The sequence below is a fragment of the Pan troglodytes genome, chromosome 8 (assembly GCF_028858775.2).
Source record: "Pan troglodytes isolate AG18354 chromosome 8, NHGRI_mPanTro3-v2.0_pri, whole genome shotgun sequence".
Lineage (NCBI taxonomy): Eukaryota > Metazoa > Chordata > Mammalia > Primates > Hominidae > Pan > Pan troglodytes.
Window position 1 is genome coordinate 83,425,903 of NC_072406.2, and position 108,292 is coordinate 83,534,194.

Consider the following 108,292-nt stretch of genomic DNA (forward strand, 5'->3'; position numbering starts at 1 on the left):
GTTAAGGACTTCAGCTTTAGGCGCTTCCCTTCTCCAGGGTCCAGGTTTTTGGGGTCCGTTCTGGACCGAACGACTCAGGGGAGGCATCGTGAACTCATTCCCAAGCCTTCCCACTCAAGATCCTGCAAACGGAGTCGTCTGAGTGCCACTTCCCCTGACAACCCGGGACAAGGACCCTGTCAGGGCGGCCCCAGGCGGGGTGGGGCCAGGACAATTCTCCCATCGCCGGAGGAGGGAGACTGGCGGCCACGGGGAGGCGTAAGCGGCAGCGCGCCGCCTGGTGGCACCTTCGCGCACACGGTCCCGACGGAGCGGGAGGCGTCAACCCCAAGCCGGCAGCCACTCCTGCCGGGAGCCCCTACAGCTGCTTTTAAATCGTAATTGTTATCAAATAGGCAGTTTTTATACAGCCAGATTATTGGCCTTATTATTCTTCTTAATACTGTGAAGTAATTATTATTCCTGTTTTACAATTGAGGAAACTGACGCTGGGAAAGTTTCAGTAACTGGCTTAAGATCCCCCAGCAGGTTAAGAGCAGCCCCCAGGTTTAGGGCCACAGCCCTCCAGATCCAGAACTCTTTCCTACACACTCCTGTGGTTTGAGACAAGTGATGGTAGCCGCTGGAAGCATCTGCAGTCCCCACCAAGGGTGAGAACTGGCTCTGGGACTGATTTCAAAGCAGATCTATGCCACAAAGCCTGCCCTACTTTCAGCCTCAGAACCCCCAGACCCCAGGAAATAGAGGGGAGGGGAGGGTGGGGCTCACATAGCAACTCTTAGGCCCTTTGACCATCAACCCCTTTCCCCCCAGCCTTATTAATGTACCCACTCAACCAAGGTTGCTTGCATCCCTGCTATGCCAGAAACTGTCTTCAGTGCTAGATATATCATGGGGAACAGGGAACACAGGGCACCTGACTTCAAGCAACTCACTGCCTCGTCCTCATGCTTAACTCCCAGCAGGATGCCTTTGCTGTGAGGCCCATGGCACTCGGTTTGGGAACACCCTGGCAAATCTTAATCCTGCTATCCTAATGTGTCATCCCCCAGGCAGGGACCCTGCCCATTCTTCACCCATCCCGGGGAAAGGTATGGCTCAGGGGGAGTCTGACTCCCTCTGAAGCCCCTTGCCTGGCCTCAACTGACAGCCTGCACTCTTGAGATGCCAGGGCTGGAGAGGAACCACATCTGCAACTGCTCAGCTGCAGGTGGCTAGAGAAGGCTCAGAGACTTGGTACAGGAGCAGGGGCACAGAGCAGTTACAGAGAGATTCCCAACATGCAAAATCCCATACCCTGATGCTGGAGTCCTGGAGGGAGAGCAGGGCCCGGGACCTCCCAAGAGTATATTTCAAGAGTTGAGAGAGTGGTTAGGCTGAGAAGGGAAGTGGGGCAGGGACTGGCAGGAGAGGGGGTAATGTCTTCCTTTTGCTTGCCCCCATCTCCAGTCCCCCTTCTCTCCACCCAGGAATTAAAGCCGTGAAACCTGATACTTGGACTAGAAGGGCCTGCTGGGTATACTTTACCACCTAAACAGCAAAGTTCCAAGGGCTGGAACTTTTTAGAAAAATCTCCAATACCCCACTGGCCTGAAGGAGGGAGAGAAAGAGGTTGGGGGGAGAGAGAGAACATGCTGTGGTCTCTGCATGCTGCCCGTCTCTGCTGAGGTCCCTGCTGAGCTCTCCAGCACAGGCACAACCTTGACCATGTGCCTGCATCCAGGGGATGACCGTCAGATGTGGGTCTTGGCACAGGCGTGCCTGTATGTGTTTCCTGGCAGTAGTTAAGTATCCAAATATCTATTTGTCTTGGGAGTCATCTGCCTATTTGTGTTTTTAGTTGTGTGCGCCTGTGTGTTTGCTTTTTTTAGGCATACATCTTTGGTATGTGGGTATCTCTGGAGTCGGGTGCCTATTTGTAGGTGTGATGTTTATGGGAGGTGAAACATTGCACCTGTTGTCTTTGTTGTATGTTTTCGTGTGTGTACCTTTGCAGGTGTGTATGGGTGGGTAGTTGTGTGTGTGCATGTGTATTTGCAAGGTGGAGTTGGTTTGGGTGTGCTGAGCTGTTGACTGTCTCATCCACTGCCCTTGCTAGGGCTGTCAGAGGCCAAGCTAAGCAACCTACCTTTGCCCGCAGCAGCCTTTCTCAATTGATGGAAGTTCTTCCCCCAGGGAGTCCCAGTCCACCTGTTGCCACCCTCCTGATGCTGGGTGCCCAGTCAGAGAGGGTTAGGGAGATGTGCTGATGGCATGCACGGCCTCCCCTAGATACTCCAGACCCCGGCTTGTGAGGGGAGTGTGTGTGGAGAGGGTACTAGTCCTGCCTTCACCTCACCTCTGGGGAAACAGCTAGGACAGTCCCCTTCGCACAGCCCAATCCAGCCCCAGGGAAGGTGTTCAAGTGAGGCTCCCCCGTTTAGAGGGTTTCTTTCCAATCCCATCTCCCCCATCCCCTTTGCTCAGTCACTCAGTCACTCCGAGCAGTGTGATCTCCGGCAGGTGGCTTTACACCTCTGTGCCTCAGGTCCTTCATCTGTAAAATGGGATGTAAATGGTGCTTACTTCAGAGGGTTGTGAGAATTAACTGACATGATGCATACAGAGTGCTTAGCCCTGTGCCTGGCACAGGGAAGGTCTTTGCCTATGTTAGCTGATCCGCTCGTTCTGATCTCTGTGGGTTTCAATCCCAAGACACTGCCCATCCTTCAAACCTCACCTGTCCCCACGTGCTCCTTGGACCACCTTTGGGTGGTCAGGACTTTCCCCCTGGAATCAGACTGGCTGGGAGGGGAGAATCTTGGAAAGAGATTATTGACACTTGCACTGCAATTTCCACACAAGTTTTAAAATTTAATTCTATACCCCCTTATGAAATAGTTATCCTTTTCCTCCATTTTACAGATGATGATGAAGGGAGCAACAGAATTGTTAAGTAACTTGTTCAAGGTCACACAGTAAATAAGGGGCAGAGTCCAAGTTTACACTGAGCCAAAAATGGCTGTCCCACTGTCAGGTAGGAGGCTAGTTTACAACAACGCAGGATCAGAGTGCTGGAGGGGTTTCCAGGGGTTAACAGTTCTGCCGGAGATCATACAGACAAGCAGAGCCAGCCAGGATGATCCTAATCTATACCCAGCTTCATATCGCTGTAAGCCCCCGCGTAACCAGGACTTGGTGTTCTCATTTTGGGAGCCTTTTTTTGGAAAGACCCCCACATGTGGAAGGCAGAGCGCATACTACAGACAGGGGAGCCAAAAGTGAGAGTCCTATGTTTAATCAGAGGAGAAAGCTGACATGGCCAAGCCAAATGAAGGCGCAAAGCCAGATTTCCTTAATTTGGGGGAGCGAAAATTGGGCCGCCTCCACGTCCAGCCATTCTCCAGCGGCCGGGTTTTTCAAAACGCTGCGCCCAGCGTCTCGCGAGGACCCTCCCCCCGGGTCCCCCAGCTCTGCCGCGGCCGCGCCCAGATGGCCGTCGGATCCCCCCTCAAGGTCCCCCTGCCGGCTCCGCCCTCGGCCGCCCAGGCCCCGCCCCGGCCGCGCGCGGTCCCCTCGGTTGGCGAACTCACTCCGGCGAGCGAGCGGCGGCGCTCGGCATTCTGGCAGGCGGCTGGGGCCGGCTAGGGCGCCGGAGCCGCACGCAGCCGCGGGGCTCCGAGAGGCGCGCACTGGGGCTGGGACTGCGCGGCGCCGCCGCTGCGAGCGCCACTGAGCGGTCGCGCAACTTCGGAGGCACAGCGCCGGAGCCAGGCGAGCGCTCAGAGACCCGGAGCCAGAGGGGCGCGCCGGAGCCTGGTTCGAGAGCCGGCGCCAGGCACCCACCGCGCTCCGAGTGCCAGGCGGCCCTCCGCGCAGCGTGGCTTCCGCTGCCCCCACGGAAGGCACGGGCTGGCGCTGCCGGGCGCCGGGGAGGACGGCGAGGAGGAGGCGGCGGCGGCGGAGACGGCGGCGGCGAGACTGGGGCCAGGGAGACAGCCCTGGGGGAGAGGCGCCCGAACCGGGCCGCGGGAGCATGTGGGCCCGGAGCGGAGCTCGGGGCGCGCTGCTGCTGGCACTGCTGCTCTGCTGGGACCCGAGGCTGAGCCAAGCAGGTAGGAAGCGATCGGGCCTGGGGGCGCGGGGCTAGGGGACCCTTGCGCCTCACTCTGTCCTGAAGTTGAGGTGGTCTTTCGTCGCATCGATGCGCGCAGGAAAAGCGGCAAGGGCGCCCAAGTTCTTAGAAGGTAGATTTTACTGCCTCCCAAAGTGGGCAATGGCGCATCCACATCGCGGGAGGGGGGAGCAGGGAAGGGGGTTCACAGTAAGCTGAAAGCTCCCTGCTCGCTCCTGAAAGGGATCCCTTCTTCTCCCTGGAAGGGGTGTAGGAGTCAGGGTCTGAGTCTCCGGGAGGATCCGCCTCCTGGGGACGCCCGGCTCTCCGCGCGCCTGGCATCCGCCCCGTAAAAGAACATTGGCTACATAAGCAAGGTGTGCGCTCGCTGCCGTACGCCGGTAACTTACTAGTCTGGTCCCGGCTCGCCTAGGCTCTTAGGCGCTATAGGGACAGGAATCTGCAGACTAGAGGGAGAGAGCGAAAAGACCTGCTGAACACAGGAAGCGCTCCGGCAGCCTCGGCAGGCCGGCTTGCAGGGCTCCTGAAGCGGGGAGGGCTAAGTCTTGCACACATGGCTTTCCCCGAGATCGCTGGGCCCGCAGGTCTGGAAGAATTATTATTATTATTATTATTATTATTATTATTATTATTATTTTCTGAGTGTTGGAGTGTGTGTGTGTGTGTGTGTGTGTGTGTGTGTTGGATGCGGGTAGGGGTTCTTAGCGATCCTGCGGAGTTTCCTTTTAAATGGGTCACTGACATTCTCGCTGTCCGGGGAACAGACTAGGTGCGCTCTCCTTGGTACAGCGCCCGCTCTGGACCCACCAAGATGACTTCAGCGAACTGGTGGGCTCCGAAATAAAGTCCCTAACCTGCCTCTCTCGCCGTGGATGAATACGTTTCTCGCTCGTCCTGTAGCTGGACCCGGCGTCGCTGGCTGGGCTGCGTCTTCTCGGGGAGGCTGTGGACTGAATGGAGCCAGCCTCTCTCTGGTACCCGAACCCAAGCAAGTGGGCTGGCCACGGCTGCCGGGCGCCTCGGCTCCGGAGCCAGGTGGGGACGGGGCCTCCTGCACGGAGTCCTCTCTGAGTTGAGGCTGAGAATGGAGCAGGAAAACTGGAGCAGAAAGTGGACGAGATGACGCAGCCCTCCCCACCTCCTACCTCCTGCTGCGAAGTTGACATCCGCCCTTCCCCCCTCCATAGCCAAAGATTCCTCATTCTGGAATTAGTGATTCCCACGGCCAGGAGTGAGGGCTTGGCTTTAGCACATTCCCCACTTTTTTTTTTTTTTTTTTTTTTTTTTCTGGTGCAAGTCCTGTGCAGTAGAGTTACAACACTCAACCATTTGATCCAAGTTAATTATGATTTGGGCAGACTCTGGTATTTAAAGCAGTGTTTTGAAGTTGGAAGGTAATGATGGGGATGGGGAAGGCAGGCTGCTGAATGTCCAACCTTGTTTTAAAGGGTGCAGTTAGACGTGGGAGGTGCTTGGTTGGGGTGTTGGTTTCTGGTTGGAGGGGGTTTGAGGAGATGATTGAAGGGTAGGGTGAAGTCTCTGTAAATGGCACATGGGCAGGGTTGTGTCTTGGGAAGCTGCTTTTGTACCAGCAGGACAGTGGGATCAGGAATAAATACTTAGGTTACCAGGAATGAGGGGCTGCTGTAGGAGAAAGACAAGACTGGTTGGCCTATAGTTCTCTGGGTGGGTGGGCTTGGCCAGGAAGGCTGGGGGTGGCCTGCATTTCCTGCTTAACAAAGCATCCAGCCCCCACCTTCCCCAGAAGAAACCCCAGGCCCAGGGCTTTGATGGATTTGGGCACGAATGGTGCCCAGTCAGAAATGGCCTCTAATACCCGGCTTTGATTTCTCACCAGCGAGCAGAAGCGGTGTTGGAATTGTGCTCATTACTTAGCGCGGCAGGAGCTGCCTGCCCACCAGCCTGGAGAGGGGCCAACTGGTGGGGTCGGCCTGCAGCCTTCTCATTGCCCAGAATGTGTGGCCCTTAGAAACCTGCCTTCAGGAGGGAGACCATGTCCCTTCCTCCCACACAATCTTGTTTTTCTCTAATGCCACAGGCACAGAGCATCATTCTTTCAGAATGTTCTTTGGGTTTTTCCAGTGGATCCTTCACAAGCTCCATTTCACTGATGGGGAAAATCAAGGCCAGAGTGTTGGCTTTCTCCAAATCTTGCCTTCACTTGGCCACAGATTGAAGACGTGTGAAGGGCTCCTGTCCAATAGCCAGACTGATTCAAGCCCAGCAGACCCTCCCTCCTATTCTTATCCACCCACCCCTCTGCCATCAGACTCATAACAGACTGAGGCAGGCGAGGCTCTCTCTGCAAAGAGGGATCTTTACTGGGGGTGTCCAAGCTCCCCTCAAGTGGCAGGCACCTCTTTCTCCTCCCCACCCCACCCCATCCCTGGTGAATATGGGAATGAGCTCCCTTTACAGCACTGAGAATATTTTTAAGCTGTAAAGTCTGATGCTGGAGAAATCAAAACTGGAACCATAAAACCCCAGACCCTTAGAAGGTAATGTCAGCAAGTGACTAGCCAGAAAAGGCCACTTCAAAAGCTCTGGTTGGCCCTGGAAATCTCCTCCCACCCCACCTTTCAGCCCTTCCTGGAGCTTTTAATGAGCCTTTCCATGGCCTCTGGCTGGGATGGTTGAGAAGGAGTCGAGGTGTCAAGATAATACTTCTTTTTAAGGTGCAATTAAAATCACAGTTTTTGTAGTGTCTCTGCTTGGTGTGTGTGTGTGTGTGTGTGTGCTCGCGTGCGTGCGCCTGTGCACACACAATGATAGCCTGTCCTTGTCTCCCTCTGCACTCACTGTAGCAAACACCCATCTCACTTAAACAAATGGAAAATCAAGTGTCTTAATGGGTTTTCTCATTAAAGTGAAAGTACCACTGCAGGGGAGGAATTTCTCCTGTAATCTCTCTCCTCCACCTCTCTCCCCTCCCCCACAAACAGGGAATTCTGTAGGATAAAACAGTTCCCCTCTTTTCCAATCCATTTATTTAACTGTTGACACTTTGGGACAGGCCAACTTGCCCAAGGTCACACTGGGACTCACCGGTAGCGCCAGGACTTGAACTGAGGCCTCACAACCTCAATCTAGTGCTTCTAGCTCCTTCATTCCATCTGGACTGGAGACCCACCATCATGGGTGTGGGCTTGAGACTCTGAAATTGAGGCACCACTTAAGGCAGGCAGCTAAAGATAAGATCGCTTTGATGGCTGCTTTAGACTGGAACTCATGGCAGGATGGAGGAAAGAGGTTGAGAGTTGGGAGGGTGAAGAGGTGTTCCAGGAGAGGGGGAACAGGGCAGAGCCAAAGGTCAGGAGTGAAGCTCTGAGACCAGGCAAGTGCCCAAAGGTGGCTCCCCCAACCCCCAGCATTGGCCTCCTGAGCAACTGCCCTGACCTGGGGAAGGGAGACAGGTCACAAGCCAAGCTCCCTTGGGCTGCATGGCCAAATAAACATTAGCATTTTAGAGCTCTGCACCCATTTGTAGAGTTGGGGACAGAATATGTTTTTACTTTTTACTTATATTCAAAGCTTTAGGAGCCAGTGCCCTCCCCCACCTCTCTTTGTTGTTGAGTTTCTCCTGGACCGCAGGTCTAGTGACCCTTTTCCTGGGTGTCAGGCTTAAGATGAGGTCTGCCTCCTACGCCCCATTCCCTGAGCCACAGAGGTTTTCTAAGGAGGTTTGTGGGCTGCCTAAGACTTTGGGGATGGGCTGGGGGGAGATGGATCATTTCCATTCCAAGTGCTCTCGGACCAGGTTAGTGATTCTGAATAGACAGTGCTGGTACCTCCCTCCCCCAGGGCCTGCAGGCAGCCCGTCTTTTGACCCTCAGAGTTGGGGTTGGGTGGAAAGGAGACAGTTTGGAGGCCACTGCCGCCTTCAGGAAAGGGCAGAGGGGGCTGGGTCATAGGCTGGGACTTGGGGGTGGGAGCCTGGGCCCAGGGAAACTGCTGCCTGGGCAGATGGCCCCCAGAGGGTAGGGAGGAGAAAGCCGGCGCTCAGGCCAGAGCTGGCGCTTCTCTTGGCGTCCTCCTCCTTCTCCTCCTCACCAGTTTCCTAAACAGCTTCCACAAATAGAGTCATTAAAGCTGTGAAGGCAAAATGAAACCAAACAAGTGCGTTCTGTGCTTTTCTGTTTCTTATTTTTTTAAGGAAATTAAAAATACCGTAATTAGAATAATACAAGGAGAGAACACTTTCCGGAAGGCCTAGGGTACGGGCACTTCCCACCCACTGGGTTGGCTCAAGAGGTTGGGACTGGGGCGCCACCTCCCGCCCCCTTAGGGTCTGCGATCCGCCGGGGGCGCCGCGGGCTTTTCCGCCGGCTCCATGCATTTCCCTGAGGCAGGATCTTTTTGGGAGAAGCTGGAATCCCGGCGCTGGCCTCGGCCCCCGACTGGGAGTTGGGTGGCGCTTGACTGGAACTCCGGCCCGGAGCCGCCTCAGCCGCTGCGCCCCCGCGGGCAGACAAGCCCGGGCGGAGCGCGCTAAGCCACAGGTCCCCGCGGCGTTCCTCCCGGTCTTCGGGGATGCTAATGGCAGCGAAAATATTTGCTGAAGTGCAGGCATAAATCAGCCGCCTCCCCGCTCCCCCACCCCCACCCCTTTTGTTTCCTCTTCCTTCTCTCCAAAAGCGCTGGGCTGCTGGGAGCGCCCGAATTTACCTTTTCCAACTTAGTGGCCTGATTAGCATCGCCGCCGCTTGTGGGGCTGGATTCTACCCTCTCCTGCGTCCCCCACCCCCAGTCCCCATCTCCACCTCCCTCCCCAGCCGAGCTAAATCGGTCTGCTGGAGCCCCGGGAGCTCTAACGCCACCGCCTAGCGAGTGAGTGCACGGAGCCGCCCTCCTTCTCACCTCCCAGAACAGGCTGCCCCCAGTGCTTGCAACTTACCCCTTCTCGGCGCTGCACGGCTCGGCTCACTTCTCCAAGAAGGCAGGCTTGTGGGTGTGAGAGTATGTATTAGGGAGTGTGTGGGGGGTGAGAATGTGTATTAAGCAGGTGGGCGGAGGTGGGAGTTTGCAGGGAGGGGAGGGTGGGTGTGGTGTTGCACTGGGGTGTCAGGTGTGCGTGGGGGCGAGGCATGGACTGGGTGTGTGCCGGAGGATGGATGTGTGTTTGAGGAGGGTTGTGCCTTTTGTAACTCAGGAGGTGTGATGTATAGGCTGTGTGTGTGTTTGGGTGTGTGGGGGGTGGGCAATGTCACATGGGCACACTTGTGGTGTGTTTGTGTATAAATAGGTATGTGTAATGTGGAGACAGTGAGTCACCACGGGGCATGGGAAGCTCCATCCATTGTATTCCGTTGGGGATTCCACTTCAGGATGGGACCCAGGCCATTTGCCCATCAGCACTTAAGAGACCTCATTTTGCCCCACACCTGCACTGTGAGCAGGGTTTGGCCTGAGTGCCAGGTTCTGCTGTTGGAAGGGCAGAGGACAGCTTCCCCTGCTGAGTGCGGATGGGATAGGCCTGCCTGCAGGTGGGTCCTGGTGCTCCAGCGGGAGGAAGGTTGGCAGAGATGGACCCTAAGCCAGCCCAGCAGCTTGGGCTGCTGCCCCCAGGAAGATCGGAGTCCCAGACCTGGAGTCTTCTGCAGTCAACTCCCAGCTTCCCCAGAGCATGGGAGCGGCTGTGGTTTGGAGATCTGCTCTCTGACCTGGGTCAGCTTATGCTTCAGCCTGTCTCCCCCAAAGGGAGTGAGTTCTCCTCTAGAGTTTGCTGGAGAAGGGGCCAGCAGAGCTTGAGTGGGTGGGATCCCCAATGGAGAACCCCATCTCAGGCTGACGTGGCTGGGGCCTGGGACTCTCAGCGGTAGCAATTGAAAGAGGACAGACACACCCACACACATGCTGGACTCCACTGTCGTTACCACTTTCTTGGTCACAGAAGCGCTAACCTGCTTTCCCAGGGCTGTCCACAGGAAGGACTTCCATCACTTCAACTCTAGGATAAGATGGACTGTTCTGGAGCAGGGAGGCCTACAGGAAAATCACAGTCCCTCGCCCCACCCTGGTGTGCATGTTGCTTTACAGTTTACAAAACCCTTTTATATGTGCAGTCTCACTTTGTCCTTCTAAGAACCCACCTAGAAGGTGGAAGCTCTCACTTAGAAGGCTGAAGAGACAGGACTGGGACCCAGGTTTATATTAGTCAGGGTTCTCTAGAGGGAAAGAACTAATATATATATAAAGGAGAGTTTAGTAAGTATTAACTCACACGATCACAAGGTCCTACAATAGGCCTTCTGCTGGCTGAGGAGCAAGGAGAGCCAGTCGGAGTTCCAAAACCGAAGAACTTCTAGTCTGATATTCGAGGGCAGAAAGCATCCAGCACGGAAGAAAGATGTAGGCTGGGAGGCTAGGCCAGTCTCTCTTTTCACATGTTTCTGTCTGCTTATATTCTAGCTGTGCTGGCAGCTGGTTACATTGTGCCCACCCAGATTAAGGGTGGGCCTGCCTTTCCCAGCCCACTGACTCAAATGTTAATCTCCTTTGGCAACACCCTCACAGACACACCCAGGATCAATACTTTGCCTCCTTCCATCCAATCAAGTTGACACTCAGTATTAACCATCACAAGGTCAGAACTCCTAAGCAGCCCTGGCCACAGCCCTCGAGGAGGTGCTGTCTGTAAGTGTTGCTGATGTCCACTCTAGAAATGTTAAGTGGCATTCAGAGCATTGCAGATGCCATGTGAGGGTGACAGATGATATGCAGGGAAGAGCATAGCAGAGCCAAGGTTGTAAGGCATGGGGCTTCCTGGGGCGGGTGATGAGTGCCAGACCTTGACTGTCCTTTTCCAGTCCTTCTGAGAGCATGTCCTGAAGAGAGGATGGGATGGGGGCTAGCTAGCTGGGTATGTGGGCGGGGGTGCCAGCCGACCTCTCCTTACTCTTGGGAAATTTGCCCCTGTTAGCATCTGCTGTGTTCACTATCTTGAGGTGGACACCAATCCTTGGAGAACAAACCCTCTGGCCCCATTCCACCTCCCAGCATCCCAGGTTCTACTGAATGTGTGCGCTTGGGTCACGAACCCTCTCAGCTGCTTCTGACTCTGTGGGCTAGGACCATGGCAGGCCCTGGAGGCAAAAGGCCTTCTTCTTGGATCTCTCTGTATGGCTCCCAAAGGTGGAACAAGCCCAGAAAATACTTTCTAAGCACTGGTAGGGATCATATTGGGGGTGGAGACATGGGGAGGTATCTCCCTACTTTCTGCCCTGCCCCCACCAGAGAACACAAAGTGGGTAAGAAGGGGAAGGATGGAATCCACCTAGCACTTCTGTGAGCCATTTGGCAGGGGTAGGGGTGGGGAGATCCTTTGTCATCACCACCTCTGGGAACCCCCAGCTGCTCTCTTTCCACACACACCTCTCCCCGGGGCCTTAGCTGCGGGTGCAGAAGAGTGCATGGCATTGCCAATTGGAATTCTAAGGAGGTTAACACGGCCTCCCAGCATTGTCACTGACTAACTTGGTGACGTTGGGCAGCTCACCTAACTGGACTGTACCTCCATTTTCTCATCTGTAAAATGGGGGTAATAATAACATCATCCTCAGAATTGCCTTGAGAGTCTCATGAGCTGATGTATGGTAAAGCCCTTAGCACAGTGCCCGGCACACAGCGATCACTCAGGGCCTGTTGGCATGCAGCCTGCCCCGGAGAGAGCCCAGCAATGCATCATCATCTTCCTCCACGGGAGTGAAAGCTGGGAGGTCAGGACCAGGAGTCTCAGCTGCTCCTGGCCGAGGAGTTAGTAGACTCTGGCTCTTGATTTTCATTTGCTGTGAGACCCTGGGCAAGTGCCTTTCCCTCTCTGGGTTCTGATTGTTTGGTTTCTCTTCCCATCTGTAAGTCCGGAGTGGGGCAGAGGTGGAAGGATGATCCATACAGGATGTGGGGTTTTTGTCTGGTTCTATCTGAAGAGGCTCCAGCAGTCAGAAAGAAACAGAGGTAGCCGAGGTCCAGAACCACTTGTGTTTACAGAGGCCCCTCCGGAAAGTCAATATATTGACTGGAATGCCCTTGCACGCATTATGCAGCCCTGGGTGTCTCTCTCACCGAAGCCATAAATCACCCTCTGGGAACTCGGTCCCTTTTTCCTGCTCCATAAGCATCTCCTGCTTCAGAAACTGAGAACCCCAGATGCCAAGCAGGGCCCAGGAGGTAGAGAAGGGCTCCACTGGCAGAGGCAGCCTGGGCATGTGCGAGAAGGGGCCCATGGTCCCCCCCCTTGTCACCCACTCCGAAGCTCAAGTGCGCCCTGTTGAGGGTGTTAGGGACAGACTTCGCAGGCCTGGCCCCCGTGTCATGCATAGCTTCATTTCTCAGAGGCAGGGGGAGGCCAATCTTGAGGGTTGGGGAATGAGGACTCCTGTCTCCATGTAGGGTATCGGAACACCAGCCCACCCTAAAACCTGATGCACATGCCCATTCATTCAGCCTGAGCAAGTGCTGAGCTCCACGGTCAGAAGCTTAAAAACCATGGGCCTGACTCTTGAAGAACTGATGGGCTTTGTGCTGCTTCTTGAAGCATGGGCCAAGTGCCTGGCCTGTGATGCTGGGGTGCAAGGGGGATTAGGGTGATGCAACAGATATGAATCATTCAAGCATGAGCCAAGATGTGTGTGTCTTGGGAGGGGTCTTGCGCGATGTTTAGAGGGCAGGCTGTGCAGTCACATTACTTGGGTTCAAATCCTGGCAGTGCCACCATCTGGCTGTGTGTCTTAGAGCAAGTTGCTTACCCTCTCTGAGCTTAGTTCTGAGCTTAGTTCCTTCATTTGTAAAATGGGAGTAGTAACAGCACCAATCTCATTAGATTTGGGGATAAATGAGATCATGCTTAAAAGTGTGTTGCATATTCTGAAGTGCTCAGTGACATTCACTACTGTCATCATCATCATCATCATCATCATCATCATCATATGGGCACCATGTGTTGCGTGGAACGAAGGGAAATGTCTGGATGTTGAGAGGAAGAAGCTCTTGTGGTCTGGGCAGTCAGAAAAGGCTTCCTGGAAGAGGGAAGGTTTGCACTTGACTGGCCCTTGAAAGATGAGAGACTTTGGGTAAATGGAGAGTGTGGCCCTGGTAGGGTATGTGTACGTGAAGGTATGGGTATGAATGTCTGGCACATCTACCCAGGAGACAAATTCTACATTCAGCTTCTGACTCGTGTCTGATCATCTAGCAACTCAAGACTTCTAGGGCCAGAGGTCTCTTAGTACAGTGGAAAGAGCCCCAGCCTTTAGGATTTGAATCTTCCAGAGGTGGCTCACCCTCTGTGCCTCAGCTTCCCAATTCATGAGATAGGCATGATTCCACCACCTTCACCAGGTGCTGATGTGATGTGAACACACACATATACAGTCTTGGCAGACTGGGTGCTCTGTGGATTTCCATTGCCTTCCCTTCTCTTCCTGCCCCTCCTCCACCCCCCCCCCCCCCCCCCCGATCTGGCTGACCTCTGGATAGGGCTAGGGCTGGGCCTGGGCCCTGATTCTCTCCCTGTGCATCTCTGGGCAGAACAGTGGGACAGAGAGTCCCAAAGTGGCAGTTTCCAGGTTGGCCAGAGAGCCAAGGAGAGGGGCAGGAAGAGAGAAGCTGCTTTTTCTGGTCGCTGGTGTTCACCTGGGCCTGCCCTGACCCAGGAGGCATCCCCAGGGAGTCTTCTGCTGAGATCACCCAGGAGCCTGCAACCCCCAGAGGCCCCAAGCGGCATCTGGAGGCATTACTGCCTTCAGGAGACAAAGCCCAAAGGAAAGCAGCTCTGTAATGCGATCAGAGGCGTCCGCCTGCCTGGCTGGGGACCTGGACACCCATGCAGGATGCAGAGCTTACAAGAAATTGAGTCAGGAATTCCAGGAAAGTTGTCCCTGACCCCCTCCCCCATCCCTGTCCTACCTTTGGTCATTCTGTGACACAGCAGAGCAGAGTGACATTCGGAGTGAGCAGTGACCTGTGGTGGGGTGGGAGTCTGTCGGATGGGGCAGCCTGCGTTCTTTCCTTTTCCTTGTCACCAAGCCAGGGCTCCAGGGTTGGGGAGACAGGTTCAGCAGGGGCAGGCAGCATGGATTGAAACGACTAGGTGATGGCAGAGCAGCCATGGCACTAGGTGACTAGGGAGGCTGGGCCTGATTTGGCTCACTCGTGTGGATTCCTGGCACCCAGAAGGTACTGAATAAATCTCTGTAGAATGGATGAATGAGAACTCATGGTCAGGCCTTACTCACCCGAGAAGTAGCTGTGATTTTGTCCCAGCTGTGCGTGGACCTGCTGCTGTGGATGAGTAACCAAAGAATTAGAAGATTTTTTCTTTCCTTTGCTTCCAGCCTTCCACTCCTGCCTGCCTGCTTCCCTCCCTTCATTATCTGCTGCTTGCTTTCTTTGAGCACTTACTGTGTACCCAACATGGTGGAAGCCAGAGCCAAGTCTTCAGTGATCAGAGCCCCTAGGTAGGAAGGAATTTATTCACTAAATCCAGCGGAGCCACAGAGAATTAACCAAGTTTTGCAGTCAAGTGCCCTGGGCCCCTTTACATAGAGAAAGTAGACTGGCAGACACTTGCTGGGCTGGTAAATTTTGTACTTATCTGCAAGGTGGCCCTTGTAAGGCACAGCTGGTCCAGGCCACTTTAAAATGTTTGTTTCCTACTTGTAGCCACAAGCCCATTATCACTTCTCCCCACCTTGCCTTCTTGTGGCTCAAGAGAATGCTCACCGCATGGACAACTGGCCGTGAGGCCTGAGAGCAAGTGTGGGCTGAGCAGGTGTATCTAAAGGCCATGGCCAGATCTGACTCCAGGCCTCAGCCCTCTATAGCAACTGCTACCAGCTTCTTAGCAGGAGCTGGGCTTGGTGCAGGAGAGCAGTTCTGGCCATGGGGTCTGGCTGATACAGACTCTGGGTGGCACCATGTCCAGTACTGACATCTTTGGGAGATTAAACATCCCCCAGGCAGCAACAAGCCTGGCCCAGTGACCATCCTCAGCTGGTGGCTCACTGGTCCTTGTCAGGAGTCCCTGCCAGAGGCTGATCTGGAATTCCTCCCTGGCAGCCCAGGAAAGCCGGGGCTGCTGGGCACAGTGACCCCTGCTGCAAATTTGATCCAGCCCCACATTTTCCTCCTGGTCCATCCCACTTCTGTATGTAGACACAGACACAGACACACACACACCGACACACACACACACACACACACACACCAGGAAAGCCGGGGCTGCTGGGCACAGTGACCCCTGCCACAAATTTGATCCAGCCCCACATTTTCCTCCTGGTCCATCCCACTTCTATATGTAGACACACACACACACACACACACACACACACACACACACACACACACACACACACGAAATGACAGCAGAAAAAGCCACACACACACACACACACACACACACACACACACACACGAAATGACAGCAGAAAAAGCCCCAAGTTGAGGATTGGGAAAACTGGATTCTTTTTTTTCTTTTTTTGGAAATAAAAAACTGGATTCTAATCCTAGCCATGTAGCTAATCTGCTTTGTGACATTGGGCCAGTCCTTTTCCCTCTCTGAGCTTCCTCTGTCCAAATGAAGAGGTTCTGCCCCTGGAATCAGAAAACCTGGGTTCAAGTCCTGGCCCCATCACTAACTGCAATTTCATGAGCCTGCATCTCCTCACTATAAACTGGGCCCCCGATTGGTTGTGGGGACATTAAAGGAAATGGGCATGGTCAGTGAAGGTCAGTTTTCTTTCCTTTCCACCCAGAAGGAAATCCACAAATTGCTGGATCCTGCCTTCTAGTGGGATTTTGGATTGCTGGATCCCAAATCCACAGAGCCCGCCTTCTTTCTTTCTGATATTCCCTTCTTGACATGGGCATATTAGACATAAGGTACAGTAGGGTTATCCTACAGACTTCTGAGATGCCTTCCAGCCTTCAAAGCCCATCGCTGTAAAGCACTGTGGATACAGTTCAGGAAGGCCTGTGGGGTGACTTGGTAATCGTCTGAGGGTTATCAGCGAGGGGAGAGCCTGCCTTGTTATACACATTTGGGAGAGCCTGCCTTGTTATACACATTTGGAAAGAGCACTGGACTAGGAGTCTGGAATCTCCAGCTCTAAGGCCAAATCTGTCTCTGTGTGATACGCAAATCTCACCCACCTTCTTTGAGCCTCAGTTTACCCATCAGCAAAAGGAACAAAAGAAGCTGAATGCCAGGTGGGGCCAAGTGAGAAAACACCCAGAGAGGTGCTTCAGAAACTGTTCTCCAAACCCACAGGGGTCGCTGATCTGAGGCAGCAGGAGGCCTGCAGAACAGTCCCTGGACTATGCGGTGCATCCTGGGAACTGCTGCCTGTGTGGCAGGGATGAGAGGGCCCACGTGCCCATTTCCCTGGCTTCTCCCATGCCTGGCTGGCCACAGCTGTTGAGCTAAGTGACAAGAGTTTTAGCCACTTCTCATCCATCTTTGTGCCCTCATACCCTGACCCCATTGCACACCCCACATCCCAGAGCGGAGGAGGCCCGGGTGCCACGTCAGAGAAGGTTAGTGTCAGTGCTGGGTTTGATACTGTCTGAGCCAGCACACCATCTGCCATGCCCACCAGAAGTTACATAATCCCTCGGCCGGCTGCCCATTCTTAGAAAACGGGGCAGGCAGGACCAGCAGGGAGTAGAGAGTTAGAGTTTTCTTCTCTGCATTTTGTTCCCTCCCAGCCCACCACATCCCTGGACCAGTCTTCACTCTCTGAGTTGCTCCCACACTGTTCAGAGCCTGAGACGTAAATGCCAAGGCAGAGAGAAGCTCAAGTTGGAAGGGGACATGGGTCTTGAGGACTGCTTGCCACCGTGCCACACAGACTTGAGGACACCCTGCAGACACTACCTGCTGGCAGCACACCTGGCTGGCCACACCTTGCCAGCCCCTCACACGGCTCCTCTGCTGAGCCTGTGGTGGGTTGAGGAGGACCACTCAAGCTTCTAGGACAAATAGAGTCTCCTCCTCCCCACCCCCTAGTTCCTACAGAGATATTATCTTTCCAAAATCTTATCAGATCATAAGCATTTTTATTTATTTTTATTTATTTTATTTTTTATTTTTGAGACTGAGTCTTGCTCTATCACCCAGGCTGGAGTGCAGTGGCCCCATCTTGGCTCACTGCAATCTCTGCCTCCCAGGTTCAAGTGATTCTCATGCCTCAGCCTCTCAAGTAGCTGGGATTACAGGCGCCCGCCACCACACTCGGCTAATTTTTGTATTTTTAGTAGAGATGGGGTTTCACCAAGTTGGCCAGGCTGGTCTCAAACTCCTGACCTCAAGTGATCCGCTTGCCTCGGCCTCCCAAAGTGCTGGGATTACGGGCATGAGCCACCTCGCCCAGCCCATAAGCATTTTTAATAACTGAATAACAGCCAGATAACACCACCCATGTATCATTAGGGTCTTTGGAATCACTGAGACCCAAGATCCCATCCTGTCTCCTTCATTTGCTGGCTGCATGATGTTTGCCAGGCAACTTCACTCTTGTTAGTCCCGGTTTCCTCATCAGTGAAGTGGGAATCATGAAGCCTGCTTCCCAGAGCTGCCTTAAGGATGGAATCAGATAATACTTGGAGAGGATGGAGAAAATATTTAGTGATGGTAGCTCTGATCAGCAGCATCCAATTCCATTCTCTCTTTTTAACATCATGACCAGATCTGATTTATTGCAGGAATGCAAGAGTGGTTCCAAATGAATTCGCTAATATTAATAACATGCCAAATTAATATCATGTTCCATATTAATGAATCTGAGGAAACAAAATCATATTATTATCTTCATAGATGCTGAACAAAGCTTGGATAAAATACTACACTAAAAGAAATAGGAATTAAGGGATACTTTTCAGATGAGATAGATAGATATATATACCATGGAATACTACTCAGTCATAAAAAGGAATGAAATAATGGCATTCACAGCAACCTGGATGGAGTTGGAGAACATTCTTCTTCTTTTTTTTTTTTTTTTCCTTGAAACAGAGTCTTGCTCTGTTGCCCAGGCTGGAGTGCAATGGCACAAAATTGGCTCACTACAACCTCCGCCTCCTGGGTTCAAGCAGTTCTCCTGCCTCAGCCTCCCGAGTAGCTGGAATTACAGGTGTGTGCCACCATGCCCGGCTAATTTTTGTATTTTTAGTAGAGACGGGGTTTCACCATGTTGGCCAGGCTGGTCTCGAACTCCTGACCTCAGGTGATCTGCCCGCCTCAGCCTCTCAAAGTGCTGGGATTACAGGTGTGAGCCATCGCACCCAGCCAGAGACCATTATTCTAAGTGAAGTAACTCAGGAATGGAAAACTAAAAATCATATGTTGTCACTTGTAAGTGGGAGCTAAGCTATGAGGATGCAAACGCATAAGAATGATATAATGGACTTTAGGGAGATGGGGGAAATGTGGGAGGGGGTGAGGGATAAAAGACTACACATTGGGTACAGTGTGCATTGCTTACGTGATGGGTGCATCAAAATCTCAGAAATCACCACTAAATAACTTATTATCCATGTAACCAAATACCACCTGTTCCCAAAAACTATTGAAAAAAAATAAAAATAAATTTTGTATACATATATATACATATATATACATATATATATACACATATATACACATATATATATACACACACACACACACACACACACACACACACATACCCTAGTCCTAAAGCTGGTATCTTATTTAATGGGGAAACACTAAAGGTACTTTCAGTAAGATCAGTAATAGATACCCTGCTGGTATTCACCTCTGCTAGTATTCACCGCTAGAGGTATTAGCAAATGTGATTACATGAGAGAAGTCAATTAGAAGCATTAGAAAGGGGTAAAGAAGAAGTAAAACTATTCCTGCCAGATAGTAAAACATACTGGAAAGCCTCTGTAATTAAAACAGTGTGCTTACTGGTGTGTGAATTGGCAAATAGACCAAAGATAATAGTAAGTTCAGAATTAGACCCAAATGTCTATGGAAATACAGTACATAATAAAGGTGGTATCACAGGTCACTGGGGTTAAGACAGACTTTTTAATAAATGGTGCTCGGACTACTGGGTAGCTATGTGGGAAAAGGTGAAATTTGATTCAAGTCTCACACCATACAGAGAGATGAACTCCAAGTGGATTTGGGATCTAGATGTAAACAATGATACAACTACTAAATGAAAACATGGGTAAATTCCTTTTTAAACTTGTGGGTGGGAAAGGCTTTCTAACTATGACTTAAGATCTAGAGGCAATAAAATAAAAAAACTGATCAGTTTTATTACATGAACATTTTTAAATTTTCAACAAAAAAAAATCACAGAACACCTTAAACAAAGTCAGAAGACAAAGTACTTGACAAACTGAGAGAAATATTCCTAACATATGCCACAGACGAAGGGCTGATATTTATGGTATATAAAGTGCTTTTAAATATCAAGGAACAAAGGATCAAGCCCTAACAGAAAGGTGGAAAAAAAAGACACGAACAGACAATGCACAAAATAAAATAGAACAATGACCCTCAAACAGACTTACTCAGAATTAGATAAACACATATTGTAAAACAACTACAAGATACCATTTCTCATTTACCAGACGGGAAAACATTAAACACTGTGGCCTCACATTCAGTTGTGGAGGGGGCTTGAGCACCCGAGGGGCACCCACGGGGCCTCCTCTGTGCCCACCTTGGCCATTGTGTATGCATTGTCTCACTCAGTCCTTGCGATGACTCTGGGAGGAAGGTCTTAGCAGAAGAGCAAACTGGGGCTCGGGAAAGTGAAGTGACCCACCCTAATCTAGCTTTTAGTGTCAGGGCCTCATCTGGGTTCAGCCCTAGCCTTTGGACTCCAGATTCGGTGCTCCTTCCATGAGCCCACCCTACATCCACTCCCCAAGGCAGGGACTGGGCCTTATCCCCTGCGCACCTCCCTCAATGCCCAGGGAGTGCTGGATGCTCTGGAGTTGCCTGTGGAGTGACTGGGTGGTGAGGGAATCGAACTTGGAGCTGCTTTATAAAATGCAGACTCCTCCACCAACGTGATTGTTGTCTCGCTAAAGAGCTGTTGATTGATGGACGGAACTGGCACTTTCCCACAGGCCAGTCAGCCAGCCTCAGTCAGCCCCTTTCCCATTTTAAGGATTGGTCAGAGAGAGTGGGTGTTTGTGGGTGCATGGGGAGCAACAAGCCCCAGGGGCAGATCAGCTGGTCTGCTGGAAAAGAGGCTGAGCCAGACCTCAGCTCCTATAGAGAGCAGAGGAGACCCTGGGAGGATGGTGGGGGCATGATTGCCGGAAGGTCCTGCTCCAAGCCTGAGAATTCTGCTTACCAGTCAGTAAGTTGTTTATTACACCCTTGACAGTGTCCTCCTCCGCCCCTGCCCCTGGATCCTGAGGAGCCTGCAGAGGGCGGGGCAGGGCCTGCTGAGGGTCTGACCTCTCAAGGGAAAGGGGTCGCTGGAAGCGTGGATCAAGCCATCCACCCTCCTTCCCATCACGGCCCACTGGACCAGAGCGCTTGCCCAAGCCCCCGGAGGCCCTGATCTCTGCTGGAAGGGCAGGCTAAACAGAAATTCCCCGGGACCTTGGGGCATCTCCCTCTCACTTCCCTGGACTTCCTTTCCAAGGCTCCTTCTAGGGAGTTGTTGTGCTTCTGGGGCAGGGCGTGTAGTTCTCAGAGCTTCTTAGGAACCGCAGTCTTGCAGACCCTATAAAGGGGTGCATGAGGGCCCCGTGTCCCTTGGCTTGAGTAAGAGCTGGTGGTGAGAATCAGCCCCATGCCATCTCTGGCTGTCCCACCGTCGCGGGTCAGGGTGATGCCTGTTGCTCCCAGGCACAGAGCACTGCATGCAGAAACACCCTCTTATTGACTCTGAGCTTCTCAAGAGCCCCACGAAGTCATCAGGGGGAGTGTTTTCACTGCCCTTTTATGGCTGGGCAAACTGAGACAGAGCTACCTCCTGACCTACACTGTTATCATCTGACTTTTCACCCCTACCTCCTCCTCTCTGCTCTTGCCTTGGTTTGGTGGCTGAGAAAGATTAAGAAAAGAAGCATTGTAGACCATTCTAGATAGTCCTTCAAGGACACCCTGTCTTACCTCCATGTTTTCCCTAGGGGAACTCAGCTGTGATTAGGAGGAACCTGAGGGCCCTCACTCTGATTGGTCAGAGTGAGGAGGGGTGCAGGCCTGTTTGGGAGCCAGGAACTTACCTCCACTCCATGGCTCAGCGAGGGAAGCTGCTGACCCCTGAACACACAGAGAAGCCAAGGCCAAGCAGGTTGAAGACAGGCAGCCCCTAGCCTCTAGCCCTCCTGGCTATACCACAAACGTGGACATCAGACTGAGCAGAGCAGGCCAGTGGCCAAGGTCAAAATTGCTTTCAATGTCCTGTCCACCAAGTGACCTGTGGACCTAGCCTGCCTCTCTGGGGAGGGACATTCCAAAGACAACCAGCCACCTTCTCTTTGCCCTCCCCACCTCATCAGGCCTCCGGCCCTGGGTATGTGGGCCTCCCCCCGCATCCCTGGAGCCTGGCACAGCCTCCCTTTGGATACTCACCATGGGTGGACAGCTGGGACCAGCCTTCCCCATAAGGGAAATTCTAGATCCCACCAAATTCCAAATTCCATGGCCTTATCTGGCACCATTCTGTCTGGCCTTTCATGGGTTTCCTTGTGTGGGAGGAAGGACCTCCCGCCCACAGAAAGATTATGGGGCAGGGAAGCAGGGAAGTGGGGGTTCCCCACCTTCCCACCACTCAAGCTCCCTGGATGTGTCACAGACTTGTACCATGGCTGGAACACACAGGTTGTTTATATGGAGAGCAGCCAGGAACAGGGATTTGGGGTGTGGCTGGGGGTAAAGACAATGGGCTTGACAGCAGCAAGCCACCTCCATGGTGAAGTCATTGTCCCATTTAACCCTGTCAGAGCAGAGATGCTACAGCAAGGCAAATCACTTCCTCTCTCTGAGCCTCAGTTTCCCTGTCTGTTAAATGAGGGGGTTGGACTAGTGAACCATAGGATTCCTTATAGCTTTCAGCTGTGCATCGTAAAGTCCCCTTAGCCCAGCAGCCTATAGAATTTCCTGAGGGGCAGAAGGTGCCATTGTGACACCCGCTGGCCTCTTCCAAGCATTTCCTGCTGGGCACCCTAAAAATACAGTAGGGGTGAGATGGGGGTTGGCGAGAGTATGGGCTCGGCCGTTGATAGAGTCGTCATTTCACACATCAGCAAACGTGCCTCTGGAGGGAGTGCTCTCGCACTGAGCTTGGCGTGGCTGGCTCCTTGTCATCCAGGTCTCGGCTCCAATGGCCCCTCCCCAGAGAGTCCTTTCCTGGCCCCCTGCCTCTTTTACTCTTCTTCCAGCACTTCTTGCCATCTGGAATGGTTGTTTGAATACAGACTTATGTGTTGACTCCCCAGCCTGGGAGCGCAGGGCTGTGTACGCTCAGCAATGTACCCTCGATGCCCAGAACAGTGCCCAGCACACAGTGGGCCCTTGTGAACAGGTGCTCAGCAAACGAAAAACCACAATTGCACGTAAAAATCTTAAGAGTTTTTTTTTTTTTTTTTAATGCACATGCCTGGCCTTTACCCTAAAGGTTCTGGTTTAGGGACTGTGGGCCAGGTTTGGGCATATGAATTTTGACAAAACACCCCAGGTGATTCTGCGGCACACTTATGTTAAAAAGAGACTAGCTTGGTCATTCTCAACCTTAGCTGGACAATGGGATCACCTGGCACCTAGGTCCCACCCAGAGATCCTGACTTAATTGGTCTTGGGTTCTGGCCTGGGCGTCAGGATCTTTAAAAGTCCCCCAGGTGGTCCTCTTGTGTAGCTGAGGTAGAGGACCCTGGAACCTGAGGATCTCCAAGGCCTCTCTGATCCAAAATTCTGCATTCTTGGAAAGCCCTGCAAGGTTAGGCCACTTGTTCCACACAGCAAACTGAATTCTCAAATGGGGAAACCTCCTTGTTGAACCCTCCTGCAAAGATGAAGAAAGGGATACCCTTTTTGACCCTCATAGATGAGTTGAAAGCATTGCCAGAAGCCTTGTGGCCCATCTCCGATGACTGCCCAGGAACTCCCAGGAATGGCCTGTGGCTCTGTGCACAGCCCCCCAGCACCTCCTTTTCCTGGCAAGCCAGCTGAGCTGTGTCAAAACCTATCTCATCTCCTCCTCTGATAGCACACAGTTTTAAATAAGATCTTCATTTACCAGAAGTTCACACCACCGCGTATGTGTTATATGAGAAGTAGCAATCTTGTGTTCATGAGGGAAATGCAGTCAGGGAGGGTGGAGGAGAGCCGATTGCAGAGGGAGTGCACAAGGAGGGAGGAACTCATGGAACCTGAGCTGGTGGCCCAGCCCCGGCCCCAGCCCCAGCCCTGGCAGTGCCATGCTCCTCTTGGCTCAGCACGGGGCTGGAGGGGGAGGGGCTGCCACTTTGCAAGCTGACCTCAGCTGCTGGAAGGCTTGGAGCAAATGGGCATGTGATGTCACCGTGAGCTCCGCCAGTTGGCAGCCCTGGCCTTGCTTTGGGTCATTTACATGTCTTCAGTTGGTTAAGAAGGAGCTCTTAACTGCCAATTTATTAGTTGCCGCCTGCCTAGCCTTGGTAGCTGTGATAAGGAAGGGGTTTAGGGGCCATGGATGGATGCCAGTCCCCCATGGCCATGCTGCCTTACTTCCCAGCACAGCCTGCCATGCAGCATGTCAGTGAATAAACCAATTCCAGTAGGATGGGGCTTGACAGTTTCCAGGGTGTTCTCATGCAGTCCTCCCAACCACTCTGTGAGATGGGCATGATTACCTTGCTCGTGGAGAGGAAGAAACTGAAGCTCAGGGAGCTTGAGTGCCTTGTACACAAAGCTGCGACCTTACTCCAGGATTTCTGCCAGCTGTGTCTGCACCTGATGGGGGACTTGTGGGCAGGTCGCTGTCCCTCTGAATGTGGTCTGGAGTATTTCTACTTCCACAGCACTTGTCCGTTCTGATGGCCTAAATGCCAAGAGAACAGGGATCAAGGACCAGTGTGCCCTGTGACCTTGAGCAAGGCTGTTTCTGCCTCAGACCTCAGTTTTCCCAAAGGTAAAGCAAGAGTTGGACTGGGTGGTCTTCCAGGAAGGTAGGACCCCTCGGCTTTTCGTTGCAGGTTTTCAAGTGTGTCCTGGCACCGAGGAGATGAGGATCCTGAGGTGGCCCCATCCCGGGGTCCTGAGGTGGCCCCATCACGGGGTCCACAGTACAAGGTCAATGCACTTGTAATAAATATTGAGCCAACCAATGCTGAGCCGCATCCCTAGCCTCTGAATAAATAAAATGTTGCCCAGAATAACAGCCCGGAAGATGCTGGCGGCTTCAGCCAGCTCTCACCTTTGCCTCTCCCACTGGCCAAGCCTGTCACCCGTCCCTATACTCCCTTGTCTCCCCCTTCCCTCTGCCTCCCCATCCAGGGTCCATCACTCTAGCTCCAGAGGTGGCCACCGTCCCAGCCTGGCTTTAGTTTCTAGCTCTGCAGCCTGCATCTCCCTCTCCCAGCCCCTCAGCTGCCACAGCAGCTAATGAGGACCAGCCCCTACAGATGGCAGCTGGGAGACAGGCCAGCCAGGTTCTGGTGGGGCTGGGGTGGGGCACAGGGACCTGGAGGTGGGGCACAGGGGAGTGTGCCTTTAATCCCCAGCACCAGACAGAAGCCTTTCCTTCTTTGTCAGGACCCTTGCTGGCATTTCCTCCTGCAGCCCATCCCTGGGAGATGAACTGGTCCAACTCCTGCAGGAGGCCAGCCCACTCTAACTGCTCTTGGCTGAGGCCGCCAGGAGATTAGAAACAGGGTCCACAAAGGAACCTGGTCCCAGGGTGCTCCAGGCCACACAGGCACACTTGATTTGATGCTTCTCTGCCTGATGAGTGTGCAAGTACAGTTATATGTGTTATATGGCTCCCTTCTTTTTACGGTTCAAGTTTCTCAGGGGCAGAGCCTGTTAGGTCAAGTGTGAAGTTAACAAAATGTTAGCACTGAAGAGAGATCTTCCTCATTTTATAGATGAGGAAATTAACCTCGGGGGTGGGGGGCGGAGATAAGGACACTTGCCCAGGGTCACACAGCCAGGAAGCAGCAAAAGAGCCTGGATTTGGAGCCTGATTAGGGCCTGTGCCCTTGGCCCGCACTTGACACCGCCCCCTCCAGGGGCTTTTGCTGGGGCCCTCACGGAGATGAGGCTTCATTCTTGAGATTCAGGCCTGGCCCAGAGAAGTCCAAGCCAGGGAATCGAAGCTTCTTGGTCCCAAGGTTTATGGACTGCCCTGGGGAAACAGTACCCCATCGGAAAACCTGCTCTCTGCTCTATGAAAAGGACCTTCACCATGTTGTGGGGTTTCACTGAAAAGTATTCTGGGGACCAGCATAAGAAGCAAAGCCCCTTGTATGACCTTCCTTTGGTCTGTCAAGCTGTGTGAGAACCAGCAGGGAGCCCCTGGGGTGGGAAGCTCAAAGCCCCAGGCAGAACACACCTTCCCTTTGCAAGGCACTTTCTAGATGGAATCCCTGGGGAGAAGCCTAATAGCTCAGTGCAAGAGGCGTGTGGGGTTTCATCCTCATTCTACGGGTGAGAGCACCTAGATGCAGCTAGAATACTTGGCCAGAGTCTTGTGGCTAAGACAGTCCCCCAGCCAGTTCCAGGCTGCTGGGTCTGGGGGCCCTGCTGCCTTGTTAGGAACTTGGGAGACTTGGAAACCTGGGCCTCTCTTCCTCTGCTCTATTTGCAGAGGTCCCAGGGTCATTCTGAACACATCAGGGAGACTCATCCTAAAAGCTGGGTTGAGGGGACAGGATTTGGCATCCAGATCCCCTCCCCAGCAGGCCAGATAGATTCCCACTGGTCTCCTGGCCCAGAAGGAGAGGCCAGCCCTTCCCACCCCCAGCGCCCAGGGGGGCCCCTCCTCCCCCAGTCTGGCTGCAATGCCGGGCCCCTATTGCAGGACTCCCTGCCCTGCTGCCGCTGCCGCTGCCTCTGACTCTGCCTCTGCCTCTGCCTCTGACAGACATCCCGCCCCAGAAGATAAGGATCCTGTCTGGCGCCGGAGTGCTTTTTTTCCTCCTTCTTTCCGAATCTGTTCCCTGATTATCTGCAGACAGCCCCTCGCTAGGGGAGCCACCAGGGAAGGGGCCCAGACCACAGAGAAAGACAGGAGGGGTGGGACTAACAGGCCTGCAGCCACCAGCCCTCCCTCTAGCACCAGCCCTTCTGAACCCCTCTGGGGGCTTGATGGTCATTTGCTGAGCCCCCACTGTAGCCAGAGCCCTGAACTCAGCAGAGAGCTGAGGACTGGTTTCCCTGGGTGGGACTGACCCACTTCAGCGGGAAGAAGAGGGTATGTGGACTGGAGGTTGTGCCAGCGTGGGCTGGGATGGGGACAGAGGGTGGGGTTCCTTCCGTGGTCAGCGTTCCTCAGCCTTGGGCCTGGAGAGCACCCAGAGGGGATGTGGTAGAGGCTTCAGCCAGCCAGACGGCCACATCCTGTGGGAGACATTGGCCCTTCCCAGGCCAGACAGTGGGAGGACACTTAGGGACTGGTAGGGGGATCCTAGGGGGTTCCCGGAGCCCAGCCTCCAGCCCTGAGGACTGAGCTTAGAGAATGGCCAGGGCTGGTGTGGCCTCTTGGCCTCAACCTGAAAAGGAAGGGCAGCTCCCCACCAACTGGGCTTCAGACCAGGCACCATTGTGGAATTCCAGCCTTAGAGTGCCCAAGCTGCTGAGAGCCCTAGAGAGCACCTGGTCGCATCTGGGCCATCTATAGACAGAGGGACCCATGTGGAAGGCAAAGGGATCATCCCCACCTCGCCCACTGGCATGTCAGGAGCCTGCAGCATGGGTCCTACTGCCCTGGGAGCTGGGAGCCCTAGTTCAGGTCCACACTCTGCCACTAATATGCTGTGTGACGTTAGGCAAGTTCCTTTCCCTCTCTGGGTCTCACTCGTCAACTGTAAACTGAAGGGGCCTTCTGGTGGGGGCAGGAGGGAACAGTGGAGATCTGAGTCCAAAGACCTTTCCAAACTTTGTCAAACTCCTCAGGGTTGTTGTAAGATTCAATGAGATATTGAAGGTGACACCTTGGCTTACAGTAGGTGCCCCATAAGTATGAGTATGTCCAGCCCTTGACAGCTCAGACTAGGGACCCCAGGACTGGGCAAAGCCTGGGCAGTTGAGTTCCCCTCTGTGAGAATGTGCTTGTGTAGCCTTAGAGAAAGACCCTACACCTTCCCTGCCCCCAGCATCCCTTGCCATGCCCGCCCTGCCTCACCTAAAACATGTGGGGGAAGGGAAGCAATGCAAGATCATTTTTTATGGCTTCCTGGCCCTGGAGCCAGAGGGCTGAGGATCGGGTGGTGTGGGCCGGATTCCTGAGCCCCCCTTCAGAGCCAGCTCGTAAATATGAAGCCGGGGCAGGGAGGAGCTGGCTGTTAAGCTGTCAGCAGAGGCCCACTTAGAAAGTCGTAAAGCGTTTCTCAGAGCTCCTCAGAGCTGGGACCCAGGGCCCTCCCGCCCCACACTGACCGCCCCACACTGACCGGCAGTGGCCTCCTCATTCATGGGTGCTGGGCTTCCCTGCCCGAGCCCCCACTGGAGACTCCCTGGCTCTTGCCATTAGCTGTGCCTTGGTTTCCTCTCTGTGCAAAGGAAGTCTGCTCTGCTTCTCCTCTGGGAGAATGGATGGGGAGGTCCAGTGAAGCCCTCAAGAGGCCAGAGAGACCCTGGTCCTGAGAGCAGTGAACCCCCATATTTATCATTCCCTTCTCTGTGCCTCGCTCCAAGGGGACCCAGAACCTACCCCCAAGGAGCTCACAAAATTCCACTTAGGAATGAGAGAAGATGCATGCCCCTGAAGAGAACGCCCACATTTTCTCCAGCTCAGAGGAGTGAGCTCCACGGCTGGGATGTGGAAGGCTTCCTGGAGGAGGTGGAGGTGTAGATGGGGGCTCCAGGGGATTCAGAGGTTTGGAGAAGAGGCAGGAAGCGCAGGTGGTGGGCAAACAGGCCTGCCTGGGCGGAGGGTAGCTAGGATCCCAGGCTGGGTGTGGAATAGCAAAGGCCACAGAGCCTGTGAGCAGAGGCCCACTCTGGGGATCAAGTGCACGTTCCCTAATGACCCCTGTTTGCCTGGTCACCAAGACTCGTGTTTATGTGGAAAAGCTCTGGCAACAGCATGGGTTCAAATACTACCCTCCCTGCTTCCAAACCACGTGTTCCTGGACAGTTTAGCCCATGTGAGCCTCGTCTTCAACCACAAAGTGGAATTAATAGCAATCTACCCCATAACGTCTCCATGAGGTTTAAATGAGATTTTAGAGAGAGAGCCGTCTCACTCAGTGCTTGGGCATTTTTGGGGTTGGATAGCCTGGGTCTGAAACTCGGTTCTGCCTCTTACTGACCATGTGCCCTTGGGGTCACCTCTTAAGACCTCAGTTCTCTCATCTGTAAAGTGGGGGTAAGAGCAGTGAGACGTCAATGAGTAAATACACGGGAAGTCCTCAGCACAAAGCTGGCAATCCTGAGTGCATTAACTATTATTATGCAAGGTGTTCCTGCAGCACCTGGTGTGAAGGAGGTGCGGTGAAGTCCGTATTGGAAGCCTCCTGCCTCCATCTTCAGCCTGTGGCCTCTATAGGATCGGGAAGGAGGTAGTTTTACTGGGAGCAGAAGTGGTCTTTACTAGGACTTTGTAAGTCCTTTATTCTGTCTTAAGAAATATTTGATGCTCACCTTAAGGCAAGTGGAAACGGTAAAACCTCAGCCAGTCCATTTCCCTCATTGGTGATGAGCCAGGTGAGCCTGGGGGAAGAGGTGTGGTACCTGGAGCTGGGGAAGATGAGGAAGGTGGGGAGAGGCTCCTGTCAGGCAGGTAATTGGGGATCAAGGGGCTTCCTGTGTCTTCCCACAGAAGGGGGCGGGAGACAAGGCAGCTTCCACTGAGTCGCCTCATTAACTTCGCCACAAACAGCCCAACAGCCTGTAACTCCCTCAGGCAGAAATCTGGGGCTGTTCAGAAGCTAAATAAATAGGAGTGTGATCATTAAAAACTAGAGGTGCTGGGAGCCCCCCTGCCCTGGGTGGAAAGCCCATTTCCTGTTGGAAACACCAGTCTCCCTACCATTTGGAGCCACAGGAAGGGGTTGCTCGAAGACCTCAGGGGTAAACTGTTCTGGAGGGTGCAAAGGGTCCTGAAAGTCAGGCAAAATCCCCACAACGCCCACCCTGCCCAGGGCTCACTTCTCCAGAGTGGCTCTTTTCTTCCCAAAGTTTCCAGTGACCACAAGCTTTGTTGCTCACACTCCCTCCTGTTCTCAATCCTGTCACTCAGAATGTCTTGTGGTTTCTGATTAGTGATAGGCCCTGCTGGACGTGTGAGGCCTCGACTCCATGCTTACATTTGCATTTATTTTTTTTTAGTCTCACTCTGTCACCCAGGCTGGAGCGCAGAGTTGTGATCTCAGCTCATTGCCACCTCCACCTCCTGGGTTCAGCTTCCCAAGTAGTTGGGATTACAGGCATGAGCCACCAGGCCCGGCTACTTTTTGTATTTTTAGTAGAGATGGGGTTTCACCATCTTGGCCAGGCTGGTCTTGAACTCCTGACCTCAGGTGATCTGTCTGCCTCAGGCCTCCCAAAGTGCTGGGATTACACACCTGGACAGCATTTTCACTCTCTTATACATATCCTCAGAAGCTTAATTATTATTACTATTTTAAAGACAGGGTCTTGTTCTGTTATCCAGGCTTGAGTGCAATGGCGCGATCATAGTTCACTGCAGCCTCGACCTCCTGGGCTCAAATGATCTCCCGCCCCAGCCTCCCTAGTAGCTAGGACTACAGGTGTGCACCATCATGCCTGGCTAATCCCTAGAGGCTTTAGACGAGGGAGTTAAGGCTTCTGCCTGCTCAGACTTAGAAATGGAGGCCTGGTAACACCTTGTTCATTTCCCTGCCCTTGAGCTGTCCTGGGATGGTGGAAGAGAGGGTGGGTTCAGATTTGAGTGGCGTGTCTCCCAGCCACCCTAAGCCAACCTCTGCCCCCACAGTGCCAGTGACCCAGGGAAGACTGACTTATCATCTCCCTCAATGTGCCAGAAAACCTCTCAGCTAGTAGATACCTTAGTGTCCAGGGCTTACTGGCGTTGGGATGGCATTGGGGGTAGTGGGGCAGGTTTTAGCAGCGGCCTTGGGAAGGGGAAACATTTTCTATAAAGAAACATCAACAGAGGTGACGCCCCACCCCCAGGAGAACCTTGTTATGAAGAGGGGGTGCCTGAGGTGGCAGGAGGCCCCAGGCACAGGGAGGGAATGGGCCTGAGGGTGGCCATTGAGTTCGGGTGGGTGGGATGAGGGTCTCCCGTCCTGACTGAGCAGTTAGGGGCTCCTCATGCATGTCACTGGCTGATCACTTAACCTCTTGGGCCCTGTTTCCCCATCACTAATAGTTCCAGCCTCATGGGAGGCTGTGCATGTTAGTCAGAAGGTCCATGCCAGGCCCTGCCCAGCGCTGAGGTTAGCTTCTGGTGCTTAGCTGCAGTGGCCCAGTCTGGAGAGCCCACTCCACCCCCAGTCCTCTGTTCAGCAGTGCAAGAGCAGGGCATCCACGGGGGCGGGCAGTGGGCACACACCCCTGCTGGATGGGTGGGAGCCCCAGAGATTATAAGCAGAGCATATGGTGGCTGGTGCCAGAGGGCCCCTGGGTGACCCTGAAGCCCAGATTCCTCCGGTCATCTTCACAGGGTTCCCTCCTGTTATCTGCATGTGAGCACACAGATATCTGGATTTGGCAGACCCTGTATATATACTAAACCCCTGGGCCTGCCCTCGGGAGACTGCCCATTCTGTGAGGGGACTGGCCTTGGGCTCATGGAGAAATAAACAGGTGCCCAGTGTGGGGTGCCTGGAGGCAGGAAAGGCTGGGCTGGGGCTCCAGGCGGGTGAGGGAAGGTGGCATGTTAGCTGCTGTTCCTGCTGAGCCTTCCTTCCCTCCCCACCTACCCCACCCACCCTCACGGTCTCTCCATTCTCCACCTCAGAAGCCCTGCTGCAGGAGGGAGCCCCGGAGATTATGAGCCGCGCTTCTCATGTGCCAACCTGTGCCCCCTCCCCCATGGGCATGCTCACTCTCCTGCCATGCGGCCTGCTGCATTTTTTTGGATGACTTGGGCAGCTGTTGGTGTCCGGCCCAAGTCTGCATCCTCTGGCTTTTGCCCACTGGCCCAGGCCAGCCACTCACCACCAAGGATACTTCAATTCCTCTTCTCATGTAAACTCTTGAGCGTGATTCCCCTTCTCCCAGTAGGGGGGACCCCAGTAACCCCAGGAAGGAAGGAAGGCTCTCAGGGTGGACTAGCCATAGTGGTGATGCCCGTGGCCTGCCTCTGATAGGCACAGGCCGTGGGCACAGGGCCAGCAGGGTGGACACGGGTGGTAAGGCCTGGAAGGTCCAAACCCCATCCCTCGCCCTGTCTTCAGACTCCAGCCTCCCAAGGGGCCCTCACGATCGCTTCCTGTTAGGGTCACGGCTGAGCAGAGGCTACCAGCAATGATTTCCTCCCGGCCCAGCAGCTGCCCGCCGCCTGCTCCTCCTCCCCCACTGTCGCTCCACTGCTCGGTCTCATTTCTAAAAGACCTGAGGGGAGGATGGGGGCAGGAACAGCAGAGGCGTAGCTGATATTTCTGGCTGTCCATCTGTCTAGCTTGAGAATGCCTGTGGCTGAGAAACCAGAAGGTTCCTTTGACGGCCCTTAGAAGAAGATGGGGCAGGCCCCTTGGTACCAGTCCCCAAGGGCCAAGAAGAAGACTTTAATAGGAATCCCTGCCTGAAGGGCAAGTTCAGGATGGCCTGCTGAGCTTCTTGTAATTAGCAGCCTGCGAATCCAAGATTCTATAATTTTGTTGTTGTTGTTGTTTTTGGACTGGATGTGTCTGAGAGTCCATCATCATGGTAGCCTACATGTATGCCAGGAACTGGTCAGATCACTCTACTTGTATTGACCCCATTCATCTTCAAAGCCTCCTTAGGCAAGAACTAGGCCCCCATTTTACAGAGGAGAAAACTGAGGCTTAGAGAAGTCAAGCAACCAGCTGGGTTTCATGTCCTGGCTCCAGACCTCCCAAGGCTCCTGTCTTGAGACTCAGTTAGCTGTGATTCACTTTAGCTAGAGGAGAGGTTGCCTAAGCAGGCCTGAGAAGCTTGGTGGGTTGCCAGTGCCAAAGGCTCCCCCAGAGAGTCTGTAACTGAGTAGCTTCAGCAAGAGCCCCGCAGAAACATCCTACAGGCACCTGGCTTGTAAAGACACATGAAGACCTCCTCAAATGCCCCATATCCCCACTGCCGCGTAGCCCTCTCCAGTCAGAGAACTAGCTCGTGTCCTGGGTTAGTGCTGTCTCCAGGGCTCTGGTCTGCTCCGGGAGTGAGCCAGAGGCCCTGGTGAACACATGTATTATCTGAGCAGGGGGAGGCTGCAGAGAGAGGGGAAATGTGCTTATCGGGCACATCTAGCTCTGTCCCTGGGAGGTTGAGCTGTACTTGAACAATAACAGTAGTAACTGGCACCACGACAGAAGGCCCGTCTTCTCCTTGGCCTGGCATCTCCCCAGGAGATCTCTATCTTTAAATCACAGGCTGTCGGAACTGGAAAGAGCCTCCCATTACCATTGCCCAAGTGGAGGCCCAGTGCTTCTAAGTGCCGCCCAAGGACGCAGGATCATCATGGTGCACCTGGGCATTAGAGTGGGTTAAGGCCAGGCTAATAGTAATAATAAACTTCTAACAATAGAGATAATAGCAGCCTGTTAGTTATCTTGTGTATCACCTCCTATGTGATTACAGCCTGGAGGGAATGTGGGGCTGGCCTAGAGTCACCACAGAAGGAGGTGAGACTTGCCTAGCAGTCCCTGGCTGCTAGTGAGATGCTCACACACGGCCTGGTGCTCAGAGAGGCTGCACAGAGGCCCAGCTTGCTGATGGGCTTTGTGGAGGCCTGAGGCCCTTCTTCCTAGGCCAACCCCAGCCCCCTGGAGTGGAGTGGGGAGGGGACATGGGGGGGCATGGCATTCCCTCACAGTCTGTCTCAGGCCCTCCCTGTGACTCCCTTCCTGCATGGCGTTCGTCGGCGGCCGTGGCCCAGACCCTGTGTCTGTTACTATGACATGTGACCTCGCCCCACCTCCCCCTGGGTGAGATGATCTCCTTTGTAGGGATGAGGAAGCTGAGGCCCACAGTGCCCAAAACGACATGGCCAGAAAGTGGTAGTGCTCATTGTGAGGTACTTTGAGGTCCCCCGAGCTAGTTCAGCAGAGAGGAAAGACTGCTGAGGGAGAGGAGAGCCTGGCGTGGGCTTCTTTCCAGCAGCTGAGTGGGCAGCTTCCTCTTCATCTGGGCCCTGCACCAATACAGTCAGGTCTGCCCCCCTCTCCCTGGGCAGGGCCTGTCCACCCTCTAGAGACATCAACACAGCCTGTGGTCACCAAGATTCCAGGGGGATCCACTTTGTAGCTGGAATGTGGTCACCCTGCAGTTCAGGCCCTTGTATAGCCATTGTCCCTGTGAGACCCTGGCTGTCCCTGCAGAGGGTTGGTGGTCTGGCATGGCAGGCCAGGAGTGCCCAGTGCCCTCTCCTGCCACATCCGTTCCTGTAGATGATTGGGTCTGGGCTCTTGGTCGGTGGCCCCCAGAATCTCACACACACGTGTTGGAGGTGTCTTTATGATGCCTGGGTGAGGGAGACGGGGCCACGGTGTCACTCTCTCTGTCCTGGGCTTGGCCCTGCCAGCAGCAGAGCACTGGGTGTGTCCCAGCCTTCCAGCAGGTGGGGCCATGGAACACCCAATGAGGACCTCAGCCCACCCATTCAAGAGTCTGGGGAGCCGGGCACGGTGGCTCAGGCCTGTAATCCCAGCACTTTGGGAGGCTGAAGCGGGCGGATCACCTGAGGTCAGGAGTTCAAGACCAGCCTGGCCAACAGGCTGTATTTTGTATTTTCTATTAAAAATACAAAAATTAGCCGGGCGTGGTGGCACGTGCCTATAATCCCAGCTACTTGGGAGGCTGAGGCAGGAGAATTGCTTGAACCCAGGAGGCGGAGGTTGCAGTGAACTCAGATCTCATCACGGCACTCCAGCCTGGGCGACAGAGGGAGACTCAGTCTCAAAAGAAAAAAAAAAAGAAAAAGAGTCTGGGGGCTGCTTTAGGGCCAAGCAGAAAGAGCCTGGGCTTCAGATCAGTTTCCCCATCTGTGCAGTGGGGGCTGTCACACCTTCCCTGCAGCAGCACTGTGCAGTGAAACTTCTTGCAGGGATGGGGACGTCTTCTGCCTGCACGGCCCAGTCTGGTAGCCACTAGCCACACGTGGCTATTGAGCACTGGAAATATGGCCAGGGTGATGAAGGAACTGAACTTTTAATTTTAATTAAAGTTTAAACAGCCACATATGGCTAGTGGCCACTGTATTGGATGGCACAGCTCTGAAGGCTTCTGGGAAGATGCCATCCATCAAGTGCCCAACACCAAGGTTCTCAGCCAGGGTTAGTTCCCTTCCCTGTTCCCCGGGGGGCTTGGGAAGCCTTCGCCACCCCCTCCTCAGAGGCCACCCCACCTGGATGGCCAAGGTTGGAGAGACTAGACAGTCCAGGGTGGGCTGGAAGGAACATGGAGGAAAATCAGAACCACAGCTACAGGGATCACCTAAGGTCACTGGGTGAATACTACGTTTAAAATCTCTTCTGTGCCTCGTGATAATAACATTGGTTGAGTTCTAACCAAATACCAGGCACTGCTTGAAGGACCTTATGTATCAGGCTGCTTAACCCTTGGAGCTAACCATTGTTCTCCATAGTTTATAATTGAGTACACCGAGGCCCAGAGAGATGAAGCTACTTGCCTGAGGTCACACAGCTGGTGTGTGGTAGTGCCAGGATCTGCACCTGGGTGTGTCTGTCTGCAGAGACTGTGCCCTTTGTACAAGCCCAGGTCTCTCCATTTATTTAGCCATCACCTATTCTGCTGTATCTAGTACTGGGCCAGGCATCTTTAGGGACAGAGAATTGTGCAACACAAGGTTCCTGCCCTCTTAGTCTCCTTGGAGGAACTCCCTGCACAACACGCGCACAACAGAAATGATGCAGGGTGCCCCCAGGCATAATCAGCATGAGACTCTGAGCCCTGGCCTTCATAGGGTGGTGGCAGGTTCATCCCTACAGCCTGGGCCAGTGCCTGCTCGGTAAGGGTGGCCTCCCACCCCAGGGCCACTCAGGCATTATGACGACACCCTAAACTTGGGTGTTAAGGTTTGGTTATAATCTCCTAAGATGACACCTAGCCCCTGGGACGTTGCCTGGCACTGCAGAAGGTTTACAGTAAATATCAGTTGGGTGAATGGCCTCTAGTGTTCCAGTGAGCCAGGCAGAAGAGTCATATCCTTCTTACAGAGGGCACAGATCTGGAGGAACCTGGAGACTTGCCCTAAGTTTGCCCCTACTCAGGCCCCTGCTTCTTTCTGAGGCTAGCCGGGGAGCAGGTGGAAGGAAAACACTCAGCTTGCATACGTAGAGAGGCAAGTCATAAATATCACAACCTCCAAGAGGAGAGGAGGGAGGAGGGAAGTCGGATCCTGAGAGCAAGAATGTCCGCTTCCGAGAACCCGCGATCTGCAGCCGCTGCCAGCAAGGTCCTGCAGGTCCTAGGGACACCCTGTGTGCATGCATGCATGCCTGTGTGCTCCGAACTGGTTGGCGGCGGGGGCGTGCTGGCGTGCTTGTGTGACTGTGGGCGACCATGGCACGCAGACCGTCTCCAGCTCCCGCTGGCCCTCCCCAACCCACTTCTCAGTTCTCCAGCAGCCAGATGTCTCCCAGATGTTCCTCACTTCCTGCCTGGCTTCGTGCAGTGCATGAGTGTGTTTATTTTGGACAGGCCACTAAATAATAACCATTTTAAGAAAAGCTTTTCATAACCTCGTTCCCACGAGGAATCAGAGTTCAGGAAATAATCCCAATTCTATTCACTATTGTCCCCGGGCTCCCTTTGCTGACCTCCTCTCCCCCCAACCCTGGGGACCACTTTTGAAAAGATTTCTTTTTATCCTACATGACGTGTGCTCTCTCCATAACACCATCTCTCTGGGAGCTAGGGCTTAGAGCTGGGAGCCCCTTAGAGCTTTGCTACCAGCATCACCTGGACGCTTGTTAGGAATTCGAGGCCTCAGCACTGTCCCAGACCACAATCAGTCTGCGTTTTGACAAGATCCCAAGGTATTCGCACCTACATTCGCGTTTACCGTGAGCCTAGCTCTGTCTTATTGATGGGGTAATGGAGGCTGAGTCTGGCAGGGGGGACCCTTCTATCAGGTCTTCCTTAGCAGGCCCAGTAGGGCCTGGTGGTACAGACTGAGAGGCCCTGAGCCCTCAGAGCTTGGGGTCTGAACTGTCCTTCTGGGTGGGCTGGCGGGGAGAGGCAGCCCAGCTAGTCTCTGATGTGGGGAGGCAAAGGGGTGGATTCATCCAGAGAATATGCCACCTCATCCCTGGTAGCCAGCATGGCCACAGACTGGGTCCCATGCCAGCCTCGCCGTGCCACATGGCCACTAGGTTTGGGCCAGTCCTAGATCTGCTCTGTGGGCTCCTGTGAGTCCCTGCTCCACCCACAGCTGCCCTCTGGAGATGGGTCTGGCCCTCCCTGTCTATTCTGTAGGCACTCTGGGTGCTCAGGTGGGGTGCCACAAGCTGGTGTCCTCCCGTTCCATTGTGACCCGGCTTGTCATCCTGCCTCCTGTGAAAATAGAGCAAATCGTATCAGCTCTGTTGGTCTCAGGGCAGTCCCAAGGACACGGGGCTATGACTTACTGGTGATACACCGCCAGCACCCTCCTCATGTCTGGGCTTCATGGCTTCCTCCTCTCTGTATCTGAGCGAGGGTGTGCGGAAGGCCTGGCACACCTGGCTGGAGGTGGAGGTGGGGGCGGCCCCGAGAGAACTGAGGCTCAGGCTGTCCTCAGGCAGCTGGTGGCTTAGCTGGGAAACAAGACTCCCGCCTGTGGAAGCCTAAGGAGAAACCAGCCCCCAGTTCAGAAGCCCAGCAGTTGGTGAAGGCTGCTCTCAGTAAGGGAGACCTGGTAGGAGTTCATTCGTCAACAAGACTGGCGTGGCTTGGGGGGCTGCATACTGTACGCTGGGAGAGGTATGACGCTGAGGAGGCATGGAGGTCCCAGAAAGGCGGAGGACCCCAAGGGGAGAGGATCCGAGAGGTTCCTTCCAGAAGGATGGCTTTGTGGCTCTCCACACCCAGGGGCAGGTGAGATCACAGTGGGGTGGGGGGCCAGGATGGTAGGGGAGCCCACCTGAGGGAGGTGGGGCTGAATCAGGGAAGCACCCTGTGGGCTCTCTGAGCTCCCTCTCTGCACAGGGACCAAGCTGTGGGTCAGAGTCCTACATATTCAATATCTATTCACCAATAATCAGTGGGTACAGGATTGGTGAGTGACTGGTTTGAGGGAAGGAGAAGGGAGGGAAGTGAGGGAGGGAGGGACAAACTGACAGTTGGATGCGTGGCTGGATAAGTAGATGGAAGGAAAGGAGGAAGGATGAACAATGAATATAATCACCCCAGCGCTCCACATCTGTCAAAACCCTTTCAGAGCCAGCCACATTCTTTTGATCCCACACCCATCCTTTGAAGGAGATAAAGCTGAGACTATATTCGTAGTGTCAATAAGACTAAGACCCAGGCCAGAGAGGGGAGCAGAGGGCGGCTGACCAGCCGGCAGGCTCCCTCTGGGGCGATCACTTCTTTAAACACTCCGGGTTCACGGTGCTCCCTGAAGCAGGGAGGGCTTGGCACTGAGTCATTCACACTCCCTTGCCCACTCCCTGTGTGACCAGAGCCCCACCCTGAAGCCGTCCAGGACCTGTCTGATCACGCCCCTGCTACCTGGAGAATGTCAGCGCCAGGAGCTTTCAGCCTCCAGCCTTTGCCCAGATTCCAGTGCAAACCAAATGAGGAAGTGCATGACCCAGGTTGTTCACTGGGGCCGTGTGCAGGCCCAGCAGCATTGTCCAGGAAGCTCACTACTGAGCAATAATAGACCACCAGCTTATTCACAGAGGTTCCTTGAGACAATAGGATAATAAAGGCCTATCCCTGCCCTGAAGGTGCCTATGGAGTCAGAACAGAGAGGTCACTCAGAGGTGACAGCATCTTGGGCTGCAGAGTGAACATCCAGAACATCAGGGAAGGCTCCCTGGAGCAGGTGCCATTGGCACTGGGTGTACAGAGAGGGCCATGGCTGTAGGGAAGGCACTGTTCCATCTACCCAGCCTTGCAGCAGTCCCCTCCACCCCTGCCCCTACCTGGCTAACATGCGGAGAGGAGAGGTGAATCAGCAGGCCTGGCTTGTTTCTTTCTTGCCCACTGAGGCCTCGCTGTTGGACAGGCTCCCAGACGTTGCAGTCAGCTGGAGGCCTCACCTTCTGAGCTCCCAGACCTGACCCTCTGCACTTTAACCTGGCACCCTGGCTCCAGCTGAGTTGGACTGTTTCAGGAGTCTGAGTCTGGGCCTTCCTCAGCTGTACACCCCCAGTCCCCAGGCCCCAGCATGGATGTGAGCGAGCCACAGCGCCCACACTGGGACCTTTGCATGGTTGGGAGTTCTGTGCCATAGAACAAAGAGAAACCAGGCAGTGAGTTCTATAGAAATCAGACCAGGGGCTAAGGGAAGACATGCTTCCTTTTTTGCTTTGCCCTGGGATGTAGGACCCAAGTGAAGTAAGGCTCCCTAGTGATTTGGGGGTCTTACTTGTGTCCTTGAGACCTGGAAAACCCTCTCAAGGCCTCAGGGAAAAGGAGAAAGGATGGGAATGCCGCATCTGCCTTTGGCAAGCTGCTGATTCACCTCCTCCTATGTGGCCTTTACTTTCCTACTCTGTATAATGGGTAGGAGTGGACTCAATTGCCCCCTTCTCTCTCCCCTTTGCCAAAGCCTCTGACTTCTAGCACTGCCTTTCCAGGCTTGTGGTATCTCAGGGAAGGAGATACTGGTTTCACCCTGGGAACCATCCAAGCACCCAGGTCCCTGGTACCAGCTCTCAGCTCTTGATAGCAATCTTGGGGCCTCCCTGGGTCCTGTCTCTGAGGAGCAGAAGAGGAGTTGAGCTCCCCCCACTTGCTCCCACCTCTCAGGTAGGCAGCCTTGCCTCTGGCCTTGGCAGCACTTTCCCAAGCAGGGACGCCCTGGGAGCCTATACGGCCAGGAGGGAGGCAATACACACAGCGCCCTGGAGAAAAGCCCCCCACACCTCCAGAGCAGAATGAGCTAGCGGGAGGCAGGGAGAAGGGGGGCCCACTTTCCCCTTCTTCCCCTGAGTTGGCACTTTTCTCTTTGAGTGTTAAACTCAGCTCTTCCTTTTTCTCCTATTCCTGACTGCCTGTTGAATAATTTAAATATTTGGGCCTAAAGGGCTTCAATTATCCTTTAATTTACATTAGTAATTTATGTATTAGGCAGAATGGACACACGGTTAGTGTAACAACCCCCAGTAGACCGGCTAATATCTGCTGCACTCACCGTTCTTAAGAATCTCATCATTTTTCTTTGCAGCCCAAGGTCTTTGTTTTCAAAGTGGCTCCTAGGCATGCACCTTTACACAGACCTGTGTACATGCTCAGGGGTACACAGCAGAGGATGCCTGAACTCATAGAGAACATTGACATGCACCCACTTACAGGCAGGCACACTGAAGCAGTGGGTACAGGCTCCTCCCTCTCTCTGTCTCTCTCTCTCTCTCTCACACACACACACACACACACATAGATGTAAAACACACACCCTGTCAGACCAGCCATCTCCACTCCCACCTGCACCCCACTCCTTCCTGTGGGCAGTATGTACACATATGCTTGTATTTGCATCTGTTGGCCAGGTGATCCCAAACATAGCTCCCTCTGGCAAAGAGGCTACTGGGCCCCAGCATGACATTCAGATGTCCCATTCTGTGTCCAAGCTTTCAGTCCCTTTTTGCACAGCCCCACACAGGCACCTCACCCCAGGGTTGAACGCACTCATGAGAACGTGACCACGGCCACAGCTCCAGTGTGCTCACATGCTGTGGGCTGGCACCAGCTACAAAGTCCTCCGGGCTTCTCAGGCATGCTGCCCACCAGAGCCTGCAGCCTGGGCACCAGTAACCTGGCATGGCCTAAGCTATTGCCCTGACATAGCTAGGCCAGGGATTGCCAGTTCCTGGCTGCCCCTCGAAACTTGGCCCAGCTGCCCCAGCACCAGCTTGCAAGGATTGAGGGCTCCCCAGGGGGTGGGGACAAAAGTGACAGAGAGTGATAACCCTATGTGTGAGTGTATATTCCAAGCTTGTTAAGCTGGGTTGGGCCCCTGGTCCTGTGGAACGCACCTTGCACCTCTGTGCCGAGACCATGCTGTACAGGTGAGGCCCTTGGGATCCAGAGCCATCTCTGAGAATGTGGCTTTCCAGCTGTCATTTCTAACTCCAGGAGAGTCCCCTGGCATGGTTCCTGGCTCCTCCTACCACCCTCATCTCTCTCCCACAGCCACAAAGCACAGAGCAGGTAGAAGGCAGGTAACGCAGTGGGCAGTGCAGATATCTGATTGGTGGGGTAGTCCATTATACAGAAGGAAAAACCAAGGCTGCAGGAGGTTAGGGCATGGAACAGATAGGTTACTTAGAGAATCTTCTGGAAGGGTCCCTCTTAGGGGCACTGGCCACGTATCCCAGTGCCATGAGGGCTTTTGGAGCCCAGATTTCCCTCTTCCCACTCCAGTGCTCAGGCTGTGGTTCTGGTTGGGATGGGGTGGGGACGTGGTTCCTCTCCCCAAGCATATGTTTAGGCTCAGGAGAACAGCCCAGAGGAGCTAAGCGGAAAGTGTGTGGCCACAGGTGCCCATCTCTGTGCCTCTTCAGGAGACTGCCATGACACCAGGCATCTCACCACTCTTGAGCAGGGCAGAGGTGCTGGGAGCCCATGGCAAACCCCGCTGGGCCTGAGCCACCTGCCTGCTGAAGGCCTCTTACCAGGTGGTGCCCCAGGCCCTGCTCCCCAGGATGCCTTGAATGAAGGGGCAGTGCTGGTGGGGGAGACATCAGAACTCCTTTCCCCCCGGCCCTAGGGATGACCCCGAGCCCCCGGCCATTCTGCTGGGTCCAAATGGGATACTTCCTACCGGGTTGCATGAGCTAGGCCCCTCCTGGAAGTCCCCATCATTGCCCTTCTCCCAGCCTTGGCCTCTCTTCTTCGTCTGTCTGGCCTGGCTTGGGTGTGTGGATGCTTCCTCAAGTCCCAGCTTAATTCCTGACTTTCTGAGGAATCTTTTCCCGATAGCTCCAACCTCCCCAGACCTGTATAGCCTGTACCTCAAAATCTAGGGCAGCAGTGGCAAACGGTTTATCTCAGGTGGCTGTTTTGAAAGTTTGAGGGTGACTGCCCAGGGTGTAGTGTTGAGAAATCTAGGGCCACATCTGGACTCATTTGCAGAAGTCAGCATTAATTAGTGATGTCTGCTGTGGTGTGGGATGGGAGGTGGTGGCTCTCAGGCTGGGCACATGCCAAAACAGATCCAGGGCTAAATTCTAAAGTGTTGTTGCTGCGCTGCAGTGGCTTCCTGAAGGGTTATCCCCCTCCTAGCTCCCAGCACTTTGGGGTAGAGATTATAACTTTTCTAATTTATAATCTATGGGAGTATACTTCTGTCTCCTACAGATTCTAATATAGATCTAGATACATAGTAGACACTGAAGAGGGGAATACTTACAGCATGCTAGAGGTGGAAGGAATTCTAGAGATCACTGAGTTCAGGGATGGCAAAGAGGTTTCCTCTTGCTACCAACCCTGAACAAACAATGATGACTTTCAGGAGATGTGCTGATTCAGAGACTCAGATCAGGCTCAGTTGGGTCGATTAGTGATGTCTGTCATGGGCTCAGCCATGGTAGTAGTTGTACCAAGGTATTGCTATCCCTGTTTTATTTCAGTCTTCCAAATATATTGATATGGAAACTAGGACTCAGAGTGGGTAATCTGTCAGAGGTTACCCCGCTGCTTGCTTGGATGGTTAGAGAATCCTCACTCCTTCCAAAGGAGTTTCCCTGTCAGAGGTCAGGGTAAGGAAGGTAGAATCTTCAAAGCCTGGATAGACAAACTGATGATGTGTCTTTCTGAGACTGGTTCCTACAGCTGTAGTCTTTGTATGTCTTCATGCGGTTTTTAAACTTTTAAACTTTCACCTTTTGATATAGTAGGTGGTAGGTACAATAGAAACACTGTACATGGCATTTAAAGGCAAATTGGATTTTCTTCTGGCAGCCACCCTGGACTTCAGACTTGCAGGCCCCAGAGCACAGTTTATCTCCCCATCTGCAAGAGCGATTTTCCATTTGCTCCACAATGGGAAATAAGAATCCATCATGTGCCATTGTGTCAGGAAGGTGGTGTCTACTTTAATAAATTTGCTTTTAAATGCTGGCTGTCTCTGGAGATCGTTTCGCTCATGCCTGCAGACAAAGTGATTAAAGTTGCAGAGTATACATGGTTCCTGCAAAGACCCTGAACTCGGTCCATATCTGAAACCCTTGCCACATAGGGGAATGAATGAACCAAGATAATTCCTCTCCTGTGAGAGTCTCAGTGCCACAGGCTGAAGCACACACAGGGAAGAATTGAGGATATTTATTTTTCTTTAAGTTGTTTTCCCCCAGGAAAAAAACCCACAGGCTGGAGATGTATACCTCAAGTCATTGATTTTATTTCCTCTCAAATTGACCTTGCTTTTCTAGGACTTTGCCTCTTTAAGTGTACCAGGTGTGACATCTTTGTAAGTAAATGAAGTGCTATGTAATGTTCCCCTTCACCTCCTCCAACAAAAAAGTGATTTGAAATCTGGGTTAAAAATAAGTGTCACATATATATTACAATATTTTCCCAAATGCCTGTGCTTTAAAAATGGGTGAAGGGACAGTTAACACACTCTTCAGTGGTATCTGAATCTTGAATTTTATTTTTCCAGGTCTAGTCCCTACATAGTTGATCATTCACAGTGACTCTAGGCTGATCTCTTGCCCTCTCTGGGCCTGTTTTGCCATCTATCAAATGGGCTAACTTTGGGCCTGAGCAGCAGGAAGCATGATAGAGCACCAGGCTGTGAGGGTGGCTCCCTTTTGTGTCTCTGCATTGAGCAGGATAGAGTTTGACCTGCTGCCTACCAAGTGTCCTGCCATGAGTCCCAGAGCCCTGCAGTTAATAGCAGCCACGCCCTCCACCTCACTGCCTGCTTCTGTGAGAGCGCTTTCAAATCTCTCATTCCTCTCATCTCACAATTACCCTGTGAAGGCGGGACTGGTATTGCATTGTACAAAAGAGGAAAGAAACCTGGGCTTGGAGAGGTTGCTAATAATGACAACCACTAGCAGTTTTTCAGCTTTTATTAGGTGCCAGGCACTGCGCGAGCTTGTTGAATGCATTGCCTCATTTATTCTTCAGAGCAACCCTAACCCTATGAGGTAGGCATCATTTCTCCCATCTTATTGTGAAGGAAACAGACTCAGAGAGGTGAAGTGATTTACCCAAGGCCAGACCCCTTCACGGAGACCTGCCTTGTGAGACGGCACCTGCAAGGAGAGGGAAGGCATTGGTAGCAGTGAAGTCCATTCCAGAGAGCGGGCAGGGAGTGACAGCAGGAGCCCCAGAGACCCCCAGGACCTGACTCAGCCTGGCAGTCTGTTCGGGTCTCCCCAGGAGAGTAGACGGTGGATGGGGAGGTGAGGCTTGAGGGTTAGGACAGAGAAGAGGGGGTTTTCTTAGAGAGCTCAAGGGACAGGAGGAGAGAAGAGAGACAGAGCACAAGCCCCAGGACCTGTGTCCAGGACATTGGTCATTTCTCAGGACCCCAGGCATTTCCCTCCATCCCTCTTAGCTCTTTGCTTCCTTGCAGCTCAGACCTCTAAAATCCTCCCCTCATTTCCACACTTCACCTCCTCACCTGTGGACTCTGGGTCTGCACCCTCTGCTTCTCACACTTCCTTGCTGCAGACTCCAGCCTCAGGGGGAACCCCAAAGGCCCAACCCTCCCCAGCACTGAGTATCAGAAGTGCCACAGCCCTGCCGTTAAAGGGGGCCACCACCTCCTTTCCCCATAGCTTGGTCTTAGTGATGCTGGCCACCCTACTGCAAGGCCCAGGCCCAGGAGTAGACAGTACCCGAGTTTGGGTGTCCTTCCCTTCCCCCGACACCATGCCCAAGGAGGAGCAGCAGCAGTGCAGCTTCCTGGGAATGAGGCTTTCTTTCCACCTTCTCCTCGTCCATTGCCCTGGAAATACCTGTAGCAGGTGGGCAGGCTGGCAGGGAAGGCCAGGCGCATCTGATGTCACTGCTCTCCAGCATTGTTTTGGTTCTGACCACAGTGGGGGTGGGGTGTATGTCTGTGTGCTAAGTCCACTCAGTCCCAGGGCAAGCTGGGGCTTTGTCTCCCTCTCCCCTGCCAAGCTCCCTGGTTCCTGGCTGAAAGCATTTCCAGGGTGTCAGAAGCTGTTGGCATCGCCAGGGCTGCCAAGGGGAGGAGGGGCAGGAGAGTTGGGTGGGGGTGTGAGGGTCCTCCTCCCCAGAGATCCCCATAGCCTGGGAGTGAGAGGTGGACACTGTACCCCTGGTCAGTAGGGGAGCAGGGGTCCGCAGGACACTAGGAAAGCTGGTTCACGCATGTCTCCCAGGAGGTGTTCAGGGAGCATTTGTTAAGATGGGGATCGCTGCAAGGTGGAGGGTCCCAGGGACCCCCTTCTGGTTTCAGGTGTGTCCTTCCTGCTCACTATATCATGTCAACTCCATCAACCTTTAGCCAGGTCCACGCTCGCCAACCAGCAGTCCAGTTTCCCAACTCAGCACAGGGGGAAACGGATGCCTAGTAGAGAGGATAAAAATGAGCTCAACGTCACATCAAGTCAGCAGTATTGTTGGGACTGGACTCCGAAGTCTGACTCTTGGTTCAATGCTCTTTCCCCTATAGCAGGTGGTTATGCAAAGTAATGTAAATTATATGCAAATGTCTGTGGCTTCCTACCTACGCCTAGCAGAGGGGGTTTTGTGCCCTACTGGGGCTGGCGGGAGTCTTCTCCTGTCACAAGACTATCAGTTCTGAAAGGGCTCGTGGTAATTGTTTTACCCACTATCTGACTCAGGGCCTGGGCCCCAACCTTCTGTGGTGATCAGGAGGAGCACAAATGGCTCTGGGACCATGGGTACCTGGCGTCCTGCTGTCGTGGGGGGCATAGGGCTGACAATGCCAGGAAATGGCCAGAGGAAGCCTCTGGATAGGCCCCTAGAGTCCACACGACAGTGTGGGCCTGGCTTGGGGAGGTTTTCTCACGAGTCCTGGGAAGTCGGCTCACTGTCTCCAGGCCCCCTGGGTCCCCATCAATAAGCTGGCCTGAATGGAGAGGCTGGGTTGGGGGGAGGGAGATTTATTTCCTGGCTTTAAAACCAGCCATTCTCCCGCCTCCCACCTTCCTCCTGGCTGGAGAACAATGGGACATCCCCAGAGAGGCCTTCCTGTGGCAACAGGTGCACTGAGCAGGGTGGATGACCACCACCCAGGCCCCCATAGGTTCCAGCTGTGCACGTGGCGAGCCTCCACCATTGGTCCTGCTTCCAGAACAGCAGCCTGGCGCCCTTAGAAACAACACCAGGCACTGACCCTTTCTCCACTATTTCTGGGTCCAGGAAGTGGCTTGTTTGTTTGTTTCTACAGTCCAGATAATGTTGCCATATTTCCCCAAATGGTGGGAACTAAGTTCTGAAAAATAATCACCCTTAATCCCACCCAGACACAACTACTACTTGCATATTCGTGTGTTTCCTTTCAGGCTCATGCCCAAGTTTGTTTTATGATGTCATCATATACTTACAGGTTTCATTTCATGCTCAGGCCTCTACACTTAACATTATTCCATGAATCTTTCTCGTATAATTACATAGACTTCATAATTAGCCATTAATACCCGAGAAGAACCCACAGTGGGGATATACTTTAATTTACTCAACCAGTTCTCCCTTTGTTGGGTATCTTACTCTGGTAAATAACACTGCGTTGAACATCTCCATGCTCACAGCTTGGTTGGGTTCCTTGGGAGAGATTCCCAAAAGTAGAATTCTAGGTAAAAAGACACGCCCTCATTCATACACGCTGCTAGATTGCTTTGTGGATTTGATGCAAGTGTCATCACCAAGTTGTCATTCTCAGAAGTTCCAGCAGTTGTTCATGGGCCCACAGGGTGGTAAGAAGTATTTCCTAGACAGCCCAGACTTCCAAATGTCACCGGCTGTCACTGATTATGGGGGAAGGGAATGTGAATTGACACAAAAGGAGCTTGGGGCTCTCACTTCCAGGGTCCCTAACTTAGAAACACCCCCAGGCTTTAGGGACAGGCTTTACTGAGAGGCCACTCCTTGTTCGTAATTAGCGCCATCCACCCCCAGTCAGATCTGGAATGAGCAGAAGCCCTTTAAAGTAATTTGCTCTTTTAATATCACCCCTGTGATCTCATTTAATTTTCTCAACCAAACTTCATTCACAGAGGAAGCCAAAAGCACTCCACCAGCCCGGACTGAATTCTCACCCTTTCCAAACAGTGGCTCTGGACTTCTGCAAGCTCTGCTGAGATTTGTCTGGCCTCCAGCAGCTTGCATCCGAAGCCAAAGGGCTGTCTCTGTCCAACAACAAAAGGCAAGAGCATAGTGTAAAAGCTGTGGCTTTAAACATAGGCAAGCAGCTGCCACTGCCTGCTCTGAGCCCCCACGGTGGGGAGGAAATCGACTATGTATTGAGTCATACTCCCTGGCAGGCTCCGTGCTGGACATTTGTTCGGTTGGGCGGGGGCATGTTCTCAGTGATCCTTCTGTGAACCCTGTGAGATTGGTATGAGCACCCATTTTACAGATAAGGAAACTTATCTGTAAGCTCTGAGTTGCAATGACTTGTCAAGGTCCCTACCATAGCCCCTTCTTTGGAAGATCTCCAGGTGACATTGCACATGGAGCTGGGGCACTGCTGTCACAATGTCATACCCCAGAGGTGACCAGGTGAGTGGACGAGTACCCGCCACACCCCTATGCTGCTGCCACTCACACAGCCACTCCCAGCCCTGGCCCCAGCTCCTCCAGGAAGGGAGCCTCCCTCTGCTGAGCCAGCAGAGCTCTCAGGCCATTGGCAGCTGGGCTCAGGAGAGCCATGGTGATTTATAGCTGCCGCGTCTCCCCAGTGCCCTGCCTGGGCCCAGTGTACTTATGGACTAATGGAAGCTCGAATGGAGGGAGATAATTCTGCCAGGAGCTGGCTCCAGTGACAGGGGCAACCACCATTGCCTCAGGGCAAGGATAGGTTCAGGAACAGAGGGGACTTGGGCAGAGGCCAGAGACAGAGGCGCTGAAGGCTCTGAGAGCAGATGGAGCCCAGGTGGGGACTCGGGCGTGCAGAGGGTGGCACTTCCTGGCAGCCCAGTCCCCAGACTGGCTTCTCCAGGGCCCCCAGAAGGGAGCCAAGAGGTGGGCCAGGAGCCCAAGGCCCCAGATGCCTAGCAGCACACCTGCCTGTGCATTTGGTGTGTGGGTTTTGATATTCTTAGAACATCCAAGCTTCTCACCTAACCCCCTCAATGATAGATGGGGAAGCAGGGGCCCAGAAAGGGTCAGGGACTTGTCCAGGGTCACACAGCATGTTAGTTACTGAGCTGAGACAAGAGCCCTGGGATGTCACAAGAACACGGCAGCCGGTGTGGAGTGGAGAGGAAGACCTTGGGCAGGGTGGGCAGGAGGGTGAGCACAGAGCAGGGAAGGTGCAGGAAGACGACAGTCATGGTCAGGGATTAAAGAGGATGCTAAGGAGGAGGCTGGGACAGCCCCAACAGCGGGGCCCAGAGGAAGGGGTGCAGCAGCTGGCATCGACCCTCCTGGTAAGGGAGGGTTAAGGGGGACCTGGAAACCCACAGCCCCATTGGGTTCCCTCTGTGAGCCAGCAGGTGCTTCCTGGGGCTCTGCCGGGCCCTGAGGGGTGAGCACCCCCGGATCCCACCTAGCTCCTTTCCACTGATGTCCTCCAGCCAGCATGGCCCACCACTCAGCTCTCCTGAGCCTCTCTCTGTCTTCTTAAATGGGACCGTTATGCCTACCTCAAAGGGTAAGTGGGAGGTAAGTGAATAGGGAAGTTCAGGTTGAGAGAAAGCCGAAGGGAAGAAGAGACGCCCACCTCAGTTCAGATGTCTCAGGACCCCTGGCACCTCTCTTGCCCCCTTCCCCCTCCAGGCCCACCCAGGCGAGTCACATAGGTTGCTAGTCCCTCAGTGTATCCCATCTGTGAAATGGGCTCCCCTCCCAGCCCCTGGCAAGAAGGCATATCCCTGACTGGGTGGTGAGCTTCCTCCTGCATGCCAAGCCCACACAGCATCTTCGAGGAGCGCCTCGGTGGTGAGCTGCACCAGCCTGGACTGAATTCTCACCGTGGAGAGATGTACATGCCAGGTGCTCCTTGGAGGTGCTGTGTGGGTTTGGAAGATGTTTTCCATGGCTTGGGGCCCAGCAGCCATCTGGGGCCTGACAAGGAGTGAGGAAACAACCGCGCCTGTTGTAGGGCAAAGAGGAACCTCTGTCCCCTCCCTGGAATCACTGCAGGCTGTGGCCAGGTGTGCAGGGAACTCTTTCAGGTCATCTGGCTCAGTGGCTTCCACAAACACCTAGAATCCGTGCTATGCATAGGCACCTGCCTGTGCTAAAGCCGTTTGATATATGTGAGCTCCTGGAGGTAGGCCATGTTCTGATACCCTCTTTACAGGTGGGAAAACAGAGGCCAGAGGCTTGAAGTGCCATGCCCAAGAAACACGTGCTTTCACTGGGAACTGTTTTTGAGAGTTCACCTGATGCCAGGTGCACAGGAGCTAAGGCATTACTTATCCTCTAGGCTAGGGACTGTTAGCCCATTTTACAGGCGGAGAAACCAAGGCCAGGGAGACCAAATCACCTGCCTGAAGGCCCCACAGCTATTGATGCCGAGACTCTATCCTGCGGATGTTGGGCTCTTTCCACTGAGTAAGGTTCCCTCACTCTCTAGTGCCACATGGGGTGCCCTCAGCCTGGGCCAGGGCAGGGCAGATGCAGGGCCCCCCACTCCCCTCCTAGGATACAGGAATCTGTATTGCTTCAGGCTTGTCTCTGCCCACCTGCTGGCCAAGTCCAGGACAGAAAGAGAGGGCTCACAGATTGGGAGACTCTGGGCTGAAGACCTGGTGGTCTCAGCCATGTTTGTTTCTTGAGGGTTCCAAGACCACCTATTCCTACTCCAAGCCTAGCCGTGTAGCTCCTCCAGGAAGCCTGGCCCCTTCCTGAGCTGTGTGGCCAGCTCTCTATGCTTCTTCTGGAACCTCCACTCCAGAGCACCTGAGAGCAGCAGGACAAGCCGTGGCCTTGGGCAGCGTCCTTTCAGAGGAGGAAGGTCCAGAGAGGGGAAGAGACTTGTCCAAGGTCACACAGCTAGCGACATCCCAAGCAGCCCTGCTGGAGCTCTTCAGAGAAAGGACAGGAGGAGCCAAGGGTGAGCTTGGCCAAGCTGGCACCCACTTGCCTCCAGAGTCACCAAGGTCCCCACCCTGCCCCAACATTGCCTTTTCCCGAGGAGTTGATTCCCAGCCCAGCAGAGGAGCTGCCAGATGGGTAAAGACCCTCCTGCTGAAGAACTGAGCATCCCAATCCCCTCTTGTCCTCCCCGCCCAGTGGCCAGCCAGGTACTGCCCTGTCCAGGAGGCAGCTGACAGGCAACAGGGAAGAGCTGAGCCTCAGGGCAGGCAGCCCGTGTGAGGCCACGTGAGCCCAATGTCACCAGGGTCCCATCGGGTGAACTGGGATAGAATGGCCCAGCCTTTCCTCATGGGCAGGGTGGAGGGAGGTGAAGTATGGCCATTCATTAGAAAAGTAATGACTGGGCCGGGTGCAGTGGCTCACACCTATAATCCCAGCACTTTGGGAGGCCAAGGCAATAGGATTGCCTGAGGTCAGGAGTTCAAGACCAGCCTGGCCAACATGGCAAAACCCTTCTCTACTAAAAATACAAAAACTAGCCAGGCGTGGTGGTGCGTGCCTGTAATTCCAGCTACTCAGGAGGCTGAGGCAGGAGAATCATTTGAACCCGGGAGGCAGAGGTTGTAGTGAGCCGATATCATGCCACTGCCCTATAGCCTGGGTGATATAGGGAGACTCCATCTCAAAAAAAAAAAAAAAAAAGGAAAAGAGAAAAATAATAATGACTAATCTTGGACTTGGGCAGCCCTTCATAGTTTATGAAGCACTTCTGCATCCATAAGAGAATGTGTTCTGTTCACCCATTCAAAGACTAAGAAACCGAGGCTCAGAGAGGCAAAGTGGCTAGCCCAGTCACACAGCCAGTTAGACTGTGGGGAGGACTTCAGCCTACACAAGGTCAGCGTGAGTTTACTGAACGCTGCAGTCAGGCCCTGTGCTTGATACATTCACATACATGACTCTGTTTACCATAACGACAGCCCTGGGAGATTCCTGTGGATTGTCCCATTTTATAGAGGAGGAAATATAGACCCGTGACTTGCCCAGGCCCCACAGGGAGGGAGTGTGGAGTTCGGTAGCTCAGCCATAGCCAGGCTCAGCCAGGTCAGTGGGCGTGGGTCCCTGCCCAACTTGCTGAGGGTCTCAAGGGTGCATTCTGCCCACCTCCTGAGTTTGGGGTAGATAGCCGAGGGGACTGGATAGGGGCAGCTCGGAGTCTGCCCATCGTGGCTGTGGGAACACTGCCTGCTGGGGACAGTGCCTGGAACAGCACAGTTTGGGTTTAAGCTGGAGCCTCTAGGGGACAAACAAGCCAACTGCCAGGCAGGAGCTTCATCATGGTAGCTCCTGGTGGAGAGAGGTAGCGGGGCATGAAGCATCAGGAGCAGAGGCACTGATGCCCTCTCCTTCCTGTGGCCCAGCATGGGGGTGGCCACCGCTCTGGCCACTGCCCAAGGGGGTGGCTTCTCTGCTTTTGCCAGCTGTCTCCAGCCTGAGATCCAAAACTCAGCTTGAGAAACCACACCTGAGAAATCCAGCATTCCATTCCTTGCCAGGGGCCTCAGGATAGGGGAGGCAAGCAGGGGTGCTCGGGGACCGCCTTTCCCCACAACCCTAGGGAGGAGGTGGAGTGGGTGGAGGCGAGAGAGGCGGGCTGGGCCCGGGAGCACGGAGGCCTCTAATGGCACCGGGTGTGGCCCATAGTCCCGCTGGCTAGCTGCCTTGTTTCCTAATTAAAGCGCCCTTCTGAAAATGCCCTCCGGTCCAGGCCCAGCGCTGCTGGGTGAGGCAGGCACCTCCCAAAAAATCTCAGCAGCTTTCCTGTCTTCCCTGCAGGGCCTCTGGGCTCAGGGCCTTTGGTCATCTGGGGGAGGCTGGGGGGCATCAGGGCTATGTTCACCCTGTTATCGTCACTGTGCTCCCAGAAGCTGCTCTCTGCCATCCCATTGCTGAAGGCAGCAGGCCGTCCTCATTAAAGAGCCTCGGCAGCCAGGATCAAAGGCACTATTGAAGAGGCTCCTAAGAGCTGGGGGACGCCAGGGCCAGAAGACGGGAGGAGGAGGTAGCAAGGAGACTGAGTCACTGCAGGCCAATTGTGATGAGTGGGCAGTGGGTGGCTGGAGCCAGGTTTTCGGGCTGGGAGGAAAGCCCAGCCAAGAGGCCCAGGAAGGGGCGGGCAGGCAGCTGGGAGCCCTGCGGAGAGGTTGCTGCTGTTGCGCTGGGACACCTCCGCTGCTGAGCAAGCCTGCTCCCCCGCAGCCCTTACGAAAGCCACCTTCTGGTGAGGGCAGCAGAGCAGCCGGCTGGTTCGCTATTAGGGGCCAGCGTGGGAATGGGGAGAGGATGGGACCTTGAGTCCAAATCTTTCCATTCGGGAAGCCCATAATTGACAGGGCTGCACCGAGGGTGGCAAGCTGGCAGTACCTAGAGGCTGTCATTATGGAATAAGGGCCCCTCAGTTCTTTAGGCAAGTCACCCCAACTCTCTGGACCCTGTTTTTCCCTTGGGTTGAGTGAGGGTGAATAGGGATTAATCAGATGGGGAGGGGGTGGAATATCTTCATCACTTGATTGGTTGTGGCTGAGTATAGTCCTGTGCTGAGAAGGAGGCCTTGTCCAGATGTGCCACAATTTATTAGTGATGCTTGCCACAGCCTCAGGATTGGCCAGTTGGCCGTGCATTTGCCCCTAGACTAGATTGACTCTATAGCCCTTGCACACTCTAATATCCTGAGATTCTGAGGCTGACAAAGCCCAGGCTGGCATGCAAAAGACCTCCCAAATGCTGGCCCTGACTTCCCCAGAGGACATCCTTCCCTGAGACGTCAGTGGAAATCTGAGCCTCAATTTCTTCATCTTTCAAAGGGAGAGAAGGACTCAGCTGGACCTCTGACCTGCCTCGACCTGCAAAACACATCATTCTTAGTATTAACCGAGTCCTTCCTTGTGCCCCTCCTTGTGCCCAGTGCAGTGAGGGGTGCAAGATGGAGTGTACCTACACTCTAGAGTCTTGCCCTGTGCAGGCCTGGCTGGAGCCCTGCATCTGCCTCTTACTGGCTGTGTGACTGGGGGCAAGTTATTTTAAGCACTGAACCTTGGTTAGTAAAATAGGGGTAATGGTACCTGTCCACAGGGTTGCTGTGCCCATTTGAATACAACTACGTAAAGCCTGTGACCCCAGGCCTGGCACAGAACACCCAGCCCTTAGATGGGGGCTCTGACGGGAAGGGTTACAAGAGACGCCTCAGTTGACTTCTTTGCCTATTCTGACCTTGGCTTTGGATGGGAATTTGGACGGGGGTGGGATGGGGTAGGGGGGAGGTGGGAAGATAGTTTCAAAGCAACACAGGCCCAGACTGTTTGCTCTCAACTCTCCCAAGACCGCAGCCCCAGCCTGAGCTGGCTTCTCCATAAACTCCTGGTCCCTTCCTTTAACCAGCCCCATAAAAAGGGAGTGGGGCAGGAGGGAGTCTGGCTGTAGACTTTGTAATTTGGCTTGGAGGTGGCTCCTGTTCGTTCTAACCAGGCTGTAATTACGGCTGGCACCCAACACCCCCTCATTACCGGAGCCTGGAAGGAGGACTCTAATTATAGCATACTGGGTCCGGGCTGGAGTGGGTTGGGGGAGGGAGACCACAGTGGAGGCCTGTGTAGGCAGAGAGAGACTCTGAGCTGGCTGGGGGGATGGGGCAGGGCCAGGATTGTGGGGGGGGGGGGGGCTGTCCTTGGCTCCTCATTTGTCTTGCTTTCAGAGTCATCGTTGGGAGGGATGGGGCATAGATCGAATCCAGGCCACTTCCTTGGGGAGAACAGGACCCAGAGGAGCCCGCCTGGGAGACTCATTCATTCATGCACGAAGGATTTATTAAGCATCTACTGTGTGCCAGGCTGGCACTGGGTTACAGCAGTGGGTAAACAGGTGCCATCCAGCCGGAAATGATGTTCAAGGAGAAAGCACATTAAAGCCATCTTGCTGCTGGAAATATCTGAAGAAGTCCACATTGATGGCAAATGGCCACCATCATGAGCCTTGATTACCCTCTAGTCACCCCAGTCACTCCCCTGAACCCCCTGGGCCTCACTTGGCACAGCAGGGCCCCAGGACCCTCCCCCAGAACCCTGTCAGACTGTTGGCTGCCCACGCAGGTTAAATGTGTGGCTGTCACTGAGCCTCTGCCCTGGGACCACAGAGTCGATGGGGGCACAGACATTAAAGGAAATACACAAATAAGTATATAACTTGAAAAGGTAATGAGGGCAATAAGGAAAAGAGATGCCAGACGAAGAGCCAGGGCCCTGGTTTAGGTGGGAGTGGTGCAGTCAGGGCTCTCTGGGGAAGTGAACTTTAAGGTGATACCTGGAGAAGGAACAGGGTTTAGCCAGGTAGGGGTGGGAAGGCAGCATTCCAGGTGTCTCCATGGAGGCTTGCAGCCTGGGCATCCTACGTTCTGAGGTGTCCCCACACCGGGGTGGAGGCAGTGGGGTTTCTCCTGCATGTCATACAAAGAGCACTGGACTAAGTCTGTAGACTTGGTGCTCAGGCCCAGCTCTGCCAGGAACTGTGTGGCCTCAGGCTAGTCACACCCTCTGTGGGCCTCAGTTTCCTCATCTGTCCAAAGGGAGGCCCCTTCAGGCCACAAGCCCTCCCTCCCCAAGCCTGAGGTTTTGAGGAGTCCAGCAAGTTCTGTTCAAATGCCACTTTTCGGGATGCCCCTGATGACTGAAAGGCAGCCAGGGCACGGGGGAGGGGGCCAGAGAGCTCGAGCTGAGAGCTCCAGACATCCCATCCCCTTCTCTGAGTTATTAAGAGCCACCCGGAAGCAGACACAAAGAGAATTGTCCTGAGCTAGATAGAGTCAGCCCCCAGCCCCCAGCCGAGAACAATCAGAGAGGAAAACCAAGGCCATTTGTCCAACACGGAGTGCGGCAGTGACGGCAGCTGGGAAAATGCCGAGTATTTCTCAGCTAAAATTAGCCACCTACTAAACCTTTACATCAAGGGCAACCTGAAGCCTCTATTGTTTTGAACTTGGAATCCCAGAGGACTTGGGGGCAGGGCTTCTCAGGAGAAGCAAATGACCATCCCCTCTCCCAGGGGCTGGGCTAGCCAACACCAAGACAGTCCTTGAGCCACAGGGGTGCCCAGTAAGGTACCAGGGGACAAACGGACAGACAGGGAGGGAGTCTAGCTGCCCAAAGTCACCAAGCATTGGTGGCTGACACAGCTTCTGGTTGCCCCATTTGAGACATTCTTCCTTCACCAGTGATATTGATGTACTCTGAGCTAAATGGGTGGCAGGGAATGGGGAAGGTTGAACTAGAAGAAATTGCTGGAAATATAAGAAAATAACTCTTTATCCTTTCCAGAGGAAGCAGTCAGAATGGGCATCCCTATTTGCTAATGGTGGATAGTTCCTGCCATTGGGGTGGCAAACCTGGCTTAGAATCTTTCCTCTGCCACTTAGTAACTGTCTGACTTTGCACAACTTTAGATAAACAATAGAGATGGCTATTGATACCAACCTCATAAGATTGCTGCAACAATTAAATGAAATAATGTGGAAGATATAGGTATTAGCAATGGTAATAATAAAAACAAGAATGCCGCTTTTGTTCATTAAGTCTTTTTAACTTGCCCAGCACTCCTCTAAGCTCATTGCGTGTATTAACGTGTCTAATCCATGCTAGAAATACTATTACCCCATTCTGCAGAGAAGGAAATGGAGGCCCAGAGAGGCGAATTTGCAGGAACACAGGTGATGGCCATCATTTATTGTTATTGCCACACAGCAGGTCCTGATTCCAGCTCAGATAGCGAAAGCCTGGCACCATGCTGCTGTGTAATTCCTTCAGCTCCTTTTGAAAAGTCTCCAGCTGAATCATAGAAGTGTTAAGGAAAAGGAAGCTGACATATGTTAAGCACCATTATGTGCACTAAGCGTTTGATATTTCTGTCGGGAGGCAAGAGAGCATAGAGCCGTGTGTGGACTGGCGGCAGCACCTAGACATTTCTTAGAAATGTACATTCTCAAGGCCCACCCCACACCGACTGAATCAGAACCTGGGGGCAGGAGCCTGGGTTTTAGCGAGCACTCCAGGTGGTCCTGGTGCAGGCCATGGTTTGAGTACCACTGGCACCAAGGTTAAAGAGGATGGACTTGGCCGGGCGCCATGGCTCGTACCTGTAATCCCAGCACTTTGGGAAGCCGAAATAGGAGGATTGCTGGAGCCCAGGAGTTTGGGACCAGCCTGGGCAACATAGTGAGACCCCTGTCTCTCTAAAAAAAAAAAAAAAAAAAAGAGTATGGGCTTAAAGTCAAAGAGACCCAGATTCAAATGCTGACAACCCTGCTCTGTGACATTAGGCAAGTAACTTAATCTCCCTGTGCCTGCAAACTGGGGCTAATGATAAGAATACCTACCAGAAAGAGTTGCAGGGAGGGTTCAGTTAGATAATTATTCCAAGTACTTGGCGCAGAACCTGAGAGCTAGTTAGCACCGTAAATGGTAGCTGTTAACTCATTACCTGAATTACCTGCTAGCACTGAAGAGGTACTAAAGGGAAAGGTGGTTCTTTGTGGCCAGGGAAGCCGTTTAATCCCAGCTGGGGTGAAGCTTCCCCTCTAGGGCAACCTGGCGGGACTAGGGGCCCGGGTAACAGAGGTAACCCTTGCAGGCTGAGGGCATCAGGGGTGTCTGGGATGGACATTTCCTCCCCACCTGGCCTGCCCTGTCTAGCAGGGGCTCCCTGTCTTCCCTGAGCTTATGATGCCAACCAAAGAGACGCGTGAACTAAGAACTTTTCTCCGCCGCTTTCTCAGGGAAACCAGCTCTGAAAATGACGGTCTGGTGATGTGGCGATCCCCAGACCCTGGGCTCATGGGGGCCTCAGCTGCATGCTGTGGCCTGGAAGCTTCCAGGGACATGTCTTTGCTCTCTTCCCCTCCACCCGTGTGTTTTCAACGGTGATTGGAGGCCTCAGGGGAGCCGTGCGCTCCTCTTCCTCCCTAAGGAGAGGCTCTGGGCCAGCCGGGCAGCGAGCACAGTGGACGGGCTCCACCTTCCCTGTGCTTCCACTGCTTGGTAAGGGCCTGCCCAGCCTCTGGGAACCCCAGGCTCTTGGTGAGGCACCACCCCACCCTGACTGCTGGCTGTCCCCAGGTCCCCCATGCTGGCCACATGCCTTAGTGTGATGCCACACTTTCTTTCACACCTCTGGCCTCTAGCTATCTCTGTGAAGTGGGAATGGTGAAGGTGCACCTATTCTACAGAGAAACAAACCGAGGTCCCAGGAGCTAAGACTAGGGCCCAGAGTCACCCACTGAACTGGTGGCCCAAAAGTGTTCTGGTATTTCCTGTCACTAGGCCGTGCTTCTATCCTTTCTTTTTTCACCCCTACCTCATACTTCCTTATCCCTCCTCAAGAAATCCCTAGAAGGGAACTGACAAACTTAGTGCCTGACATGTACCAGGCTCATTTCATGAGATCCTGCAGCTGTGAGGGGAACCAGGCTCAGAGGCAGGGGGTGGTTCCCCCAGCAAATGGGGGCAGGATGGGATTGAAGCAGGTCCCACGCACTCCAGAGCGCCTTCTCCTTGGCTAACCTCCTGCAGGTTTTGGGCTTTTTGCTCCCCTTCACCCTCCCCGCTTCCTGGTGCCCCTCCTGGAGGAGCCCTCTCACGGTGTCCTCAGCTGGATGCCTGCCCTCTGGCCCTTGCACCCTCCCTCTGCTGCTCACTCAGAGGACATGGGGAGCGGGCCGAGCCCTGAGCCAAGGCGGCCCGGCGATTACATCAGCAGGTGCAAACAAGCAGGCGGGAGCAGGGACGCGCGTCCCTCGGGGCTGGAGATGGCACTCCATCCGCCCCACACGAGTCTGTTTCATTCCCTCCTTCTAGCTTGCATCAGCCTTTTGCAGCTCTGTGTCATCACAGAGTGGGCCAAGGCAGCAGCTGGGAGGCTGGGGCAGGGGTGGAGGTGAGGTGTGGGGCTCGCCGGGACCCTGGCAGCCTGGAAGGTCCACTCACTGTTTTTTCCTGAGAATGGAGTACAATATTCCCCCCTTACTCGAGGTCTCCCTGTCCACAGTTTCAGTTACCCATGGCCAACTGTGACACCAAAATATTAAACAGAACATTCCAGAAATCAGCAGTTCACACATTTTAAATTGTGTGTGATTCTGAGTAGCATGATGGAATCTCCCACTGTCTCACTCCATCCTGCCCAGGATGTGAACCATCCCTTTGTCCAGGGTGTCCACACTGTATACACCATCCGTCACTTAGTCACTCAGTGGCTGTCTCCATGATCAGATCGAAAAAAAAAATCATCTGTCTAGAGCTTGGTACTATTCAAGTTTTCAGGCATCCACGGGGGATCTTGGAACGTATCCCCCACAGATACGGGGACTCCTGTTATAGAAATTAGCTAGTGCATAGGGCTGCCCAGCTGGCAAAATATTTTTGTACTTCTGACTTTGGTGTTTCCAACAGCCCTGTCAGTCAAAGCAAGTAAAAGTGGTCCCATTTCCCAGAAAGGAAAATTGAGGCCCAGAGGGAAGTGGCTGCCCAGGGGTTGTCTTGTGAGTCACTGACAGCACCAACGCATTTCACCTCAAGGAGCGCATGGGATTATAAGAGCCTGGAGATTGAAAAATCCCTATAGTCATCAAGTTGGAAGTAGTTAAAGCCTGCTTCCTAGAGAAAGTGAGCTGGTTCCTTGGCCGAGGAGGAGACAGCTACTGAAAGAGCTATGGAGTGATTTCTGCACTGATGGTGGGTGGGCAGGCAAAGGGACCATTACATGGCTATGGGGGTAGGCTGGAGGCAGACTGGGCACTGGTCTAAGAAGTCTCGATGTCTGGATTCTTAACCTTGAAACTTTGCTGTGAGCTTCCCACTTGTGGAACTGAAGCTTGGTTATTGCTCTCTGAGCCTCACCACAGGCATGGTCAAGAGGAGGCCCCCAGGAAGTGTTTGATGAATGAGTGAATGAATGAATGAATGAATGGGAGTGAGTGCTTGCTCACCATCTGCCTCCCTTGAAGTGCATCTGTGCAGCCACACTGGCCTTCCCCTTGGCCAGTGCCACCTGTCTCCCCATATCTCACCAGCTGACAACTCAGCTGCTCACCCAAACCCAGGGCCGGGGTCTTTCCCAGCACTGGGACCAGAGAGGCAAACACAGGAACCATGGCCTGCATGCCAGGATGCCCACATTCCAGTCCTGGCTTGGCCTCCTAACTGCTGTGTGATCTGAGGCAAGTTACTACTCCTCTGAGGTCCCCAGGATGTTCCTGGGACTCTGAGTCTACAAGGCCTGCCCTCCCCGGGGCCCATGGAACCTGAGCCCCAGTCCTGCCTTGGGAATGGAGGCCAGAGATGGCTGCCTTCCTCCCTCACCCCTGGGGACTGAGCAGGAATCCAAGTGGCTTCCACATTCAGAAAAATCCAAGGGGAAACCCCTACCCAGTTCCAAGGACCCCTTCTATTCACCCCTATACTGCCAGGGGCTCTTTCTCCCTCTCCTCATGGCACCATCTCTACCTCTGTTTATCTCGCCCATTTGCCCTCTCCTTCTCATGCCCATTTCACAGATTGGCAAAGGCCAGAGTCTGGCCACTCCTTTTTCTCTGTCCCTTCTGTGACTTCTTTTATGCCAGTGTGATGCCAAGATAGGAGTGACGCTGCAGCCACAGACTGTTTGTTTGCCCTTGCACAAGTCATTGCCCCTGTCTGGCCTCAGGGTCCCCAGCTGGAGATGAAGGGTCCCCAGCTGGAGGTGAAGGGTCCCCGACTGGAGGTGAAGGGCTTGGATGCAGTTTTGAAGGCACCATAGTCCAGGATCTGAGCTGCCTCCTGGTGGTGGTGCTGACAGCAGGCAACAGGCAAGGACTGCAGCAGTTTTTCCACTTGGAAATGTGTTTGGCAGTTGCCTCCCCTTTGCAAGGAAGGGTTGTTCGGTTCTAGAGCGTGGCGCTGAGGGAGACGGGGGAAATTTGTGTGCCCTGGGTGCTCTAAGAACAGCCTTAACCCTGGGCTTTCAGGGCGGCATGGGGATGTAAGCACTGTCCTGTCTGGCCTCGTCCGGGCAGCCCCTAGACCCAAGACTGTACCAAGGCATTTTGGACTTTTCTGGGAGAAAGTGACAGGACACTGGGCATCTTCCTGCCCAGAACCCAAACACACAGCCAACTTGACAGCATTGCCAGGCTCACTCCCCGTGCCAACTCTGCGTCCTTCAGCTCCTCCAGCAACCTGAAACGCGTGGCAGGAGCAGGCAGCCCAGCTGGCCCTCACCCGTCTGACACGTGTGACCGTGCGGGGGCTGGTGGGGGGAGACGGAGAGAGATGCCCAGCGTGTTCTGCTTATGATTCAAAAGTCCTCAGTCAATAGCCTTTAAGGGAAAGCACGGGATATGCAACTTACGTGGTGAGACCAGATTTAGGTAACTAAATATTCATGCATCTAAAAAAGTCAGAGAGGATCAACATCCAGTGTAACTCAGCTGGGGTGGGAATGGGGCGGCTTTTATTTTCATCTTTTTTTTTTCTAGATTGTATACAGTGAGGCTACTACCTTTGTAATCAGAATAAACCCAAAAACCTGTTTCGAATTAAATAAAGGAGTTTAGAAAAATGAAGTCCCCCCCCCCCAACTTCTCCTTTCCTGGGTGTCTGGTGCGCAGTTTCTGTTTCTGGCTCTGCTGCTCAGGTGCTGTGTGATCTGGAGCCAGACCACACCCTCTCTGGTCTCCATCCTTGAGGGCAGTGATTAGATGGTCTGTGAAGTTCCATCAGTTAGTGGAGTCCTGCAGCATGGAATTTCCCAAGGGATGGGCTCCTGTAGCCCAGGTCAGCCCTCCTACCCGCTCCTGCTGCCCAAACCCCCTCTGACTGCTCCCTCCCCCTCCACCTGCCACCCCAGTGCTTGTCCTGTGTCCTCAGTGGGCCCATCTACACCGCAAACAAGATTCCCAGGCCCTCGAGGAACTTGCCTTCCAGAAAGGCAAGTTCCTTTCTGTCCAGAAACAGACAGCAAGCTTACAAACACATACACAAAGCAGGTCATTCCAGAGGGAGGTGAGCCTGCCAAGAGAAAAAAATGGCACTGGGGAGATAGCACAGGGAGGAAAGACAATGGTGCATTTTCACTGGGTGGTCAGGGAAGGCCTCACTGGAGAGGTGGCATTTGAGCTGGGATCTCAATGACAAAGAGTCAGCCAAGAGAATATGTGTCTGTGGGAGGGGTTGGGGGAGGCGCTCCAAAAGAAGAGACCAGCAGAGGCGCTGAGGCTGGAACAAGCAAGGCATGTCCCAGGAAAACACGCCTGGTGGGGCTTGGAGCACAGTGAAAGATAGGTGAGTTGGCCGGGTGCAGCGGCTCACGCCTGTAATCCCAGCACTTTGGGAAGCCGAGGCAGGTGGATCACCTGAGGTCAGGAGTTCGAGACCAGCCTGGGCAACATGGTGAAACCCCGTGTCTACTAAAGACACAAAAATTAGCTGGGCGTGGTGGTATGTGCCTGTAATCTCAGATACTTGGGAGGCTGAGGCAGGAGAACCCGGGAGGCGGAGGTTGCAGTGAGCTGAGATCCTGCTGCTGCACTCCAGCCTGGGTGACAGAATGAGACACTGCGGAAGGAAGGAAGGGAGGGAGGGAGGGAGGAAGGGAGGGTGGGAGGCAGGGAGGGAGGGAGGGAAGACTGGTGAGTCCATGAAGTTAGAGGGTTCTGGGTAGCTTAGGACTTTCTCCAGGGTCACAGAGAAGCCGCAGGAGGCTGTACACCACTAGAGGGCAGGGTTTCTCTCTTATGAGATCACTCTGGTGTTAAGAGGAAAGTGGATTTTAGGGGCAAAAGGAAAGGTAGGGAGCCCAGAGAGAGGAAGGGTCCAGGCGGGAAGACCTGGGCTTGGAGACTGCAGCGGTTGGTGGGGGTGGTCATGCAGTGTGAGGCACATCTTCCAGGTTCATCTGGCAGCACCAGGTCCCTCCAGCAGCACGGACTGAAAGTGAGGTGAAGGAAAGGGAGCCACCAGGCACCCTCCCAGGTGGGACCTGAACAACTGGGTGCTTGGCGGAGTCTAAGATTGCAGCTCAAACTCACCCCATGCCAACCCTGGGTCAGGGAGAGGTGACCTATAAAATAGCAGGTCTGAGTCACAGGTGGGGAGCCTGCCATTGCCTTAGGGGGACAGCAGCATTAACATAGGCCCACCCTGAGAAAGGCGCTGCGGTCCCAGCCTGGGTGGGGCTCTCAGGGTGTCCCCAGAGATAGCTGTGGATGTAACCTGGCTGGGCATGTGTGGGCCTGTTGGTGTGAGCGTGTGTGTCTGAGGGGGCTCGCCACCTGTCACTGAGTGGGGGGCCAGGCTGGCCCCAGGCCTTACTCCTGGATCTCGGTTTGGGAGGGGCAGGTCCACAGAGCAAGGGAAGCCAAGTGCTGGAGTCAGGAAGCTGAGACCCCGTCCCCTCCAGCAAGCTAGGGAGCTCCTGAGAGGACAGAACAATAGCTGTCCCTGCTGGGTTTTGGTGGCTGTGACCTCGAACACGCCCTTTCACTCTTCTGCCTCGTTTTCGCATCTGTAAAATGGAACAGCTTCGCAGGTCATTGTGTTGACAATAATGTGCACTGTCTCGTTGGAACACACAGGATTTTCAGTGCCAGGTGGTGGGAATATGCTTATTATCTGCAGGAGCATGGATGAAAGGGTTTTGAGCTCTTGTCTGGGAAAAGAAGGGGAAACAGAATATCCCCTCCTCAGGGCCCAGGCCTCCATCACAGTGACCCCATCGGACCTGAAACTTGGAAAAGGAACCAAAAATTAGCCCCAAGACTGAGCCAAAGGAGCCCAAAGCCAGAGGAAGGGTCTGGAGGGAGGGCCTTGGGGGTGGAAGTCAGGGTGGCCAGTGACCCAGTGACTCTAGTGCCCTTTCCAGCTCTGTAAGCAGTGTGGCCCCCATAGCCAGGCCCGGGCTCATCCCAGCACTGCACCTGCCCTGGGGCCTCGACCCCAGCCTCCCATCCACTACTTCACCTGCCTCACAGTCCTTCGAGGGAGACGTTTCACAGGAGCAGATGGACACCCCCTTCAGGATGCAGGCCCCTGCCCCAGCTGGCCACCTTGGCGAAGCCACTTCCTGTGACAGCAGAGGAAGTGATGTCAGGGCACAGATGGGTGCAGAGGGTGTGGGAAAAGGGCTGCGTGAGGAGCCACCTTTGTTAGGAATGACTTGGCGTCCCCCGAGCCCGCCAGCCCCCATTTGTCATCGGTAACGGCCATTGTGACCGCCTCCGAGGGGGGCCCCTGCTGAACCCCACAGCCGCAAGGAGCCAGGGCCAGATGGAGGAAGGGCTTTGTGTCCAGAGAGGGGTCCATCCATGTGAGGTTGTGTGTTTTTAAAACATAATAATAAATTGGCTCCTCTCCCCCAACTCTCCCCACTCCCCACTGAGCACATCAGCCACGCAGTGAATGGGAGAGATTTTCCATGCAGTGGGAGGTCAAGTCTGGGGAGAATTAGCCGGTGTCCAGGGGCTAGAGAAAGACTGTGATTGCTGATGATAAATGTGCCCAGTGTGGGGCGTTTCTCTGTCCTCACCTCCCGCCTGACTCCTCCCCTCCCTGTCCTGAGCCAGTCAGCCCTGGAGACACACAGCCCTGCTTGGCTACAGATGCCCACCCCTGGTGGAAGCCTGGGGGTCCCAGGCCTGTGGACAAAAGCCAGCGGTGGGGGTTTCAAGGCCTTCCCTACCAGACCACAGCAGCCTCCCTCTGAGGTCTCCACCCTGGGCAACAGGGCTGACCGGAAGTGGACCCGGCTGAGATGGATAGCAGGAATTTCCATCCCAGGCATGGGAATTACAGAGCCCAAGCCTTCACCCACAACCCTGCCATGGCTGTGCTGTCTTTCTGGGCCCCCTGTCCCTCCTCAGTCCTGAATCAGCAACTGGGCTCTGGTCCAGCTTGGCTGTTAATTTGCTGTGTGGTGTTGCATTAGTCACTTCCCCTCTCTGATCCGGTAGAACGCGGGGCTCCAAGGGCTCCAGGCTCTCTGAACGTTGACTTTCTGTGTCTGGTCTACTTGGGCTCAGATGGTGCCAGGCCAAGGAAACAGTCTGTGGGGCTTCTGACCTCCCACACACAGTTCAGCTAGAGAACAGCTCCTGCCTGCTGCCACTCCCAGGCACGTGCACTGCCTGTTTGTTTGTTTGTTTGTTTGTTTGTTTGTTTGTTTGTTTTGAGATGGAGTCTTGCTCCATTGCCCAGGCTGGAATGCAATAGTGAGATCTCACTCACTGCAACTTCCACCTCCCAGGTTTAAGCAATTCTTGTGCCTCAGCCCCCCGAGTAGCTGGGATTACAGGCATCTGCCACCACACCCAGCTAATTTTTGTATTTTTAGTAGAGACAGGCTTTCGCCATGTTATCCAGGCTTGTCTCGAACTCCTGACCTCAGGTGATCCGCCCGCCTTGGCCTTCCAAAGTGCTGGGATTATAGGCATGAGCCGCCGCGCCCGGCCCACAGTGCTTGTTAAGAAAGATATTTGCATCAGTTTTCTCAGTTGACCTTTCACAGCAATACCCCAAAGTTGACAGAGCAGGAACTGCTAGTCACTTCTTTATAGATGGGGAAACTGAGGCTCTGAGAGGTCAAACAACCTCCCAAGGTCTCACAGTGCAGGGTGAGGCTTGGAACCAGGACTGCTGGCTCTTGGGTCAGCCTGGGCCCAGGCTCAGAGTCATGGTAAGGGCCACAGCACTCCTCTGGCTTCTCCTAGGGACAGTGACAATCTCCCTCTCAGGAATGTTGGAGCCACCCCCTCCTCTGAGAACACCCTCTGAGAGGTACAGTGTCTTTACATTTGTCCTGAAGTCATTCGTTCGCCTCCTGGGCCCTCACTCCTGCTCATCCAGGTGAGTCAGATTCTGACACCTCTTATACAAGCCTGTGTCTCCACAGCAGGCACTGCACAGGCCCAGCCCCTGGGAAGAAGCCTACAGACGGGCACAGGGCCTGCTGTCGGACAAGCTCCACTCCACTCCTAGATGGGCGCCCTGTCGCCCATGGGGGACACCAGGAAGAGCATAGTGTGTTCTCTGCCCTCCAGGAGCAGCCACCAAAACTGCAAAGGAGGCTTTGAGCTGTCTGACTCAAAACAGACTTGCCAGAAGCAGGAAGGTGCCCTCTAGACCCTAGCCTGGTCACCTCACCCTCCTGCATTTTAAATGGGTGGGTGACATGAGGAACTTGTCCATAAGGAAGCCAGCATGGAGGTGAGAGGTGTAAAACTGTGTCTTCTAGAGAATATTTGGATAAGACAGACTGGGGGACCAGGCTGCAACCTCCAGACTGGGAAGTGCACTGTTTAGTTAGAAGTGTGCTGTTTAGTTAGTTTAGAAGTTAGAATTCTAGGCTGGGTGCGGTGGCTCATGCCTGTAATCCCAGCACTTTGGGAGGCCAAGGCAGTTGGATCATGAGATCAGGAGTTCAAGACCAGCCTGGCCAAGATAGTGAAACCCTGTCTCTACTAAAAATACAAAAATTAGCCAGTTGTGGTGGCGGGTGCCTGTAATCCCAGCTACTCAGGGGGCTGAGGCAGAGAGTTGCTTGAACCCGGGAGGCGGAGGTTGCAGTGAGCCGAGATTGCACCACTGCGCTCCAGCTGGGCCACAGAGCGAGACTCTGTCTCAAAAAATAAAATAAAATAAAATAAAATAGAAATTAGAAGTCTAGCAATGGCTGAATCTCAAATTGCAGCTGTGAGTAAGGAAGGCTTTTCTAACTATTAGGTCTGTCCGAAGAAGAACCTGGCTGAGAAAAGCAGTGATGAATTCCCCATCCCCACAGGTATGTGAGTCAAGGTTGGCTAAGGAGTTGATGGGAGACGTTGGATGAGATGGCCCTTTAAGTAACTTCTATAGAGACTTCATAAAGAGGTCTCATATAGAGACCTCATAAAGAGACCTCATAAAGAGGCAGGTAAAGGCAAATTAGAGGTGAGAGTTTGGATGGCACACCTCGGAGGTCCCATCCAGAGGTGCTGGTGGTCATTTTGATCTAAGGCCTGGGATGGGTGGGCTGGAGCATGGTTAGGTGAGCCCAACAGTGTTTCCTCCTCCTCCTTCCCTGGGTTCTACCTACGCTCTGCTTTAGGACCACCGTATAGCAATGGCAAGGAAAGTGACCCTAATTTAAGCAAATTTGCTTTCTGAAGAAAAAAATTTACTCAACAGGACATTTTCACACATGAACAGATTCCCCATAAGGGATCTTTAAACCTCAAAGTGTTAGAAGCAGAGGAGGGCTTGAGAGACTGACTTGGCCAACCTCCTCATTTTACAGACAGAAACTCCAGGGCCTGGGAGAGAATGGCCACACGGCAATGCCAGTCCCCAGCTGGGATGCAAACCCAGGGCCTCTGCCTCCAGCGATCTTTCGTGTCCTTCATTTGACTGTCTTGTCTTACATCTGTGCAGGGATGTGTCTTCTTTCATAGCTTCTTGGCGGGATATCTGGACCATTCTTGGATGCAGCTTTAAAGGCAGGCTGCACTTTTGCAATTTAGGCCCAAACGAGTTCTACTATTGGGAAAAAACACTTTATGTGGGAATTTTCCTGCCAGCGGGAAACCCAGATCCGGCCTGGCTGAGGCAAGGACTTCTAGGGGAGCCTGTCTTAGATGTGGTTCCTCTGTAGAGATGGAGCAGCAGGAAGTCCTGCAGAGAGGCCAGGGAGGCAGGGCTGAGAGACATGGCTCAAGCCTTGCTTCCTGCCATCGACCAGGTGACCCTTCATGTCCCTTGTTGCCCCACGTTTTCATTTGTAAAATGGGAAGAATTGCAAGGAGTAGCACATAGTAGACCTAAATGCCCATTTCCAGTTCAGCAGAGCTCGGAGACAGATTCTAGTATCAGATCACCTGAATTTGCCCCCTAGTGGTGCCACTTACTAGCTTTATAGCTCTATGCCAGTCACTTAAACACTTTTGGTCTCAGTTTCCTCATCTGCACTGTGGGGATAATAATCATATCCAACTCATAGGCTTGTGGTTCCCAAACTATGTGCCAAGTTATCCCAGGGTTCATCAGCACACTCACAGGGAAGCTGTGGGATATTTTTAATGTGGGAGACACAGTAATACTAGACAGCTGTCAGACACTGCACCAACAAGTAGCTCCAGGTAGCTCAGTTTCAGCATCATATCACTCTGTTTTCCTTTATTTGGCACCATATCTTTGCAAAGCTGGGATTGTGGCACTTGAGTAACCCATGACAAACAGTAAGAGTAGTGGTGTCCGCTTGGATTCCAAAGTTTGAGAAGTTGTGCAGTGCCCGACAGGTGCACACATCCCCGTTCGTAAGTCTTTGTGGCTATTAGGAATGGGATAAAAATATATTTTTTCTTTCAATTTATCCTAAGATTTTAGGTATAAATATTTACAAAGCTGTTTGGATCTAATTACCTAATACATTCCTATTAGGGACTTCTTTTTGGCCTTGGGATAGCTTAAAAAAAATTACTGAGGCACTAAAAATCAAAACGTTTGTGCATCTCTGTCTAGGGTTATTGTGGAGCTCATTGAGTTCATATGAACCACCCTCTGAGCGGCGCCTGGCAGGGTAAGCATCCAGGAACCCCGAGACCCCATTATTCTCCCACCCAGCTGGTATCCGTGCAGCCTGGCCATAGGTCGCTCTCATCTAGCCCACCTTTCAAGCCTTCCTCAGTCACTGGGGCCCAAGCCAGGGCCAAGGAGAAGTGAGGGCTCTCATTGTTTTGGAAACAGAGTCTCACTTTGTCTCCCAGGCTGGAGTGCAGTGGTGCGATCTCCACTCACTGCAACCTCCGCCTCTCGGGTTCAAGCAGTTCTCCCACCTCAGCCTCCCGAGTAGCTGGGATTAGAGGTGCACACCACCATGCCCGGCTAATTTTTGTATTTTTAGTAGAGATGGGGTTCCACCACGATGGCCTGGCTGGTCTCGAGCTCCTGAGCTCAGGCAGTCCACCCACCTCGGCCTCCCAAAATGCTGGGATTACAGGCGTGAGCCACTGCGCCTGGCCTACTCCCTTACTGAAGTTGCATTCACTGTGCACCTGCTGTGTGCTGGCCAGCAGAGTCCACTAATGGTCCCTCCAGGCAGGAACCTCAGGTGGGTCTCTCATTCTTCCTTATGTCCTGGCAGTGTCTGCCTCCAGGACACCTAGGGTATAGGGACACAGCAAGAGGGCAACAGCTACATCAAGAGCCATCCGGTGCTGCTGCAACAGAGAGGCACAGAGGGGACACTTGGCCTGCGCCCCTGCCAAGGCCAGAGCTGAATCTTTGCACCAGGGCTGAGAGGAGGGGCGGGGTAGGAAGAGTGGGGCGGTGGGGCTGCCAGACGCAGGGCCTGCTGCACTAATGGATGTCTAATGTTTGCTTTCCTCAGTCATGTCTGCACCCACTTAATAAATGGTCTGCATTAGAGTTATAAAACAAAGTCATAATACAGCCTGCAGTGCTGCAGAGCACAGAGGCAGCTGTCACCCCGGGGCTGGGGGTGGTGCGGTTAGAAGATGGGGGCAGGCACGTGACATGCACCCATGGGCCCCCATGCCCCTTCTCCTGTGGCCATGACCTACCCCCAGAGGGAGGCTCAATCCTGCCATTTCAAAGATGAGCTGCCTGAGGCCAGCAAGGGGCTGGTTCAGACCCGGGGGCCTCTTGAGTCTGAAGGCAGAGCTCTGTCCCACACCCCTCAGGGCTGAGACGGAGACAAGATGCTGGTGGTGGGTGGTGGGCATGGAGCCTGGCAGGTTCTCTGCTGCCCAGATGCCCTCCTGGCTCCATCCTGCTATCTCAGAGCTGTCTGGCCTGGCAGGGAGGCCTCAGTGGCCATCTCAGGGCATGCACAGCAACCAGCTCTCAGGCCACTGAAAGCCAATGTTCAGCTCCCTGGGTTGTGATCAAGTCACTGTGTCATCTCCTCATCAAATCCCCAAGCAGCCCTAGGGGGCTACCAGTTTGCCTATAGTGAATGTATCCCTGTACCTGGCAGTGGGAAGCAGGTGTCAGGGAGCCCTGGCCTGGCCTCAGGAATCTGCCTTGCTCTTCCCACATTAGCTACCCACTCACCGGGTGGCCTCGGGCAAGTCATGGGAACCATCTGAATGGTCTTCAGTTTCCTCTGCTTTGAAATGAGGACATTTCCAGCCTTGCAGGTCCCTTGATGAGAGAGCCCTGTGGACTGTGGAGTTCTGGCCCTGTCAGGGTGCTATTAGGATTCCTGGGTGTGGAGACACCTACACCATTACAGAGCTACGTAGATCAATGATAGGTGGTGTGGAGTCTGGGGCAACAGCCCAAACGCTGAAGTCTTTTCTCAGGTTCAAACTTTTGATCTGCCTCTTGTTAGCTGTATGACCTTGGACAAGTTGCTTAACCTCCCTGAGCCTCCCATTTACCCATCTCTAAAATGGGGTCTAATAGAACATACCTTACAGGGTTGGTGCCAGAATTCGATAAGTTAACAATTTAAATTCCTGCAAACATAGCACCTGATGCTGGGTGAGCCTTAGTTGTTCATTCGATGCAGCAACATGTACCTACTGTGTGCCAGGCCCCGCCTAGGTGTTCATGCATGTTTATCTCATCCTCAGAGCAGCCCAGAGACGGGGTAAGGGTGTCCACCTCTTGTGCTCATCAGACATAACGAGGTAGGAGTTAAGGTTCTCTCCCTGGGCCCTACAGAACATGCTGGATGGAGCTGGAGTCATGTGTCATCTTGTTAGCTACCCCACCCCCACCGCCCATACACACACTGCCCAGGGCCTAGGCCCCAAGCCAGTGATAGTTCATGCATTTTCTCCTAAGCTCCCCAGTCTCAGCATGGTCTCCTGGTCCACAAAGAGAAAGCATAGTCAGACATTCTGTTCTTGGAAAACCAGGTGTCCCCTTGGCCCCTCTGACTGTAGGGGGGACTCCCTAGGGCCAGATGTGGCCTCCTAGACCAGAGAACAAGTGCACGATCCCAGTGGCCACACAGGCCTCCCGGGACACCACCCTCTCCCCTCCCTCTGCTGTAGGTGGGGCCTCTAGCTGGAGGGGCTGGGCGGCCATGCGCCACCCCACAGCTTCATTCACTGTGTCCTCTGGGCAGTTAGCAGAAGAGGACAAGCCCCCAACGGCTTGTGCCCAGCCACCTGATCATTTGGCATTTGGCACTGGAAAATTCGTTTTTCTAGGTGGATTGTAAACCAGCAGGTCAATGGCCTGGTTTCCCCCGCTTCTGGGCACTGGCGGTGGCCACACCCCCCTTCCTGTTTGTCTCACCTCCTGAGGTGCAGTTCTTTCCAGGGAGACGGTGGGCCAGGATTTCCATCTGGCCCCCTTTGTGGGAGGAGACTGCCACAGGCACAGCCCCCGTCTGCTCTGAAGTCTCCTCATCTGCTGTGCTGAGGGCTGGATCTGGCTGGGGTGGGGGTTGGGAAGAAGAGGCCAAGGGATGGGTGAGAGCCACAGACCATGGGAGGTGAGCTCTGTGGGGAAGCTTCTGGAAGGAGGGCTTCCCCTGGGGGAGGAGACCTGCAGGGGGCTGAGCACCGTGGAGTCCAGGCCTGCTTCAGCCGGCTCGTCCCACCCCTGCCCCGCAGCCCTGGCTCCTGTCCCGCTTGCCAGCCTGGCAGGGGCTGCAAAGGGCAGCTGTGACTCCAGGGCAGAGCTGGCCTGGTTTGAGCTCCAGCCCCGTTTCCAGCCCATTGCATCTGGTGGCGTCACCATGAGGAACTGGATAGAAGCCGGGCAGGGACAGTGGAGCAGATGCTGTGGTGGGGCCCAAGGGGTGTCCTCACCCAGACAGATCGCCTCCCCTCCCGGGACCTCCTTGGCCTCTCTGTCTATAATGAAGTACAGTCACACAGCATTGCAGAGTGGGAACTGGCTCTTTATAAAGCCCAGCCTCTTAAAAGCAGGGCAAGATGGGAAACTGAGGCCGCAGGAGTGCCAGACTTGACCCCGGTTGCAGATTACGTCCCCAGGAGGGCTCTGGCTGCCCCACCTCTGCCTCCCCTGTCCTCTTCGTCTGCGGTGGGCCCCCGGGGTGGGTGAGGTGTGCCACAGGGCCCTCCCAGCACACAGCCTCATGGAGGTCTCCACTCACTCTGCAGGCACTGATTCTGGCAGCGAGGTGCTCCCTGACTCCTTCCCGTCAGCGCCGGCAGAGCCGCTGCCCTACTTCCTGCAGGAGCCGCAGGACGCCTACATTGTGAAGAACAAGCCTGTGGAGCTCCGCTGCCGCGCCTTCCCCGCCACGCAGATCTACTTCAAGTGCAACGGCGAGTGGGTCAGCCAGAACGACCACGTCACACAGGAAGGCCTGGATGAGGCCACCGGTGAGCCCACCCCACTTGCCTGGGCACCCCAGGACACCCCAGGCCCAGAGGCACAGGCCTAGCTCCATGTGAGACTTCACACAGCCATGGTGCCCCCTTGGATTAGCATTTCCCCAAGTGCTGGCCACGTGTCCCAGCCTGACTTTGGGACCATCTCCACTGCATTGGACAGCACCGAGTGCCCTGTGAGCCCTCACTCCCTTTTCCACTTTCCATCCTTCTGCTTCTGTTAGGGAGCAAGTTCCCGTCAGGTGGGGGTTCTTGAGCCCTCCCAAACACCTGCTAATCTCCCTGTTTAACAAAGAGGGCAGGTCTCTGCCTCACAGCCCTGGCACCCCACAGCACCGACCCAGAATTCAATGCAATCGTTATTTTTACAGTTCCCTTCTGTTTGTGGAAAGTGATACTGGTTTCCATTCACAATAATGATATGGCATTTCCTGTGTTGAAATAAATTGTTTTAGGTTAAAAAGAAAAAGTTGATAGTATTAAGTAAATAACCATCCAAGTGGTGCTGGGATGTAGACCAAATCTGGAGGGAAAGAGGAGAGCAGCCGAAACTGGGAAACTCGAGGAAGCATGGGGTCCCTTCCTTCTCGGATATGTGGGGAGCTCTCGGTACTCCCAGAGGAGGAGGCAGAGCCCTGGGGCTCCCCACATCTCCCAGAACTGGGCCTGCCCCCAGGATGCCCTCGAGTCTAAGTGAGGGGCTCTTGCTCACTTGTCACCAGGTCCCTGTTGATAGTGCAGGAGCCCTCGGGGTGAAAAGCCCTTCCTGGGGCTTAAGACAGGCAGATGGGACCCCCCCTTCAGTCACCTGACAGAGCCAGCCTACCCCAGACTCAGGGGGCTCCCGAGTAGCCTTCCTGGGTTTTGTTTTGTTTTTCCCGTCTCTTTCTGGATCCTTTGCTTTCTCCTTCTTCAGCTCTGTTTATTTCCCTGCCTCTCCCTGCTCATTTCTCTCACTCTCTTTTCCCTATGTGCCTGTTTTGCTTCTTTCTTTTTCTCTTCATCCCCCTCTCTCTGTCTCACTCTCTGTCTCCCTGACATGCTGTCTCACTGTCCTTCTTTCCCCCTTCTTTAGTTTCTGTTTTGTCATGTAAAGCTCACAGATTTCAGAAACAGTCAGGCTTAAAACCATACTCTAGAATGTACTCGAGGTCACTGAACCATATGCTTACAAATGGTTAAAATGCTAAGTTTTATAGAATGTGTATTTTATCACAATTTAAACATAATTTTAAACAATAGATTTGGAGTCCCATGCTCACCCAAAATATAAAAATGGAAAAAGGAATTTTTTTTTTTTTTTTGGAGACAGAGTCTCGCTCTGTCACCCGGGCTAGAGTACAGTGGCGCAATCTCAGCTCCCTGCAACCTCCGCCTCCCAGATTCAAGCAATTCTCCTACCTTAGCCTCCCAAGTAGCTGGGACTACAGGCGCGTGCCACCATGCCAGGCTAATTTTTTGTATTTTTAGTAAAGATGAGATTTCACCGTGTTAGCCAGGATGGTCTCAATCTCCTGACCTCGTGATCCCCTGGCCTTGGCCTCCCAAAGTGCTGGGATTACAGGCGTGAGCCACCACACCCAGCTAGAAAAAGGAATTTTTAAGGGGAAACAAAACAACACATATTTGCCAGCTGCCCCCACTCTTTGGCTGAGTGACCCTGGGGAAGTCGCTCAACCTCTCTGAGCCCCAGTTCTTCTCTTCGTAAACTGGGAAGTTGACTGAAGGTCCTGGTGAGGGTAGAGCCAGGTGGCGTACACATAGCACAGAACAGCATGCCAGGGCCCAGCAGGCAGTCGATAAACACCTGCTTCCTCTGTCCTCTTTCCGGGCTTTCCTTGGCCTCTTTCTCTCAAACGGTCCTTACCTCTCTGCCCACTGAGCCCCTCTGGCCTGTATCAGAGGTCAGCCATCGGGGTCCAGGCAAGGCGAGGGAACAGTGTGCCTGCTGGGGCCCCTCACAGGCCGTTAGCATAGTAATAATAACCCTGTGATTATTACTAATAGTAACAGCATGGCCCTTACCAACCCTGCCACCAGGCACACAGGCCCTGCCAGCCCTAGAAATTGGGGCACTGTTGTCCCCATTAGCTGCAAATAATGGGCAGAGCTTCCTTGGCAGTGGTGGGGCCTGATTCCACTTCAGCCTCCTACTCTCTAGCCTTGGTCTGAGGCCTGAAAACACAGAAGAGGACAGCTGGGGGCCAGGAGAGGCAGAACAGCCCCCCACCAGCTTATGCCAGATTGGGGCAGGCAGCCCGACCCTGGGTGTCCTGGGCCAGGCATTGCCATGCTTGGGAGGGCAGTCTGATGCTGGGTCTCAAGCCTGGGAGACCGAAGGTCCCTGTCCTATGCTCCCTGCATCTCTGCTTGCTGGTGATCATGGACGAGGTGTCACGCCTCCTCCCTGGTGGTTGTTTCCTTCTATCCAGCTATTGGTGCTGCTGAAACCTTCTTGCATGGATGACCCCCTTAAAAGGGCACACTCTTACAGGTTCACAGTCTGGTAAGCAAGGGGCAGGGGCTCTGCTCCCTGGGTCATGCATCATTGACTGTGGAGCCAGCCTGCGGGCAGCCATGGCAGGCAGGCACTGTCACCCACCCCTGAAGCAGCCTCTTCCCTGGATGGCATACCCCTAGCCACCTCCCATTTACATCCTTGGCCATCAGGACGGGGCTGTCCCCCATCTGGACTCCCTGCACAAGGACCCCACCCTCCTCAACAATAGGAGAGTTACAGCAATGACTTCATCAGGAGAGGTCCAGAGAGGAGTTGTGGGGCCGGGCACAGTGGCTCACGCCTGTAATCCCAGCACTTTGGGAGGCCGAGGCGGGCAATTCACGAGGTCAGGAGATCGAGACCATCCTGGCTAACACAGTGAAACCGTGTCTCTACAAAAAAATACAAAAAAAAATTAGCCAGGCGTGGTGGCAGGCGCCTGTAGTCCCAGCTACTCGGGAGGCTGGGACTACAGGAGAATTGTGTGAACCCAGGAGGCGGAGGTTGCAGTGAGCCGAGATTGCGCCGCTGCACTCCAGCCTGGGCAACAGAGCGAGACTCCGTCTCAAAAAAAGAAGAGAGGAGTTGTGGGTGAGGGGACCAAGCTCTAACCTGGGAAAGACACCAGGGAGCTGACCTCTGCTCTGCAACAGCTTGCTAGTGGACTTGGTGCCTGCCACCTACCCTCTCTGAGCCTCAGTTTCTTCAAAGGTAACAGAAGAAGCTGGTTGAGATCCAGATGACCTGCCAGAGTATATTTGTGTCTGGCCCGGGCCGGGCGCTGTGGCGGAGTAGTCACCATAACTTGTCTAGAGTTTACCTTGAGAGTTTACTATGATGAGGGATCTGAGGCTCAGAGAGACTGAGTAACTTCACAAAGGTCACCCAGCTGGGGTTTGAGGGTGGGGCCAGGACGCAAACCTGTCCAGCCATCCAACCCTGTCCTTACCCACCATGCCACCGGCTGTGCATACCTTAACAATCCATGGTGCAATGAAAGGATGAGATAGGACACATCGTGGCAGGGGGAGCAGCTTTAGAAATTCTGAGACACAAGGCAGTCAGGGAGGCTTCCTGGAGGAGGAAGAGGGCTCTGTAACCTTTGGGGAGGAACTTCAGATGAACGTCCCCATTCCTGGCAGGTTCCCCCCTTTCCTGAGCATGGAGGGCTTCGTTGAGGGATGGTTAACAGAAAACCGAGTGACCCCCTTGTGTAGGCCGGTAGGTCCTGTTATGTAGGGAGTTTTCCAGGCCCTGACCGGGGAGCCATTGAGAGATCAGGGGCTCCCTGGGAGAGGGACTTCCTCAGCTCCAGGCCCACAGGGCCTGAGTAGTGACCAGGGAGAGCAGGCATCCCACCTCTGCACGTGCTGAGCCCCCTTTCTGTGCCAAGCCCTGGGCCACAGCAGCAAGCAGGACAAAGCCCCATCTTGTTCTCCTGCAGGAGACAGACATTTAACACATGAATGCGTCCATAAATAATCTGAGTCCAGATAATGGTGGGTGCTGGGAGGAGACGAAGCTGGGGAGGGGAGTGACTGCTGCATAGACGAACTTCCGGGCACAGTGGTGGGAGTGCCGAGCAGTGCTGGGAGAGCTGTGGGGGAGGCGCAGGGTGGAGGGGGCTTTCCTCGGGAAGTGAGGCTGATCCGAAATCTGGCAGGGACTGGGAGGCCACCAGGCCCAGAGGAGACAGAAGATTCCAGGCAGGGGACTGATGTGCAAGGGCCCCGTGGCTGCAGAGCCAGGGAACATGAGGGCCTGGAAGACACCCGGTGAGGCTGCAGTGGGATGGGGATGGTGGATGCACAGTGCAGCTCAGAGCCACTCCTGGGGATGACCCTACCCACCTGCAGGCCACTGAGACCCCGCATGAAGGGTCTCATAACGGGGGGAATGACACACCACTTGTGCATTTTGGAGATGACACTAGCTGCCAGGTAGAAGATGCATTGGAGGGGCAGAGGGCTTGTGTTAGCCACTGCAATGTGCAGGTGAGTGGCCATGAAGCTTGAGCCAGGGTGGAGACAGGAGACAAGAGGAATGGAGGGAAAGGCACTTGGGCAAGAGAGCCAGCAGGATCCGAGGTGGAAGGCCGGGGGTGTCCTGTGCCTCACATCCTTGCTTTGCCCCTGCCCCCTGACGGCTCTCTCTTCTCCTCCCAGGCCTGCGGGTGCGCGAGGTGCAGATCGAGGTGTCGCGGCAGCAGGTGGAGGAGCTCTTTGGGCTGGAGGATTACTGGTGCCAGTGCGTGGCCTGGAGCTCTGCGGGCACCACCAAGAGTCGCCGAGCCTACGTCCGCATCGCCTGTACGCCACCCTGACCCCCACCCTGTCCCTGCAGGAACCTTCCCCATCCCTGAGGATGCTGGAGAGGGAACTTCACATCTGTGGGGCCTCCTCCAGCATCCCTGGCTGAGGATGCCCACGGCAGAGACATCCCAGCACATGGATGCCAGCTCAGAGAGGGCTCCTAGACCCAGAACCTAGGCCTCTTTTCATCTACTTCTGTATAAAAGAAGCTGGCAGCTTCCTCCCCCATCCTGAGCCACTATATGCTTAGGATCCCAGAGTCAGGGAGGGAACCCTGTTCCCCCAAGTCTGCCTAGTGAGGCCCCTCCTTTGGAGAAGAGGAAATTTCCAAGGCAAAGGCCAGGTGGGCCCATCAACAGTACCCTGGGTCTGCACTGCCACCCAGTGGCTACAGTGTAGCACATCAGGTTCCGATCCTGCCCGCACCTGACTGCCTTGGGACCCTCTCGCTTCTCCCAGACCTGCGCAAGAACTTCGATCAGGAGCCCCTGGGCAAGGAGGTGCCCCTGGACCATGAGGTTCTCCTGCAGTGCCGCCCGCCGGAGGGGGTGCCTGTGGCCGAGGTGAGCGGGGACGTAGGGACCACTGAGCACGGCCCTGTGGCCATGCCTGCAGAAGCCAGGCAGGCATGGTATTTACCACCAGCCATGGTGCTAGTCTCCCAGAGCCCTGCCCCTTTCACAGATGAGATCGAGGCTTAGGACAGAGAAGAGAACTGTTACCTCTGTCGAACGCAGCAATGCCAGATCCCAGCTGGGTCTGCCACAGGCATAACCCCACGGGATGGGGTGGCTAAGGCAGGAATCCCCAGAACTCAGGGGCTCCTTAGGTAGACCTCCAGCTCAGTCTCTATCTCCTGCCCCACCCAGAACCCAAGGCCCCAGCTTTCTGGATGCGAAAGGATCCCATCATGCGTGTGTGTGAGTGTGTTCTCCCCCACGAGCTGATCACCCCTTCCTGAAACCACAGTCTTTGGATTGCTGTCCTCTCTCGCCATCCTTACCTATGTTCCAGACATACTCCCTGCACTGGTGGTCCAGGGATTAGAGCTGCATCTCAGCTTTGCCCAGCAGAGTGGACGGCTGGGGCAGTCAGGACCCTGACTTCCAGCCTGGGATCAGCCCTCTCTGATCCCAAAACCGTGCACTCATCATTCAGCCTCTCCCAGCCCAAACCCTCCTCTGCGTAGTGGGCTCAGACAAATACCCCTGGCCCATATATGCTAGGCACTTAGCACGCTGGTCTCTGCAACAACCCTGCAAAGTGGATGTTACCATTCCATCCCACAGCAGGGAAGCAGGGCTGGGAGGGGCCCAGTGGCCACCTAGGGTGAGGCAGCTGGTGAGTGGCAGAGCTGGGGTTTGGACCCAGGTCTGCCAGACCCGGGGACCTTCTTCGTATCACCTCCCAGGCTTTTCATCCTGGCTAGCAGAGCTGGGAGGAGTTAATGATGAAGACAGATACTCCTGGCTAGCGCCTATTTAGTTAGTTTAACTCAACTTCCTCTGAGCATTGTTCTCGGCACCTTACACATGCTAACTCATGTAATCCTCGCGATGGATCCCTATGGGGTAGGTGCTATTCAATTCCATCTTGCAGTTGATGAAATTGAGTCCCTGAGTGGTAAGTCCCCTCCCAAGACCACCCAGCTGGCAAATGGTGCTCTTAACCCCAGAGCTGTACAGTGTCCAGTGCTATAGTCCCACCGAGGCCCCGCCTCACTGCCACGACTATGGCGTGGACCCAGGTAGAACTGCCCTTCTTCTATGATCAAACCTGTCCTGGGCCCTCACTGCCCCCTCACCCCCACTCTTGCAGGTGGAATGGCTCAAGAATGAGGATGTCATCGACCCCACCCAGGACACCAACTTCCTGCTCACCATCGACCACAACCTCATCATCCGCCAGGCCCGCCTGTCGGACACTGCCAACTATACCTGCGTGGCCAAGAACATCGTGGCCAAACGCCGGAGCACCACTGCCACCGTCATCGTCTACGGTGCGGGCCTTTCGGAGTGGGAGGGGCAGACACAGCCAAGGGAGGGAGGAGAGAGCCTGGGGGTAGGGGGGGACCCCTGGATTGGTAGGGAGGATGCAGCCCAGAGAGGGGAAGTGAATTGACCAAGATCACAACACAGCAGAATTCATGGCCAAGTTGGGCATTCCTGGGTTCCCAGCCAGGAACACTCCCCAGTTCTCAAGATGCCTTGCCTAACTCTGAAGGAGTTCTCCAAGTCTGGGGGCTGAGGCAGGGCCCAGTCAGTATGTCCAGAAAGCTGTTGTCCTGGTAGAGTTAAGGACCATTGCCCAGGCTTGTGAGCTATTCTCTGCTGCCCCCTTGGGCCCTATGGGTGGGAGGAGTGGAGCCACAGCTGAGGTGACTTTACAGAGTTTTAGAAAGAACCCTGTGCTAGGTTCCAGCTGCAGGCAGTCCCAGGCCCCCATCACTCCCAGGGTGACCCTGGGGAAGTGGCAGCCCTTTCTGGACCTTCTTTGCCATCTTACAATGAGGTGGGGCATAGACAGTGACTTCCTGGATCCCCTCTGGTGCTGACGGTTACAGCCCAGCTCTATCTGCCAGTTCTGAGTCCCTACACTGTAGGCAAAAGGGGTCTCACTAGGAAGGCCAGGCTTCAGCAGAGGGGCCTCGTCAGGGTGAGGGACGGGTTTGGGGGAGGGCAGAGGGTTCCAGAGCCAAGCCATCCAGTTGACAGCTGCCGCCTTGCAGTGAATGGCGGCTGGTCCAGCTGGGCAGAGTGGTCGCCCTGCTCCAACCGCTGTGGCCGAGGCTGGCAGAAGCGCACCCGGACCTGCACCAACCCCGCCCCACTCAACGGAGGGGCCTTCTGCGAGGGCCAGGCATTCCAGAAGACCGCCTGCACCACCATCTGCCCAGGTAAGGAGCCTTGTCCATGTCCAGCCCCACCCTGAACCCTGTCCCACCTTCTGTTTTGTGTGCCAGAGCCAGGACAGTCATTCTCTCCCCAGCATGGGGAGCAGAAGGTGCTTGTCCCGAGCCCACAGCCGGCTGCCCAGGCTGACTAGATGCTCTGATCTCTGACCTCTTATTCTGCCCTGGGCTGCTGGTGAGATGGAGGCAGAGGCTTTGAGGGTTAGCCCCTTCTCCCTGACCCTCTAGCCTGGGCTCTTCTGCCCTCCAAGCTGAGGGTTCTCATTGTCAGCGTGTCAGCCCCAGGCCAAGGTTTCAGAGCTCCCCGGCCTCAGGGACAGCCTGTTGCTCCTGACTGTTAAGACACACCGTGGCCACAGACCCTATTCATACTGACAGTCCTCCTATTCCTCTCATCCTCTGTGCAGCCCCTCTGCTCCCCTACCCCCGCACATGTGCTGTGTTCTCTCCCTTGGGTTGTATGTTTGTGCCTACACTGTTTTTCTTTACCCTGGGTTTGTGTCTGTGTGTGTAAATCGTGCACTGGGCTATATCGTGTTGATGACCTTATACATCTATCTGTACCCTCTTTGTCCACCTGCCAGGTGCATCTGGCTGTTCATTGGCATGGGGTTATGTGGATATCATGTGGATTTCTCTGTGTGGCACACATGTGTTCTGGGTTCCTCATTTCCTTCCATGGTGTGTATGCATGCATGTGTGTTGGCACATTGCTCTGTTCTGCACACATAACTGTGTGTGCACATGTCTCTGCGTGCACATGCTCCTGTATGCCATGCTCTTACAGTCGATGGGGCGTGGACGGAGTGGAGCAAGTGGTCAGCCTGCAGCACTGAGTGTGCCCACTGGCGTAGCCGCGAGTGCATGGCGCCCCCACCCCAGAACGGAGGCCGTGACTGCAGCGGGACGCTGCTCGACTCTAAGAACTGCACAGATGGGCTGTGCATGCAAAGTGAGTCACAGGGAAGGTGGGGCCCTGGGGGTGGGGACTCTGGAGCCATGTAAGGGTCCCCCAAACCCAGCCCCATGCCTCAGTGCCCAGCCTGCAGCACGGCAGTCCTCAGGGCCTCTGTCCCCCCACCACATCCATCATCTCATCTCATCCTTCCCATTGCCTTCTCTGCCACCCTTTCCCTGTCACCTATGTCATTGTCTTTCCCTTTATTTCCCTTGACAGATAAGAAAACTCTAAGCGACCCCAACAGCCACCGTAAGTCCCATTTCATGGCTGTCCTCTTTCCTCTGGGGGATCCCTGGTTCTCTTTGGCTGGCTTTTCCCGGGATCAGGGTGCAGGGCAGGGAGAGCTGAAGGTGCCTACCCACCCCCGACGGGATCATCTAAACCTGACACTGCATGTGTCTGCATCTCCATCACCGGCAGACAGGCAAACCCTTGGCTGACAGAAAAGAAAGGCCCTAGGGCACCCTACTGAGCCTCCTCTCATAAGAGGGGAAACTGAGTCACAGAGGAAGGGACTTGGCCAGAGACACAGGCAAGAAATAGTAGAGCCAAGATTTGAACCCAAATATTTTTATAGCCAAAGCTGTTGTTCTTAACCATATGCCCTTGGCCCTCCTCTCTGGGCCAAGGCCGGGACATCACCACTCCAGTCCCCCCTCATGCCCCTTGCTGTACCTCTCCGCCCCAGCAGCTGGGCCAAGCCTCCCAAATTGTCTCTGATGCCCGCTGCCCTGCGTCAGCTCTGGAGGGCTCACCTTCCAGCCTCAGAGGCTGCGCCACCACTGCAATCATATCAAAGCAGCAAAGCCACTTGAGCAGATTGGCCCATGGTAATTAAACCACAATTTCCAGTTAGTTCTGGAATCATAAAATCAGTGAGGCCCTCGGCCGAGCTCACTGGGGGTCGGGCTGGGGATGATTTGAGTGTAAGTCACCAGGCAAGTGGCCCCAGTGTCAGTGAGGGCATTAGGAGGCAGAGCCAAGCTGGGGGAACCATTTCTCTGCTGAACCAGGAGCCCAGCCCTGAGGGGTCCTCTGGGGAGGCCAAGAGTGAAGGCTGCTGAGGAGAGATACAGGGGGACAGAAGTCGGAAGTGGGCAGACATCCGGGGCTGGGAGCCATGCCCTGCCTTGCTGAAAGCCTCAGGCTGACGCCAAGTGCAGGGTGTGGAGGACTCCAGGCAGAGGAAGCAGGGCTACTTCTCTGAGGGCCCCCCAGGGAGGAAGCGCGTGGACAGGTGCTTCCTGGAGCTCCCAAAGGAAGCAAGGGGAAGAGCAGCCATCTTGGCCGCCATTTTTGCTCTCCCTGAACTGCCCAGTGTGAAAGCCGTTCAAACTTATACTTAGCTTAATTAAAATTAAATAAATTTTTAAATTCAGTTCCTCAGTGGTACTGGCCACATTTGAGTTGTTCAGGAGCCATATGTGACTAGTGGCTGCATACGGGACAGTGCAGCCATAGGATTTTCCACCACTGTAGAAAGCTCCACCAGACAGCCCTACTTCAGACCCTGCCACTTTGACCTTGAGGCTTCCCGCCTGGCCATGTTTGCCTGGGGGAGGAAAGTGTAGCCATGGGTTGCCTCCCTGGGCCCATCCTTCTTCCCACATGCTCACCTCTTCTCCACCGCATTGTTGTGCATCTCATTCCACTTCTTCAGCTCCCCGTCCCTCCACTTCCCACCCTCAGAGCATGGAATGGAACAAGAGTTCAGAACAGCTACTTACAAAGATAACAGAGCCAGAAGACCTTATCTACATACAAAGATAACAGAGCCAGGACCTTTGGTCCTATGGAAATTGCTACAGACTCAGAGGTTTCAGCCCCAGCACTCACAGGGCAAATTATGTAGCCCCAGTGACTCTGAGCCACAGACCCTGTCTCATCAGCAGCAAGCAATGAGTTAACACATGGCATGAACATGTTTGTTCTTTTGTTTCTCATGCCACAACTAGGAGGGCAGTAAGGCAGGGACTTCGAGCCCATTTTACCGATAGAGAGGTTCAAGGCTAGCCCGAGGTTGCCAGCCTGTGTAGGCAGGGCTCAGACTGGAACTCAGCACCGGGCCGGTTGGCCCTGGGCCCTGCCCTTTCCAGGGACCCAGGGCCTCCCTGATTGCCCCAGGGCCTGGTCTCTGTGCTGCCCCTTATGTGGTCCTCCTGTCCCCACAGTGCTGGAGGCCTCAGGGGATGCGGCGCTGTATGCGGGGCTCGTGGTGGCCGTCTTCGTGGTCGTGGCAATCCTCATGGCGGTGGGGGTGGTGGTGTACCGCCGCAACTGCCGTGACTTCGACACAGACATCACTGACTCATCTGCTGCCCTGACTGGTGGTTTCCACCCCGTCAACTTTAAGACGGCAAGGCCCAGTAAGAACCCGAGGATGTCTGGGGTGGTTGGCAGAGGCAGTATACCCAGAGGGCTCTGGTGGTACCCAGACCAGAGCCAGGCTCCTGACTCCCTCCCAGGGTTTTTCCAGAGTTTGCTCTAGAGATAACTATGTGGATGGGTATGGATTAGAGAACTACAGAGAAGGAAGGGAGTGACCCAGGCTGCGGGATTCCCAAAGCTTCCTGCAGCTGGCAGCAATTGGGCCTTTCACAGCTGGACATTTGGGTGGGATTTTGCAGTGGGAGCTGGGCCAGTGAGCTGAGGCACAGCTGGGTCTGACTATAGCCCCTACTCCTGCAGGCAACCCGCAGCTCCTACACCCCTCTGTGCCTCCTGACCTGACAGCCAGCGCCGGCATCTACCGCGGACCCGTGTATGCCCTGCAGGACTCCACCGACAAAATCCCCATGACCAACTCTCCTCTGCTGGACCCCTTACCCAGCCTTAAGGTCAAGGTCTACAGCTCCAGCACTACGGGCTCTGGGCCAGGCCTGGCAGATGGGGCTGACCTGCTGGGAGTCTTGCCGCCTGGCACATACCCTAGTGATTTCGCCCGGGACACCCACTTCCTGCACCTGCGCAGCGCCAGCCTCGGTTCCCAGCAGCTCTTGGGCCTGCCCCGAGACCCAGGGAGCAGCGTCAGCGGCACCTTTGGCTGCCTGGGTGGGAGGCTCAGCATCCCCGGCACAGGTGAGCCCCTGCCCTGCTTGTGCGTCAGCCTGGCCTTAGCACCTCCTCTGTGGACTGCCCCAACACCCATCCAGCAGAAGATAGGGCTGCCCTAATCCCATCTCACAGATGGGGAAAGGGAGGCCTGAAGGCAGGAAGTGAGTATAAAATAGAGAGGTCTGACTAGAAAAGCTAGGCTTCAAGCCTGCCTATGCCCTCACTAGGGCAGAGGAACCTTGGGCCAGCCACCTTCTAAGCTTCAGTGTCTCTGTTGTGTGAGAGAGAATATTCCTACGTAGTTCAGCAGACCTACAAAGCACTGTTCTGGAACTAGCAGCAGAGGGACAGGGGCGCCTGTTTTAGTTTGCAAAGCCAGCAATTAACAGCTTCCCAGCATCATATACTAAGCTAGGAGTAGAGCTGGCACTTGGACCTCCAGACACCATAGCAATGTCAGAGACCCCTGTCTTCCTAGACAAGCCAGCACTGGTCAGTGGCCTGGCCTCTGCTTGCATCCAGTCCCCAGACCCTGTCTCCCACCCCTGGCTGGGGACTACCTGGAGCTCAGGAGATATCTTTCTCTCCCAGCCCCAAGCTGGGGCCAACTTCCCAAACACTTGTTCTCCTAAGCTCCTGGACTCCCTGCTGACTTCCCTCTCCCCCTAGGGGTCAGCTTGCTGGTGCCCAATGGAGCCATTCCCCAGGGCAAGTTCTACGAGATGTATCTACTCATCAACAAGGCAGAAAGTACCCTGTGAGTAGAGCCCCAGCCGCTGCTCCTTTTTCTTCCTCCCATCCCTTGCTGCCTGCCCACACGTGGCTCCCCTTCTAAGCCTGATGCCAAGACCAAACAGTCCTCCAAGGAAAGTATTAATCTTACTGTGTCCGTATTTAAAACTTGCAGAACCAACACCGTAAATTGTAAAACTCAAAGGCAGTTGACAAGCTGGCTACAAGTGTGACAAAGGGCTGAATATCCTTACTATGTAAAGAGATTTTGTAGATCAATAAGAAAAAGTAAACATCTCACTGTGAAAATGGGCAAAGGATATGAACACGTGATTCACACACACTGTCTCACACAAACACACTGGCCAGTAGGTTATGAGAAAATGTTTAGTCTAATTTGCAGAGAAAACTAATGAAAACCACCACAAGGTATACTGGGATTTTTAAATTATTATTATTAAGGAATTTGCAAGGACCTTTTCCCAAATGATAATACCCTCTTGCTGGAAAGGGGGTGGGAACATGGCCTTCTGTGGCACGTGGCCGGGAGTATAGATTGGAACCAGCTCCCTGGAGGGCACTTTAGCGTGACCTATTGAAAACCTTCCAAGATTACACAACCTTGGAAAATTTAAGCCAGGAATTTTGAGCTATGATAATGTTGCAGTGGAATAGCAAAAATCTGGAAACAACCTCAAGGTTCATGCCATTTTCTTTGCCTCCTTTGCCCCCATGACCTCTGGGAATGCAGAGCCCTGAGTGGCAAAGAGCTGCCCTCCACCTCCCGGGCCCTGGGCAGACTTGGGAGCCCAGCAGGAGCCTGCACCTTTGCCGAGCTCTTCACTGCCTCTGTCCTACCCTGTGTCCTCCTCCAGCCCGCTTTCAGAAGGGACCCAGACAGTATTGAGCCCCTCAGTGACCTGTGGACCCACAGGCCTCCTGCTGTGCCACCCCGTCATCCTCACCATGCCCCACTGTGCCGAAGTCAGTGCCCGTGACTGGATCTTTCAGCTCAAGACCCAGGCCCACCAGAGCCACTGGGAGGTGAGGAGCCACGGTGAAGGCTGGCCCAGCTCTCCCAACCTGCCCAGGGAGGCAAAAGAAAGCCCTTTTCCTCTGGCCCAGCCTGAATAACTGTGACCACTACCCCACCGTTGCTGTCCCCTACAGGAGGTGGTGACCCTGGATGAGGAGACCCTGAACACACCCTGCTACTGCCAGCTGGAGCCCAGGGCCTGTCACATCCTGCTGGACCAGCTGGGCACCTACGTGTTCACGGGCGAGTCCTATTCCCGCTCAGCAGTCAAGCGGCTCCAGCTGGCCGTCTTCGCCCCTGCCCTCTGCACCTCCCTGGAGTACAGCCTCCGGGTCTACTGCCTGGAGGACACGCCTGTAGCACTGAAGGTAGGGCCAGCTGCAGGTGCCCACACAGCCCTGGCCGGCCAGCTGCATGATCCCTGCCAGAATCCCCCACCCCAGGCTCATGGGCCCTCCCAGGAACCCCTCCCCGCCACCAGCCTTATTAGGTCCCGCTTGCGGCCCTCACACACTGAAACAGCCTTGGGCACAGGGCCTGCCTCACCAAGATCCAGGTTAGAGGTGGGAGGCAGACCAGGGATCCCTGAAGGCTCTGATGGGGTCTGCCCCAGGACTGAGGGAGCATCAGACTGGGAGGGGCTTGGGCTGGTGGGGAGGGACTCTGAGAAGGCTGACATGTAGGAGTTTCAGCAGAAAGGAGTGAAGGGCATTCCAGACCGACAGAAATGACTGCGTTTCATAAGCGTTTCAGCATGACCAACTAAAAGGCATAGGGAATGTGTGAATGTGAGGGCGGGCGAGATGGGCAGGGCTCAGCTTCCCAGAAGCCTCAGGGCCCCTTGCCAAGGAATTTGGAATCCATCCGGCAGGAAGGGGAATGGACCTGGTAGACACCTGTTCACAGGTGCTCTTTAGAAAGCCCCTGTGGCTATACTTGGGTGGGTAGATGAGAGGTGGAGAGGCCTGTTGGGAAGCTGGGGCTGGACCCTGGGCCACAGGGAGTGGCAGCAGCCAGGAGAGGCGGGGCTGGATGCTGCGTGTGCTCAGTCAAATGGACAGAACCGGTGACTGATGGGATGGGCAGTGGGAGAGGGAAGTTAAGGCTGACAGCCAGGCTCCTAGCATATGCAGAAGGATGGAGAGCGGTGCCCCAAGTGAAGGAAGGGTCATGCAGATGAGGGGTGGTTGGGACAGGAGGGAGGGAAGGGGAGGGAAGGGTCTTTTAGCACCTAGAGCCTGATGATGGCAGGTATGGAGCCCTGTGTTAGCACCACTGTCCCCTGCCAGCCTCAGAGCCCTTGTGCATTCCCCCAAGTTCTCCTCCCATTCTCAGGAGCTCAGGCTCATCCTGATGTAACCCTGGAAGCATACAGACACTTGGCCGTGTGTGAGCCCCTTCCCCTCCCTCCTCCCATCTGCCCTCCTCAGAGCCTCATGGTCCTTTCCCATGGCTCCATGCACTTTCTGTTCCTGCTCCCTGGCCCCGTCCAGCTCCTTCATCTCCCAGGCTCATGGGACTTGTCCCAAAGCCCACACTGCAGACAACATAGGTGAAAGGCCCATGGGAGAAGGAGTGTCCCCTGCTGGGAGGACCTTGGCTTGAGATGCCAGTGGCCCTGTGATGGGTGCAAGGTGCCTGGGAAGTGCTCCTGCAGCTGGATCTCTTGGTCCTGGGGCGTTGGCTAATGGCCAGCTTTGGCCAGAGAGTGGTATAGAAATCAAGAGAGAAGTTACCAGGTTTGGGCCTGATGGCATTCTTTGTTTATTCAACCCTCCGCCCATTATCCATCCATCTGTCCATCTGTTCATCCATCCATCTGTCTTTCTGTTCATCTGACCATATACCCATTCAGTCAGCAGCCCATCTGTTTACCCAGTCATTGCTCGTCTATCCATTCATTTATCTTTTCTTCCATCTTTCTATTCATACACCCATCCTTGTATATCCATCTGTATATTCATCTGTCTGTCTTTCTAGCCATCAATCCGTTTATCCATCCATCTGTCCATTTATTAGTCCCTCTAGCCATACGGTCATCTATAGATTCATTCATCTAGTCATCTTTCCCACTGTCTGTCTATCCATCCGTCATCCATTCATCTTCTCACACCATAAGCCCTCTGTGAGCTCTTGCAAATGCCCAGCCATGCACTCAGATGGGCCCCTGCCCCCTGCCCCACACAGTGCCACAGAAGAGGCCCATTGGCCAGGTGTGATGGGTTCCCCTTCCCCATGCCCCTGGCCCACAGGAGGTGCTGGAGCTGGAGCGGACTCTGGGCGGATACTTGGTGGAGGAGCCGAAACCGCTAATGTTCAAGGACAGTTACCACAACCTGCGCCTCTCCCTCCATGACCTCCCCCATGCCCATTGGAGGAGCAAGCTGCTGGCCAAATACCAGGTGAGGGCTGGGCTGATGGATGGGGAGGGGCACCACTTAAGGGCTGCCCGGGAAGCCCAGCTCCCTCCCGGGCCCTGCCTCCTAGCTCTGTCCTGTGGCCTTACCTCTCCCTGGATCTCTCACTGTCTCTGTCTCCTCCCACCCCAGTCTCTAGGCTCTCAGCCATCCCCAGGCACGTCCCCAAATTCAGGCAATGGGCAGCCACATGCACACTTCTGCCCTGTCACACCCTCACACGCACAGACGCCTATGCCCTTCATCCTCACAGAGGCTCCTCACCCTTCAGGGCATGCCCTCCTGGCAGACTGTCCATCTCATCTCTGACAGCCACAGCCCGCTGCCCACCCAGCAGCACCTGAGACCACAAGGCCCCCTAGCCCCTGACACACACACACCTGTGCCTTTCCCTCCCCCACCTACCCACCCTCAGCTCCCTTCTGGAACTGAGGGCCTGACACCAACTCAGCTGGCTAGCTTAGGGCACTTGACCCCTCCCCATCTGGGTGGAGAGGCCTGAACTGCCCCCCAAAGCTCCCAACCCTCCCTGAGCCTCCATTTCTATGAGGACAGGGCAGGCTGGCCTTGCCTGCCTGGTCCTGACCCCCTCCTCCTGCAGGAGATCCCCTTCTGTCACATTTGGAGTGGCAGCCAGAAGGCCCTCCACTGCACTTTCACCCTGGAGAGGCACAGCTTGGCCTCCACAGAGCTCACCTGCAAGATCTGCGTGCGGCAAGTGGAAGGGGAGGGCCAGATATTCCAGCTGCATACCACTCTGGCAGAGGTGAGGGAAGTCGGGGCCAGATATTCCAGCTGCACACCACTCTGGTGGAGGTGAGGGAAGGGCGGCCAGATATTCCAGCTGCACACCACTCTGGTGGAGGTGAGGGAAGAGTGGCCAGATATTCTGGCTGCACACCACTGTGGCAGAGGTGAGGGAAGGGCGGCCAGATATTCCAGCTGCACACCACGCTGGTGGAGGTGAGGGCCAGAGGATACCTCTAGGGTTTGGGGCTGGGCTGCAGCACACAGACCCCTGTAGTTCCCTCTCACCTCCCAAGTCTGAGCGGGTATCTGGTCATGTTTTTCTAACAAGTGTCATTTATTGATTGAGTGCCATTCACATGCTTGGCATATACCAAAAAACTTACATGATCTCACTAAATCTTCACAAGCACCGGGAGATGCATGACAGATATGATCCCCACCTGGGAGGTGAGAAAGTAGGTTTTAGGAAGGGCAAGGATTTGCACACAGTACACCAGTGGCAAGACTGGATTCGAACCCAGGTTGATGCAAGGACCAGGCCTGTGGTTCTCAACCGTTAAAAATCCGGATTTAAAAACCCAGGCCACCCAGGGTGACAACACTAGATCCTCCTCTTGGGGCATTGTAAAGAGCACTGGATACAGGTCTGGACCCAGGTCTGCCACTAACTTGGCATGTGGCCATGAGCAAGCCACTCCCCTTTTCTAGACTTCACTTTCCACCTGTACAAGTGGGTGCATGTGGATTAGACTGTGGCTGGGGCTCCCTGGGGCTTCCTAACCATGAGGCTGCATCTGCATTTGCCTGGGGCCTTAGGTAAGCATGGTGCACCCCCTGAGGCCTGAAGGGTGGCCATGCAGGCCTTGCCCTTGGGAACCGACCCTTCAAGGGAGAAGCCCCTGCCTGAACAGTGGGAGTCTGTCCAGAGGAGGTGGGAGTGACTCAAGGCTCAATGAGCTCACAGTTCAAGGGGAGGGAGGCTGGAGGGCAGATGCCCAGCACTGTGCCCCTCTCACTCTTGGCCCCCACCCTTGCAGACACCTGCTGGCTCCCTGGACACTCTCTGCTCTGCCCCTGGCAGCACTGTCACCACCCAGCTGGGACCTTATGCCTTCAAGATCCCACTGTCCATCCGCCAGAAGATATGCAACAGCCTAGATGCCCCCAACTCACGGGGCAATGACTGGCGGATGTTAGCACAGAAGCTCTCTATGGACCGGTGAGTATCCCAGACCACAGCCCATCCCCATCTGCCTTCGTCCTCAAGGTCTCACAGGGGCAGGCAGGGCAGGCAGGGCAGGCAGCCTGACAGCCAAGACCATCTCCCAGACCAGCTGCCCTTTGCCACCATTTGTGGCAAATCAGCAACTCAGGACTGGATATGCAAAGTTCAAGAATACTGCTCCCTTGAGGAGCATCATGCTCAGAGCACTGGTCCTTGAGCCAGGCAGACTCTCAGACCCTGCTCTTTTCCCATTGTGTGGGGATAATGCTCCACCTGCCCATCTCACCGAACAGCAGGAGACTCAAAGCCAGGGCATCAGCTTGGTGCCATCATTGTCAGCACCTGGTATCTAGGACAGAGAATGTGCTGCGAGATGCTTGCTGACTGACCAAGATACACTTTGGTGTCAAAACTCCTTTGGAGAACCTCAAATGCTGGATAAGTGCTGGATAAATATAAGGCCAATGATAATAAATATTATACTTATTGAAAGATGTGTAATAAACCTGCATTGAGTCTCAAAAAAAAATAAATAAAATATGCTTTAGATAAGACATTTTACTAGAAATGAATAGGACTTACAAAGATGGCTAAGGCTTTATTCCTCCTATCAGGGGAGTTCATGGGAGCAGGAGGGAACACGGGTGGGAGGAATGACCACATGCTAGACGTGGTCATTCTCTCTTGGGGCCAGTGTCTTTCAATGATAATAATGATGATGATGAACAAGATGGTTACATGCTAGAGACAACGCTAGACCCTTACTTTATATGATCTTGGATCTTGCTGAGCGGTAACTGGCATTATTCCCATTTTAGAGACAAGGAGACTGAGATTCTGAGCCATAGGTTCTGAATTGCCGAGAGCCACACAGACTGCAGCACAGTAGCTGCAATTCAGACCCAGGACAGTGGGACACCAAAGCTCACAGCCTTCCCACTTCCCCTTGTGCCCCTTCACCTCCAGGCTCCGGGGAGGGGCTAAGTGCTTGGGAACCTCAGTGCACTCCTTCCCTCTGCCAGGTACCTGAATTACTTTGCCACCAAAGCGAGCCCCACGGGTGTGATCCTGGACCTCTGGGAAGCTCTGCAGCAGGACGATGGGGACCTCAACAGCCTGGCGAGTGCCTTGGAGGAGATGGGCAAGAGTGAGATGCTGGTGGCTGTGGCCACCGACGGGGACTGCTGAGCCTCCTGGGACAGCGGGCTGGCAGGGACTGGCAGGAGGCAGGTGCAGGGAGGCCTGGGGCAGCCTCCTGATGGGGATGTTTGGCCTCTGCTTCCTCCCAGTTCACAGCCAGAGTTGCCTCTCCTCCTCCTCTTCCCCAACCCCCAGACCATGACCAGCCTTAGAAAATCCATGTACTCTGTTGTTAGAGGGCCCAGAGTTCCTTCTCCACCCCCGCTCTCTCTCTCTTGGCCTGAGATCTCTGTGCAGGAACCAAGATGGGGCTGAAGCCTCTGGAGGCAGTTGGTTGGGGGCGGGCAGGCAGGAGGCCCTCCCTCCACCCCCCCACCCTCAGCCCGGCAACTTCTGGGTTCCATGGGTTTTAGTTCCGTTCTTCGTTTTCTTCCTCCGTTATTGATTTCTCCTTTCTCCCTAAGCCCCCTTCTGCTTCCACGCCCTTTTCCTCTTTGAAGAGTCAAGTACAATTCAGACAAACTGCTTTCTCCTGTCCAAAAGCAAAAAGGCAAAGGAAAGAAAGAAAGCTTCAGACCGCTAGTAAGGCTCAAAGAAGAAGAAAAACACCAAAACCACAAGGGAAAAGAAAAACCCAGTTTCTTAGGAAACGCAAACGATTTATTATCCAGATTATTTGGATAAGTCCTTTTTAAGAAAAAAAAAAGAAAATGAAAAACAACACAAAAAAAATAGAAAACTCTTTTCTTGAGTGTGGATGAGAATGGGCACGCTCACACTTCTGGCCAGGAGTGAATGTGCCTCGGGGGGGGTGTGTGTGTGTGTGTGTGTACATGTACGCGTGTGCATTGAGGAGAGAGAGACTGAACTGAGAGTACTTTGCTGCTAACGAATCCATCTTGGACTAAATTCTGACAAGGCCTCAGTTTCCCCAGTTGTGCAGGGAGTAGGTCAGACAGGGTTTTCACTGTCTAGATTTAGCTGGTTAGATTTTCCTCTAAAATCTTAAGCAGATGCTGAATCCATAAAGCCAAGGAGTGCTGAGGGCTGGAGTGGGTGGGCCCTCCCTCCCACAGCCCCAGGGAGATACATCTGGACTCCTGGGAATCTGGATTAAGAAAGTTGGGATGAAAGAGGAGGACTGCTCAGGCCAGTTGTGAGCCAGGGAGAATGTTCCAGTCTGGTTTTGGTCTGGTGGCTCCTAGAAAGGGATGTGGCCCAGAAGTGGGACTCAGAGAGATGAAGTAGGGGAGGGGAGTCCTCCACGGGCATCTCTCTCCTGGCGGCTGGATAGCTTTACCTTAGGGTGGGGCCAGCCCTGACACCCTCATCCCCTCCTCAGCCCAGCAGCCTTTAGAGCAGCGTGGTGCTCTCTTGATGGCCAGGAATCCAGAATCTGCCCTTCCCCAACCTTGGTTTCTCCTTCTGTAAAGCAGAGTGATGGCTGAGAAGTCCTCTCTAGCTGCAGAAGCCTGAGCTTCCCGGTGTCAGTCAGCTCTGCAACGTGGGAGCCTTGGAGGCAGGTGGCCTGGCTGTGCTTCATATGCCCAGGAGTGGAGAAGGAGGCTGAGAAGCTGGTTTCCCAGCTCTGATCTCCACAGGCACCTCCTATAACCCTCATCTCACCCACCCCGCTACGGTCTGAGAGATCTGAAATAACCTTTCCCAGTGGGCAGGGTTGCCAGGGTTGAGGGGACAGCACATACCACCCCCACCCAACCTGTTCCAGGGGCCCTGCATGGCACGGGATGAGTCCCTGCCCTGTGCAGCTGCCTGGCAGTGGCTCAGACAAGGATCTTGCAGCCAGCACAGAGGCCTCTTCAAAGGCCTCTCCCTCTTGGCACTCCAGGCAAGGCAGGTGCCCGCTTCCCCAACACCTCCAGGCAGTGACCCTAGGGCATGCCCCAGCAGGTCTCCGAGCAGCCACTGGGACCCGTCTCAGCACATCCTGGCCTTTGAAAGTCTGATATCCTGAGAGGAGGGCAGGTTTTAGGGCCGCAGTTCCAGCCAGCGTCCCCAGCCTGGCTTCCCTGCCATGGACTCAGTAGCTCGTGGGGCTTCTTACCACCCACCAGCCCCGCTGGGGTGCGGCCTGGCTGTGGGCAAAGGAGGACTTGCCTGGAGATTTGAGAGAAGATTCCTTCTACCAGGGCTGCTGAGGGGCCAGGCCTGCATCAGGGGCTAGGATCTGGCTGGGCCCGGAGGCTGAGACTAAGGCTCTCGACCCTGGTGCCTCCATGTGGATGCTGCCTCAGACAAAGGCAGTGAGCCTTCCCTGCCAAAGTGCCCATCCCATGGGCTCGGCCTCACGGGTCACTGTTAGCCCATGAACACGTGTGGGCCTCGGTCACGTGGCTTTGAGGGCAGTCTGACCAGGCTAGACCACACGTGCCGTGACAGGGGGTGCCATTCCCCTCGCAGGCTCTAATGTGCCCACATGTAGCCTGGCAGTCCAGAGACCAAGAATCAACTTGCAAATCTGCCATTAAACTGCTGTGCGACTTCAGGCATATCACTGCCTTCTCTGGGCTTCAGTGTCCTTTTCATACCTAGAAGTCTGCGGTCTGAGGCTCTTTGGGTTCAGACACACTGTTCTAGGCTTCTGTAGGGGACCTTGTGATCTGCCGTGCCCCTCCTCCCTGTTCTTTTCTGTCCTCCCCGCCCCACCCTCAGAAGCTGCTTGCTCTGCCCCCAGGACAGGAGCTTGACGGATGAGGTGCAGCCAGCCACCCAGGTGCCATTTCCAGTCTGACTTCCAGAAATGTGCACCATGTCCTAGAGCACAGACCCATTGGCTGGAGCCTCCTGGGAGGGTTCAAACCATCAGCTCTATGAGAAATGCCCAGAAAGGCTTTGCCGACTCCATCCGTCTGTGGAGGCTGCCTGCCTCCGGGGTGGGATGGGTGGTTTCTCCTCCAATTCAGACCCAAGAGGTAGCCCCCGAGGGCATGTACCTGGTGGGAAGCAGCTCAGGTACCCTTGGGGGTTGCAGGGCCCTTACGCAGGTATTTCTCTCTCTCTCCTCTCTGGGGTGCGTGTGTGCGTGCGCGTGTGCGTGCCTATGCTTTTCTCTGTGGGCACATCAGGATGCCCCTCGGAGAGCATGTGCACGTGTCCCCACCTGAGCGAGCGTGTGTGTGTGCTCCTCTGCGTCCCAGGTTTGGACGTCTAGAGTTTGGTGTGCCTGTCTTCTGCCCTCCCTGAGCCCACAGGGTCAGTCAATGTATCTTCTACGTGCCTCTCCCTCTGCCTTCTCTCACAGTGCCCCCGGCTCCAGAGCTCAGGGGTAGGGGTTCTCCTGAGGGTGCAGGGGATCCTTCTCATCTCCTGGACCCTCCAGGGCACTCTGGTCCCTATTCCCCAGCTCCTAGGCAGCTGAGCCGGGTCCCTTAGGGGAGGTGACCAGGAGCTTTGGTGCAGGGAGCTCTTGGTGGGGCAAAGGGCTGGACCCCTGCCAGGTCTGTGGACATGGTTATATGCCCGGGAGAGGGGGGTGCAGGGCCCCAGGGATGGCCCCCAATCCCACCTCTGTTTATTCTGTAAACTACAACCTATAAATAACCTTTAGCATTCCTATTGTAACAAAATTAATTTTTATGAAATAAATTATATTTCCTAGTCTAATAAAATCCGGGTTGCATTTGGCTGTCTTCCTGTTGGTAATTGGGAATGACTCCGTTGCTCTTCTCAAAATTCCATGGAAGGTGGAGGTGTCACTGTCAGTTCAGAGCTATCTGACCCCCAGGAGATGGGCAAGCCCAACTGCCTCATTTTATAGAAGGGAAAACTGGTTCAGAGAGGGGTAACGACTTCCCTAGAGTCACAAAGCAAGGAGGAGCCTGTGGTCCATCTGGATCCCGGTCCTTGTGCATCCGGATCTGTTCAGGAGTTCGTCATGTGAGTCTGCCAGGGGCTAGGTAATGGTTGAGAGGGATGACACAGAGATGAAGCCCCAGCATCCCTGTCCGTCTCTGAGGAGTTCAGAAGGGGGTATCCCCAAGGGTGCTGAGGCTGTGAGGTCAGTTCAGAAACCTCACCTAGGATATATGACTACTGTGCAGGCTGAAAGGGAGTGATGGGCAGGTTGGGATCATATGACTCCGCCCCAGGCTGCCAGGCATGGTTGGGCAGGTAATGCACTGGGCAAGAGTACCATATCTAAAGGGGAGGGTGGCTCCATTCCCATGTATGTTATAGATTTGTGTATTTGCTGAGCTGTTTCCAGCAGATGGCAGTAAAGGGTCTTGTGCTCATAAAAGCAGTACCTTGCTATTGAGGAGAGGGTGCCTTGTTCTCATGTGCACAGACGTGCTGTAAGAAGACTGGCAAGGGTCCCATTTCAGCTGGTCCCCTCCGCCCTGTGGACCTCAAGTCTTTCCCTGTATGAGTTGAGTCTGGCCTGAGAATTTCCCAGCATGGATTGCCTGCTCCATGAGTAGATTCTGTGGTGTCTTAAGTTTGGGGTGAGAGCACCCTCTGGCCCCATCTTGGACAGTCATGTTGCCCAATCAGCATGTTAAAGGCTCTGAAAAGCCCTGCAGGAAGCAGCTGGTCTCCTCATATTAACACAGACATCCCGGATAGATTTGGCCTTGGAACTTGTTTTCACAGCCTGACTATGTGGTGCCTATAGGCCCTGCCAGCCCTGACTTTCTGGGACCTGTGGCTCTGGGTTCTATGTGGCTGTATCACCTAGCTGTCCTCCTGGGAATGGGGAGCACCTGTGGGCTGGGTCTGAGACTGAAAGTTACCGAGACAAGAGAAAACCCATGTCTGTCCTCTGGCGGAGGAGGTGGGGCAGGTAGGGCACAATGGCACCCACCTGCATGCAGACCCCCAGGCTCAGATCATCATCTTTCCCTGGGGACCCAGAAGACCTGGAGCGGTCACATTCAGCATGACCTTCCTAGCAGAGATGATTTGGGGGTAAGGATTTATAAGGGAGAAGAAGAGGAAAGGGACAGCTTCATGAGGATGGGGGGTGAAGGGAGGGATACAGGAGGCGGGCAGCAGCCCAGCTAAGGGGTGGGCAGAGCCAGGTGTGGGGCAGCTATTTCATGCAAGTAGCCCCTACAAGCAGGCAGACAGTCTGGGGTCCCCCAGGAGTCAAGGCGACCCATTTAAACTTCATTCTCTACCTGCCACTGTCCCTTGGAATCTCAACTAAAATCAGGTTGGGCAGCAGGTGGGGTGCAAAGAGCTCTGGTCCTGAAGGTAGGGGTCCTGGGTCCCAGCCCTGATGCTGTGGAGTCACTATCCTTCCCTGAGCCTCAGTTTCTCCATCTGTGAAATGTGGGGCATAGATCTGCTACCCTGTGAGAGCCCTCTGGCTGGTGTAATTCTGTAATTGGCAGGGTGTGGGGTGGGGGGTCCTGGCTCTAGGCAGGAGTGTGACAGCTACAGCCCTTGAACCCTACTTTCTGTGCCAAGCCCAGGGGATGGTTGAGGGACAACCAGGAGAAGGCAGCAAAGGGGCTGGTTGCAGCCTGGGGCTGTGCGGGTGCCCAGTGAGGGGTCAGAGCCAGTGGCACAAGACCCTCCCAACTGGCCAGCCTGGCACAGCCAGCACACTGCAGGCCTGTCACTCATAAAAGTATACCCCCTTCTCCACTAGGGACCCTAAGAAGAGGAAATCCACTCCAACTCCAGCTGACAGCTTGAGGTCAGACACAGTACTGCCCAGCAAATTTTCAAAACCTTTGTCCATTTTAATTGAAAATGACACATGCCTATAGTTTAAAAAAAAAAAAAAACAAGAGGTACAACAGAATCGGTGAAAAGTAGATTTCCCTCCTTCCTCTGTCTCTACTTCATTTTCCTCTCCACCCCTGTCCCTAGTCCCCACCCCACTCCCATAGAGGCAATTGCTACATTTCTTCTGTAGCCTCCTAGGAAGATCTGTGCATATACATACACGTATTTGTACATGTAAATATTTAAATATAATGGATTTGATCCAGGAGCCTCAAACCCTTGAGGTATAAACATGAAACAGTTTTATTTTTCCAATAACTGCTCGGAAATTCATTTTGTCGATGCCATCCCTCCCACTGGCTAGCAGGCTCCCTAAGGACATGTGGAGGTCCCTGGCTTTTCCCTTGCTTGCTGTTACTAAGACAGTCTCATTTTGTTGCTAAGGCTCAACCAGGCCATCCTGGAACTCCATCGTCACCTTTAACTAAAGCTCTCTGAGAGCCCCAGTGCAGGCCACTGAAGGCTGGGGCTGCCTGTCTCCCCTCCCTCAACAGCGATGTCTCCCTCCTTCATCATTTGATAGGAAAAGCTGCCATCAAAACGCTTCTGTCTCCTGCACCAGCACAGGCATCTCACACTAAGACCCCAGCCTCCTTAGAACTGGGCCCTGGAGAATCCAGTGACTGTTTGTTATCAACAAGACACTGTTTCTTTTCTTCTTTTAATTTCTTTTTCTTTTTTTTTTTTTTTTTTTGAGACGGAGTCTTGCTCTGTCACCCGGGCTGGAGTGCAGTGCCACGATCTCGGCTCACTGTAACCTCCACCTCCTGGGTTCAAGTGATTCTCCTGCCTCCACCTCCTGAGTAGCTGGGATTACAAGTGCCCACCACCACGCCCAGTTAATTTTTGTATTTTTAGTAGATACTGGGTTTCACCATGTTGGTCAGGCTGGTCTCGAACTCCTGACCTCAGGTGATCCACTGGCCTCGGCTTCCCAAAGTGCTGGGATTACAGGTGTGAGCCACCACACCCGGCCAACAAGACGCTAATTCTGCCATAACCCCTGGCCTGCATAGAACATTCCAGGGACAGGCGGACCTGGAGATGAGGACTTCCCAAGTCCTGATTTTTCTTTTCTTTTTTTTTCCTTTTTTTTGAGATGGATTCTCGCCCTGTCCTCCAGGCTGGAGTGCAGTGGCACGATCTGGGTTCACTGCAACCTCCGCCTCCCAGGTTCAAACAATTTTCCTGCCTCAGCCTCCCGAGTAACTGGGATTACAGGTGCCCGCCACCATGCCCAGCTAATTTTTGTATTTAAATGAGACACGGTTTCACCATGTTGGCGAGGCTGGTCTCGAACTCCTGACCTCATGATCCACCCGTCTCAGCCTCTCAAAGTGCTGGGATTACAGGCGTGAGCCACCGTGCCTGGCCCAAGTCCTGATTTTTCAAAACACAAATAGTGTTGGGGACAACCGTGCTCCAGTTCAACAACCCATTCAGCCAATTGCATTGGTCACCTCCGGGGTAAAGGACAAAAGTCACACACAATGCCCTTGGGAGCCTACAATCAAAAGAGGAGACACATCAACAGGGTGAGGGGCTTTGGAAACTCGGAGCGGCTCCTGACCAAGCCTGGGGGTCCAGAAAGCCTTTCTGGAAGAGACGGTATTTTCCAACACTGGGGTTGGTTTCCCTGAGACATAGCTTCTCAGGTATGCATTTTGTGGGAGACACTTGTAGGCAAAAGTTTACAATAGCTTTCTTTCATGAAACTTCTTGGCTGGGTATGGTGGCTTACACCTGTAATCACAGCACTTTGAGAAGCCAAGGCAGGAGGATTGCTTGAGGCCAGTAGTTGGAGACCAGCCTGGACAACACAGTGAGACTCCATCTCTACAAAAAAAAGTTTAAAAAAATTGCCAGGTGTCACACACCTGTAATCCCAGCTATTTGGGAAGCTGAGGCAAGAAGATCCCTTGAGTCCAGGAGTTGAAGGCTACAGTGAGCTATAAGGGGGTCACTGCACTCCTGCCTGGGTGACAGACTGAGACCCTCTCTCTAAAAAAAATAAAAACCCCTTCTTACTAAGAAAAGATGCTGATGTCCCTTTAGCAGGCTAGACATGAAGGCTGCTGTCTGCCGGAGGTGCTCAGATGGTCACAGGCCCTACTCGCGCCTGTTTATATGAATGTAAGTTGATGTCCTCTCAGTGACCCCAACCCAGGAGTTGGGGAATGTGGGGAGGGGCACAAGTGAGTTCCTGCTTTCCTGCAATCAGGAGGGGCTGGGCATCCAGGCCCACTGGGGGTGGCTCGAATCTGCACAGCCTAGTTTCTCAACCTAAAAGGCTTCCTCAACATGAGGGTCCTCAATACCTAGAAATTCAATCAATACAGCCCTAATCCCCAGATGGGCCTAGCACTGGGGGAAGGGGATACATCAGGCCTGGACTCAGCCCCCAAGCAGCTCACAGTAGAATACAAACTGAATTCACATAGCTGGTACCACACACCCTGAGACGGTACCAGCAGAGTGTGTGGGAGCAGGAAGATGGGAAGGGGTCCCTCTAGCTGCCCCACCTCGAGAGATGGTGATGTGTATGCAAGTGGAGATTGGGGCAGGGATGCAGGCAACAGCATTATCCTGGGTGCAGTGTGGAGAACCCCAGCATGGGGAGAGAGGACAGGAGCAGCCTGGGGTCTGGGAAGGACAGAGGGGTGTGGCTCCCTATTGGTCACCTGCTCTAGGTTCACATAGATGTGCTTCTGGGCATTGGGGTCCGCTCACAGAAGCTGGTCCTCAGGAGTTTGTCCACAGACCAAGGGTCAAAAACACGAATGTGTCCAGGCCGCTCAGTCATGTGAATGAGAGAAGCCGCCAAACCAGCAATTCACTTCACAGAGAAATGTGCCTGCTCAGCTGTTTCTTGAAACATCAGGCTGTCTCAGCATATCATTCATTTCTCACTTCTCTTAGCAGCACGGGTCTCTACTTGAGTGAAATAGAGGATAGATGTCCTGTTCAGTGGCCTCTCACATTCGGCTGCAGTGCTATAGGGAAGCGATAGGGAGAAGTGGGGACTACAGCCAAATGGTGACCACAGAGTGCACTGGAAGGGGTAGGCCCTCACTACTCAAATCTGTGAGTGCCCAGGACTGCTCCAACCTCCTGCTTTTAGAAACCAGAAACCAGGATTCAGAAACGTATGTGAAATCATACTATTTGTAACTGTTGGCTCAAATTGTTTGTAAACTGCAGGCCAAACAAGATCCATCCAGTTTGTGATCTGCTGGGCAATGGGAAGCTATGGGAAGGTTTTGAAGCAGCGGAGGGTCAGGCTTAGCTTCAGGGGTTTGCTAGCTGGGACACAGTCCTGAGCCCCTGGCCCTCTCTAGAGACCACCAGGCGCCCCTGCCCAGGTGTTGCTTTCCCTGGGTTGCATCAGGGGACCATGATGCCCACACCAGCTACCTCCCTCCTGCATTCCTCTGTGGGATGGTGGGTGAGGCTGGTCCTCTCCCCACGAGCCTCTTCTATGCCTGATGAAACTCAGGGCAGGGCTTGGCTACCAGGCCCTCAGGTTGCAGCAGTTCTCCTGCTACCAGGTACCTAGGGACAGAGGCCCAGCACCCACCTCAGTAAATACTGCAATTACCCAAAGGGGGTACACCGGGCAGAGGCTATGGCCAAGGACTGCAGGGGTTCATTGGGGTCTCTTTCATAGGCTTCTAGGTTGGCAGAGGTGGGGGTCCTTGGCTGCTATCTAATCCATCCTCATCTGATTCCAGAATTCCCTCCACAGTGACTCAGACAAGGGCTTCCCCAGTTTCTCCTTGAATACTTCCAGAGATGAGGAACTCTCTACTTCTTAATTGTAATAATAGCTGGCATTTTAATAAATGACTACTTATTTTCACCGTAGGGGCTGATTTTACCCACAGGAATCAATGGGAGTTAAGCCTAAGCCTTCCACTCCATGCCACCTTTTCAAATATTTGAAAACAGCTTTCTTGGCCCACACTGCCTCTTCTCCTCCTCCTAAGTGCTCCCAGTCTCTCGCGTGGCTGGGCTCAGCATCCATGTGCCCATTGGTGCTCCCTCTGGGTTCTGGTGGCTTGCCTCCCTTTCCTCAATTCCCACAGGGTAATTATGAAGCTAACATTATCCATAGTTCCAGCTCAGCTGCAGGTTTAAGGGAACAAGCTTTGGGGTCAGCCTGACCTTGGTTTATGGCCAGACTCTACCATCTGCTCTCCATGTGACCTTGAGCCAATTGCCTAAACTCCTGGAACCTCAGATTTTCCAGCAATGAGGATGACAAGCCCTTCCTTATAGACTTCCTGTAAGGACTAAATGAAGTAATATGTGTAAATATTAAGAGAGTAATCAGTATGAATCTCTTTCCATTTTGTCATCATCGGGATCAATAGCAGTTGCAGGTGTGTCACTGGATGATCACTATTACCTCTCTCCCATTAGATGAAGATAAGAGGGAGGAATATGCTCCTTGCATTTGCAGACACCTGAGATTACAAAGCACCATGTGCCCCACATTTTCTCTTTTTATGTAGCTAGGAGAAGGCCAGTGAGCCACGTGGCTAGAGCACTGACTCCCAGTCCAGTGCTCCCACTACAGCCCCACACAATGGGAAACACAAGCCAGCTGCAGCCCTTCCTCCACAATCTGTACTGCCCCTGACATTGACGTACCTTTGTGGCATTCCCCAAGCACCTTCATACCAATGCTCTCCTTGATTACCAGAATTAATCCCACTGCCACACCACTGGAGATAGTCAGGACAGGGACCCTCCTCTTGGCCTCACAGATGGAAAAGCACAGGACAATTAGTACCTGGCCCACCTGGGTTGGAACCAGAACTCCAGAGCATCTGGGCTAGCATAGATGATTAGCCAGGTTCAATCTCAGCTCAACACAATCCTGCTTCCACTAAACAAACGTTTACAGTTCTCATGTTGGTGGAAGGAAGACAGACAATTTAAAAACGTGATATGTAAAGATACACAAAAAATAAAGCCAGGTTATGAATGAGGATAGCTGGGGAAGTCAGGGGAAGATCACTTCAGCACTACCAAAACAGATAGGGGAACTGAGAAACCAGTATCTTAGAGAGAAGGGAAGCTCAGAGAAATTTGATATTCTGTCCTTCTTCCCCCACCCCAGCCCCTCTGCCCAAGCCACTTGTTGATTTCTAACCAGTGAGTGCCAAACTGAAAGCAGCAGCTAAGGGGCTGAGAAGCCAAGCAGAGCTTTTGACAGACCCACCACTACAGGGCGCAACGCTGGGAGTGAAGGGGGAGCCCTGGCCAACAACCCAGCCCTTGGCCTGGGGTCTCAGAATGGCCACAGCCTAGGATAAGAGCAAACAGGAAGCAGATCAGGCCTTAAAAAGACTGAAATCCAGCCGTTCTTAATCCCCACTCCAATCCCTACCAGAAGCTAAAGGTAATTCTCCTTGTGGGAAGATCAGCACGCCTCTAAGTTTTCATTTACAATGTCTAACGTTCAGTAAAAAATTACTGGACATCCCAATAGACAGGACCAAGAAAAATAACAGATAATAGAAACTACACATACATACATCTGAGTGAGCCCTGATTCTGGTCATCTTTTTATTCCCTGAGTCCAGACACCTAGTGTACTCAGGACCCAGTTCTCCCCACCTGACCAGAGAAAGAGAGAGAGAGATTCCAGATCTTTGACAACAGGGACTATATCCCAAGCCTGACACTGGACAGAAGATCCTTGTTGTCACAGACGCTAAGTCCACTTTCACATGAAGAATAAATCCTTACCACACAGAGACTAGAGCCCTAGACTTGAATCTCACCCCCACCGGATATCTGGTTGACCCTGGAAGTCTAGACCCCTGATTGACTCTAAAGTCTAAGAACTGGCAGGTTCAGACTCCCATGAGGACAGAGAATGAGTCCTCCTACCCACCTCACTTGAGACATGAAATCCTCACACATACCTGAACCAAGTCCTAGACACACAGAGTCCAGAGCCCCAGACAAGAGCATTACTTCCACCCAAAATCTGGCTGATCTGAGACCATATGTATATGGGGCTGGGGACAAGGTGGAGAAAGAGTCTAGGGTCCAGACAGCTGGTCAACCTTTGGGTGAAAGAGAGGTCACCCACCAGCCTCCTGGAACTCCTGCCCTTTGGGCACTGCAGCAGGATCGGATCCCATGCTGTGTGGCCACAGGTCCAGTGGGACAATATGAAAGCAGCCACCACGTGGCATCTGAAAATTGATGTGACTGGGACCAGGAAGGATCTGAATTCCCCAGGCTGGTTAGAGTCCCGGATGCCGACCTCCTTCCCAGTGCCCCTCAAACTGTGTTTCTCTCTCCAGGGAGGCGGGAGGGCGGCAGGGCCAGCACCAGAGCATCCTCTCCTGGCCTGACTTTACCTTCAAAGGAACAGTAAGACTCATAGCTAGCTTCTTAATGGAAGCCATGGAATGCAAAAGGCAGTGAAATGATCTTTAAAGTGCCAAAAGAAAATAAGCATCAATCTAGAATTCCAGACCTGGTGAAAATAGGGCAAAGGGCATTTCCAGGCCAACAAAAATTGAGAAACTTCATTGCTAAAAGACTGACATTAAAAAGAAATACTAATGGGAGCCTTTTGGGCTTACAGAAATGACTCCAGGAAGAAGCAAATGCAGGAAGGAATGAGAAACAATGAGAATGGGTAAATATGTGAGTAAATAGAAATTAATATGAACTGTAAAAAAGAAAAAAAAGTAATATCTTATGAGTTTTAAAACAATGTAAATTAAATTATGTTAAAATGGTAACACAAAAGTTGGGTCAGGGTGAGTGTAGTTAAGGTATTCTAAGGTACCTGCAACACCTGGGAAAGTGGGAAATGTACTAATTGATATTAAAGTCTAGTAAATCATGTATGGATAAATATAAGCTCTAGAGAATATTTAACTTATAGAAGTGAGAAAGAAATAGTTTTTTAAATTGACCAATCCAAAAAGAGACAAGAAAGGAGGGGAAAAAAGGAACATAGACAAGGTGTGCTATTGGGAAAAAAGTAATAGCATTAAACTCAAATATATCTGTCTACCAGTAATTATATTAAATATAAATGGACAAAAGACTTCAAGTTAAAGGTAAAGATAGTTAGAGTGGATTTTTTCTTAAGTATATGCCCCATTTACCGTAAACACGCCCTACATATAAGGATATCTGATAAAATTATAAGAATGAAGAAAGATATGTCATAGAAACACTATTCAAAATGAAGCTAGTGTAATTCCACTAAAATTAGGAAAATACACATTAAGGCAAAAACCAAAAACAAAACACACATTACAAGAAAAGAAAGCCATGGACCAAACTATCTCATGAACAAAGATACAAAAATCCCAAGCAAAATACTAACAGGTAGAATTAAGCAACACATTGTTTAAATTATTTATTTGTTTGTTTATTTATTTATTTATTTATTTTGTAGAAACAAAATCTTACCATGCTGCCAGGCTAGTCTTAAACTCCTGGCCTCAAGCAATCCTCTTTCTCCAGTCTCCCAAAGCACTGGGATTATAGGCATGAGTCACTGCACCTGGCCAGAGTAATATTTTTAAAAAGCGATACATCATAATCAAGCTGGGTTTATTCCAGAAATGCAAGGCTGATTTAACATTTGAAAATCAATTAATGTAAATTTACCACATTAATAGAATAAAGACAAAGATCATATGACCATCATAGCAGATTATATTTTCCAACTATCACTGCAATAATATGTACCACTTGACATGCTCTTCTTCCAACTTGACCTTGGCACTCTTCCATCAAGAGTTGAAGTCTATGTCCCCTCCCCCTGGATCCTGGGTGGACCTCAGTGACTCCTTGACCAACAGAGTACAGCAGAAGTGGCCATGCATAACTCCCAAGGTTGGATCCTAAAAACACCCTGTATTTCCTTAAGCCTAAGAAGCCACAGAAAGAGGCCACTTGAAGGAGCTGTGGACAGTAATCCCAGTGGAAGCCCAGCCAACAACCAGCATCAACTGCCAGACACAAGAAAGGAAGGACACTTTCAGATGATTCCAACTCCCAACCTTTGGGTCTTCCAGCCGAGGCCACAGCCATGGGGGGCGAGTGGGGGCGCAGCGCAGAGACGAGGCATGCTCATCCTGCCCTGTCCATTTCCCAACCCACAGAATCTGTGCCATAACAAATTTTTTTTGGCACCACTACATTTGGGGGTCGTTTGTTTTGTACACATAGTAATCAGAGGAGAGCGGCTTCTGGGGCTTTAAGAGCGTTCACTTTCTTGTTCCGGGTGCTGGTGGAACAGACGTCACCATTCTGTGATCATTCATGAACTCTACACTTACGATCTGCCCACTAGTCTCTATGTAGGTGGTCTTCCATAAAAAGAACTCAAACAAGGATACCAAAGAAAAAGGGGAAGGGGACGTGGAGCAATTTCCCTGTTGTAACTGTGGAGCAAGAGATAGATTGGCGCTGAGAAATGGGAACATCCCTAACTGGTGGCCTCTGTTTTCTCCGTAAAGACCATCTCCGGGAGGGATGTGTTCAGGGCCCTGGGCCAAGTGGAGGAGGAAGATGGCAACAGTTCTTACAGCAAGCAGGAGCCAAGACACGTGGTAGAACTGCAGGGAATCCTCAGGCCCATCTGGCGTTGATAACTGTGAGTTCCAAGCAGACTCGCTGGTCTGCTGGGGACTCTCCAGTGAGGATCATTTGTCAGCTGTAGCTGGGTTCCCCCAGGGTGGGCCCACGCTGCCACGGGGAGATGAGGGACATGGGAGTTTAGGGTACTGCGAAGATGTTACTGACATGGTGAACCTTGGGATCTAAGCTGCCTGAAGATAGAAGGAAGGACATGCTTGATGGATGAAGGGAAGACAGAGGAGTCAGTGCTGGCATCTCCCGGAAGTCCAGAACGTTCCTGGAGGGAGCCACTGACCAGCACATAGCAAGGAGAGGTGGCTAGAGTCAGAAAGGGGACTGGAATTCGAATCAGTGATGTGGGCCATCCGTGGTGGCTCACGCCTGTAATCCCAGCATCTTGGGGGGCTAAGGTGGGAGGATCACTTGAAGCCAAGAGTTTGAGACCAGCCTGGGCAACATAGTGAGACCCCCATTTCTAAATAAAATTTTTTTTAATTAGCCGGGAGTGGTGGCCTGCACCTGTAGTTCCAGCTACTCGGGGAGGCTGAGACGGGAGAATTACTTGAGCTCAGGAGCTGGACGCTGCTGTGAGCTACGATCATGCCACTGCACTCCAGCCTGGGTGACAGAGCAATACCCTGGCTCTTAAAAAATAAATTAGTGATGTGGAAGCAGAGAAGTTATGAGTCCGTAGTTATGGCTTTATCACCATAACTACTAACCCTATCTCTCAGAATCCTCGTGCCTCGCATGGGTATCCAGTAACCCTGGAAAGAAAGACCGTAGTGAGTGAGTGATCCCAATCTGTGAGCATTGCAGTGATAGAGAAGTTCCACGAGATGGCAGCATCGGCCCATGAGCCTTATGCCTGGCGCTCTCCGCTCCCCCCGTCGCACCGCCCCCCCCCCAACGCCCCGCACCCTCCCCCAAAAGGAGCCTGTGAAAAATATTCTGACTCTTCCTGATTGTTATGTCGCCTGCAGGTCAACAGACCCTGGGGAAGAGAAGAAGAGGAGAGCTTGTAGGGCTCCAGTCTTAAAGATGAGGGCTTGTGTGACCCCCACTCCCAACCACTTTTCATGGAGTCTCCTGGGTGGGTTCTGGAGGCAGAAAGGCATCCATGTGAATTTTGGCTCTGCCGCTGACTAGCTGTGTGACTCTGAATGAGGTACTAACCTCTTTGTGCCCCAGTTTCCGCATAAGCTAAACGGGGCTGACAATTGCACCGACCTCATGGTGTGTGGTGGATTCTACGGGATGGGGGCGGCCGTCGGGGGGCTGGAGGCAGAGCGGGAGCTGTGTCCTCTGGCTCACCGTCTTTAACAGCAATCCATACACCTACTCTGTGCCTCCTAGAAGGCTGTTAGGTTGTTATTCTCACCCCCTTTACAGATGAGAAAACTGAGGCTTGACTTTGTAGGACCACATAAAAAGCATCCTAGCCCAGGTCTGTCTGGCTCCAGGGCCCAGTTCTGACCACCAAGCCAAGAGGCTTCCCTATCGGCCACCCTGGCCAGCCTTGGCATCTCATCCTCCAGTTCCCTGGGCCTGGAGCTGGTCCTCTTGTGATACTGGGATGACTTCTGCCAGCACTCAGAACCTTTCAGGGCATTTCCAAACCAAGGAGAAACAAGGTGCTTTTTCTTTTCTTTTTCTTTTTCTTTCTATCTTTTTTTTTTTTTTTTTTGAGACGGAGTCTCGCTCTTGTTGCCCAGGCTGGAGTGCAGTAGCGCAATCTCGGCTCACTGCACCCTCCGCCTTCCTGGGTTCAAGCAATTCTCCTGCATCAGCACCCTGAGTAGCTGGGATTACAGGTGCCCACCACCATGCTCAGCTATTTTTTTTTTTTTTTTTTTGTATTTTTAGTAGAGATGGGGTTTCACCATGTTGGCCATACTGATCTCAAACTCCTGACCTCGTGATCTGCCCGCCTTGGCCTCCCAAAGTAATCGCGCTTGGGATTACAGGCACAAGCCACTGCGCCCGGCCAGGGTGCTTTTTCAAAGGATTAAGGATTGTAAAATGTCGATCCAGTGGAAAGTGCTTTGGCCATTTGGAGTTTTCCTTCCTTCTCTTCTCCTTCTTATCCTCCTCCTCTTTTTCTCCTCATGTATAAGAATAAAGATGCCTAATGGATGTAGTACTTTACTATTTACAAATATTTTCCCTGACCCTCTCCAACAATACTTGAGCATAGATGGTTGTTGTCATTGAATCCACTCGGTTGCAATGCCTCATATGCCCCAGCCAAATACAGAGTTGGGAGCTATCAAGGCAGAAAAGCATGGCCACTGCATTCCTAGACACAGATGGGGTTCAGGACACACTACCCCAAACTTATGACTGTAGGAGACCAGAATAGGCCACCCAAAATATGGCTCCTTGGCATAAGAATAATTCTGAGCTGGTTATTTTGAGAAACTGCAGACACAGGAGAAGCTCTAAGAACAAAAGGAAAACTTACCCTTTGAAAGAGAAACTTACATCTTTAAAAGAAATCATACATCAGGGTGTCTCCCTATCTGCACCAGGAAGAGAAAGATGTCTCTAATCACTAGAAACACCAATGGAGAAGGCACGGACTTCAGTCTGCAAGACCAACCTTCCCCTTGTTGACTAAGCTTTTCCTGCCCACATCCCCACAGCTGGGCCTTCTTTCTTTGTTTCAGCGGAAGATGGCATTTAAGCCTGAATTCAAAGCCGTGGTTTTTGGAGATTTACTTATTTCTCTGAGTATTTCCCAAGTGCACATGACATATACACATTACTAAACTTCTGTTTGTTTTTCTCTTCTCAATCTCAAGATTGTTTCAGGCGTCTACCCTACCTCATGAAGGCTAGAAAAAATTACCTTTCCGCTCCTATAGCACTTATCAAAAACAATGTTCAGGATAACTTCAGGCAAGGGACAGGAACCCCGCCAATTTCTGAGGCCTGCCCACCCCAGCCTCCCCATCCCTCCCCTCCCTGGAGTCCGCTGCTATGAAGTGGGTGTTGTGAAAACACTTTTATTCTGTTTCCTCTCTACTTCCCTTTCTTGACCCAATCTCCCTCTTTTCTGATCATCTGTCAGGGTAAATGTTTTTATTACCTGGTCACTGAAGGGCCTGCTGGCCAGGGGGCCAGGGCAGACTCAGAGCTCAGGGCTCTGGACCCCCATTCTCCTGTTCCTTCCCTGATCCCCCACAGCCTCAAACATTCCCTGGGAAGCTGTGTGCCCAACAGTACCTGACTCATCTTGTCCCCAAGCTAGACATTACCACCGCCATCCGCCTAGATCCTGGAGGAGAAGACAAGCCCACATTGTCCGGGAAGCAGCCCCACGGATGCATTAGCAAACTGTTTCCTCCCACGGCTTTCTGCTTTCATGATGGAGGCCATCCCCAGAGCCCCTTCCTGAACTCAGCCCTAGCAACCAGCAAATCCCCAAGTGGCTGGCGCCTCCTCCATTTGGAGAAAGACCTCAGCCTCAGAGCTCTGGAAGAGGGCTCCTGGCACCTCTGATTCTCTAAGCAGGTGTCCTGAAACTGTCTCACTCACTCACATACATGCACATTCTCCAAAGATAAAGATAACAATGACTACAAACAACTCAGGACTCTGCATGAAGTAAAAGCAATCAAGTGACAAAGCACCAGAGCTTCACAGACATGGGGCATGGTCTTGGGGCTGGACCAGAAATAGCCCTGATCTGCTGCCCTCACTGAATCCTACGGCTTTGTCCCTC

General features: G+C 53.6%; 1 protein-coding gene across 2 annotated transcripts; it reads left to right on the top strand.

Moving 5' to 3' along the window:
• The first annotated feature begins 3,599 nt into the window (after positions 1 to 3,599).
• On the top strand, positions 3,600 to 93,823 carry UNC5B (unc-5 netrin receptor B). Of its 2 annotated transcripts, XM_016918506.4 has the most exons (17): positions 3,600 to 4,094; positions 70,912 to 71,136; positions 75,811 to 75,954; positions 76,417 to 76,520; positions 77,776 to 77,956; positions 78,686 to 78,853; positions 79,656 to 79,820; positions 80,046 to 80,078; positions 82,001 to 82,195; positions 82,518 to 82,907; positions 83,553 to 83,640; positions 84,491 to 84,659; positions 84,786 to 85,019; positions 86,904 to 87,053; positions 87,670 to 87,834; positions 88,856 to 89,037; positions 90,066 to 93,823. In XM_016918506.4, exons 1-17 carry the CDS (start codon positions 4,016 to 4,018, stop codon positions 90,229 to 90,231), a joined length of 2,838 nt encoding a protein of 945 aa, XP_016773995.4. In that variant the 5' UTR covers positions 3,600 to 4,015; the 3' UTR covers positions 90,232 to 93,823. The 2 variants fall into 2 exon arrangements, with proteins under 2 accessions (XP_016773995.4, XP_016773996.4); XM_016918507.4 differs by lacking the exon at positions 80,046 to 80,078.
• Positions 93,824 to 108,292: the final 14,469 nt, after the last annotated feature.

Coding starts and splice junctions, on each gene's coding strand:
- UNC5B (XM_016918506.4), top strand. CDS start 4,016: ATGTGGGCCCGGAGCGGAGCTCGGGGCGCGCTGCTGCTGGCACTGCTG. Junction 83,641..84,490: donor AACAAGGCAGAAAGTACCCT/GTGAGTAGAGCC, acceptor GTCCTCCTCCAG/CCCGCTTTCAGAAGGGACCC. Junction 89,038..90,065: donor CAGAAGCTCTCTATGGACCG/GTGAGTATCCCA, acceptor TCCCTCTGCCAG/GTACCTGAATTACTTTGCCA.